Genomic DNA, 144,179 nt, shown 5'->3' on the forward strand with positions numbered 1-144,179 from the left:
CTGCGAAAAAACCCTGTGTAAATAGACCCTTAGTACTAGTTACTACATGTTACATCCGTATTCTTAGGTTAGTAAATTTCCTAATTCTTAGGTTAGTAAACGTCCAAATTTGTCAAGCTTACCAGTCACTTCTAGTTTTGTTCAAGTACCGAACACAAATGCGGTCACTCCACGAGCTAGCTTTGGACCATATCAAATCGATAGGTTGCATCATCAAGGTCACTATGTCATCGCCAAATATCAGCTCTAAAACAGTATGAGACAAATCTTCATGGTCGTATTAGAAGTCCCCCTTCAAAATTATGAAGATAGACGACTAAGCCCACAGAAAAAACAACTCCCAGGTCATTAAAGGGCCGCTTGTTACTGAAGTCGGGTCGGAATAAAATGAATTGAAAAAATTGTCAATTCAAGATTCAGCGAGAGAAGTGATGACAAGGGGCGGAGTCAATTAATACCAATCAAGGTACGCTTCTTATGTGATTGGGTAATAGTATTCATGACATAGCCCATGAGGCACGGTGACATTTTTCATAAAGAATAATGTTCATTTTTCAGACAATTTTAAACATTATAGCCAGTCAGGTGATACGACTTCTTTAATTGACTATTTGTAGACTTCTTTCAATTAACTGTACGGATAAGCAAAAGATGTAATGTCGTCCACGTGTTAACACAGCATGTCATCACTCAACTACTGTACTAAACGATACTGATTTAACGGAGCAGTGGTTTAGTAGTATGCAGTTTTGACAAAAACAATAATGTATTCATGGACTTTATGCAGCAGATTTTGGACCTAGAAGATATGACGAATATGGACTCACACAATTTTTTTTTACCGTGGAAGGAATTTTAGCACGCATGAAGATATTTATGGATTGTATCGATTGATCTACAAAAAAAGTACAGCTAAACGACCCATGTCATTTGTTTTGATTATTCTCATTAATTTGATGTGTTTTGTCGATGTACATGAAACAGTAAATGCTTTTGAAACCACTTTTTACCTAATTGTTTATAATCGGTCCGCAGGTTGAATCATTTAGATTGATCAAAGATCGTATTAAACTTGAAATAAAAAAAAAATGAACAAATGAATTTTGTATATCAAGGATGCATTAAAAGGACCCCATTCAATCTGAGGACCTCAGTTATGGAACACCAGCGCAAACCCAGTAATGATATATATTATTCTATACTCGGCCGTTATGTCTTTTGGTCAAACTCACTTTACAAATTTCTTAACTATTCATAAAATCCATCGACTTATTGCGTTACGTGTTATATTGTATCGTGTGCATTTATGGAACTATATTTCTGGTTATATACATATTTTTAGCGTGAATTGCCTGGTTAATTGTATATATATATAATATAAAAAAAATAATAATCGATTTCTCACAAAATTGTTATTTAGCAAGATTTCAAGATTTTCAAGATTTTTTATTTACTCATGACATATGTACATATGCAACAAGAGGTCAAAAGGAACAAAAATAATAATTATAAAAATGAAAATAAAGAAGGAAATAATAGATGGACACATTGAAACCAACAATTCTATTTTTCCTTATATAGTTTAAAGAAGCTTAATTACTCTCTGAATAAAACTACTTACTTTACTTAATAGAGCTGTATTGCATATAGTAAACATTCCTTTCATTTTGTGATAATTATGATTAGTAAAGTAGTATCTTGGCATATAAATTTCTCGTAATGCTACAACAGATTCATGATTACATACATATAGATAGTGGTACTCATTTCCAACACAATTTGTACAGAGAGGACATAACCTTTCCTCGCGAGGGATGTTGTTCCATCTGCCTGTCTCTATAGGGAATTTTAAATTAGAAGTTCTAAATTTACACAGATATTTACGTTGGTTATGATTCAGTTTCAAAAGGTATGGTTCAAAATTGAATTGAGACTTAAAAAAAGAATACATTTGTCCTCGCGAGGAACTGTCAATTTCATGATACCATTTTTGAATAAATTGATCTTGTAGTCTTTGTTTAATAATTGTTTTAAGATAATTTCTATTAACTGTACAAGATAGTTGAAGTGACCAAATATCATTAAAACCAGTATTATTCAATATATCTCTGATATATAATAACCACCTAGAACTGAATACGGAGTCCTGATGCAACTTATACAATAATTTATACATTGTAGTAGATAATTTCGTTTCCCCCGTTACGAGTTTATGCCAGAACATAATCATTTTTGTTTTTATTTCAATTTCTAAAGGGAACCTGCCCAATTCACCGTATACCATATAATTTGGTGTACTAATACGGACATTTAAAATCCGTTTACAAAATTGTAAGTGTAATTTTTCTATATTCTTAATATTTTCGAAACCCCAGATTTCACATGCATATAATAAAATTGGCATCACAAGTGCATCAAATAGTTTTAACTGTAAATCTATCGGTAATGAAACATTTCTGATTTTTGTATACAATGCGTACATGGCTTTCCTTGCTTGTTCGGATAATTTACTTTTGGCTTTTGTGAAACCACCATTAAAATTTAATATCAATCCAAGATATGTATAGGAGTCCTGTATATCTAAAATCTCATTATTGAACAGAAAATTAACGTGTCTTCGGCTTTTTCTTTTTTCAAATATTAATACTTTTGTTTTTTGTGTGTTAACTGAAAGTTTCCATTCATCACAATAGTTTTTGAATTCATTTAATGCTTTCTGAAGACCATCGGGTGTTTCAGCCATAAGTACGGTGTCATCAGCATATAATATAACAAACAGTTTTACATACAAATCCAGGTTTTGTTCACTTAGTACATTTACTTCATTCAAGGATGGGACATTACGCTGGTCAAGAAAATTTTCTAAATCATTGAGATACAGGGAAAACAAAAATGGCGACAAATTTTCCCCTTGTTTTAACCCGACATCACACATGAAGAATTCAGACTTATCATTATCATTAATTACACAGGATTTAGTATTTTTATACAGATTATGAATTACCTTGAATATTTTCCCACTTATCCTATTATAATGTAGTTTTCTCCACAGCCCCGCTCTCCACACAGTATCAAACGCCTTTTTGAAGTCAATAAAGGAGCAATATAGTTTTTTTCCCTTCGCGAAATATAAAGAAATTAAAGAGTGCAGAATAAAAATATTTTCTGTTGTAGAGTACCCTTTACGGAACCCCGCTTGAGCAGGTGATACAAGATTGATTTTATCAGCCAATTTAGTCAATCTATCATTAACTATAGAAGTAAATACCTTTCCCAAACAAGATACTAGTGTAATCGCTCTATAATTATCTGGGTCCCTAGGGTCTCCTTTATTTTTATATATTGGTTTAATTATACCTACAGTCCACTCACAGGGTACACTTCCGGTATTAAGGATTATATTGAATAGATCTGTATATAGAGGCAAAAATATATTTATAGTACTTTTTATGTATTCATTTTGTATTTCGTCAATACCTCTAGCTTTATTATTTTTCAGGTTTTTTTATAGCGTTTACTATTTCCTCTGCAGTTATTTCTGCATTAAGATCTTCAGATAAATTATCCTCATTATCCGGAAAAGTAATATCGATATCATCATCTTCATAATTAGCAGAGTTCAAATTTTTGAAGTAATTGTAAAGTTCAGTTATTGGTATTTTACTATGACGCGTTTTTGATTGTCCTGATACCTTATTCAGCATATCCCATAAAAACTTTGGACTATTTTTCACAGAATCTCTTAATTTCTTTTCCGTATTAAATGTATATTTTTTGTATGCGTTATTTACTGCCTTTCTATAATTACGACTTCTCCTTTTTAGTTCACTCTTATTCTCAGCATTTTTTAATCTACTGTAATTTTTTTTGGCAGTATGAAATTCTTTACGAAGTGTTTTACAATAAGCCGTAAACCATGGTTTATTATTACCATTTCTTCTGACTTTGTGTATTGGTTTACGTCCAAATGACTTGTTAGCAGCGGCAGTGAATAAGGCGCTAATATTTTTGGTTATATTATCAATTTCTGTGCTTGTTACGAGATTAGTTTGTTTAGTTTTAAGATCTTAAACCATGGTTTATTATTACCATTTCTTCTGACTTTGTGTATTGGTTTACGTCCAAATGACTTGTTAGCAGCGGCAGTGAATAAGGCGCTAATATTTTTGGTTATATTATCAATTTCTGTGCTTGTTACGAGATTAGTTTGTTTAGTTTTAAGATCTTTTAAAGATTCTTCTAACTCAGAGAATTGATTATTTTCGTCAGTTGTTATGAAATTTGTGAAATCATTTTTCAGTTCTTCCTTCCATTTCACATAACTGCTGGCTTTATCATTTGACTTATCATGATTATTTATGTTCTGTTTAACCTGCGCACTAGTAAATTTAAATTCTATTCTGTTATGCACATCAGACAGTACCGGGTTAAAATCAAGTACTTTAAAGTCTTCAATAACTTTAAATAAGTCTGAGGTGATCAGCATATAATCAATCAAAGAGGAATCATGACAAGTGTTCTTCCCGTGTAGTCGGTCATACCCAATTCTACCATTAGCTATATACATATTATTGTTTTTACAGAAGTCTAATAGTTTATTACCATAATTATTAGATTTCGAAGTACATTCACTAGAACGTTGTAAAGGTATATCATTATGGATCAATTTTTCATAATCATACATACTTTTGTGGAGATCATCATTTTCAGTTATGTTCAAAATATCAAGAAGAGAGTTATCTGGTACAATAAAATCTTGTTTCTGTTCAGTTTTCGCGTTAAAATCTCCCACTAAGAGCAAGAGGGATATTTAATCCAATCTATCACTAAAATTTCTCTTTCAACCTCATGTTTACGGACCATGGACAAAGGTTGGCGATTAACCGCCAGCGGCAACTCTCTAAATCCATAACGAAAGTCGGCGAAGTCGTACCCAGAAAGTTACCTGAGAACTCATACGGTTGCGTGGCTTGGCATGTAAATCGCCGTGGGGTTCTAGCGTGACCAAGACAACGGGGTCATACCTCACGAAAACACGTGGAAAACCCACCTGTCGTGCTTTTGATTCACAGACTTGCCTAACCAGTGTACGGGTACTCTAATATGTAATTAATCCATGTCACTGCAACTCAGAAGATACGTTTCAAAGATTTCATTATAGTCTCCCAGATTAATTAAAACTAATATCATTACCAATCACTAAAATATGGAAAATTAACAATACTTATACCGTACTACTATCATAGCTTTTTTTCACATCTACAAAAATACCATCATTTTTCTAATGAATAGAGACACCTTCTTCAATAATTGGTCATTACAAATACCTATAAAGCCACCCATCTTATGAAGACTGGGATTACTATAATAATACTTATAATAATACTGTGGGATATATTTAATACGTATATATTTTTCTTTCTTCGTGTTTACATACAAAAAGATAGTGAAATTCATCCCCGATATTTTCATTGCATAAATGGCATATTCTTTCACGTTTCTCAACATTACGCCATCTTCCAGTCTCAATTGGAATTTTTAAATTTGATGTACGGAATTTAGTTATGTATACTCTATTAATTTCCGATAATTTTATAAGATAATTTTCAAATCCAAATTCTTTTTTTATGTATTAGATAAGTCTGTCTCTTGAGGAGTTTTCCACACCTGAGAACATTTTTGTATAAACTGATCTTGAAAGCGCTGTTTCATAAAACTTTTATAAAAACTGTTAACCATTTGTACTTCATTGAGGAAGATATTTGACTGACCAGATTCGTCAAAAATATTTTTAATGGAAGATATCCATTAAAATGTGTATATTCCTTCGAAATGTAACTTCGAGATTAGTTTTATAAAGTATGCTACTTAATTTATTTTCATTTTGTATAAATCTTTTCCAAAAACACAGCATTGTCAGTTTGATATTTACTTCGAGTGGGAATCTTCCCAGTTCCCCCATACACCATAAAATAGTAGTCGAAGAACATGTACCATAAGTACACATGTACCATAAGTACGACTACACAACTGTGTGCTAATATTTATACAATACTATTTATTTTATCTAATACTTATCGGAACACATCGTCGTACCTAAATGAATAGTCAAGGACTCCAAAACCAAAAACTGTAACTAGATAGAAACTTTCTTTTTAATCTGTTAAAAATCGTTCATATATCTGGGTTTAGTGTAGTAGATAAACAAAGACGTGCGTGTCCTGAAAAGTCGTATATTAGAACGTGAAACTTTTTTTTTTATTTTGAAATATTACCATTTAGTCTTTATATAAAATATTTTATAATACGTTGACTTGTATTTTGAAATGAAAAGTTGTTAAATTCTGTTGGTAACTCGATTTGGTCCACAGTCACTGAAATAAAACACACCATATTACAGTTTACGCGTGGCTGAACACGTGATGACCAGGTACTGATAAAATTGACAGGAACAGAAAGGTCGTCATGGTTCACGCTGGGTGAATAGTTATTTCATGACGGGGAGGGGTGTGCGGTCTGTATACATGGGGCGGTGGCGTTTGTGTGACATGAGTGAGTCGAGGATGCAGACATTTCTTCGATATTTTTAGAAATTGATACTGATTAATACGTTCATAAAAATCACCAGAACTCAACTGTATGTAGTAAAAAAAATCTTTGTATCATTACTAAATGATATGTCGAGCAATTAATTACGCCCCTAATTGTTTTCTAAAAGGTATTGTTCATAGACGGCACTGATTAAGATCTACACTTAATTCATTAATATTAAAATATGATACTTATAGATAATACTTGTACATATGTTATCTGTAATTTGATGTATGGATAAGCAGTAATAAAATGCAAAGTTTGCAGAGGTATCACTATTTTAATTACTGATCAAATTAGGAACATAGTCTAAACCAGACTGACAGATGTTGTATTTACGCAATGACGCGCAAGCGTGATATGGGTCTGATGAAATCCATTGTTAAAGGATTTGTGCAGTCAAAAATGATAATTTCAGTTTATGCTGGAAATGGCTTTATTAAGCCGCGAAGGAACCTCTCCGTGCCGCGCGCGACCGGAATAACCTGTAAACCGCCGATATCGAGGTCAAATTTTCTGACCACCCGATTATGCATATTTTCTAGCTCTAAACCGTGTGACGTCATAATAGTCCGTGGCTTATAGCTGTACTATAACTGATGAGCTATCACTTACATCGACGGTCACAGGAAAAGCCGATCAAAGATTTTTTTATGATTACTTTTGAGTGAAGTAAATCGTACAATAACTTTGGCTCGAATATAAATAACTAAAAGAGTGAAATTCGATGTTTCAAGACTCTAATTTATGCTCTAATAGCAGGTATCTTCGTGTAATTATGAAAGAAAATCCACACAGAAATAAAAGTTTCAGATTTTTTGTCAAGGAGTTCAGCAACGAATCAGCTTTAATTAGATAGTATTTTTCTGTAGTCTGTATCTTTGATACATTGTGAATTGCAAAGTTTGTGACTGTAAAATGAAATTTTACGTAACAATTTAAGAAATCCTTGATTAAAGTATCAAGGATATGATGCTTGACATACATACACACCGATGATTGATCATTACAAACATTGTATTGTGTGTTGCTAACCGAATAAATCGAGATACATTTATTGCAATACCGTAAAACATTTCAACATGTGGTAGACAGAATTTACTTTTGATTTTATAAAAGATCAAATAATTGAGATATTAAGCAAAACAAACTATTTTTTTCAGACGTGCGGTCGCTTCCAATTTTTAATGGATATACGAGTAGATACACCGATATTATAGTTATATAATTAGCCATTCCTTTGGTTTGATAGTTATGTAATACCTTGACCAGGATGTTGTTTAACTGTACACAACGCCATTCATCGAACTCACCTGTAATTACCTGGCCGCGGGCAATTTGCTATTCGGTGGACTATATCGGGTATTTGCTATTGTCTTACTGTCAATCAGGTTAGGACATCCGTTAATTGGATTGTGATTTGAATTATGGAAACCCCGTACATCTATGCTCTAGGTTTTTTATCGTCACTTCCATTTTTAAAATGAAGATGTACAAGCAAATGGAAATAAAATATACCTGATCATACCTAGGAATATATATTACATATACACATATATGTCGTACACAGGTAAAACAAAAATGGAAGGTGACTTATTCAGAAACAAAAATGGTTCTAAGAACTATTTCAACTAAAGGTTTAACCTTAAAAATTATTCCAGTCTAGTACTGTAATTACGGAATCGTGGCATATATCAATCTTCCATAATTTCTAAGGTATTAGTAAAAATTCTAAGCATGTATTTTCACCGTTTCGAATCTAAATGTACATGTATAGTCATACAAGAAGGGTTACAACATTATCACACTAAATATACTTATTTAAATATCACTTAGTATATTTTTAAAAAGGCACAAGATATTATATCTATTTATAATGCCTGTATACAAGTAATTTCAATTTTCATTTGAACAGTTTATGTGGTTACTTTTTGGATTATACGATAAATGTTCATATATCATACTATTAAATCTCGGTATGATATACAAAACGGTCGACAATGAATATACCATTTTAAGGATTTAGTATAATTTTGAAGTGCAATCTACACTTAAACTGTAATTTAGGAACATATATCAGAAATACCATTGATGTATTTCTGCTTCTTAGTAAACGCTATGGATAAAGTTTCAAAGGTAACAATATATTGTAGATATAAATATTTATATTCGGTATAAGTTCGGTACTGTTACTCCAATATCACATAACTGATAACCGTCCACATTTTATTTTTACTCAAGAACTGTGCCGTGTTTGCATCGTTATAGCAGAAGTTTGAATAAAAACACGGATTCTAGATATATTCATGCTAAATTTTGGGATTTTACTGTAAAAAGATAGTGTTACATTATACTGTTTATATTACACTGAAATGTACATCATATGCTATCTAAATCTCAGTCCAGACTGATCCGAACATCATTTTGATATCGCTATCATATTGGACTGATTATCTAATTTTCCCAAGATGTTCTCAATGGGCTGCAGAACCTGGAATGGAAATATTAATACATTCCTATAATTCATGTACATAGTTGTGTTTCTTAAACCGTTCTGAAATTCAAAATAAATAAAAAGAAGTAATTATTGTTTGTTTGTTTGTTTGTTTGATTAATTAACGTCCTATTAACAGCTATGGTCATGTAAGGACGGCCTCCCATGTATGCGGGGTGTTGCGTGTATGTTGTGCGATGTGCGTGTTTTGGGAGACTGTGGTATATTCATGTTGTGTCTTCTTGTATAGTGGAACTGTTGCCCTTTTTATAATGCTATATCACTGAAGCATGTCGCCGAAGACACCAAGCAACACACCCCACCCGGCCACATTATACTGACAACGGGCGAACCAGTCGTCCCACTCCCTGTATGCTGAGCGCTAAGCAGGAGCAGAAACTACCACTTTTATAGACTTTGGTGTGTCTCGGCCAGGGGACAGAACCCAGAGCCTTCCTCACAGGGACGAACGCTCAACTCAAGGCCAAAAGTGAGGTGGGTGCCAAGGGAGGCATTAGGAAAGATAAAGTCAGTTAGAAAGAAGAGAAGAGAAAAGATAATATCCTAAATTTAGTCGCCTTTTACGATCATGCAATAGGGGCAGTAGGTACAATTCTAACGCCCTACCTGCAGGGCCATGTGTTTGTAATGCACTAAAACAGATTGACAATTAAAATGTTTCTGACAACATGAATTTTGACACGTGTAGTTCCACAAAATTTAAATGTTATAATTATCTGCATTTTTTGCGTGATTTCAATGTAGATCTAATGTCGATACGTATAAACCCCAAACCCCATATACAATATATGAATCAAAATTTATGATAGAATATTACATGTCTACTAAATTACAGTAAAACTATTAAGTCTCTGGTTTAAATACTTGTAGATGACTTGTGTGCACATTCTGAAGATTTAAAAACTATACATAACGTAACCACCCGCCCAGCTAATCCCGTACTTCGCTAAGATTTCAACCAATTTGCAACTCATAAAGAGAAATTTTTACGTCTATTAGCAACTTTCAATGTTAATGTTCATTTTCAATATCTTTGTCTATAAAGCGTATACAATTATTGTCGGTCATTTTCTCGCTTCGTGCTCCTACTAGTGCCGCCTAATATAAGCGCCCCGGAAGTCGAGCCTCGTAAGTCAGGGCGCATCACGATTCTGTTAACCTTCTCCACCGTGTATAGGTCTAGTGTGAATTCCTGTCTAAACAGGATAACCACACTAGCAGACATGGCGAGAACCTATAAGTGCTGTGACCTGTCACTCAGAGAGGGAGGCAGAGAAAGAAAGAAAGAGAGAGGGAGAATTAAATATGTAGAAAAATGTTAATCGCTAAGATGAATACAAGTATGTGTTACTTTTTACACTACAGTCTTTAGAAAGAATGCATAAATCATTGAAAAAAAAGTAAGAAATCTACACGAAAGTTTTACCCTCATTAAATATACATAATTATCCACCAGCCTCCGCATCCAGGTGAAATTGTACAGGGTTACGTTGTTCATCGCGGTTCTCACAATTACGCTTTCGTCCCGCATTGCTTAACATTTTATAAGAAAACGAAAGTTCATGACAATGCTATTTAATAATTAAAAAAAAAAATCAGAGAAACGTAGCAACAATCCCCAATCGCTGAAAAGACGTTTTTGAAAATCACAGGTAGGTGTGTCGAGCGCCGTATGCAAGCATTGATAGTGATGAGCTGCGCTGCCTCGCAAAGGGTCGATTACGCCACGCACCAAATAAGTCTCGTTACCACAATACATGTCCTGACACCGAAATGCGGATATCTAGGTGTCCGGCAACTAATGACTCCGAGTGTCTTGAAAGGAGAACACACCTCATTTTATCGTGACACAAATTCTTTGATAGTATAGTATAGTTTTCCTTTAGCTAGATGACTCTGTGTCGCGGTACCATTTTTCAATAATCTTTGTTGAAGTTGAAAGTTAACGGCTTAAGTAAACAAGCCGATTCCAAACAGTACATAAAAAATTAATGGTAACGGCCTTCTAGCGTAGATAGCAACAGAGAAAAAAAAACTCTGCTCAAAATTAATTAAATGATAAAATTGCTTTTTTATTTGCCGTCAGCATCAACGTGGATTCTGTTGTGATCACGTCTTTTATACATATGTAGCTTATTAGTATATTGAAATACTAAAATAGTGTCCTCCGCCATCTTATACTTGTATACATTGTAATGTCATATTATAATGACAATAATTGTACTGTTCCCTATATGCTTGTTATGCATTTGGATGGAATAAAAAACTTGGAACTTGTAGATAATAATACTTGACGAAAATAAAAGATCCACGACTGCTTGACCCGCGGGCAATTTTCACGGGTCGCTGCGCATGTTACATGTCCCTGCGCGGTAGCAAGTCGGATACATTGGAGTTTGTTTTGACAGTGATCTTAGCATGAACTTGAATATATATTTCACTTTTCATAACGTAGACAAAACGTACAATACAGTGTATTTAATTAAATAAATGCATGTCAGTTTGCATCATGCGTATTGTAACTGTATTCAAGGGACGTGCATTTGATATTTATTTGTGTCTTCCCTGTACGATACGACATATCATATAGAATTATAGTAGATTTTGTAATATTCATTTTGAATATATAGCACTTGTTCCAAAATATGCCTCAAATAATGTTGTGATATATATATAAATCAGCCATTCAAGAAATGTAAACAATTTCGTTAATCAAAACAGATTCCATAATATGCATAACTTCGACAAATAATTTTGTTAATCAGCCATACAAGAAATGTACACAATTTCGTTAATCAAAACAGATTACGTACGTTATCAGAAACATATCTTTATATTATATTTATAACGTAATAATCAATAAACTTGAAATACACAATATGTTTAAAAAAAACATCAAATCTCTGTACAGTGTAGTTAAACTATGACCGATTCCAAGGATTTAAACGTCCTTGCCGATTTCAACACAACCCTAATATGTCAGGAATTTTCAATAAGTTTATACAGTGAATGCAAACTTTGGAGAACAAGAACTGTAAATATAGTAACTGAAAACTATATATTCCATGCTCAGTTGCACAGCACATGCGATACGGTAGCGATACAGTGACAGCGATACCGCCAGTCGACTATATATTGGGAGCCGTGCTCTCGTTATGGGTGAGTGGTCAACACACTAGCGAAGCTCGCCCGCCGCCTCACTGCGCTGTCGCCGTAGGGGGTCAATGAGAACAATAGGCAGTGGTATTTCCACGACAAAAATAACGCTTTCAAAAAAAAATAACGTTTCCAACGATACTCGTAACGTGGTCACGTAAATACTCACATGTTCTGTTGATGCTAACAAAGTTTCACATAAAAATCACGTAACATTCTGGCAATAACATGGGAAACAAAATCATTAACAATTATTGCTGACACTAACACGTGAAATGAAATGAATAACAATGCAAAATAAATAATAACATCAGCCACTAAATCTAACATCATTTAAAAAAGACAAACGCATGCAAAGATAGAGATAACACAGCAGCAAAAATATAACGTGTGCTAGAAAATAATAACATGCCTTTAGTTAAAGATAACTAAAAATTTTATAATAACAGTAAAACAGATATAACCAACATGAATATTTAAAAAATCACGAATATGGTTAAAATAACAGTTTAAGAACGAAAATTAAAGATGCTCCACCGGTGACAAATGGTATTTTTTCACTATCAAAAACAAGAGCAGACGATTTAGTATTTTTCTTCAGTTACAAAAGTTACTTACTTTACACTATTACCACTATTGAAAAGTTTGAGCTTCTAATTTTACTTCAAGTTAAAAATATGAAAAATAATTAATTGCATCCCGAAAAAATTCCGTGGCACTATATTCTATATGGAATGAAGTACTGATTGTGCATGCACCACAGGCGGAATAAATTATTTTATATTATTTTTTGTGTTAATTAGGCATATTTATACACGATTTAACACCAATTGTTGTTCAAATGATGAATATCATTTATACTCTGTCGGCGGTGGAGCATCTTTAACAGAACAGGGCTACCAGTGAAGGTGATATCTTTTCCGCTACAACGGTAGCTACTAGCCTACTACCCGGTACTCCCTGCTCAGCTGATAGTGAGTGAGTCTTCGTATTTTGATCATTATGTAAATAGTCCCTAGCAGTATTTTTTCATAAATGAGTGGTCACATATGGTCACATGTTTCATACCTGTTCCCCAATCGCGTAAAACGTAACCCTGGGGTAAATAGCGGTTCTTTAGTGGGGCCTCTTTAGGGGTAATGAATGCCCTGTATATTTATAAAATGTACCGTTGTAATGCATGTACAGTTAGAATGTAACCGCTAGTGCATTATCAAGCTAAGATTTGTTTCAATTAATCTATAATATTATGCTACCGATCAATTCATACAGTTCTGATGTATATATTTATAGATTTTTAATTTGTAAATTTTTGTTCTGTACATGTTCTGGTAGTGTTAATACACATACATTGTATATAGGATTTACATTGTAGGTTAATTGGTAAAATTGTATTGTATATGTTCTGATATACACATATACATATGTACATGTAGGTTTTAGCTTGTTCTTTAGATATATTTGGAGGACACATACAATATTATTTCTGGTCATAATAATAAATAGTGTTTGTATATTTATTACAACTGTACCTGGTTCATGTGTATATGACAAACTTTACAGAGTTGAAATGTACTGCAGCCATGTATCATTTATAATTATTCTGAATTTTTGTTGGAACTATAGATAATGAATTTTGTATCTTTTTTGAAACAATATTTGATTCTATCAAATGCATCAGTGACACATTCACAACTTATAAAATGTTTTCTCTAAAATAAAAAAAACCTGTAGAATGAACCTACATTTATTCATTGATATATAATTGAAATTGATCATTTCAATTTTTGTCATATTCAACAGATATAAAAAATTGTTGGTTCTTTTTTTCAGGCACCATGCATGCATAGTGACATGAATACAGAAAGTTCATCCCTTGGACCTGTATACAAGTGTATGTATACATATACATACAATTAGCATCATATGAAGACTGAAGAATGTTGATTTGAGTGCTCTTGAAAGTAAACTTTTCCAATATGGACCTAGAAGATCATGAACAGAACATTTAAACAGTATTGATTTATTAAATGTTCCTTTCAACTAGTACTGTAATCATTAAATAAAATTATGATGCAATACTTTTTCATTGTTTAACTTTGTAGAAATATTTGACTTTGTAGAAATATTTGTTTATATTAGTCCTCTAGATCCAGTGATTATAATTCTTGCATCCATATGCCTGCCCATTTGTTTGTCAGGGCTTGTGAGATAGCTTTTCAATTACTTTTAAAATATAAGGATTTTTTTACATATAGCAATATAGATACCATTGTCTTAGGATTTCTAAATTCTACTTTACAAGAGAGTAGACTCAACATATAAATAAAACCATAAAACTAGCAAGCTATCTGAAATGTTAAAAATCTTTTTGTCTGAACCAAATTTCACATTTATTGTCTATGTGTAACTTGTACATAGACCATTTATGTATTAATACTGTAGTAACAGTGATTACAAACACATAGACTAAAATGTAGTATGTAGTACTATGTACATCTGTCTTTGATTTGAGTTCTAAACAAAAAAGTGTGGTACCTATAGGGAAGTTGTGACTTGGGCGGAGGGTGAAATACAGAAGAAATAGCTACACATGGAAAAAAGAAAGATATACAGTACCATATGGATTCAAAGTTGCTCCAAAATCAATGAGACTAAATAACCAAAAAAAAGCCATGTAAACCCCAAATATGCAATGACCAGATCAATGATAAAGCACCCTTCCACTTCCAGTTATCTGTAGCTATTTCTTCTATATTTCAACCCCCCACTCAAGTTACAACTTCCCAACCTCATGATTCTTCTGTCTTTTAGCCCCCCCCCCCCACCCCCACCCCCCAACACACACATACCTGATTGATTGTCATGTTATTTCAGGTTCCTATTCAGGTATTATTCCTAGAAACCAAAAAGGGTATACACACTGTGTACTCTCAAAGGAGGGGAACCACTTCATTCAAAAATGGAATTTACAATTTCATCTTAATTTTGAAATTTTCAATTTAATTATTAATTACTGGACTATTAAAACAGTATAGAACCCCTCGGCTACAGACAAAGTACTGTGGTACACATTTCTCTTAATTAATTACTTTTCTTCAACTCAATCATCTTTTTCTCCAGAGCACAAAAAAAAAGAACAGGAAACAACAGAAAAGGAAAGTAACATACATGTAGGCCTATATGTTTTCTGGAAATATATATGATGTGTTAATTCTCACAGCATAGGCCTACATGAATGTGAAGAATTAAATATTATCAATGTTTGAGAGAATTTCCTAGTTGTAATTCTATAGCAGCTTCATGGAATGTACGTTTACATATATACATTGTACGATACATATACATCATAAAAGTTTCTTTCCTTCCAGCTGGACATTCATGTCATCTCTCTCCAGAACTCAAATATTGTTTACAAAAAAAAAAAAAAAAAAAAAAACAGAGACATAGATAATTTAATTAAATCTCTGCAAAAAACTACACGAATAATTGAACACATATATTGTACTTGTAAAATATCTATGTATGAGCTAATTTATTTTCACATCTTTGACAGCTACATGCATGGACGTTCTATGGAACGTTTTCGTGTGGTTTTAAATGGGAAATTATGTTACGATTATTTGTATTTAACCTTCATGATTCGGTTGATGTAAAATACGACGAATGCGATGCTGCAATAATTGCCCCTTGCCGGGGCCCCATCTCTGCATCGGCCGAATATTTGTGTCGATTTCCATGTACAAGATGCTTTTATCGAAAAATGATTACAAAGCATTGTCATTAATGTAAGAATACTTCATTTGCATCAAATGTATCATCTCAAAACAACAATTTGCATACCGCATTAGTGGTTTATCACACGAAACGAAACCGACACGACTGAGAAACACATGTCCATGTTGACATTTCCACGCAGCCTCGTTTTCAAAGAGTTTGGCGAATTTATATTTAGCCTAGAACTGTGCTAAATTTACACGGGCTTCCCCAAAATTTCAATGGTCAAAACTGGACACCGTAAGCAGAACTTGACCATCATTATGGTATACAATGACTTTTGGAAGGCCAAAGAATGCATTTAGACTGGTTTCCTTTGCCCGACTATTCACTTTAACTGTTTTACAGAGATTATCGCAATGAAAGTCTAAAGTCATATGCATCTGGTTTTGTATCAAACAAGTTGCCGTGTGAACTTGATTCTTGTCAAAACTGTTTCCGAACAATTTATACAAATGAAATTGTTGATAGTGGTGACTATCATGGACTTCACAATGGCGTCCATTTTGGAATTCAACAGGATCTATTTAATTTACTCTATCACACTGCTATCACACATGATGTATAGCTAAATGAAGTTGATTTCCGACGGCGTCACGGAATCAAATATGGCGACACAAGAGATAGTAATTCTAGACGTTCATTTGTGTCTTAAACTTAATATTTCATAGAGTTTGGTTTTATTTTGGTTTAACGTCCTATAAAAAGCCAAGGTCTTGTAAGGTTTTTTTGGTGGAAGAAAGCCTGAGTACCTGGAGAAAATCCACCGATAAACGGTCTGTACCTGGCGACTGCCTTATATGGGATTCGAACTTGCGACCCAGTGTTTGGCTTGTAGTAATATGTCGAGACATCTGAACCTCTCGGCCACCTCGGCCCAATTCTATCGAAACCATATACAAAGTTTCGTACTTTCCTGAAAAAAGAACGATTTTTTAATTGCTCCACTAATACATGGTGTAGTGGTCAAGGCCACCCCATACACATCCTTCCCTTAATCATTTTACATAATGCATTTGTCATTAAGCTAGTTTGATACGCTGCAAACGAAGACAAAGGAAAAAGATTTTTAAGAAAAGACAAACATATTTTATTAATCAAATTGTTAACAAGGAATGTAAACATTATTATAATAACAAATGTACAAAGGTATACAGACAACAGCCTTCTAATGATAAATATATTTTTAGTATTTGGAAGTATTTATCTCATTTCATTTTAATTGACAGAAGTTAACCTTGCTGCTTATAACAATTCACCACTGCTAACAAACTTAAACAAAACAAGTAAATGGATTTCTCATACTCATGGAAATAGTCCCTATCGTTAATGTATTTTAAAAATTAAATACCAAATACTATAATAATAATCACCGTACATATAGATGCTGTCCTAATTCATGGGGCAACATTTTCATTGGATACTGATTCCTCAAGACATGGCTTCTGAAGCGCCTCATCGGGTATATCCTCATGGTTTATCAGTTGCCATGGTTCATCGTCAGGTTCAAGGGGCAAACTTGATTTACACTGTCTGGCAAATGATTTACAGTTGTATAAAGCCAGACTGTACTTGCGTTCTCCTATCATTGATCTCGCAGTCTCTACGACATTCGCCGCGTCTTTGCACGTCCCTTGTTTGTACTCGACCCTGAAGAGCGGCTTAGAGAAGGGTATCCACTCCTCCACCACCCCGACCGAGTACCTGTTCCTTATAACTTTGATTTTGTTGATCCCGTCATGTTCCACGACTATCGCATGACAGCGTGGATGTAGTAACCAGCTGTACACAACTATGTGGTCACCACTTTCCAGTTCGGATATATCTGTAACTGCTCTATCATCAGCTTTAAATGAAGAGGAAATCACTTTCCCTATGAAACTTCCAAGAGCAGTTCCAACCACTTTACCTACGACACCACCAACCACTCCTCCAATGATACCACCAACAATAATGCCAGCAGGACCAAGCGGCGCACCAACAGCTATCCCGATCAATTCTGGACCAAGAGAGAACAGTACGGATAATCCAGCACTCATCAAACCTTCCACCACCCGTCTGATGGCAGTTTCAATGAAATTATTTCTGGTCGTCTTCCCATCCTTTCTCTCTTTGTAAGCCTTGCTCAGGTCCCAGGCTACAAATCCTCCCTCTATGACTAAAACAATTCCAGCACCAACCCAGTTGCTTCCTTTTACAGCATATTCGATTCCCTCAGCCGGAAATATTCCTCCAGCTGCAGAAGGTGCCTCTTGTATTAAAGTTGGCAGCGTTTGTTTTGCAACGGAAGCAGTTTTTTGTACAATTGTGCATGTTGCCTTCACTACCGTCCTAGCAGTCGTAACGACATTATGTGTAATAAGTTCGTTCACTTTTCCTTTCAGCCAGGCCACCTGATGTGATTGTTCCACTCCGGTTTTGCAGTAGGTTGCAAATGATTCACAATTGTCTGTAAAGGGACCATATCCTGTATCTCCGAGTCTTGACTTGGCTCTAGCCAAAACAAGTTCGGTGTTATTCAACTTCGTTATTTCTTCTGGATAATCTATACGGTATGTCTTGGAATAAAATCCATCCTCCTGTGTTTCCACTTTAAGACAGTCACGCATTATTTCGGTGCGTCTGTTCTCCGTGTTTTTGTTCCACTGAATCAACTTTAACATAGTTTCTTCTACATCTTCGACAATAGCATGGTGCCAGTAACCGACTTTTCTCTGCCAGGTAATATGGTCACCTATTTTTATTTCGTCTGCAAAGCGTTTTAAATCAATAGGTGTTGTTGAACTTTGAACTTGGTACGCTGTGTTTTTGTCCAAACTTGGTGTAGGTTTTGGAAGGAATTGTGTCTTTTCGTTGGTATCTTTTTCATTTGTCTCGTCTTTTCCGCTTATGACGTAATCATGCCTTAAGTACTCTGAGCTACAAACGGTGCAGAATGTGCCGATCAACTCGTCTTTCCTGTCTATGTAACGTCTAAGTTTACAGTCATCTCGGGTTTTACACAGGCATTGGAACTCAAATGTGGGTAATTTCTCGTCTGTAGAGGCCATCGCGCGTAACTGGAAATAAATAATATGAATAGTGAAAGTATTTACATTGTATAACATGTTTGTAACATTGTTTAAAACAATGAAAAGGTAAACCAGCAATGCAATTCTGCTTGGTATAGTTCCATATATACAGTTACAGTTAATTATTGATAAAAGATTTTCAGCTCTCCATAGTTAGAATCAGATATGTCGCAGAGACAAAATATGTTAAGCCAAATTTCAGTGATTTTTTCAATATTTTAGAAACTTGTCTAGTATAACTTCCATATAATATGGAACTTTGTAAACATTTGCTGTATAGTATTATTTCTACCACAATATGTCGTTTTATACCACTTTAAATATATATTTAAAAAAGACGTTCGGTAAGTAGGAATGCATGGAATAGTTGTTTATGATAAAAATTTGTTATCTATACATTCTTTATGCTATTAAGATTTTTGAATAATAATGAGTGCCTGTTTGCTTACGATGATATCACTATACCTTATTTGGAGATATCGACCAAAACGTTATCGTATTTCGGTCTTCTTGTAGATGGTTTAATTGGGGTAGAAACAGGCCACACAACACGTAGTTATTGAATACGAAATTTACTCGTAAGTTACTTTTTTAAGTTACAAAAGGCACTCGTTATAACTCTTGCCTTTTGTAAATTTGAAAACTCACTCGGATGGAATAAATTCCATATCCAACAACCACTCGTTGTGTAACCTCTATAAAAACCGTATACATAATCTAAATATGTCTGTTAAGTCATTAAAATGTGTCTGCGTAATAGTCGTTATTATTTATCTGATTATTCGACTTGCTTTATGTAAATGTTAAATTATGTAAAAGTGTCGTTAAAAACTTCGTCGATTATCAAATAATGTCATTTTGTATAAGTACCAGGAGGTCGATTGAGTTACCGTTACACAAAACCGACAAAATAAGGTAGCGTTTAGCTGCCTTGTTAATAACTTGTAATTTATTTATCATCAAATCAAGTAAGCTGTTTGTATTCAGCAGGTATTCACAAGACACCTGAAAACAAGTATATCATTTTATGAAATGCGATTACATAATCCCCCATTTTTGACTCTTTAAACGACCTCCCCCCGCGCCTCATAGCCGGCTGTTTATTTATATTTAAAATCATTTAAAATCATTTTTTTTTTTTGTAATTTTACAAGTGTTGCAAAAGAAACATAGCCCCGAATTATAGTAATTACACTTACGAAAACAATCTTGTTTTTGCACAACAGACATACCATTGCAAGTCAAACATCAAATATGATACAACTATTTAAAAAATGGATACAATTGTATTATGGTACATAGTTAAGCTGACAAATATTCGTCTGTTGACTTTCTAGATGCTGAAGTCAAACATCAAGCATGGTAGCCAATTATAAATTGTGGATGCACTATGGTACTTAGTTAAGCTGACAAAGCTTCGGCTGTTGAATTTCTAGGTGTTGAAGTCAAACATCAAACATGAAAGACAATTATAAATAGTGGATACATTTGTTCTATGATTTTCCAGTCAAGCTGACAAAGCTTTGACTGTTGGCTGTGTAGGTGTTATTGAGATCTACAAGTTCAAGTGTTCACATCCTGTGTAATGTGCCTCTCGTGGTGATCGCGTGCATTAATCTAACACAACAGGCGATGAAATTCCTGTTTGCTTCATACAGATAAAAAAATGTAGCATTACATAACGTGTTGTAATATGTTAAAGTTATTATTTCTAACTGTTAGAGTTAATGGTGGCACTACTTAAACACATCATGACACGACAATGCTGTAGTGATAAGCTAGATGTTGCCATTTCTGACTGCTCGTATTGACTTTAAAATTTGTAAAGTACAAAGTAATAGGATGGCATACGTATATACATCATGACGAGACATGTTGTAATAATAAGCTAGTTGTGACCATTTCTTTACTTCTGGTATTCATTTTAGAATAATTAGCACACAGTCACTGGCAATTCACATACAGGTAGTCGGTGAAGGTATAACAATACAAGTAATATAAGCCACTTGTAATGAGCTTAAGTCAGCCAGGTCTGCATGTCTGATATGATACATTGTAAGACAGAGCTGCCTGATCAATACATGGTTGGTTGTGTGAAAATGTTTACTATGCTGAGCAAATGCATTTATGCTGCCATCAAATAAGAGAAATATATCTCACCATGGAATATTGTATTGGGGTTTCCATTCCCGGCGAATTACAAATATATCCTGTCGACTGCACACTGCCTTAGTACAGTGTCTGCCTTGTACGCATTTGATTTGAACCTCTATCTCCCTCCCCGACAATATTCAAAATATCAGCGTTTCCCATTTTATCGCGTTTAAATATGAAAATAGAAATACCTACCTTTGGATGTTGTTTTGCCGAAATTAAAATGGTGGTGAATACATCCAATGTCTCTGTTATTGTTAGGCAACATTCATCCCGGATGTGAGAGTATGTCTGTCGTTAGAGGCCCTAGTATCTTAATAAAAACGAACTTTCTTTTGGGATTCCCTGTTATTAATATAAGTGGCGTAGATTTGGAGATTTCCAGCTATATTTAGCTCATCAAATCCCCATTCTAAAAATATACACGTGCTGGAGACGTTATGTTCCTCCTGTGCCTAGACGAACATTACATGTAAACAATCAGTAGCAGATTACATAATCTAGATTTAAAAACCCTTTTTCTCTTTTGTATGTTTTAAGTGGGAGGGGGTGGTGGGCGTAATGTTAAATGACCTTGACCGATAATGTCAAAGAGGATCGAGGAGGGGGAAGACTACTAATGATGAATTGGCTTAAAGGGTACCATGTTAGAGCGTTCGATCAAACTGGAATTCGCTGTAAGTTTAAATAGGTTTTTTTTTATTTCATACTAAATTTTAATTTGACTTGCTGATTTGACACTCTGACGCAAACATCCGACGTTATTATGACTTCACAATAGACACATTGGCGTTGCGTATTAAAAAAAACCTTTAAAAGTCAATGGAATCGCATATTTAACAGATCTTAATTCAACAAGCAGACTGAAAAAAATGTTTTATCCCTGATCTCATTATTTTTCTGAATTTCGCCCCGTTATGACAAAACTACAGATTGTTGTGAGAAAACGCTAATTTTAAGAGCAGTCGGTATTCCGATAAGATTATGCAACCAATTACAGAAAATAATAACGGTGTTTTACAGAAGACATTAAAGGCAATTTGCTTATTAATACAGAAGTCTTGGTAGTCAAATAATTAAATAATAATTTCAAACTTCATGTAATAAACATGTTTCATGAATACTCAAAATAGAAGACCCCTTCCACAGAATAAACCATTTGTATTTCATGCTGCATGGTAGTTATAATGAATCAATTGTCCCAAATGTTCGTGTGCCGAACTGATATACATGTATATGTTCTGTTAACCACTTTGTATTAAATACGTTTTAAAGCAAGCTGGAACGTTACTTCAACTGTTTCGCGAATAAAGGTATAAAACACATATATAAATGCATGACTGTCTGTAAAAGCTATTGATCGAGAATTTATTTATTGAAAATAGCAAGGACGCGACAGTTTGCTTGAAACGCGATAATAATGGGGCTTACAGTACCTATCTGTAAAGCCATTAGCTCTGATGTACTAGATAAGGTATTCAATGTGCCCAACAGTTGATTTAGAACTTTGCAAAGCTATACTTTCAGAGCATAGTTATTTCACATGAACCTATTTTGAAGTCCTCACGAATAATTATCGTCTCGTCCCAACGAGCTGCATGTCGTTTCATCAAGTCCGTTGACTGTATAATAACGCGATATGGAAAAAAATGTCTAAAGTGTATTATTGCAACTAAAATTAAAAATTAACATTGACCAAATAATCAGATATCGCGGGCTTCCAGGACTTCCAACAATTGCTTAAAGATTTAATTTTTTTTTGACCATGTGACCTTGAATGAAGGTCGAGGTTATTTATATCAAGGCTTTCATCTCAGCATGTTGCAGGCCTAATACCAGGTCTCTGACCTTTTAAGGTTTTTGACTCCTTTTACCCTTAATGAAGTTAAGTTATCACTTGTATAGGTCTTCCAGAACTTTACAAGAAATTGTTTAAATATTTTAAAGTATTTTCGACCCTGTGACCTTGAAAAATGACCAAGACCATTCATATTAACAAACTTTATATCAGTATGTTACATGCCCATGTCGACCTTCCTGAGTTAGAAAAGAGGATTTCAAAATCATTTTTTCGAGAAAAAAAATGTGCACTTTTGAACTTCGACCCTTATTTTCAACTGGAAGTTGAATTTTTAGATAAAATCCTTATAGTTATATGTTCCACTTTTTATTTAACATAACTTATCCAAACGTAGAAGATATTTATCACGCCCTTAAGGAGATTTTGACATGATTTTAAATCTTGAAGTGAGGTAATAGCAGCCATATTTGATTCTAGACAAACATAAAAATACTGCTGTCACCCCTCACACTCATGCCTGACAATATGGTAGTAAGTTCTTTGGCTTATCTGTTATCATTTCAGAGAGATACAACTTTGGATGCAGGAGAATAATAAAATTTAAAAAAAAACAGAAAGAAAGCAAACACAATCACAACCTACCGCAAATGCAAATGACTCTGTAATATACAAATACTGAATAGTTTATCTCTTTCTTAGGCCTTTATGGTATGCTAATTACTTGTGAGTAACATATACTTGTTAAACTTTTATCATTTTGAAATATCAATCGTAATAATATTTTAATCGATTGTCTATGATGTGCCTCTTGATCAATAACTATCGCTTTTTAGAGACAATCGTTCGAATATTATCGTAAGGTAATCGTAATGCGTTCATACGTGGACTAGTTCCAATGTGATGAAAATCTCCAGTAAGCAGCTTTTACGTAAGATATCACAATCGTTTTATCAGTCTGTATTGACACATCTAGATATGTTCATTTATAGATTTAAGCAATGGAAGAGGTTTCGTATTCGAATTAGCGTACATGTAATAGCTATTACGTATAAATACAAGCCCAGTGGCAGGCCGGACTATTTCTAGTTCATACTTCGGTAAGATTTTGCTTATTTACTTTACATTTTACCATCACACAGTTTTGCTTTGATTTCATGTTAAAAGAACAGACGTTTTCGGTTTAACAGGGATCTATCGACCGATCCTCAGGCAGCACAGAAAATGTTGTGCTCGTCAGTATCTTTAGTTTTGCATCATATTAATAGCCAGGTTCATATAAGGAAGTGCAGCTTAGAAAACCACAAACTAGCGGTCAGTACCAAGCAACTGTCCCACATGGTCCCAGAGCTGATAGACTTGTGGTAATATGTCGTGACATCTTAACCAATCGAACATCGCAACCATGAGGTGGAGGTCTTGTGGTAATATGTCGAGACATCTTAACCTCTTGACCACCGCGACCCAGAGGTGGAGGTATTGTGGTAATTTGTCTTCGTGACGGATTTCAAAATAAAAATGTTATTAGATTTTATTTTGTTTTATTTGATATCAAAACGGAACATTTGTTCAAAGATGCTCCACCACCGACAAATGCTATTTTTTCACTATCAAAAACAGGATCAGACGATTTAGTATTTTTCTTCAGTTACAAAGGGTACTTACTTTACACCATTACCACCACTGAAAAGTGTGAGATTTTCATTTTATTTTAAGTTAAAAATTTAAAAAATAATTAATTGCATCCCCCCAAAAAAAACCGTGGCACTATATCCTTGTATATGGAATGAAGTACTGATTGCCCATGCACCAAAGGCATTTTTTCATTATTTTTTTGTGTTAATTAGACATATGTATATACATGATTAAACACCAGTTATTGTTCAAATGATGAACATCAATGTATGCTCCGTCGGCATTGGAGCATCTTTAAGTAAAATTAGAAGTTCAAACTTTTCAATGGTGGTGATGGTGTAAAGTAAGTAACTTTTGAAACTGAAGAAAATAACCAAATCATCTGCTCCTGTTTTTAATAGTAAAACAATACTATTTGTCAGCGGTGGAGCATCTTTCAAACATTGCATGCTATACTAATAGATAACAAATGAACCGCCGTTAGAGTCTATCAACTGAGAATCTTCATCAATAATGTGCGGCAAATTACAAAGTTTATGATTTTCAAGCAAACTATAGGCTAAGTTGACTTAAATACAATTACAAGTATGTCACGATTAGATTTCCAAACAAAATATTATCCGAACTTTATCATCACCTTTAGGTTTATGCTCTGTCTTCGCATCCAATGCACACCATGCAAACACTTGCCTATCCTCTGTACAACGAAATGAAAGCTGTGTCTTTGAAGAATTCGTTGTTTTGATTTAGGATATAACTCGTTTGTAGACCGATACATCCATGATATACATTCAGCATATCCGGTTGATTCAAACTTTGTAATCAACGGCCATACCATCAATATATCACACTAATCTTCATCAACTGAAAATCAAATGAGGCGGCAATCTCTACTTCGGACCTCATAAATACTTTGACAGCGGTACTTACTAATCATCCGCCTTGGTTACAAGTATATCAATATCTTATCGAAATGAACATTATTGATATATGCACAAATTTTTAAATTGACAAAACTACTGAAAGTCAATAGTGTTATATTTTAATCAAACGGCGATAATGTTCAGCAAGCTGAACTATCAACTTGACTACCGTAGTTATCCAACCTAGCAACCAACGTCGTTGTTTTTTTTACAACAAACATTCAAAAATAGACAACTAATGAAAATGTATGGATTGAATCGAACAGTGTTTTGATTGCGTTAAAGATTTATGAAAGCAATTGAATACTGATATTTTGTACATGTAGCGCTCCCTACCATGGTTTTATTTTCAGAATGTTACGCACGATTTTCTAATAGTCATCATTTCTACTCACGTGAATCAGTTTCAACACGGTTGCGTCCTTGTCAATCTTAATATTTTCGACAATTGCATGGTGCCAAATAGAGAATCTTCGTCGCCAAGCGTTGTGGTCGCCGGTCTGAACACTGTGCTGCATTCGCTCAAATACAATAAGTGTGGACATGGAACTTGGAACTTGGGATGCTGAATAACAAAATATCGGGGCAGGTCTTGGCTTGCATTTAGTCTTTTCGATGCCATTTCCCTCAAACTTCGCTACTTTTCCACAAAACTCGCACTCGTTCTTGCAAACGAGACAGACTACTCCGATGATGTTGTTTATGCTGTGACAACACCATTGACATTCTAAGGGTACCTCCTTGTTTCTGTCCATCCTCGTCCACTACTGTAAACATGCTCCAAACTAAATAGTCAACTATTGACTGTTGATATAGAGCGAGTTCGATCAATATGGCCATGCTGTTCTATTTATTGAGGTTAAACATGCGTGTAAGCCACAACCAATCACTGCCATGTTTTCAAAAAATGACGCATGCGCAAAAGAAGTTTAGTTATTGTTGAACGACTAAAGGAAATCGGTGGTTGAGCTCTAGTCGATAAGACATGCGCATTACAATTTATTGTTTCTGTGCACATGTGCACAACATGAAACTAAAGTAAGTTCGATCACACTTTAGTTTCACTACGGTGACTATAGCTTGTGATCGAACTCGCTCATCGTCATCTTAAATAGTAACCCCGTGCAATATCTAAGAGCTTGGAATCTTTTCCGTTAGAAGATACAAATGCTGATGCGTCTGCATATGGGATGAATTGCGGGAAAAGCTGTCGAAGAAACAAGATGGATACGATGACTAAAAATATAGGTAAGCGTAGAACATGTTTTAGTCTGTTAAATAGAATTTCTACTCTACGGTAAATGATCATTTAAATGATAAATACAGAATGATTTTTTTTAGCATTAGCATATGAACCTTGAGAAGGAATGTGAAGTTTTACTCAACAAAATGGGATACTTTGATGAACCACGTAACGTGTGACTAAAGCAAAATTCAGTTAGATCTATTAACGACCAATATTGACCAGATTAAAAAAACAAACAAACAAACAAAAAACAGAAAGAATTATCTCAACATGCTACTGGTCCAGTTTCAGGTCTATACCTAGAGTAGGCCTTTCAGAACTTGACAAGAAGTAGTTCAAAGATTTTAGGAATTTTGGCCCCTGTGATCCCGGATAAAGTTCAAAGTCATTTGATGATTTTAGGAGTTTTTAACCCATTTGACCTTGAATGAAGGTCAATGTAATTCATATCAACAAACATTGTAGTCATTTATGTCAGCATGCTCCATATTAGGTTCCTAGGCTTTCCAGAACTTCACAAGAAGTCATTGGAAGATTTCAGGTTTTTTGGCCCATGTAACCTCGAATAAAGGTCAAGTTCGTTCATATTAACAAAACATGGTGGCCAAAAATTATGTCAGCATGTTACTGTAATTCATATCAATAAACATCGTCAGTCATTTATGTCAACATGCTACAGAGGTATACAGACATTACAGGTTTAGCAGTAGAAGTATATGGACACTACATTTTTAGCACCGGTAAAGATGAGGGTTTAGTGGGTTTCTTTTGGTGAGTCGACGCCGACATACAATGAGCAAATAATTGACATGTGCATCTATTATTTCCGGATCTCGGAAAGGGATGTAAACAGTCTTGTAACAGCCCTTGAGATCTGATATTGTGCCTGTAGCATGCTGGAATAAAGTGCTATCAAATTTGTTCAAATGAATGACCATGGCCTTCATTCAGTGGCACAGGGGTCAAAAAGGCTAAAACCTTTAATCAATGCCTTGTAAATAACTAAGAGATCTAGAGATCTGCTAATGGACATGAAGCATGATTGGATAAAGAGCTACCATGTACATGTATGTTCAAATGAATGACCTTGATCTCCATTCAAAGGTCACAGGGGTCAAATAAGCTATAATCCTAAATGACTTACTATGTACTTCTCTTCTGCAATTTTTATACCGTTATATATTATGTTGTATTGCTGTGACGGCCATCTTTGATTACCAATCAACTCAAAAAATAACAACGCTCGGTCGGAACGATATCAGAATAATTTCAAGCAAGTTTCAGCTAAATCGCACACAGGTAGACCTTGAGAAGAAGTTCAAAATGGGATTTCAATATGGCTGCTATATCGGCCATCTAAGATTTTTGATAGACCTGAACTATAACAACACTTAGACGGGACCATGTCAGGATAATTTCTTGCAAGTTTCAGCTAAATCGCACCGAATGAACTTAAGAAGAAGTTCAAGATGTGAAAAGTTTATGCACAGCATATAAGGATGGACGAAATATGCTCTTTGTGTCAGATGACCTAATTAACAAATAACCAAAGTAGCACTTTTTTCTAAAAAAAGCGTCACCTTCCAATTGGAAATAAGGGTCACATTTCAAAAGTGCAATTTAAAAAAAAAATAAAAATCTTCTTAATATTAGGTCTGTAGCATGCTGACATAAATGACTACGAAGTTTGTTTAAATGCATATCTTTGACTTTCATTCAAGGTCACATAGGGGCCAAATATCATTAAATCTTCCAATGGCTTCTTGTGAAGTTCTAGTAAGCCTAGGAACCTATTATTAAGCCAGTAGCTATATACATAGCATGATGACATAATTGGCTACCATATTTGTTAATATGTCCGACCTTAACCTTTATTCGAGGTAACATGGGCCAAAAAACTTGAAATCTTCTGATGACTTCTTGTAAAGTTCTAGAAAGCCTAGGAGCCTTATATTAGGCCTGTAGCATGTTGATATAAATGACTACCATATTTGTTGATATGAATGACATTGATCTTCATTCAAGGTCAAATTGGTTAAAAACTCCTAAAATCTTCAAATGACTTCTTATGAAGTTCTAGAAGGCCTAAATACCTAATATTAGGCATATAGCATGCTGACATCAATAGTTATCAAGTTTGTTAAAATGATTGACCTTGAACTATATCCTGGATCACAGGGGCCAAAATTCCTAAAAAAAAATTTAACTACTTCTTGCCAAGTTCTGAAAGGCCTTCTGTAGGTAGAGACCAGAAACTGGACCAGTAGCATGTTCTTTCTGTTTTTATAGATCTAACTGAATTTGGCTTTAGTCACACGTTACGTGGTTCATCGAAGTATCCCATTTTGTAAAACTTCCTTCTCAAGGTTCGTATGCTAATGCTTAAACAATCACTCTGTATTTATCATTTAAATGATCATTTACCATATAATAGAAATTCAATTAAACAGACTAAAACATATTCTACGCTTACCTTTATTTTTAGTCATCGTATCCATCTTGTTTCTTCGACAGCTTTTCCCACAATTTATCCTATATGCAGACGCATCAGCATTTTTATCTTCTAACGCAAAAGAGTCCACGCTCTTAGATAGTGCATGGGGTTATTTTTTAAGATGACCATGTCAACAGTAAATAGTTGACTATTTAGTATGGAGCATGCGTTGCCACTGCGTGGAAACTGTGATTAGTACGGTATACACAATCCTCTGAGTTATGTACAAATCTATGATGTAGCATATGACATCTACAATCTACACACTCATTGTAAAATGATACAGTCCCCATAAGATAATCAGAGTTAATTAGGAGGTTTGGTTCCAATTAAATGTATTGGTATACGCACAATGTAGTACGGATATAATACAATTAATATATAGATGACATCGTTTACCAACATCCGTAAATGAATTAAAATAAATGTATATATAAATCGCCTTCAATGCTTTTCATTTCCTTATAAATTCCTTACACGCATGGATAACTGAACTTCCATGTGTAACCCAGTTGTACTGTAGACGATAATAGTAGACGTCGATATTCAACAGGAAGCTTTACATTACATGTTCTAAACTTATCAGCGACAGGCAGTTTAGGAGGGAGTTCAATAAGATATCTTTCTAGAATAAGATCTTGTTTGTATATTCTATAATATGTTCCTTTCGGTGAATCAAATACCTCTTGTCTCCAATATCCCCAAACTTCACACCCATGCAATATAACGGAATTTTATCACTTTATCAACAATATCAAGTTTACAATTTATTGAAAAGTTATGTTCTCTGCATTTTGCTAAGGCACCATACATTACTTTAAGGCCCCTGGAATAAAATTCTTCAATATTTTTTGTGTAAATCCGTTTCTTGAAAAAAAAACACCTCCTAATAATTTACTATTTCTATGCAATTTCCAATGAAATTGCCACCCTCAACCCCCACTGCTCACACAAACTGAATATAATTCATACTCGTCTAAGGCACAAATGCAGTGAACTAAATTCCGATCTTAAAAGTTTAAGGTGTTAATTTAATCCGATCCCCTCTATGCATATGTGTAGATGTTCCTAGGCCATAGAGACTGTTGAACTCTATTTTATTATGTCCATTATTTGTTGTCTCTAGAAACTTATTGATACACAAACTTTTACAAGACTTTCAAGAACTTGATTGATATAACTGCTAGATCTGTTACTTTTTGGTTCTGATGCATTGTCTGAAACAGATAACAAAATTTTTATTTTCATTAGTTCGTGATTTTATTCGCCATTCTAAACGCTTTGATTGAATTGATCTATATGTACAGATTTTATTTGATATCGTGGTCGGTTTGACACATGGTAAAACGCGTCTGCACTCAGCAAGCTAAAGGAGCTGTTACAGTATGGTATGGTGCATAATAGAAGAAAGGCATAGACATTTTATGGTGCGGTGTTTTCATGTATCGAATGCTTCAAAAAGTGTTATGTAGACGACAGTTTTCTGTGCCAATCGACCATCCCGTTTTGTAATTTGTTGATTATCTAAATATGTATTTACACATTTAATAATTTACTAACCAGCAGTTCGTTATTTTTCAATTCTGATACAATTAATTATAAACTGAACATGTATTATAAGAGCATGGAGTTAACTCAACGGATCCTATATAAATTTACTGTTGAATGTATCTATTACTATATACTTTCCTGTTCTTTGAAAAAGACATATTTCTAATATTTGACATTTCATTCATTTAATGATGTTATTTACAAATTGATTCTGTATTTTACAGTAATTTTATTTTATAAAGACATAAGGGTGCAGAGAAATTTTCATCATGCTTGAACTACATTGTAAATTTTATCTTAAAGCTGTAATTTTGTGCGTTATTCAATCATCATTTTGTTTAATATTTGCCGTCATACGTATATATCATCATTTTTACGGGATAAGACGGATTATAAGTTTACAAATTGTGTCTAATCCCATCTGTATATAATGTGCAAATAAAATATGTTTACTTGAATTTAATCGATTGTAAGTAAATTGTATCAGTACACCAGAAACATAGATTTATATATACATTACTTCTTTGCCTTATATAATACATTTACATGTATATGTTTCAATATAATATAGAAAATTTAATCGTGTCAATATACAATGTATTATATTTGTTTAACACAAAAAAATACAACATTCGAAATCGGATATCAGAATATCGATTTCGAAAATCAAATATTATTGAAATACATGTATAACAAAAGATGAAAAGAATAGTTCAAGAAAACAGTTTGAACGAAAAATGGGATGATATTTTATGAAAAAAGGAATTAAGTATGATAAATAGAAAATACTATGTACACACACAGTATGTACGTGGAGTTTCCGGAAATTACATATCCGTTGCTGGTCCTAACATTAGTGACATTATAAACATTTCCGGTTGAAATTTTTAGCAGTCGGCACATTTGTTATTGCTGTCCGTGACGCATGTTTCTGTTTTATTAAGGTTATTTATGTCGATATTTCGTTTTCCACTGCATAACCAGCCTTCTAAATTAGTTCATATATGTTGCAAACAAAATTAGAGTATTTGAATCGCCATCATTGCCATGATCGATAAGCGATTAACCATGATCCGAAGATAAGCAGGACCGAAACGCCCTCGCAGTTTTCATAGATGTAAGTATCTCATATTTTGGACTGATTTTGTTAAGCAGAATCTTTATTAATTTCTTAATTGTTAAATGAAGAATGCTTCAGAATTTCCCGTAGCAGATACTAACACTTCATTGTTAAGTATAATGTTAAAGATAAAATCATAAATTATAGGTGATTGGTACCACGTGCATACTCAGTATGATGCTGAAAGTATATTAAATATTTTGTTTTCACCAATCTACAGTCTGAGTCATGGGACATAAGTATTCGTCATTTTCAAAATGACGTCGCTTTGTTTGCGTGACTTATCATTACATCAAAAGCTGTATTATAAATAAAAAAAACTTAACTTAATATTAAGTAAGGTTTCCTTTCATACGTATCACTTCTTTTATACGGGCTGGAATCGACTCATATATCGTGCAGGCCACTCATGATCAGTCGTATTTATGTTGTTTTCCTCCATAAATGCATTGACTATTCTGGTGCGATGTACAGGTGCATTGTCATCCATAAGTATGTAGCTGTTGTTTGGAAAATGTTAAGCAATTACAGGCCACAAGTTATTATCCAGTATATCAATATATTTTTGAGCGTTGATGTTACCATCTACACCAAACAAAGTGCCCACACCATTGAAACATAAGCAACCCCATACCATCAAAGTCACCTTGCGCTGCGACAGAGGACACACAAGATGGGGACTGTTAAGTTTGGAGTCCTTTCTCCAAATGTATACACGATTATTTGTACCAATGACGATTTGACTTTGGTCAGAAAAGATCACCTTTTTCCATTCATTGTCAATTTCCAAGATTTTCGTTCTTTACACCACCTAACACACTTCTTTCGGTTTACATCCTGCACAACCATTTGTTTTCGAAGAGCTCGTCTGCGATATCCTTTCTCATGCAATTTTCTCATAACAGTGTTCCTACAAAATGTCCTTTCCTTTGCCTCATTAAATACCTTAGTAATTACATTTAAAGTCCTTTTTCTGTTATATTTAATAAGACGAACAACGGCGGTGTTGTTTCTATATCTGTCACTAAACAATTTCCTCCTCCTACTTCGCTTCTTGTTTTCAACAGTTTCCTGTGTGTGAAATTTCTTCAAAACGCTAGTAATTGTTGTCCTGGGGATGTTGAATAATTGTGCTAACTCTGATTTATATGGCATTTGAAATGACGCCTGGACAATCAATTCTTTCTGCTCAGTTACTCAGCTCTTTGTTTTTGCGGCCCATGTTGCCATCATGACAGTGTTTTTCCTGGGTATTCTTGGAAATTGCCACCTGGTGAAAATTGGGAATTTTTTTGCGATAAAAGTATGAAATGAAAAACTTTAACAGTGTTTATGGAAATTTTGGAAAAGGTAGAAATAAAAAATTATCCTTCTCTAAGAATCATGTGTAAGAATGTATACTAAAATACGACGTTCATACTTGGGATTTCTGGAATTTTTTGTTTCGTCACACAAAATAAGTGTCAACTCACTGATTTGGGAAATTTAGACATAGATTTGGGAAAAAATAACAAGAAATACAATTGGAAATAGGGCCTTATTTCGGCCCCAAATATATAGGCAGGAAAAACAATGCATGACGTCAACTCCGAGTAAAGTGACGTCATTCTGACGTTATGAACATGTCACACGACGTCTCTAGTTTATTCTATACAACAGATGTTGGCTTTTTCCCAATAGATAAAGAGCGTGGAGCTGAATCCTAGCTGCATTAGACCAAACAAAAACTATAACAACATCATTAAAATAACGAATACTTTATATATGTCCCATGGTTGTATATATGAGGAAATAATATTTCCAGCTATTATCCCAATTGTTCAATGAAACCTTGTAATATTGCACAGTTCGAAGTTATATTGCACGCTTCCATGAAAACAATATATTGCACTGATCGGTTCGTGATGTTTTTTCGCACGGTTTTTGGAACACCTCACTGATGTTGTCTAGCTTTGTAGAAAACCTCAGAGGAATCATGGGTAATGGTGAGTTACGTTATTATGACGTCATAAAGGTTCACGCTCAATTAAGGATTAACCTCTTACTTTGTTTAGTTTATGGGATGATAAACCCAATGGAGCACAAGCTCGAGGTAAATTGCGTAAACACAATCAACAAATGTTATATTGCACTCAGCCTTTGAAAATACAGTATAGCTTAGTACTTCAACAATGTAAGATGTATAGCATGACGAGACACTTTTGAAAGTGCCGGTATTGCACATCAGAATTTCTCAATATCGACGTCTTACAGTTTAGATCTATTATTATTGGATTAATATAATAAGTTAACTTATTAGCAACGTCGCTGCTTATAAATTATCTAACTAAGCCCAAAATCTTCTCTCCTTCACACTGTTTTCCAGCCATGGTACAGTAAGTTGTACTTGTAAGGCTGATCTACATTTAGTTTAATTTCATCCTTTATCCTCTTCTTGTTGAGCACCGAGATGACAATTTACATAAAGTATATTTTAAACACACCATAGAGTATTCACAATTAAATATTTAAAAGGTTAAAAAAAGAAAGTTCTGGGAAGCAGCAATACAGTTTTACTAGCTTACACCTGTTGATCATGAGTCCTGTTTGTTTTCCTCGATAAACTTTGATACTGCAACTCATCAAATATCAACCTAGACTAGCTAGATCACGATGTCAATATTGATGACAGTAGTAATGATTATACAATGTATCTGATCTTCCTATATCATGATGAGTGTGAAATCTGAGGTACAAATATTTAGCGACTCGACCTCACTAACATAGATCACTCATTATTTTGAGTATAGTTAGTAGAATAATTAACCTAGTTAATATATAGCAGTCAGGTGTGACCTCAGTGAGACCACAGCTATACACACACACTCCCTGGGGACCCCCTCTTCAGTGTCTTCACCTTCATCCCCATCACCTACTCCAACAATGTTAGAGGTAAAGCATGAAAAGACACTTTTGAAACAGTCAGCAAAGTAACTTTACAGTAATGATTACTGTGACCATAAGTAGATCTGAAAAAAAATAATATCATAATTATATAATTACCTGGTGACTATATATATACACTTTCACAGGTTTTGTAAAATGGCCAATAACTCATTAGTATTGTGGACCAATTTTGTTCAAAGGTGGTCAATTTCATGTAATATTATGGATGCCTAATATTTCACTCATAACATTTACCATTGAAACATACCAGAGGCTATACTGATTGGTCAAAATTTAGATTGAAGTGAAAATTACTGTAATAATTGTAGTTTTGTACATTACTATATATTGAAATTGTTGGAATTTTTAAGCCGCACGTTATTTTGTTGTCATGGTTATTATGTTTACAAACTGAAATTTCCAAATGAACATAAACAGAATCTGTGTATCTGATTTATGGAACTCATTTAGATGAGTCCTGGACTCATGATTTTCTTGCTTGACTCACCAAAATTTTGAGAACCCTCTATATTTCTTTGTACTAGGACTCATCAAAATTTAAAAAACAGTGTTCTGGACTCACGTTAAAAAATCCTACTTTAATTACCACGATCAATTGTTGGTGAACATATAATGTTCCTATTTTCACATTAACCATAGTTCTACGTACCGATATAGTTTTAATTGACTGTGGTACGTACTTCACTCACTTGCAACTCACTGGCAATTAACTATAGTTGATCAATTTCATTGATTATTCGTAAATGATTTTTTTTTTATTCTTGGAAATCAATTGCTTGTCACATTGTGTGAGACCATTACTGAGATGTATGAAGGCACCTGTAGTTGGTATTATTCCTAAACAGGAAATCAGATTGATAGACAAATTCTGGAGGGATGTTTACCAGCAGTGAACTGGAAACGTGATGCATGTGTACAGAAAACTGAGGCGTAGCCTCATATGGAGACTTGGAGGTACAGTATAACAATGTTAGCAATTAACACCTACACAAACATTAACAATATTATAGAGCATTCATTTATTGAAAATTGTGCCTAAATGAATTTAAGCAAAGAGAAATAACTATAAATCAGCTGGTAATAACGTTATCACTACCTCCTGTGATTACTGTACTTGACAATGCAATGTAGATCTACTATACATGTTTATGGTACCTTGCTAACATATTTTGTGGATTTCCATGTCAAATTCCTGTCTATTTGTAGGCTACAGAAAACTGGCACTATGTGCCTTTATTCTGATACTATGTGGGGTACTGTACTATCACAGGGCACCTGTCCTCCAAACAGGTAGGTTAATCATTAACAAACTGGAACAACTCTAATTACATACAAGTCATGGAATTAACCCAACAGGGCTATAAAGTGCATTCCTTTACCCTGAAGAATATTGTTATTGTCAAAATCAAATTATTTTGTAAAATCACCAAGGGAAGTAACTCTGGTATGTATGTCAGAAAGGCAAATTCAGTTGTTCAGTTAAAATATTTGTTCTGGTCATTAAAAAATGAATATGTGAAGTCTGTTTTTGTAGAAAGCTTGAGGAATAGATCAGTATTAAATTAAAGAGAATGTTGAATATATGGGCAATTCTCACAAGTAAAATAATAATATGTTCATACTTATGTAATAAACATGTACAGTTGATATTAATTAACGTTTTACTTGTTGACAGGGATGAGACAGGTATGGGATGGCAGCATGATCACCAAAAATATCACAGGTAAAATACTAACCTTTACTGAAATATCAAGTTCTGTCAGAAGATTTTAGTTTGCAAAATAGTTTATGAAATATATATATTTTGTGTGAATTTTTGAACAATCTAATACATTTTATTTAGTACAACACATGCATACTTTTTACAAGTACATTGCATGTATGCACATGGCGGTTTTGGTCAAGATTTTGTGATTTCCATTTTCTTTTGAAAGTTGGATTTTATGATGTCGAGTTTAAATTAGAATTTCTTAATTTTTGAAAATGAATAATGATATTGTGTTGGATTTTAACTGGGCCATACATATCAAATTTTGACAACTGAAAGGTTTTCCTGTTGTTTTATGTGTAGTTTCCTTGTGTATATCAAATATTTAATGGTACATTTGTATATGTATAATGCCAATAACTTAATGAGATTTGACAATGAAGTGTTTTCCTGTTCTGTAGTTTATGTGTAGTGTAGTTTCCCTGTGTGTATCAAATACTTAATGGGTAGCGGGTAAAGAATTAAGGGAAAAGCAGAGAGAAGAATCTTCTCTTTGACTGACATAAATCATTCTATGGTGATGCTAAAATCTCTTCTTGTTATTCTCTACTTATTACAAAAACTGCTGATACAAAGTAAAATTAAAGTTGCAGGTTTGCTAGTCTTTAAAATGTAATAAAACCCACCTGAATTATTATTAGTCGCCTGTTTTCAGAAGGTTGTACGTATACTAATTACATAATTCTAATCAGCAGGTGCTTCCTGTGGAGTAAGCTGCCCCAGTGGTCAGATCGCCTTTATGATCAAGACTGGACATGGCATGAATGTTGGACCAACAATATGCTTTAATAGTAAAATGTGAGTCTATTCATACCATTAAGAAGTTCTATAACACAATTTGCTGGTCAAAATTTGTCTTTTATCTTTCCATTCAAGTGGAATTCACAAGTTAAGTTCTCATATGTTGAAAAATGGAAAATATCATTAATTTATTTTAATGTCTTTTCCAGAGTATTCAGTCCAGAGCTTGAGAATACAGGTCGAGGTATAAATGCAGTGTTTATAAATCGTGAGTAACAGATATCTTTTCATCTGGCTCAAATATATTCCTCAATAATGTTATATTTCTGACATATTTTTAAAACAATGTCAAATTTAGAAATATATTATTTCCCATTGAGAGTATATTGAACATATTGTATGGAACTGTTACTGTATATTGAAATTGCCATTCAGATGGTACAGTATTCTATGTATTTATTGCTATCATGGCAATACATGTACGATACAGGCCATTAGGTCAATGGTCTATTATACATGTATTGAGCTTAATATTATCTAGTGGGGTTATTTCCAATTTTGAAATTTTATTGAAAGTTATGTAACTGTTCAACCAACATTTTTTCTGGACGTGAAATTACTTAAAGCTCAACTGTGAATGATTTTGTGTTTGTTTTTATCTGCTTAATGTTATGTTTCAGCTGATACTTTGGAAATAAAAGACCAACAAACATTTGATACATATCTTGATGGTAAGTTCATCTCCCATTGTGTGTGTGTCCTTGTTACAGGTGCATAATGGGAGAGATTCAATGTTATGTAAGTAAGAGGAGGAGGCATCCTTGATACCCCATTCGCATTTTCGTTATTAACGAATTTATCTAGCTTATATCGAAAATAAGTTCATCCTAATTCGCCAAAAATGCGAAAGTTTTTCTTCACTCGCCCAATATCCAATCACACTGACACAGACTCCAACATCGATGACATTTTTATGCACAACTTAATTTCTATCCACTTTCCTCCTGTCGGTTATTGACTACTTTTTCCTTACACTCTTTTGCTGTGTACCCACGTTGCTTTCATAGCCAGTCTAAAACAGTTGATAAGTTAATCAGTTACGGTACCATATATGTTTTAATGTTGAAGGATGTCAAGTAACACACGATGAAGTGTGGTCTAACGAATGATCAGGATTTGTATGTTATGTGCTTTTCAATTAACGCATACAATACATTCTTTAGCGTTACTAAGTGATTTAACATTTTTCATTAAGTAATGCTGCGAATACACAATTTGCTAAATGAAATTCTTATTTGCTAATTAAAAGAGAACAAAATCATTTTCGCAACTTCTGCTAAGCAAACTAGAAAGCAAGTTGGAGCCCAGCAGGGGTATCCGATCACTTACAATCTTTACACCCCTGGACTATCTCATAGCAAAACTGAAGGCAGCTCAGGGGAACAAATCTGAACCAATTACAGGCCTGTAAAATTTTTCTTTGAAGACTACAGAGAGAGTGACACCCTACTTCATAGCCACACAGTTAACCACAGTGTATCATTATACGGCTCTTTTGATGTATATCATGGACTAAATTACCTGTTTTTTCTGTTGTCTCCAGTTTAATTATGAGATATTCCAGGGGTGTAGAGATCGTATGTGATCAGAATCCCTGGAGTATCGAGGAGGAGAACATTGTGGGGGGGGGGGGGGGGGGGGGGGGGCTGTAGCATTCTGATCAAAATCAAGATTTTTTTCAAGTTTTGTTATTATGGATGATCATGAACTTTATTCAACATCACAAGTACCAAAAAGGCTATCATCTTTAATGGACTTCTTAATTAAGTTCAAGAGGGCCTGGAGACCTGACATTGGTCCTGTATCATGCTATAGCTAAGATCAGATGCTATAGGGCAAAGGCCTTCTAATGATATTTTGTGTCACCCTTACGCATGACATCATTTTACCAACCAGCGACTATTTTTCATCAGTGAGGTACGATAATGAAATATTTTACTCAACAATTCACCTTTTATTTTACAGTATACCCGCTATTACGATATACCAGAGACAAAGTGCCCAGGAACACACTTGTCTTAGCGGCCAGCTTTGATGAAGTGTCAGAAGGGTGAGTGCATGTTGATTTTATTTGTTCTTTCTCTTATTATAAAAATGAAAAAAGAATAATAATATAATGATGTTATAACTGATTGTACATGTTAAAGATTAAAAAAAAAATTCTTCATCAAGTCATTTAGTTAGAAGTACATGTCCACTAGTCATGAGATCAAAAGTACATTTTGTAGCATTACTTCAAAGTCTTTCATTTTGTACTTGTATATTTCAACTTCTCGCTTGTATATTTCTGGGACTAATAGTTGTGATGAAATAGTTTTCTGTATGATTGATATTATTTAAACGATCGATGTACAAATCTGTTCTGTCTGACAATGTTTTATAATTCACTGCATAGTGTTTCTATCAAAGATATGCCACAGCGGTAAGTGTATGGATATGTGTAGTCAAAAAATAGACTACCAATGTCTGGCATATATTGGTAGTTTGTTGTCAAATTAACACCTTTAATTAAGACATTAACACAATCAATATTTTAATTTGTTTTCACTAATTAAAATTAACAGTGCAAGACAGGTGAGAATTTTAAAGGTATACTGTATAGTTGTTCAATTTGACAGTGAGAAAATTTTGCAATCTCCTCTTTGATTCTAATTCTTTAGGAGAAATGTTCATGTTTTGTTAATTTCAAACAATAATAATTAATTTTCTCTTTGTTTCTGGCTTTCTGATTGGCCTATTCATTCCACGATGAAAAAAAATCCGAGAATGACGTCACAATAGAAACATTTACGTTGCGTATTGATTTGAAAAAAAATAATCCCTTGGAAAAAATCAATGGAATCGTACGTGTAAACATATTCCATTTTATAAAGTAGCCTGGAAAATGAATTATAAGCATTGAAGTCACTATTTTTTAATTTCATCGGGTTATGAAATAAATTTTGCTTGCAAACCTTACGCGGATTCAAACAGTTTGCAAACAAAATTTCTTTCATACCCCGATGAAATTTAAAAATAGTGACTTCAGTGCTTAAATAATATAAGTTATAGAGATTATCTTACTTCATAAGTCATTCTTACCATTTAATTTGAAGGTATTAAGTTTGTGGAAATGATATTGGCCGCTAATATAGGGAACTTTAATTCCTCACAAATAAAACCAATTATACAGTTTATATAGAGGACTTCACGATATCTAATTAAATTGATCCAATGCAACAGAGCGTAATTAGTCCATGTACGTAGATTTCATTAATCCATTTACCTAGTTTATAGTAATTCTACTAACAAAAGTGATGGATTTTTCTCATCAAAATTTCTAATAATATACACTGTAACTATCAACAAAACACTCATGAATTTAGGAAACATTTTTAAGTTTTGAGAGAAATAATTTTAACACTTGGATGGAAAATATCAACATTGTTTTAGAACTAATTTCTAGTATTCTAACTGACTAAACATTAACTCACAGTGTTTAATCACTCACTGGAGCTGTGTTCTGTTCAGTTTTATTAGTTTTTACCACTTATTTGTGTCACACCTATCATGCCATACAATCTGTATTTATTAAGGCAATGTCATGATTAATGTGTCAAAATGTTTTGTTGGATGTTATGAGATGAACTCAGAGATACCTTTCAAATAATACACCATGGTTGCAGCCTTCTCATGTCTAAACATATATGTAGAAGTATAAAAATAAGATTCTTGAGGCCAGAATTAATATTACAAAATTCTGATTAAGATATTTCATCATTTGAAAATATATATTATTAATATAATTGTAAATATGGTATATGTTACAATTCTGTCTTTGCATATTACAGAGTTAGCTCCCTTGCGGGCAGATATCCATTGTGACATCATCATTTTCTGAGTGAAATTCACGTCAATTTCTCTGAAAAGTATGACATTACGCACGCAAGCAAATGACGTCACAATCAATACCTACGCAAAGATGGAATAGCTTTGTATACATGACAATTCAATACATATTAGTAACTATCATAAATACAATGTCATAAATTGATCATGATTGTGCTACAAATATATACAATGTATATGTTCAAAATAAGTTTTGAACAAGAATTTGATCTTACCAAAATAAGTTATTATATATATATAGTTATATATTTTGATGTGATAATTCCATATTGGAGATACGATGTATTTGGTGTAATAAAGATCAATTTATTATATCATTATTAATGGATGTATGATATTATAATCTATTAGAGGATTTTTAGGTCACCTTGCTGAGAAGAAGTATTAAGTGAATCTTTTAGAGGATTTTTAGGTCACCTTGCTGAGAAGAAGTATTAAGTGAATCTTTTAGAGGATTTTTAGGTCACCTTGCTGAGAAGAAGTATTAAGTGAATCTTTTAGAGGATTTTTAGGTCACCTTGCTGAGAAGAAGTATTAAGTGACCTATATATGATAGTCATTTATCTGTCATTGTGCATTGTTTGTGGTATATCATGAGGTGTGTATCTGTAAACAATTGACATTTAAGACTTCTTCTCCAAAATTAGTGGAGAAGAAGCTGTGGGAAGGGCCAAAAAGGATTTGAAATAAGGCAAAGCGTGGGGTGAGGGTGAGGTATATCACAACTCTGGTGACCGTTAAGGCCTCTGGGCCTCTTGTTAAAACTAACCTCAGATATATAGAAAAGACAATTTTTAGCTATAAAGTCAGTATGATATTATCAGCAGTAGGTTTGGATACTTGTAATCTATAACATTTGTCTTAGTGATGATATTTGGTTTGTATTGCAGTCTAAAAGAAGAAGGGAGAAATGTGTTTATTGCTATGGGAAGCCGACTTATTTCAGAAGTACATTTCCGTGATGCCTTTATGTTGGTTGGACAGATGGGTCTAAAGCAAGGCCATGCTATCGAGTTTGTAAGTCATTATTGACATTATTAACTTTTGGGAATTTATTTGGAGGCATATTTATTTGTTAATTTGTTTCTCCGTCAGTGATTTTTTATCTTTCTGGATTTTACTAGTATTATAATTTACTACCTTTCCGAATGATTGTTTTATCATTCTTAGAAAAAGTAAATTTAATTTAATTTCAAGAAGTTGCCTATTGCACAAGAAATGTTCTGGTGCTGGGTACAAGATCTCTGGTAGTAAAATCTTATATAAGTTTAGGCCAGAAAAATAAGCTTCCTCGTGCTGCAACATTATCTACATTATTTATGTTTTGTTGAAGAGGCATGGTCCATATTTAATATCGTTTACAAATGTTCACCAGCATCAATCCAGAGAAGCCAGTGCCTTTGCTGGGTCTATAGAAAAGTATGGGTGTTTTGGATTACCAAGTAAGTACATTCTTCTACAGTTTAGTGTCAATGATCATTTTAGTAGAAATAATGAGTGTGCATAGACACAATAACATATGGTATCTGCCTTTGCAATCCTTGGTCTTTTAAATCTCTTTGAATTTTATCATATAATTTCCAGTAGTGTCTTTTGCTATTGCGGACCTTCCATGCGAGGTATTTTTTTCTGTTGCCATGGAAACTTAGTAAAAAATACCAAATTACTGTTTCTTTTTGTTTCCGGGCTATAACTACAAAACCGTTCAACGCAGCTCCATGAAACTTTCTGTATATATCAGACAAGTGCCCTAGTTGTGCCTTTTGCTATTGCAGACCTACCATTTTGGGAATTTTTTCTTTTACCATTGAAACTCAGTCAAAAATACTGAACTAGATTCTTTTTGTTACCTGCTGTTATTTTTTTCAGCTTTACAATAATTGCAAACATTTAAAGTCATACTTGAATAATTGTTACTTTGACCTTGATGTATTTTGATTTTTATACCAACTGCGAGAGGCGGGGGATAATGCCACGCTTTGCTGCTTCTTGTTCTTTTCGAAAATAATCAATTATTGCTGTTGGTAATTTTGGTAAGATTATCGGTTTTGAATATCTTCTGTAAAAAAACATTCCTTCTTGTGTTTTAATGCATTTTTTGTTTTGTCAAAGATAGATATAGCTATATAGCTATCTCCCTTTTTTTTAAAAGGTATATGTCAGTTATTTATCTCCCTTGTTTTTTTAAAGATAGAGGCAGTTGATTATCTCCCTTGTTTTGTCAAAGACAGATGTTAGCTAATTATCTCCCCTGTTTTGTCAAAGATAGAGGTAGGTGATTATCCCCCTTGTTTCGTCAAAGATGCATGTTAACTAATTATATCCTCTGTTTTGTCAAAGATAGAGGTAGCTGATTATCTCCCATCTTTTTTTAGAGGTAGCTGATTATCTCCCTTGTTTTGTCAAAGAATAAGGTTAGCTTATTATCTACCATGATTTTTTATTCCACAAGTAGATATGTGGCCATAACAAACACCCGCTGAAGTAGCTTAACTTCGACCAACCGTATACAGGTCTGATTTCCTTCATTTTCACGTTATATATTTAGTTAATTATCTCCCTTGTTTTCAGTGGGGCCTATTGGGGACACAGAGGAATACCTGCCCTCAGTACAGATAGTGGGAGCTATTCAGCCAGGGAGGGACCTTAAAAATTGTGGAGTACCCTCTGGATGTGCTGATGGACAAACTTCCGTATTGGTCGATACAGGAGATAACGATAAAATTTCTCCAAAAATTTGTGTGGATGGAAAAATGTGAGTTATTACAACTATCATTTTGTAAAGTAACAAATTGTTTAATTGTGATGTGGAAACAGTAACAGTGGTTGACTAATGCATTAATATTATGTGTTGTTCTGTGTAAAATTATCACAATCTCTAACCACTGTATCTAATGTCTGTATGCATATTCTTTGTCTTCCTTCATTACAGGCAGGGTTCATCATTTTGGTAAAAAATGTTGCTAGACTTTATAGATTAGGGGTTAGGGGTTAGTTGGTTGTACCTTGATGGTAACATTTCTATTATCTTCCATCAGATGTCTTCAAAATACATAAAAGTTCAAGATAATGACGCCTGCTACTGGTTGTATCATATGTAACTGTCGGTGATAACATTTTAACAATTCATTGCTTTTAATATGCAACTAATACACTGTAAAAATTAGCAAAAATATGTAGCCTGAATTACATGTACAGTGGACCCTTGATAATTTGAACATGTGGTTTGACAGCACGAACCATTCCAATTGCAGAATTGCGACTGCCAACTTCTGTTTCCTTAGTCCATATGGAACCAAATCCATTCCCTAATGTTTATGTCTAGATTGGGAGTTTTTTCTGGACTATCGGTGTCTGGATTATCACAGGTTCACTGTATCATACACTATATTATCTAGTATGTATTTGCACCTCTGATAAAATTCTTCCAATCAAGTAACACAATGGATGGGAGGATGTAGCACACAGTCTACAAAAAATAAAATTTTGTAATGCAATATGAAATTTATTTTAAAATCATTTGATTTCCATAACATTTGGCTCTCATTAAAAAAAAAAAAAATAAAGAAAGAAAAAAAAATCTGAACTTTCCAGGTTTTACACACATGCTTGTAATAAGAGGTTGAGGGGTCAGAATTCTATGTGCAGGCATGGTTGTAAAATTACACGAGTCTATATTCAAAGTGTATATACTATGTATATCTAACTGCATGTGTGGTAATAACGGTTACTAATATAGAGTTGTAGACAAACAAGTCAACGATGCTGGGCGTGGTTTTAACATGGTGGTGATTGATCATGTGTCCTTCAAGGTCAAATCAATCTCTAGATTTGACACATACTCAAAAGGTAAAATATTAAGTAGCTTGGTGAGGATTGCATGATTATGTCTCCTTCAAGTACAAATCTATCTCCATATTTGGCACAAAATATCTTCAAAAGGTTAACTATTAATGACTGTTAGCCTATACCCATAGTATCCATATTCAAAATGTAAACTATTAAATAACTGGTGAACTATACCCACTGTATCCATACTCAAAAGATAAATTATTGAATGACTGTTGAACTATACCCACTGTATCCATACTCAAAAGGTAAATTACGGGGTATTGAATGACTGTTGAACTATACCCACTGTATCCATACTCAAAAAGTAAGCTTTTGAATAACTGTTGACCTATACCCACTGTTTCCATACTCAAAAGGTAAATTATTAAATGACTGTTAGCCCATATATATACACACTGTATCTATACTCAAAAGGTAAATTATTAAAGTGAATAGTCTAGCAAAGAAAACCGTCTAAATGCGTTCATTGGCCTTCCAAAAGTTCTCGCATATTAATACGACGGTCAAGTTCTGCTTACATTTCCTAGTTCTGACCATTGAAATGAAGAAAAAATGAAGCATTGAAAGCGAGGCTGCGTGGAAATGTAACCACCGACATAGTCAGTCGGGAGGACATTTTAGGATTCCTATACTTAAAATTAATTTCTTCATACGCAGACAGATTTTGATGAGAAATTTTCTATTTCTATTTCATTAGAAATTATACTGGATACATTCACACTATTTTTACTGACTTTAGCCATCCTTGCCCGACTGTTCACTTTAAATAACTGTTAGCCCATACCCACTGTACATGTATCCATACTCAAACGGAAAATTATTAAATGACTGTTAGCCCATACCCACTGTATCCATACTCAAAAGGTAAATTATTAAATAACTGTTAGCCCATACCCACTGTATCCATACTCAAAAGGTAAATTATTAAATAACTGTTAGCCCATACCCACTGTATCCATACTCAAAAAGTAAATTATTAAATAACTGTTAGCCCATACCCACTGTATCCATACTCAAAAGGTAAATTATTAAATAACTGTTGACTTATACCCACTGTATCCACTGTATCCAATTGTCTCCAACCAATTTTGACCTTAAAAATCCCTACCTCCCCTCTCCACCAATCCTGATTTTAAAAATCCCTACCTTCCCTCTCCACCAATCCCCCTTGAACTGCATCAAAGTTAGAGGAGTGATGTTAATTCAGTGAAACTTTCCAAAATGTTTTACTCACTGTCTGTATATTTGTGTTTAATAAACTTAAGTAGTAAATGTTGCAGAGTTGATTAAGGTTCACAAATTAGTTTTGTGCATTCAGATGTTTTACATGCCACTCAGAATATTATTTAGACTAATTGACAGATGGCTCGGTGTTCTGATGAATATTCTAAGTATTCTTTTTGATTAGTTTTAAAAAACAACACATTTTGTGAGTTTGAGTTTTTTAAAAGCAGGCATTTCAATTTAGATGAATTAAAAAAATCAAAGCAAAATCTTATGGAAAAACATATGTATATAACTGTGAAAAATACCAAATTTCATTGCTTATTTGCTAATTGAATGGATTCAACTCTATTTATGGCAATTCTTTTTACATTATTTTTGCTTTTACTTCAAAACATGTTTAAAAAAGTGGAATTGATGTCAATATTTAATGTACATGTATTTAGATTTAATTAGCACATTATATTTTTTTATGTCAAATTGATTTAAAAAAAAATGTTTTTAAAACAGCCCATTTTTTTTTAACAGATAGCCTTAACTTAGAATTTTTCCTGGATAAATTGGAGCCGGATGATATAGTGATATCTGTGGTGAATGATGATGGATCAAGAAAGTAAGTATCATTTTGATAGTGTAGAATAATTAAATCTTGCTTTTAAAACACATTTTCATTGGTTAAAAAATTGATTGCGTAACATTTGATTGGTTGATACAGCACTATAATTATTTCGAAGTGAAAAGAATCAGTCATTAAAACTGGAAAGAGAGGTAAAAAGGATTACTGCTTAATGGTAAAGATTAACTTGAATATATTTTTATGTTATGCAGATAACATTATAAAAAATATGTGTTCAAGTTAACCCTTAGATAATTGTAATAGGACCATGTATTGGACTGAAGTGGAAATATTGCCGTACATGTATCAGAAGGGGAATGAGATTTTCCAGTAAACTTTGTGAGTGGCTGTAAATTCCTTTTTGTTCACAGACTCAGCTTACATGCTAAAGAGTTGTTGAACCAGCTAGGAAGCAGTATGGTACAGAATCTCAAGTTTAGAGACGTCTGGTATTTTGTAGGCCAGCAAGGAATCAAAGGTTTCACTGCACATGAGAAGGTATAGTTCCCTCTTTGTGATGTAATTAGTAAGATAAAAAAAAATTGGAACAGCAAGGTGAACAAATTAGAAGAAAACTTGCAGTATGTCTGTATTGATAGTAGGTTGATTTTTCTGTACATTCTGTAGACAGTTAGGGTCATTTAAGCTGCGGTAAGGAGAAATATGGCAGAAAAACCACTGGTCTCATATGAGTTTCTTACCAACAACCCAGAGCTTACAGAGCTAGAAGTGATATCTTGTACCACTGCACTCGTTTTATTGATAATGATTTGTATTTTGTATTAATAATGAAACAATAGAATATACTGAAACAAGAACTTCTTGTGAATAGAGAAAAACACAAAATTACCTGTTCTGGTTTTTAATTGAAGAAGATATACAACCATGTATTTGTTGTTTATGTAACAGCTTGATTTCAAAATAAAACAAAATTCTCAATATGTGCTTTATTAATTATCACTTGTTACTCTTGTTTCAGATAAGTTATGCTGGATATGATGGGGAATGGCCTAAAAATTTACACAGTTCTTTTTGTGTCCATAGAAAACGTAGGTTGAAAAAGTTTAAATAATGCCTCTAACTCATGATGTGTATGATAAAGAAGGGAATAGAAGTCTGATCTGAATAGGTCTGATCTGAATAGGAGCAAAGCTTATATCTGAAAGACATTTCTTTATCAATTTATATACAATTTGTATATACCGTAATCAGTGTATTAAATAAATCTAAAGCATGATTGAAATTTTTTTCATATTTTTGAAATTCTGTACCAATAATGTTGAATTTCAATAACTCATACATATATGGAAATAACCAAATAACGGTACTTATTTTAGCTTGGAAATTGTTTATAGCACTTGCATGTTTGCAAAAGGTTTATTTCATCCATTTATTATTATTAATTTTGCAGTAGTGGGATTGAAAGTAGCTCCAGATCCTGGTGGCTATCGTAATGAAGGCAGAAGAGCGTTTTGTAAAAAGTATGACGGCTATGCAGATTTCTGTGAAGGTAAATTCAATTCATTTGTAATTTTAATATATTCTTTCATGGTATTTTCAAACAACTGAAAATTGTCTTGTATTAATTTGCAAATTCGAAAATTAGACTTGTCATTGTTTTTTTTTGGCTGAACATGCTTTACAAACCCATTATGATGATAAATATTGTATAATATTTTTAAAACATTTATTTTAAAGCATCCAAAATAGACAAGACGATCTCTCCTGTGGCCCTTGTGGATAAGAGTCTGTTAAATAATCCGGTGTTTGATGTCCCTATCATAATAATACCAGGTAAGTACAGGTCGTCGAGTTTAGCTGAACATACAAACATACTACCATTAATACCCCTAAATCTTGATAATAAGCCACCACTTATATTCTTTTTTTTTTTTTGGTAGGAAATCCCAGACTTATTTTCGTGACAGGCCTATTTTCAAACTTGTATGGCTGACATACGAGATTACATTCTCCATTATGACAATTTTTTATCAATCAAACGTCAGATAAAGTCAGCTTATTTATGATATGAATTCCGTGAATCCTAGACTTGTAATTGAAAGCGCCTCTTTTCAAAGCTGGAAAATTTTCAAAATACATTGCCTGCAAGCAATTTTCAAGCCTATTTTCGATTCAGGATTATTGGGGAATGTTAAATGCTATATAATTAAACTATCTATATAATAGAGAGTGAATTTGTTTTAAAATGATTCAATAATTACTGTTTTTACTGAAAAAAATAGGGATCACATTTAGGGATTTCCCACAGAAATTAATTCCAGAACCAACCAAAAACAAAAACAAATCAAAGACTTGAAAAGGTGACTGTCCTATGGCTTTCAGTTTTCTAGTATTTTTTATTTTATTTGTACTGTTAGATTTGTTTCACTTCATGATAAATATCTACAAAGGTATTGCCTTTAGTCTTTGAATTTATCTTTTAGAAGTTAAAACAGGCCTTGAGAAATGTACTCGTCTGCTCACCCAGACGAGTGGATGTGAATGGTGACAGCACATGTACACTTGTCCGTCATACGAGTAAAAATTCTGACGGTGACTATGACCTTGACCTTAAATTATATTGAACAATGTATGCTTCGATTATCACTCAATATTAAAGTGACAATCAAAAGAATACAGCTAAAACAATAAATAATATATATACACTGTAACATATGATTAATTATCTAGAAAATAGTGAGAACAAGTGAAAACGCCATTTGGACGAGTACTTGGAGCACTTGTCCGACGAACGAGTATGTTTCAAAGTTTTTCTACGGACCTGTTAAAGTCCCTATAAACCTGAACAATACTAATCATAGCCCTCATAGAATTATGAAGTGTTAGAAAAGTTATCTCCCCTTGACCTTTTCTTTCATTTTAAGTAAACGTTATGTTATTTCACGATTATCAAGCGACAACAGAATAAGTACACCAGAGCAAATTGAGGATGTAATTAGTCCGAAGTGACAATAAATCTTGCAATAACTGACTTATTGCATGCTTTTTAACTTCAAACAAAAAGACAGATTGATTGAAAAATCTATATACCACACTCTTTCATTCTTTGTTTTCAGATTGATTTGCCTGAACTTATTATAACAGTCAACATTTTCTGGTACTAGGGGTTCTTGGCTCAATATTAATACATCAGTTTTTTTGTCATTTAAGTGTATATTAATTTGGACTCTATGAAATAATGTTGCACCAAAGTATTTTGAATACATGTATGTATATTATGTAATAATTGGATCATTGTCAAGCAAAATATGAATAAGTGACTGATCAATGACTTGAAGAAAATGCACAAGCACAAAAAAGGAAAGATATTGTTTGAAACTTACAGAAACACAATTCATAGCAATTACACAAATCACATATCTTATCATAAATTACATACCAATTCTTTAGATTACTTTTAATTACAACAAAGATACATCTAATTTATCAGTGGAATACAAAGTTATTTAAATTGTGAAAGTATTAAAATATTTCCATATCTATTTTTCAATCAATAAAGCACATAATAATGTTTATTTCAATCCACTATTTGTTGATAAAAAAGTTCCTGATTGAAAAAAGTTCCTTACAAAGATTTTACATTCTTTTGCTTTTCAGCCATCATATTATAATTACATAAAACAATCATTTTTCAAGCTTTCAGAAGTGTTAAAGAGAAGTTTTTTTATATTCCATTATAATAAAACTGTAAAATTGGTTAGCTAGTCCTTTTCTATGTAGATAGTTGAATTGAAAGAAGAGCTATCTCCCTTTGACCAAGTACACATTATCCAAGTTTTAACTGGTAGTAATAACAAATCTATAAAAAATATTAGGAATATATAGGTACCTCTAAAAAGCTCTGACTAGCATGCAGAGATAAATCCTTTGAATGGTTACTAGTCAAAAAGGTCTGTATGGACGGTAACCAATTTTGGCATAGGGGAAAGGGGAACAAACCAGGTGAGCAATTCACTCCCTCTGGACCTTTTGTTCCGAGTGTTCCTGCCATAATTATTGGTATTGTTGGCTTCTAGAATAATTAAAATACTCTGATTCAAATATTGTATTACAATGTACTACTTTCTAACTTATATTTGCCATCACTTGTCTTGTTTAATTAAATGTGCTATCTTGTTAACATCAACTGATCATGGTTGGAAAAGGAAATTCATGTAAACCTCCTTCATTATATCAATCAGCCCTCCTACTGATTCATACACTATTCATACACTCCCATCTATGAGTACCTAATTTGTTCAAAGGCACAGAAATCTAGCGAGTCAAAATTTCTAAACAAATTATTATTTAACTAAGAGACCTTGAGGTACCAGATACATGAACATAACCTTGAACAGATATATTCTAGTATTTACATAATTCATTATGTCATTGACAGAATATCAAATAGAGCAGGAACATAATCCAGTACAGATATATTCTAGTATTTACATATGTCATTGACAGAATATCAAATAGATCAGGAACATAATCCAGTACAGATATATTCTAGTGTGTACATATGTCACTGAGAAAATATCACATAAGTTAGAATATAAGCTTAGTAATATAGGCATGCTTAGTGGACTAAATATTAAGTCAATGAGAGAGTATATCAAATAGGTAAGAAAGACCTGCTTAATGTTCAAAATGGGTGGCTGTCCAATTTACTGCTTTAAGATACATATGAAATTAATGCTGCTGCTGTATTAATCAATTAATTGATGAACATAATCTGTAAAAATCTAGAATTAATGTATTGATTGTATTCTGACATGCATCTTGATCCATATCATCATGCATGTTAAATTATTAATTGATTTGTGATAAGTGAGACCTGTACTTAATGACCTGAAGGCAGAGTTATGACTGATAACTGTAATAAATTAGACGATGCTGTTGATTAATAGCAGTGAAGTGATTCCTTAATGGATAGTATACACTACGCTATTTATAATATTAAAGTGAATAGTCGGGCAATGAAAACAGCCTAAATGTGTTCGTTGGCCTTCCAAAAGTCCTTGTATATCAAAACGATGGTCAAGTTCTGCAAACGATGTCCAGTTTTGACCCTTGAGATTATGGGGAATCCTGGATGTAAAATTAGTGCAGTGCTAAAAGTAGATTAGTATAACTCTTTGAAAGTAATGCTGTGTGGAAATGTCAGCACAGACATAGCCAGACAGGAGGACATTTTAGAATTCCTTTAATATAAATTGATTTCTTCACATGCAGAGGGATTTGAGGGGAAGTTTTATTTTTCTATTATTTACTGACTTTAGCCTGACTATTCACTTTAAATATTAGTGGATGCTGGATGTATAAGCAGATAAATACATGTAAACATCAATCCACCATACTCATGTTGAACTTATAAATGTGTTAACATTGATTAGTAAATTGATTTCTTCTTACATAATAAGAGGTCTAATTACCTTGTACTAAGAGCAAAACTTTGTAAGACTTTTTAAAATAATCAAATAACGAAATGAAATATTAGATGTTTTCATTTAAAGAAAACACGTAATTGGGACAAAAGTCAGAGTACCTTGAGAACAAACCACCAGCCTATGGCCAGTATCCAGTAACGACCTTAGATTGACTTTGAACTTGGTTTAAAACATCGCCTAAAGTCTGATGAATTTAGTTTAGTTATACATGTACTTAAACAATGCTGCAGTTTTAACCATTGTATTCAATTTGATTCAAATTTATTTGTCTGTATCAACTGAAGTTACTGTTACAAATTAAGTATCTTTATGCTATCTTTAACAACATATTAAGTTAAATAAAGAAATGGTCTGAACCAGTGTAATCGACTTAGGATTTGTGACGTCAAGGAATTAATTAATTCACCATCAACCAGCAGGTTTTTGTGTGTGAGCGTTTAAACTCGTCAGAACTTGTCAGCCCATTACCTGTCAGCTGTGTAATAAAGTAACAGCACTAATATTTTAATTTGGCAAATTTTCCAAATTTGGTCAGTTAAAGGTGGTAATGACCTGGGGTAATCAAATCAATGGCTTTCCTCTCACTCTTTACACTTTGCTTCAGAAACTTGACAAATGATATTTGTTGGGTTGAAAAGGACAGCTAACTTAGGCAGCTTGTTTTCCATTATAGATTTTATTTGTATTTGGACAGGAATGGATCACAACGCTTTGGTTCGTACTTTAGAAACTACGATTATGCAGCCAGGAGTACAGCCAGCCCTCGTCACTGTAAGACTTGTTATATCGACACATCATAATATCATATTATATCAAGATAATCAATTCCTACAACCTTAGTATGTCAACCTTCTCAAGTGATTTAATGCTACATTATTTTTTGCTCGTTGCAACTTTAACATGTATAAAGAAATCATATTTTTTCTGTGAAATGGCTCCAAATCAATGTTTATTTAAATGAACATAAATGTCAAAAAGGAAATGAGGTTTTCAGTATGTTGGAAATCAATTTTTTATATAATATTTATTTTTAATTCAAGAAAAAAGGTTTAAAGTGTAACTCTAATACATACTGTTACTTTTAGATTATTACGACAATAATGTGAAGTTTGAAAATCCAAGACGGTAACCAAATTAAATAGATTGATAGGCGGGATGTCTGCAAATAAGACCCCTCCACTTTTTATCTTTAATTTCATCTTCTTTGAGTTGGGAGATCCTTATATTTGCGATGACATATGTAACGGTACTAGCACATAAAGTACATTTATTGGAAATCACCTTTAATTTAGGAGTAAAGATTTCAAAATATGTTATGAATAATTCTGACAATATTATTTTGAATTCTATTGCTATGACTAATTTCCACAACCTTAGCCTGAGTTTTATTGTTTTGACTAATTCCCAAGATCCTGAATTCTGTTTGTTACGACTAATTCTCACTATCCTGAATTCTGTTTGTTACAACTAATTCTCAAGATCCTGAATCTGTTTGTTACGACTTATTCTCACGATCCTGAATTTTGTTTGTTAAGACTAATTCCCACAATCCTGAATTTTGTTTGTTACAACCAATACTCATGATCCTGAATTCTGTTTATTACAATGTACGACTAATTCCCACGATCCTGAGTTCTATTGTTTTGACTAATTCCAATGATCCTGAGTTCTGTTTGTTACGACTCATACCCACAATCCTGAATTTAGTTGTTATGACTGATTCTCACAATCCTGAATTGTTATTAGGTGATGTGGGATGAGAAATCTGTAGAACATGCAGAACTTGCTGATCTATTTAGTTACAACAACCACAGCCTGTCAGGGAGTCTCAGCTATATAGGTAGGTACTATTATTAGCTCACCTGTTCCTAAGGCCCGAGGTGAGCTTATGGGATACCGCAGCGTCCGGCGTCCGGCGTCCGTCAACAATCGACTTCTTCTCCATAACCGCTGGTCGGATTTCAACAAAATTTGACTGGTAGCATCCTTATGGGCTACTAACTGAAAATTGTACAAATGATGGGGCTGATCCTGCGGGGGCCTGAGGGGCGGGGCCAAAAGGGGTCAATTTGGCTATTTCCATATAAACGACTTCTTCTCTGAAACCAAGCATGGGATAGCACCCATAATGCAATGGTAGCATCCTTATAAGGTGGGGATTCAAAATTGTACAAATGATGGGGCTGACCCCCCGGGGGGCCTGAGGGGCGGGGTCAAATGGGGTCAATTTGGCTATTTCCATAAAACGACTTCTTCTCTGAAACTAAGCAAGATAGCACTCATAATGCAATGGTAGTATTGTTATAGGGTGGGGATTCAAAATTGTACAAATGATGGGGCTGACCCCCGGGGGCCTGAGGGGCGGGGTCAAAAGGGGCGAATTTGGCTATTTCCATATAAACGACTTCTTCTCTGAAACTAAGCATGGTATAGCACCCATAATGCAATGGTAGCATCCTTATAGGGTGGGGATTCAAAATTGTGCAAATGATAGGGCTGACCCCTCTGGGGGCTTTAGGGGCGGGGTCAAAAGGGGTCAATTTGGCTTTTTCCATATAAATGACTTCTTCTCTGCAACTAAGCGTGGTATAGCACCCATATAGGAATTGGATTTCGTTTTTATGTTAACCATGCTTGTATGGAGCAATTCCTCTAAGAATATATTCTATGGGGCGCGTTAACATAAAAACGAAATCCAATCCCTATATTTACACTCACACGACTTTTTATTAATATTTTATGCAATAAAATCGTCATTTGAAAGTGATGTAATTATTCAATAAAAGTCGGTCAAAAGTGGGAGGAGCTTACTCAATTGAACAGCGAATGATGACGCTTCACATAAGGTAGAATTATTCATCCGCGACGACAAAAAAGTTCAATATTTTAGTGTAAAATAAACATGACAAACAAAGTAAATTTCAGAGATAATTTTATTTAATCAGATCAGAACTTTAAATATATATTCAATTTTGCTAAAAGTTAATATATAGCGAAATAACATAAAGAATTTGTACACGGCCACATGTGTGAACTTGGTGACCATTATTGTGCAGCGAGGCGAAGCTGACGCACGCTGACACACTTTAGTTTGCCGAAGTTGTGAAAACACCGATTTTCAAGTAGCTCAATGTGTTTGAGATGTCGTCTGACTTGACGATATTACATCCTTGGGAGCCATGTGATTATATAATCTACGCTTAGATCCATATCGCCATCGATAGATGAAACAAATTCACTTTTGTTCGATGGATACAATGTATTTGTGGTAACGCGGAACTGTCAACACGTGGATTATTAGCGGTGCATGTTTTATAATACACATGATTAAATACTCAAAGAACAAAGACAAGGGGATATGTTTATAACTGACCTCTACCAGAGGGTCTCACACCCGTCCACCCCAAAGGCTCGATCATAGGACGAACATAGGCACAGAGGTAATGTTTACATTTGACACCCATCATTTTTAACAAAAATGGAAGCACGTCGCCCCGGTCGGGATATTTTTCCGTTTCTTTATACAATTGTTAATTTAAAAATTGTTTGAATCATATATAAATATAAAACATGTATATATTGTTTACATTTTTCCAAAATTCTATGAAAAACAACAATATACACGTAATGTTTCGTCAAAATGTAAACAAAGCCATGTGTTTCTTTTTTAAAAAAGTAGTCCTTTTACGTTGCACAGAACATTTCCTTACGCAAGTTCAAAGTTCAATGTTACCATGCAGTTATGGTAAACAAAATCGGCTAGTATTAGCGTATAGTGACCAAGCCTAGCAAGTGTAAATATAATGCAATGGTAGCATCCTTATAGGGTGGGGATTCCAAATTGTGCAAATGATGGATCTGACCCCCCGGTGGGCCTGAGGGGCGGGGTCAAAAGGGGCCAATTTGGCTATTTCCATATAAATGACTTCTTCTCTGCAACTAAGCATGGTATAGCACCCATAATACAATGGTAGCATCCTTATAGGGTGGGGATTCCAAATTGTGCAAATGATGGGGCTGACCCCCCGGGGGCCTGAGGGGCGGGGTCAAAAGGGGCCAATTTGGCTATTTCCATATAAATGACTTCTTCTCTGCAACTAAGCATGGTATAGCACCCATAATACAATGGTAGCATCCTTATAGGGTGGGGATTCCAAATTGTGCAAATGATAGGGCTGACCCCCGGGGGCCTGAGGGGCGGGGTCAAAAGTTGTCAATTTCCATATAAATGACTTTTTCTCTGCAACTTAACATGGGATTACGCTCATAATGCAATGGTTACATCCTTATAGGGTTTGGATTCAAAATTTTGCAAATGATGGGGCTGACCCCCCGGGGGCCTGAAGGGTGGGGTCAAAAGGGGTTAATTTAGCTATTTCCATATAAACGACTTCTTCTCTGCAACTAAGAATGGAAGAGCACTTATAATGCAATGGTAGCATCCTTATAGGGTTGGGATTTGAAATTGTACAAATGATAGGGCTGACCCCGGGCCTAAGACGGCAATAGATGCGAGGTCAAAAAGGTCAATTAGGCTACTATTTTCATATAAATTACTTTGTCTCTGAACCTATGTATTGGATAGCATATTTGTATGGTATCAATAGCATCATTGTATGGTTGTGATTCAAAATTAAACTTTGGGAGTCAATTTTGCTTATTTTTCTTATTGTCAGAGTCTTGTAATAATTACTAACAAAAAACCAGGTGAGCGATACAGGCCCTCTGGGCCTCTTGTTTAATAATATTCTCAAGTTTTCCATAGATTGGCTGATACATAGTCACATGGAAGTCATTATCTAGCATATTGACAGGTGTTTCCATTTTTAGAAACATTGAAGTTTCACTATTGTGACCTCATAACTAGGTCAATAAATATTGTGCTTGTGAAATCATATTGCCCAAATAAGGTGATGCTCTGAGGCTCATGGTCTTGTAAAAGCCATGCATATCAAATGATGATCAATATATATCGAAGATCGAAGGTGTTATTTTTCTGTTGATTGGAATAGATGGCTACCATCTTGAAACACATTTTGAACTTCTTCTTAAGTTCTACCAGTGCTGAAACTTAATTGCCAGAAATGATCCTGACATAGTCCCAACTTTGTGATGTTATTTTCCTGCTTAATTTGAAATCCAAGATGGCTGAACAGCCACCATCTTGAAAAGTTATGAATTTTAAGTCACTATCTTGGAAAGCATAGTTAATTATATTAGATATTCTTTTTATTCTATGAATATATTTTGTGTTTCAGACCAGATGCAGAAAGCTATAATAGCAGGATGGGAACTTTACCCTGAAGCTGTGAGTATAATATTTATAGAGACACAGTTTATCAGTAGCCTTATATAGAATAATATTGGGTTCAAAGAAACTGGTATTGGACTTGAAAAAGTCTTGCCATGGTGGACAAACCTTTGAAAGATAAAACCCGTTGATCTAATAAAAAAAACATATAAGTGATAATTGTCCTAAATTGGTTCATAACATTAACAATAATTATATAGTTACCTCTGTCCAATATATGAAGTCATTTGCATCACCATGGCCCATTTCTGTCGAATACTCCTGAAGAATTCTGACTGATCTCTTGCAGTTATTTGTAGTTTTATAATCAGAGTGACTTTCACACATTTTGTTTTCCCTTAATTTTGTCTGCTTCTATCTTTACCTTTAATCTATACTTATATATGTAACACCAATACTTTTAACATACCAGGTGAGTGATACAGGCCCTATAGTCCTCTTGTGATATGATTGTGAATATAGTATATAGTCCTACTACATGTTGTTTTAATCAGCTGATACTTAACACAAAAATATTATTACCAATTAGTGTAATAGCCCAAAGTTAAGTAACGATTTTAATCCGTTTCCTTAGACTTAAAACTACCTGATAGCAGGATATTACAATTTCTTCCAGATAGGTATATAGTATTCTTCATTGATTTCAACATGACCTTACTGACCTTTAGCTTGCTTTATAAACAGAAATATCTGATAGTCCTGGAGGAGGAGATAGTTTTGGCTCCAGACTTCCTTTCCTTCCTTGGCCAGAGTTTGGTTGTAGTCGACTCTGATGCTACACTATTGGGAGTCTCGGCTTGGAACTACAATGGTGAGTTAAAGGGTTATACTACTGTAACATTTCATCATATATTTGAACTCTTTTTCCTCAAAGTCATACTATTTCTACATCCTTTTCACTGCTGTGGAAGCGATTAGGCCTAAAATAATAAAATTGAAAAAATAAAATGCTAAAATTGGATCATAACTGGTTTCCTTATTTATCAGAATGAAAGTTACATTTCATCTATATATATATTAAAGTTGTATTTCTTGTAATTTTCACCATCGCCAACTCTAATAAAATATGCAATGTGCGAATATGGATGCTTATATATTAAGGTTCAGATCCATGAAAGCACCAATATACTATTGACATAGCGGTAAATGTCACAGGATATATCACAGGTTTTGAAAGTACCGCCACAGTCAACGCCATGTTTCAAACTTTCGGGTAATATCGAAAAACCCGGTTGCATCACGTGACTGACATCGACGATATCCATATAGATTTGAATCTCCCGAGCCGTATCACGTGGTCAATATCGGCAATAATAGTACAGATCGGAATAGATCGGACCAGTTCGGATACTTCCGAACTATTTTTACCATGTACATGCTAAAAATCAAAATTTTAATTTAATTGTTTAATAACTTTGTGAATACAAACTTTACAAAAGTTGTTACAAACTTTACAAAAGTTGGTAAATATCGAAAGTTTAAAACTAAGACGGATGGAGAAAAATATGTAGAACACTTTCAAAACTTTTTCTATGCCAAAAATACAACAAGTCACAGACCATACAACTTTAAACAATAAACCAAATTATTTCTTTAAAATCATTGATTTGTAGTTTTTATTTAGAATCATAAATGTACTAATTGATATTACAAAGCTTTACTTAGGAACACTGTCAATATAAAATGATAATATAAAGTGTGTTTCTTTTGTCAGGTTACAGGGTCGTACATATGTATGTGCTTTTTAAGGATAATTTCTATAAGATCACATATATAGGGGTGTGTTGTAACAAGGTAATAGGGTGAGTTGCCTATTGATATAGGTAGTGGGTTTTAATGTGTTCCATTAGGACAACATTTATCAATTTCAATATTTAAGAATTTTATTGGAATAAAATGGTTTTCTGAGAGAAACAATTTTTCATTTGGTGGTGTAGGGTATGACACTACCTCTGGAGACAGGACCTTGGTCTATCGAGTTGAAGAGTTTCCAGGACTCGGATTCTTGCTAAAGCGAAGTGTTTTTGAGACTTACATGAAAAGTCGCATGTCCATCTGCTGTTCAGGAAGGTAGGAAAATGTTCTTATTTGAGAATGTTGTATATTTAAGTATATATAACCAATAGAATAGAATAGATCATGTCTTATAAATGTGCATTAAAATTATCATGAAGAGAAAAAAGTTATTTACCTATACTTAATAAGTATAATTTTAAAATTTACTTTTAATTCACCTGGCACCTATATATCTATATAGCTAGTGCTAATGATCAAATGTCATGGTGCAGCACCCATGTTCATCTGTCTGTCAAGCATTCGTTTTATTCAGTTAAATATAAACTCAGTAGTGGGTGTTGGCCCTATCGAATGGACTGATTAGAAATAAATAAAGCTACAGTAGCTGTTTCAATACAGGTCTATTTGATTAAATATAAGTCTTGTGTATAATTTTTGATTCAGAGTTTGGGAGGGCTGGGGACTTGGTGGTGAGGATGTGGTCGGTGAGATCATTGTGCCAGATGTGTCCCGGATATACCGTCAACCATATCAAACCTGGAATACTGATGAAGATTACCTCACTGAACTCTTCAATAAACCAAGGCTCACCAATCTGTAAGTACAATGCCCTTATTTTTTGGATTGATCTGATTTCCAACTAAGATTGCCGTCATCTTGAAAACACATTTTGAACTTCTTCATATGTAGTCTCATGGTAAGGGAGATAGATCATGAGAGTCGTCATGTTTTGTCTGTCGTCGTCCGCCGTCCGCTGTGCGTTAACTATTCAGATTTTGAACTTCTTCTCAAATTCTACCAGTGCGATTTAGCTGAAACTTACATGAAATGATCCTGACATGGTCCCGACAAAGTGTTGTTATTTTTCGGATCAATCGAAAATTCAAGATGGCCGCCACAGCCGCCATCTTGAAAACACATTTTGAACTTCTTCTCAAGTTCTACCAATGTGATTTGGCTGAAACTTCATAAAATGATCCTAACATGATCCCGACAAAGTGTTGTTATTTTTCGAATCAATCCGAAGTCAAAGATGGCAGCCACAGTCACCATCTTGAAAACACATTTTGAACTTCTCAAGTTCTACTGGTGCGAAACACACACCTCGCACAACTTACACGCAACACACTGCATACATGGGAGGCCGTCCTTACATGACCATAGCTGTTAATTGGACATTAATTAATCAAACAAACAGGAACAAACAAACTGGTGCGATTTGGCTGAAACTTGCATGAAATTATCCTGACATGGTCCCGACAAAGTATTGTTACATCTCTGGTTGATCCCAAATAGAAGATGGTTGCCATGACACTATATCTAATTAATTTCCTAATATTAATGCCCTCGGGCCTCTTGTTTGAAATAAAATTTGTTAAAATGATCCTGACATGGTCTTGACATAGTGACACCATATATAATTAATTTTACTATTGCCAAGGTAGTCAGATGACCGTTAAGGCCCTTTGGGCCTCTTGTTTCATACAGACTTGAGTTATGACAGTGCTCCAGGCTCTTCAAGCATTTGAATGACATACATGTAGATTTGATAAATACCCCCTTTTCTGAAATTCGAATTTATGAATAAATTGTTTTATTAGTTTTAAAAATAACAACAGAAATAATCCTATTAATATTCAATTGCTATTTTATGGTAAATATATATTGATTTAACATTATATTGTTTTAAAACTAAAACTAAAAATATTGATATCTAGGCTATATTGTAACAGAAAAATCTACAGTGAATGTATAAAAAGTGTATATAATAGGGGAGATAACTCTATTGTGAATCACGTCTTTTCAGTGAAAAAAGAAGGTTTTTTGGTGTTAATAATGCTCTATCTTGAAAAATTGTGGTTCAATTTTCCTGAAAATTGACTGATTAAAAGCAATTTTGTCACTTTTTAGTCTATTATTTTTATATAAAAATTGAACTTCACAATTTGAATTTATTTTCATTTTGCTGAGAAGTTTTAGGTTATATACATGCATCATTTTTACCTAATTTCCACCAAAAATGATTACTTGAAATTAATTATGACGAGAAGTAAAAAAAAAAAAGCACTGATATATATCAAGTCAATTAAACATATATCAAATCAAATAAACAATAATATTTCAAAGAACATTTTGTTAAATATTTTCATTTACGGGGCCATGTGTAGAAACTACTCAAAAATGACAAATTTGACCATTTATTTAAAAAAAAAATGGATAGTTCAATTTCTTCGAAACTTTGAGAGAAGATGCATAACAATAGTTTTACCTCATAAATCAAATATGAAAAAAATATTGGAAGTACGGGAATATTTTGGGGAATGTGAGACTTCCACCCTTAAGTTCAATTTAGTACAATTTAGCTGAAAATTGGCTTAAATGATCCTCATATGTGTGTATCCCAACCAAGTGTTATTTTTGGGTTTTTTTACAAACCAAAGATGGCTACCATGACATCATATCTTATTCATTTCCTATTCAACCGTTGCCAAGGTGGTCAATTCAATTCAATTCTTTTATTTTCCTTAAGTTTACAACTTATTGGAATTGTGCAAATTACGCACATATACATATATATACAATCACATAGTAATTAGTACAATATCATAGACAAGTTACAATGGTACTATACATTGAAATCAAAATGTGTATTATATAAAGGCTACATAACTTACAGGTTAAGTATACAACACTAAAATAACTATACTGAAATTATTGGAGGCGGGATCGTATTTTCATGGCCTCAAATATAAATTTGGCTAATTTACGTAGATCACTTATATTTTCGCAACGTAATAATTGTATCAACTTGTACATAGATGGTTTACGCCAATAAAAAAGGTATTTCATATTTCTTTCTTAAATCATGATAATTAATACATATTAAAATAAAATTATATTCGTCTTCCACATCTAAATTGCAACCAGGGCACAATTTTTGTTCTCTAGCAGTATCAGTATAATATCTGCCTGTTTCGATGATGGTCAAATGACTAATAATTAGCTAAAGGCCCTCAGGCCTCTTGATTATAACAGTTGTTGTCTTACTGTCCATCTAATATGATTGTTTGTATTAAATATAGTTTTACTGATGGTGGATATCCTTTTTAAAACATTTTCAAGAACATTTCAACTTCAGACTGTTCCTTTAATAGCTTCAGAAGATATTAAAATTAACTAAAAACCTTTCATGTTTCTTTAAAATTGGTTTGATGATATTGAGATTATAGTTTTATTGAAGCAGTTGGAGGAAAATAATGCAATACATGTATGTATTAATGAGTCATCATCTTTTACTTTTACCTAGATATTTCAACCCATATAAGATTGAACTATACTTAACACTTTCGACTAAATGATGTGTAACTATGTCAAAGACCTTGTGTCCAGATTTGTAGTAATACAAATAGCCCCTTAAGTGTTATCACTGTCTATGAAGCCCTACATCCTCTGACCTTTGCTGTTATGAAGACTTAAAACTCCATAAATGAATCCATGTATATTGCAGAGAGGCTGGGATGAGCCTGAAGGGTCTGTCTCACTTAATGGAAGGCAGCTATGACAACTTACTTCATAAAGCATTAGAGTCCGCAGGCATCCTCACTGTGGATCAGCTAAAGACATGTGTCACTGGCAAGGAACAGCTGTTGTATGTACCTGTGGAAATAAAGTGAGTTCAGTATCAATAAATTCTCAAAATTAAAATCTTTACAAATTGATTAAAAGCATTTTTTATGTCACAAACATATGTAATATGATAGATCTGTAGTGACCATTAAGGTGGTAGATTGGTAGTGACCACTGAGGTGGTAGATTGGTAGTGACCACTAAGGTGATAGATTGGTAGTGACCACTGAGGTGGTAGATCTGTAGTGACAATTAAGGTGGTAGATCTGTGGTGACCATTAAGGTGGTAGATCTGTGGTGACCATTAAGGTGGTAGATCTGTAGTGACCACTAAGGTGGTAGATCTGTAGTGACCACTAAGGTGGTAGATCTGTAGTGACCACTAAGGTGGTAGATCTGTAGTGACATCTTAGATGGTAAATCTGTAGTGACCATTAAGGTGGTAGATCAGTAGTGACCACTATGTTGGTAGATCTGTAGTGACCACTAAGGTAGTAGATCGGTAGTGACCACTATGTTGGTAGATTTGTAGTGACCAATGTGGTGGTAGATTAGTAGTGACAATTAAGGTGGTAGATCTGTGGTGACCATTAAGGTGATAGATCGGTAGTGACCACTATGGTGGTAGATCTGTAGTGACCACTAAGGTGGTAGACCTGTAGTGACCATTAAGGTGGTAGATCTAAAGAGCAACAAAGGTGGTAGGTCTGAAGTGACCACTTAGGTGGTAGATCTGTAGTGATCATTTAGGTTGTAGATCTGTAATGACAATTAAGGTGGTAGATCTGTAGTGACCACTAAGGTGGTAGATCAGTAGTGACCACTAAGGTGGTAGATCAGTAGTGACCACTAAGGTGGTAGATCTGTAGTGACCACTAAGGTGGTAGATCTGTAGTGACCACTAAGGTGGTAGATCAGTAGTGACCACTAAGATGGTAGATCAGTAGTGACCACTAAGGTGGTAGATCTGTAGTGACCACTAAGGTGGTAGACCTGTAGTGACCATTAAGGTGGTAGATCTAAAGAGCAACAAAGGTGGTAGGTCTGAAGTGACCACTTAGGTGGTAGATCTGTAGTGATCATTTAGGTTGTAGATCTGTAATGACAATTAAGGTGGTAGATCTGTAGTGACCACTAAGGTGGTAGATCAGTAGTGACCACTAAGGTGGTAGATCAGTAGTGACCACTAAGGTGGTAGATCTGTAGTGACCACTAAGGTGGTAGATCTGTAGTGACCACTAAGGTGGTAGATCAGTAGTGACCACTAAGATGGTAGATCAGTAGTGACCACTAAGGTGGTAGATCTGTAGTGACCACTAAGGTGGTAGATCTGTAGTGACCACTAAGGTGGTAGATCAGTAGTGACCACTAAGGTGGTAGATCTGTAGTGACCACTAAGGTGGTAGATCAGTAGTGACCACTAAGGTGGTAGATCTGTAGTGACCAATGAGGTGGTAGATTAGTAGTGACATCTTACGTGGTAGATCTGTAGTGACCACTAAGGTGGTAGATCTGTAGTGACATCTTAGATGTTAAATCTGTAGTGACCATTAAGGTGGTAGATCAGTAGTGACCACTATGTTGGTAGATCTGTAGTGACCACTAAGGTAGTAGATCGGTAGTGACCACTATGTTGGTAGATTTGTAGTGACCAATGCGGTGGTAGATTAGTAGTGACATCTTACGTGGTAAATCTGTAGTGACCACTAAGGTGGTAGATCTGTAGTGACCATTAAGGTGGTAGATCTGTAGTGACCACTAAGGTGGTAGATCGGTAGTGACCACCAAGGTGGTAGATCTGTAGTGACCAATGAGGTTGTAGATTAGTAGTGACATCTTACGTGGTAAATCTGTAGTGACCACTAAGGTGGTAGATCTGTAGTGACCACTAAGGTGGTAGATCTGTAATGACCATTAAGGTGGTAGATCAGTAGTGACATCTTACGTGGTAAATCTGTAGTGACCACTAAGGTGGTAGATCTGTTGTGACCACTAAGGGGATAGATCTGTAGTGACCACTATCTTGGTAGATTTGCAGTGACCACTAAGGTGGTAGATCTGTAATGACCACTAAGGTGGTAGATCTGTAGTGTCCACTAAGGTGGTAGATCTGTAGTGACATCTTAGATGGTAAATCTGTAGTGACCACTAAGGTGGTAGATCTGTAGTGACCACTAAGGTGGTAGATCTGTAATGACCATTAAGGTGGTAGATCAGTAGTGACATCTTACGTGGTAAATCTGTAGTGACCACTAAGGTGGTAGATCTGTGTTGTGATCTGTGTGACCACTAAGGGGATAGATCTGTAGTGACCACTATCTTGGTAGATTTGCAGTGACCACTAAGGTGGTAGATCTGTAGTGACCACTATCTTGGTAGATTTGCAGTGACCACTAAGGTGGTAGATCTGTAGTGACATCTTAGATGGTAAATATGTAGTGACCACTAAGGTGGTAGATCGGTAGTGACCACTATGTTGGTACTGTAGATTTGTAGTGACCACTAAGGTGGTAGATCGGTAGTGACCACTAAGGTGGTAGATCTGTAGTGACCAATGAGGTTGTAGATTAGTAGTGACATCTTACGTGGTAAATCTGAAATTACCACTAAGGTGGTAGATCTGTAGTGACCACTAAGGTGGTAGATCTGTAATGACCATTAAGGTGGTAGATCAGTAGTGACCACTCAGGTGGTATATTGGTAGTGACCACTAAGGTGGTAGATCTGTTGTGACCACTAAGGGGGTAGATCTGTAGTGACATCTTAGATGGTAAATCTGTAGTGACCACTAAGGTGGTAGATCGGTAGTGACCACTATCTTGGTAGATTTGCAGTGACCACTAAGGTGGTAGATCTGTAGTGACCACTCAGGTGGTAGATCTGTAGTGTCCACTAAGGTGGTAGATCTGTAGTGACATCTTAGATGGTAAATATGTAGTGACCACTAAGGTGGTAGATCGGTAGTGACCACTATGTTGGTAGATTTGTAGTGACCACTAAGGTGGTAGATCGGTAGTGACCACTAAGGTGGTAGATCTGTAGTGACCAATGAGGTTGTAGATTAGTAGTGACATCTTACGTGGTAAATCTGTAATGACCACTAAGGTGGTAGATCTGTAGTGACCACTAAGGTGGTAGATCTGTAATGACCATTAAGGTGGTAGATCAGTAGTGACCACTAAGGTGGTATATTGGTAGTGACCACTAAGGTGGTAGATCTGTTGTGACCACTAAGGGGGTAGATCTGTTGTGATCATTAAGGTGGAAGATCTGTAGTGACATCTTAGATGGTAAATCTGTAGTGACCACTAAGGTGGTAGATCGGTAGTGACCACTATGTTGGTAGATTTGTAGTGACCACTAAGGTGGTAGATCTGTAGTGACCACTAAGGGGGTAGATCTGTAGTGTCCACTAAGGTGGTAGATCTGTAGTGTCCACTAAGGTGGTAGATCTGTAGTGTCCACTAAGGTGGTAGATCGGTAGTGACCACTAAGGTGGTAGATCTGTAGTGACCAATGAGGTGGTAGATTAGTAGTGACTCTTACGTGGTAAATCTGTAGTGACCACTAAGGTGGTAGATCTGTAGTGGCATCTTAGATGGTAAATCTGTAGTGACCTCTAAGGTGGTAGATCGGTAGTGACCACTATTTTGGTAGATCTGTAGTGACCACTAAGGTAGTAGATCGGTAGTGACCACTATGTTGGTAGATTTGTAGTGACCAATGCGGTGGTAGATCTGTAGTGACATCTTACGTGGTAAATCTGTAGTGACCACTAAGGTGGTAGATCTGTAGTGACCATTAAGGTGGTAGATCTGTAGTGACCACTAAGGTGGTAGATCGGTAGTGACCACTAAGGTGGTAGATCTGTAGTGACCAATGAGGTGGTAGATTAGTAGTGACATCTTACGTGGTAAATCTGTAGTGACCACTAAGGTGGTAGATCTGTAGTGACCACTAAGGTGGTAGATCTGTAAGGACCATTAAGTTGGTAGATCAGTAGTGACCACTAAGGTGGTATATTGGTAGTGACCACAAATGTGTTTAATCTGTAGTGACCACTAGGATGTTAGATCTGTAGTGACCATTAAGGTGGTAGATCAGTAGTGACCAATAAGGTGGTAGATCGGTAGTGAGCAGTGGGCAGCTTCTATTGGATTTTTTAACATTAGCTTGAACTCCACCTTTCAAAAGTAAAGGTCAAATGGTCATTACGAAGTTTTGATCAATAAGAGTGTTAAAATTTGGAAAATTTTCGTTTTTTTTTTTTTTTTTTTTTTGCAGATCCGTGTTTGCTGTGTATTTTGAACAGTCCAGTTCCCAGGATTTTTCTCTTTTAAACAAGCTATGTCAGTGTTTTGGATTATATTCTGTGAAAGGAAAGAAACCAAGAAACCTCCATAAAGGCATAATAAGGTAATTGATTACATTTGAATTACTCCAAACAAGAGCCATTTTGGATTTCATTTGTTGAAGTTTGCTACCGTTATTAAGGCATAGTAAATAAAAAGACCATTTAGTTCTATAGGCTTTGTCTACATTGGCATTGATAATGGATCATTTGTGTATGAAAATTATTCTCTCTGCAATCGTTAAAGCCATGTTAGTTCCGTTGCTTAGTAATGTATACGTTATGTTTAGCCAAATCTGAGTATCTGAGGAATGAGATATCAGCTTAAAATATTGTTTAAAAAAATGTGTGATGTTCTCAACCAGAGGAATAGTTTCAATATCCTTGTCATCGACAGATATAGCCTGCTTAAAGCTTGTCCCTTGTGTATTTTCTTCTTTCTTGAATTTTGTATAAATCAATGAACAGTCCCCTTGACAGATACAATGATGCCTCCCCACAAGGGAGAGGGAGGACAGCGGAATAAGCTTTATCAGTGAGCAAACGGTTGATGGCAATAACCGTCTTGTCATTAAAACTTGTGTAAACATTTAATGTCATGTCATGGAAATGTGTGTTGTATTTAATGTCCTGTCACTCAAATGTATGTAGTCTATAAATGGAGAAACATCATCTCATTCAGAGAAGTTATTACCTTTTATCACTAAAAGGGAAGACATATCTCATACGGGGACAATGCAACCAGGATGTGAATCAACCGTTACAAATGTTCAAACATACTGACATATATTTCTATTGCATCACCTGCATAAAAAGTGAATTTGTCATATTTACCACACTCGACTGGCTTACATTAATTTTTAATGTTGCGGTTATATGGTTAAAATATATTTTGAACAAAACTTCATATATTATATAAAACTTATAAAAAGTACTACATGTGACATTAGCAGTTACATTTTTTGGCCTAGTTATATTGTTCAATTTCCATGAGTCTTACTTGTTAGAATTATATCGGTATGAGATGACATTTGAAAATATTGATGTTATTGGTGCTGACTGACTCCACGGGCCGTTAGGAATGGGGCCAAAAGGGGTCAAGATGAGATGACTCCAGAAGTCTTCCTCTTAATTCTCAGATTCAATTAGTATTAAACACTTTTGAGAGATGTAAAGGTTTTAGATTATTTTCAAAAATTGCCATGGTCTCAGATTTTACCCTCGAGAGGGGGTCAAGTTTAGTAATATATAGGGAACACACTTTTCAGGCATATATACTCTCCCTGGTATGACATAATCATAAACAATTGATGAATGAAGAAATCACATTGATTAAATGACCATTTATTGACTAAATTACCCGTAACGTTACTACAAGTTTTGTGGTATTTGTGCCATATTTTGAAATACTTTTTGTTTTGTTTTTCAATACTATATATTCTCACATTAGTCCTGACTGGCATCAAGAGACTGGTGGTTGCATGGGGCCAAAAGGAGTCGACACCTTTAAAATTGTGTATCAGATCTCAGATGACCGTTAGGGCCCCCTGGGCGGTACTTAACTGTTTATTTTTCCTATACTTTTCCAGGTTTTTCTTTGATAGAAGAGAAGGTATCTTAGTAGGATCGACATCACAAGAATTTTACAGACACAAACCTGCTGATTTTCAGGCTTTAAAGATACAGGATTCCAGCTAAGTGGATCAAATGATTCATCGTCGTTATACATACGTTGTAACTTTTAGTTTTATATGACCAATATATGACATGCCTAATTATATGACCAATATATGACATGCCTAATTATATGACCAATATATGACATGCCTAATGAATAAACCACGCAAATAGTGTGTAGCAATTTTCATCATTTTGATACTAAAATGGTTGCATTTTCAATTATGATAAATAAAGGAGATTTTTTGTACTGTTTATGAATTTGAAACATATAAATGTATACATTGATTAGAGATCTTCACATTGTTGTAATTGTAAATAGATTAAGTCGTGAAGACACTGTTTACAAGTTTGCTTCTCAGGTCATTTGTTAAGTATATACCTAGACGTATATGTAACATATATATATGTTTCATTAAAGCTGGTTCTGTAAAGTTGTACTCAATTTTCCTTCTCTGCTATTCATGTTCTGGGTTGTATCAGTTATACTATTAAGCTTTGTACTTTAAATAATATCGGTTTAAAATTAAAAAACCAAATCACAGTTGATTTAATAAACAAACAAAAAAAAGATATTTAGTATTGATTGAAATGATTATAACAAAGAGATATAATTGTCTAAAATTAACATATTTTCAGTTGAAAATTAATAGCACGAATAGTATGGGAAACCATCTTTAAATTCTGATAAGCTTTAAGTTAAATATAAATATACGTGTGTACATGTATCCTAGGCAGTCACTTATTTTCACAAATATCGGAAATATACATTTTATAGAAGAATTAAGTTTTTTCGTCGTTGACATTTTCATTGCAGTTTTGAGAATACTCGATGCATTCAGAATGCTTATGCCGAAACTGTTATATCTAGGAACAATTTATCTCTAGCAGGCAAGCAACTGCTGAATACTTACATAATATGGAACAAAAGGGTATTGATGTTTTCCCCACAAAATAATAATACGCTTTTATTACTTTAATATCTTCTGTAATGCTTCCAACTAGATTTTAAAGTCAATTCCATCTCTATCTAGCATATATCTACCTCCATATATAAAGTAATACCTTATATAACGTCTTATATGCAAGTGGTGTTAGTTATAATTATGATATATTTTGCATTGCTTATAATGTTACTGCTTACCGCCTCTGTTCATGTAGCTTAGTGGATTTTATTCAACCCATTGTTCTCTGTGTCCACTGCAATTCTCATTTCGAAATGGACACAGTAAATCTTAAATATCATTAGATTTTGGCATTAAACATCTTACGCTCTCTGTTTTACCGAGTGAATTGCACAAGATAATAATATACAATTCGACTGCCTGATACCATTTAAAGAAAATACTGCTAATTTAAAATGTATGAATTATATTGGAACATTTACATATATTTCATTCGTATCATTGAAACCACATTCTCATGATTAAGGAATTACAGAGCAAAGACTCGTTTAATGTCGTATACTCTCGTATACTCATCGATCACCCAGTATCTGGGTTGTGGATTGTGAAACAGTTGTAGTCACACGATTTTTCTTTATCTGTGACTGGCTGTCGAAAATGAGTTCAGACATGGTATTGATGTTTTGGTGATTTGTAAGATTTGTATGTCCACAATCAATGACCTTGACTGTATTGTTCCCTTTTTATGTGCCATTTTCCACGTTGAACTCAAGCTATTAAACAGTTGATTATCCTTTTGTGCATATATAAATTTAGTATGATATATATAAATTCATTTTATGTTAGATATGTTTCTATATGATATATATCATACTTCATATTCCAGAGGTTACTATATTACTGTTGTAATCCAGTCCTGAACTACATATCTGTTATAGCAGAACTGAAGGTTCTTTCTTAAGACCGGTAATTTGGTCCTTTGATGTACATCAAACGAATCAATTAACTGTACACTGTTTGACTTTGAAGTTTGACGTCGCTCTTTGTAATCTTCAGAGGAAGTCTCTGTACTGGTCTGTGATTGGTCAGTTTTTCTTCTGAAATGTCTTCAATTTTACTATGACCTATTACAAGGGTAGACATAACGACAGTGATAGTAACCCATGAAATACCGAGAATGTATATCTATAAACCTGTTAATTTATAAAATACGTTTATGTTTTATATAGAATAATGTTCCACATTTGTTACGGTGCTCGGGAAATTTAATTAGTGTACTTTTCCTGCTTTTTATTTGTTGTTTATTTTATATGAGTGGATGATTTTTGAAAAAGTTTGTACGTAAGTATTCCTCTTGTTACATTGTACAGGTTCTTTGTTTTTGATAACAGTTAAAGCGTTAATTATAATTACTGATATATGAAAAAAGATTTTTGGTAGACAGCTGTTAAAACATCAAGCAATTTTGGAAATCCTTTTCTTGATGGCAGTCTTCAAGATAAAACTACTTTCAATTGTAACTATTGATATAATTTGTGATGTTGTCTACATTGAATATCATTAGCTTATAAGTTTGGCCCCAATATGATGTTGGGTACAACTATACATGATCATATGATAAAATCATGTCCGCTGCCTTGTCCAGTCGTGTCCGTTTCTGTTGGCTTTTTTGAATGGAGACAGGATCATTGATGGCCAATGGATATTTATAGTTACTATGCTGATATCAAATGGATGATTGATCAAGCGTGCTTTGTCATAATTATGTTGGTATTTATTTTATAATTGCAGAATTAGTAATTATTACAACCCGATATTGATTATTGTTACTCCGATATTTTACTGTTTGTATTTATGTGATAAGTCGTAGACATGAACATGTATTTACTTGTTTGTTTTCGTCGATTAATTCATAAAAATGATACACGTTGATATAATCCCTACATATCTTCTTAAAGATTTTGAATTTGGAAAGAAAAGGACATTCACTTTTTAACACAGCACAGCGCTAGCATACCGCATGTGTTTATGCCGTCTGGCCATGGTTTGACCTGATTTGTAAGGTGCTTGGTTTGGTTTGGTTGTTTAAAGTCCTGATTTAGGTTACAACCTCTACTCTGGATTTGTTAGTAACCAGGGGTTATTCCCTCCTCCTTTCTAAACACGGGCTTGGGACCAGCTACGGTGGAGTTTTTGTAAGATGAGTTGTAGGACTTGCCCTATATTCATTTCCTTTCAACCAATCAAAATGCTGTCTTCCAATTTATTCTTAATTTATGAATGTGTTAAATAAGTAAAGAAAATTAATAAGCAAGTATAAGCTTCCCAAAAAGGTAAGAAGGCTACCATACAGCATTAGTTATTAGGAAGCAATAATAGGAAAACTTGACGCATTCTATTGCGCCGCCTCGTATGTTTTATGAGAATTATGTCCGACAACCAGAAAAAAAACATTCGGACTTCTCTGGGTTTATCAAATGCTAATTTGTTTGCAATAATTTCCCCATTGGTACCTCTAACACATATGAAATCTTCAACAACAAGTAACCAATCAACAGACGTAAATCGTTTTGGCCAGCCAATCAAAGTGAACACACTATTTATAACCATGTGAAATCCCAACAACATGGCAGGAAAAGCGACCGATTATAATAGCTACCATCCTGGGATGGTAGCCAACAACAATAAATGTTTGCTGTATTTTATTGCACGCAGATTCGCATCGTACTATGAAAAATGCGTATTTAATGTATTTCAACGGAAACCTTACATTACAAAACATATTACAGTCATATCGTTACCTGAAATATAGCTCTGTGATCTGCACATGCACCATTAGTACTGTATTGTGCACGGAGAGGAATTATGGAGAAACCAAATTACATTATAAATTAAAAAGTAAAATTGTTAATCGGGTAATCTAATGTGTATAATAATAGTTCTTACATGTTAGTAACTAATTTGCCATCGCGTATTGATTTTAATCGGTCTTCGCTGCCATTCTGAACTCATCGGGTGTTATCACGAGAATCTAGGCCTTTTCCCCGAGGAGTTCCGGATGTCTTCGCTGCAAGATTTTCCACCTTTGATCCGGAAAAGATATCCACTAACATCACATTTAGTTGCATCATCGACTGCTAAAACTGTAAGTCATGTATAAGAAAACATTTTAGTGCCATATTTTACATGCCAGGATATTGTATTTCATTAATAATACTTTTGCGAGATCCATTTTTATCGCACATTTTCACCAGAAACGTATATACACAGAGATTCAAAACTCCTTCATTGTCTTTGTTGACAGGCAGAGGGACCTCTGGTTTATAGGCATTTTGCCTTAACTACGTTTAAGTGTATTCTTTTAAACATGTTATTTTTTGCATCAAAGCAAAGTTTAAACATTATATCATGATTTGATGTGATCAGTTTTCCCGATTGATGATAGTTAAAATGATTTTTGAAAGCATGAAAATAAGCAATTTTACCTGGTTTTTCGAAAATCAGGCATTCAGAAGTGTGTTTTGTTTTATTAGTAAATAAGTTAAAATATTTTTTATATCCAAAATCGTACTCAAACGATCTCAAAATTACTGAACTTTTACAACATATCAAAGTTTTTCTTCTATATTCAACTATTTAAGAGTTTATTGTAAAACCCTAAGCACATACAGCGGTACATCTGCCGATCGTAAAAATGGATGAGCTGCCAATCTCTATGTATATATGTTTCTGTTTTCACCATCCAAAGTTATCGTCATGACAGTTGACTGATGCTGTTTATCAACATTCAGCTAATAGCTATGCGTCTATCACACTATGACAATATCTATGTAAATTATTGACGATAACTTTTTTGATATTTGCCCAGTCTTATAGGATTCGACTGAAAAATGATTGATAAATGCAGGTGTTCGTTTTGACGGCATTTGTTATCTAAACGCTGATTTGTCGACATTGAGAACTCTCGAATTATCAACGTGCCTACTCAGTATATACGCAGACTACTTAACTTGGACCCAACCAGTAGTCGTTACGGAACAGTAGTCGTGATTGTGTACATATTCTGCTGTGAATCCAGATTTCCGAATGGCTGAAACTGCTGGCAAATGCTTCATGATAGTGTTGTTTTGTTTATGTGGAAATAATGTGTTTCATGAGATGCTGAAAATTGAATTTTATCCAAATCATGACTACTGTATGTTCGTTCACGACTACAGCGTCCCATTAGCCTATTTGCTATCATTCCAATTTGCTACCATCCCAGGATGGTAGCTTTTATAATCGGTCGCTTTGCCTGCCATGTTGTTGGGATTTCACATGGTTATAAATAGTCTGTTAACTTTGATTGGCTGGCCAAAACGATTTACGTGTGTTGATTGGCTACTTGTTGTTGAAGATTTCATGTGTTTAATGGGTACCAATGGGGAAATTATTGCAAACAAATCATCATTAGATTAACACAGAGAAGTCCGAATTTTTTTTTCTGGTTTTCGGACATTATTCTCAGATATCGAACAAGGCGGCGCTAACATTTTCAGGAGCTCGAGGAGGATCTATATTTAGCCTAACTACATTGTACTGTTAGCTAGATGATCATGACCTTCTTCTATGCGTACATTATGTATTTCACCAACCTGTCCAAATACATGTATATCAGCCCACTACACCTGAATAACTTTATTAATTTAAACAAACGTTAATTTTCGTAACGCAGATCGTATTATGTTTCCCGACGTCGTGTTAGTTGACTACATTCATATGTATTTCTGCGCCAGACGGCAAAACTTCAACTTCGTTAGTGTTGTAACCTCATCTTTGGCATAATTGTTTGAAAGATAGCCTAGTGGCCCTTTCATTAATGAAGTTGATTATCTTTTACATTAAATGTGAAAGCATTTAAAGTATCATTCTTCAAAAATGAATTGTCATAAGAACTAGGGCAGCTAACTGTGAACAGAACAATGCGTCACGTTTTCCTATCATTGCTTCCTAATAAATAATGTTGTATGGTAGCCTTCTTAGCTTTTTGGGAAGCTAATACTTGTCTATTTTTAGCTAGAATTTAAATAGTTTTTCATGATCAGTTGTTAGGATGTTTAGCATTGTTCCCGATACACATGTATTCGATAATGTAAATATGCGACCAGATTTTCCATTTCGACATGTTTTCAGTACCGAAATTTATACCAATTACTAGTAGTGTATATAACATATACCGATTACAAGTCTTTTATATTATACATACGAGTAATTTTACCAGATTTTCCATTTCGACATGTTTTCAGTACCAGTATTTATATCAATTACTAGTAGTTTATATAATATATACCGGTATTTACACCAATTACTAGTAGCTTATATAATATATACCGGTATTTATACCAATTACTAGTAGTTTATATAATATATACATGTACCGGTATTTAAACCAATTACTAGTAGCTTATATAATATATACCGGTATTTATACCAATTACTAGTAGTTTATATAATATATACATGTACCGGTATTTAAACCAATTACTAGTAGCTTATATAATATATACCGGTATTTATACCAATTACTAGTAGTTTATATAATATATACATGTACCGGTATTTAAACCAATTACTAGTAGCTTATATAATATATACCGGTATTTATACCAATTACTAGTAGTTTATATAATATATATACCGGTATTTACACCAATTACTAGTAGCTTATATAATATATACCGGTATTTATACCAATTACTAGTAGTTTATATAATATACTTGTATACCGGTATTTATACCAATTACTAGTAGTTTTTATATTATATATACCGGTATTTACACCAATTACTAGTAGTGTATATAATATATACCGATTACAAGTCTTTTATATTATATATACCAGTAATTTTACCAATTACTAGTAGTTTATATAATATATACCGGTATTTATAAAAATTACTAGTAGCTTATATAATATCTACTGATATTTATACCAATTATTAGTAGTTTATATAATATATACTGGTAACTATATTAGTGTTTTATAACGCATTAAGTCACTAACCATATCCACTACTAAATTAAACATCGATATGTCACGTGTGTGATGTTTTGTAACTTTTTGATATCATTATACCAGGGTGTACAGGGAAGTAAAATTTGAAACTATTTTTATGATGAAGTTGTTTACTGATTTGACATTCCTGTGTTTCAAGCGGTGACACCCCCATGTCAGAAGGTGTGGATCGCCTCAATACACAAGAAACTAAGAACATTTTAATCCATTTTCTCATGTATGATTTTTAAGTTAATTTAATTCCACATGTTATTTGCCACCTGCCATATCATAATTTTATCCGAATGATATTTTTGTAATTCAGTTTAACTCAAACTTTTATTTCATTTTTGTTTGAAAATTGCGTTATTTGTATAGAACGTTGGTATTATAATATTCTTTGATTGATACTAGTAGTGCAATTTAAAAAAATGAGTTAAATAGGTGTGATGTTTAATCATTTTTGTCTCCATTTAGCAAAATGTTCAGGATTTTAATTTCCGAGTAGTTGCAGGCAAGCTGCTGTCGTATTTTAACCAATCTGACTGAAACGAAATCAGTTAATTACAAAATCAATCGTTAAAAGGTCACACATTCCTTTCACTTTGAGATGAATTATATTTTGAGCGACATTCCTCGGTACTCTTTCGTCATTTTTTTAGTTTCTGAATTTAGATTAGATTTTTTTTGGATTTGTACTTTCTTCCGTTACGTTCTGTATAGAGTTTGTGGTTTTGTTCTTTGTCTTAAAAATTGAAAACATTTGTTAGCTAACATTTACACTACTTTGTTTATAGACTATAATTATGTGTAACACACAGTTGTAAATTTCATAATCACTATCCTTAGAGATGAATGGTGATGAATTGAAATAGAAGTTGAGGAATTTTTAGGATATGAGTTTGCAAATTAACTTTTCATCCAGCTCATCAAAAGCTTACATGCATTTCTTAACTTGATAGTTCCACATGGACTAGACGCTTAATAATGTTTAAATGACGCACTTCTTAAGAAATTACTTAAAAATGAAATAAAAAAAAATCTAAAAAGGAAACTTGTTGTCTTGTAAATAAACCCTAGAGATGTAAGATGTTTCTACATATTCCGGATATTGCCACAAGCCCTCCACCTTTGGGTCGCGAGTTCGAATCCCATGTGGAACAGTTGCAAGGTAATGACCGCTGGGCGGTGGTTTTTCTCCGGGTAATCCGGCTTTCCTCCAACAAACCTGGCATGTTCTTACATGATCTTGGCTGTTAATAGGACGTTAAACTAATAAAACAAAACCCGATATACAGAGGTCATCAGTAAACCATTTAAACAGAATTTTATCTTAAAACGAATGTCTTTGTTACATCGTCAGGTCAGTTTTAACGGTATACAGAGATCACTAACATAATCATTGGACTAATTTGTACAAGTTTTCACCAAAATTTGCGTATGTCAAGTACAATGTAGGTAAATACAGTGTAACATCAAAGGTAATACAAGTTGATTCAGTTATTTTTTTACCCGCTAACTTCAAAGGGGTCATCATATTCTATATTGTATATTGAAAATTCTAATGTAACGGCGGCCATCCAATCCCGAAAAAAGGTAAGAACATATAATAAATACTCAAAACGTACTTATTTTGGCGGAAAAACAATCATGAACTGGTAAGGTAATGATACGCAATCACCATAATGGTTACATATAACTTAATGTACTGAAAGTACATTTTGCCTAATAATTTAGTGCAGCATATCAGTGCAAAAAAACGCTAAAATAATATCACCACAGGAATATAAACGTTTACAGTAAACTACAACGTAATGTTAGAACAGCTCCCTATTATCAGCATCAGAGAGGACACTACACGTAAACACAACAGACTGAAAGAGACACCTCAAGTGACCGCTATAGATAAACAATTAACGGGATCGTAGGAATTATAACAGGATTGTCACATTCACGTTTGTTGTTTCTGTAGAGTTCACGAACTAGGCAGGCGGCCAGAAGGAGGTCACGATCTCCGGATATTGATATAGTGCCGACTTCAGCGTTTGTTAACAACGGTGGTACATGCTGTAGACTTCTTCAGAATATCAGGAGGTTTAATATGCAGTTTCATGTGAAAAAAAGGGGACTTTAAAGACTCGCATAGTGACGGTAGAACCAGTCACTAAATATGGCAAGTTTGTTTGTTTGTTTGCGTAATTTACGTCCTATTAAAAGGGTCATGTCAAGACGGCCTCCCATGTATGTGGTTTGCATGATATGTCCTCTTGTATAGTGGAACTCTTGATCTGGTGTAGGACTACACAATAGACAAATGGTAAGGGACTAATGAGATTTGGAAATGAATGTTTTTCAATTGCTTATCGGCATTTGCAACAGATTGGATGTTTAAACACCTCATGGATGGCGACACTATTAATGAGAAAAAATTCTGAATCACTTATATACAACAAAGGGAATCAAAAATAACCATCTCTCCATGTATATAACATAAGGAATCAGCGGAAAAATATCTACATATATAATACAAGGAATCAACAACACTCATCTCCCAAAAAATCTTAACAAAGGGAATAAAAACATATCTCCATGTATATAGTACAGGGAATCAACAAAACTCATCTCTCCAAAAATATTATCACAAAGAATAAAACATATCTCGATACTATATATCACAGAGATTCAACAAAACTCATCTCTCCAACAATCTTAACATATAGAATACAACATATTTCCGTACTATAAAGCACAAGAAATCCACAAAACAATATCTCCATTTAAAAAGCACAGGGAATCCATAACAAACATATCTTTATTTAGTACATATAACGTGACTTTTTCTCGCGATTTCATTGCTTCAGCCCTCGGGCACTATTTAGCCTTAGTACATCACTTGACAGAAAGCTTGATTCTGATTGGCTACAAACATGGGTACTATTTGCAATAGTGCCCGGGCAAGCGGGCACTATTGAAGTGGCACAAAATTGAACGTGAATGTATTGTGACGTCACCATTACATGCCGTCATCATAACGCTGCGCTTCGACCAAGACGTCAAGATGGCGGACAGGCTGTTGTGTGCGGGGATGGAAGCAAATGTTGCTTTTCTACAAAAGACACTTTACTCATGTTGATATACTTTTAATCTTCATTAAGCTGAATCCCGTTTTTTTTAGAAACACAGTTGTCTGTGACAATTGATATGTTGTACTTTTAATGTAACAACATGGTGTGGAAATGAAGATAGCGTTGCGAGGTGTCGCTTGACGTGTTTCTGTTACGATAACATGAAAACGGGTCTCATGTGAGAGTAATGTACTAAACCCATTATGTCCTGGTTGAGAGGACACTAGTTATTGCCTCATAGTATTGCTTCGTGATGGGATAGTGCCCTCGCCTTCGGCTCGGGCTCTATTCCATCCCTCAACGATACTATGAGGCAATAGCGCCCTCTCAACCAGGCCATAATGGACAATTAGTACATCACGTGACAGAATACTGGATTCTGATTGGCTACACACATGGGTACTATTTGCAATAGTGCCCGGGCAAGCGGGCACTATTGAAGTGGCGCGAAATTGAACGTGAATGTATTGTGACGTCACCATTACATGACGTCATTATAACGTTGCGCTTCGACCAAGACGTCAAGATGGCGGACAGGCTGTTGTGTGCGGGGATGGAAGCAAATGTTGCTTTTTCTACAGAAGACAGTTCGCTAATGTTCTATATTGATCTACTTTTAATTTTCACGAAGCTGAATTCCGTTTTTATAGAATCTCATATTTCTGAGACAATTCATATGTTGTACTTTTAATGTAACAACGTGGTGTGGAAATGAAGATAGCGTTGCGAGGTATCGCTTGACGTGCTTCTATTACGATGACATAAAAAACGGTCTCATGTCAGGGTGATGTACTAAACCCATTATGGCCTGGTTGAGAGGGCACTATTGCCTCATAGTATTGTCTCGTGATGGGATAGTGCCCTCGCCTTCGGCTCGGGCACTATTCCATCCCTCGATAATACTATGAGGCAATAGTGCCCTCTCAACCAGGCCATAATAGATAAATAGTTCTGGGACTATGGTTTCCCGCGGGACTATGGTTTGGCGCGCTTTTTGTTACGAACGTCATATTGACGAAAATGACGTCACTGTCGCTATCTGCGCTGTTCAGTGGCAAAGAAAATGTGTGCGGGCGACGTTTTGAAAAACCGCTTTGGAAATTGAATGCTGAAGAATTTACAAAAGAACAAAAGAGCAAATTGATCTGAGAAAGCAACGAAATATGCAGGGAGTATTTTCAAAGATTTCTGCCTAGACGCCTCCGACCATGACATTTCTGAACATTAGACGTGGCCGCACTCGTTGAATAAATTGTTATTAGTGATTAAACATAATTGTTTGTCCTATATTTTTTTCAATACATTATGTACTAAAAACATTATAGCCTTCTTTTAAGAGTACTATGGTCTTAGAGTGTGGGTACTATGGTCTTAGAGTGTGGGTACTATGGTCTTAGAGTGTTGTCTTATAATGGCATAGTACCCTCGCCTTCGGCTCGGGTACTATGCCATCCCTCGAGAACACTATTTAACTAACGGGCGCTATTCTATTTTTCTACCACCCAGATTGCATTTATATCTCCAATAAATGCAATCTAACAATCCTTTAATTGTTATATTTACATTTTACTTTCTAGTTCAAAGAAAAACATAATTTAAATGCAAGTGAACATTTGAATTTCCCGCTTCAGCCGTTTAACCTCAACAGCCAAGTTCAATGTGATAAAAAATAGTCCCTATGAAAATTGAAAAGATAACAAAATTTCAATGTTTTTTGATAGCTTTGCAGTTTACTTTCAATTATCCAGACATTTTAAAGATTTGTTTAAGTTTCATAACCAAACTGGTTCATTCAACTACAATGTCAATTTTCTCGCGCGGACTAACATGGTATCAGTAAACATTATGTATATATTACTACACCAAGTTTAGGCTGCATTTATTTAAGGATTAATGCAGATCACGATTATCATTAGAGTAATGGGAGGCGCTGTGGCAAAATGTAAATATAAGACCATAGTGCCCCACAAAAGAAGGCAATAATTTATAGATATATAACACAGTGAATTTATATATACATGTATACATATCACATCATATATTTTCACTATAAAAATATGGAACATGCAAACATAGTTAGAAAGATGGTACACAGATCTTTAATAATAAACTATTTGAAGGTTGAAATTATAGCCATACTAAAACTCAAAATGCATAAAGATCCTAGATTTGAATAAAGCAATAGCAAAGACATTGTTAGAGAACTTTCAGCCAGTGTTGATTATTCTTTAAGTATTTGATTTTAGCGTATTTTTTATTTCCTTTTTCGTTGTCTATGATATTAGACAGAAAGGAGTAAAGTGTTTAAACAATACGAAAACTGCATGAGCGTATTTACAAGGGCTAGATCTAATTTTGTTTCTCTCTATTTGTGAGATGCATCGAAAGTGCTGGATTATATGTTCATTGGAGATATGATGCCGGGAAAAGAATGAATGTGTAAGGTTTCAAGTAATAGACAAAAAAGCTTTGGCATTCGTGTTTATGTGGTCTGTCAGTATCGATTTCTCTACCTGTCCATATATATCTATATATTGTGTCGGTATTTGAGGTTCTCCCTGGTGTTTAGTGATGGCTGTTTACACCATCAGATAGGTCTCTGTGGTGGCAGCTAAGTAATACTACATGTACTAGTACTGTATGTATACTTTAAACCTACTGATTTTCGCGTGCGATTTTTCTTTCGCGAATTTCGCGATCACAGAAAATTCGCGAATGTTAATCTCCGCGAGTATTTATCTTAGTTTATATCAATTTTATTGTAACAAAAGACAAATGGATTGGACAAAAGTTATTACAACTTACTGACCACCTTTCCGAACAAATAAATATATAATTACAATGATAGTTTGTCACGTGATAGCTTAAATATGTCTATAAATGTTTATTTTATATATCAGAACAAAACAAAAGGTTACAAATTAGGACATAGCTAAAGAGATAAAGGAGGGATGAGAGACACCAACGCATATTTATGTTTGTTATAGAGGGTTTTGCTTAGAACGTGTGAGTGGTTATTCTTAACTAGGCGGCGTAAGTATAATCCTTGTCTACACACACATAGCCTTCTGCTTTTCTAATGTTCAGTCACATCCCGTGCCGCGTTTGCCTTTCACCATGATACTCCGGGTCCTTACGAATTCCTGTCTTTCGTACTTAGCCGACTAGATAAGATAAACCAGGCACACGCTCAAGTATTTATCTCCAGATTATATCTAGAGATCTAGAGAGAATAACTATTATCATGGTTTACATAATTAATGATAAAAAACGGATTCAAAACTATAGTCTATGATTTAGTGAGTTATCTTATCTTTCTACATAATGAAGAACATATTACGATTATGTAAAACAAATACTTACCACGATGTTCATTCGCAATGTTCGTCCTTTATCCTTTTTTGGTTTCTTCAAGTTAGATTATGCAGTGAGCGCAGTGATATCAGGTCAATCTTTGTGGTGATTTTCATTGAAATTAATTCAAGCATTCTGGTGATTCCGATGAGATTAGGTCAAGATTTCTGGTGATTTGCAATGAAATAATGACCCAGTTTCATGAACATTACTTTAAGGAATTCCTTAACTTGAATTTTTCCATAAAAAGCATTGCAAAAGTTAAGTAAACAATCTTAAGTTAAGGAGCCTCCCTTTAAATCTGTAATGCTTTCCTATGGAGAATTTCAAGTTAAGAGATTCCTTAAATATAAGGAATGTTCATGAAACTGGGCCAAGGTCAAGCATTCTGGTTATTTGTAATGAAAAAAGGTCAAGCAGTCTTGTCATTTCAATGAAATTAGGTCAAGTATTCTGGCGAATTTGAATGGAATTAGGTCAATCATTCTGGTAATTTGCAATTAAATTAGATCAAGCATTCTGGTGATTTTCAATGAAATTAGGTCAAACATTCTGGTTGATTTTCAATGGAATTTTGTCAAGTATTCTGGCGAATTTTAATGGAATTAGGTCAGTCATTCTGATAATTTGCAATTAAATTAGATCAAGCATTATGGTGATTTTCAATGAAATTTGGTCAATCATTTTTGCGATTTTCAGAGAAAGAAGGTAAATCTTTCCATCGATTTTCAGTGTGCTCGTAATGAAATTTCATACTATCCTAGTCTATGATAATCTACAATTATTGATAAAGGTAATCTATTGGTATTGCATTTCTATTTCAAAATGGTATTGGTGTACACTTACTTTTTTCTGGAGCTGTTCACGTGAAGTATAAGCTGAAATTATCAAAATTTACTGGAATTTAGACAATTTTGTTAGAAGATAATGGTTTCATCAAATACAATTAGACATTTCATTGAATAAACTTGTTTGTATAGAACATCGTCAATTAAAACAATGCGAATATACTGTCCAGGCTATAACTGAAAAGAATACATTTCGTCAAATATAGCAGTTTTAACTCGTGAATTAACACAAAATTCTTTATGTTAAAACTAAATTATAAAAAACAATACTCAAGAAATTCAACATATAAATATTCGGTTTCGTTATCTCCATTTTCATTCACCACATCCCATACTTCACAATTAAATTCCGTTATGGAATAGATTTGGTCCTTATTGCGACCCACAATACCGACTATAGTAAAATACCTCGAGAATCCCGAGTAATACAACGGTCTTGGTAAACTATTACGTTTTTGTAACTTACAAGACACAATAAAATCTATTTAGCATCCAATATCGTATTATATACTTATTTGGTCATATATTTGGATTCTCTAAATTGACATTTCTGACGTAGATATGTCGGAAAAGTCAGTCGTCACCCCTGGTTGTAACGTTTTATTTTTGTGCCCTATTTCAGCAAGTTTCTCCAAGGCTGTTATTTCCCTTCGAGAAACCTGCGCCCTTTTCATGAAGAAATTTTTATGAAGTCGGTACTATGATGACGCTGTGGTTTTCCTATTTCCTACGTTTGTTTGAACATTTATTTGTTGTTGTTTTTTTTTTTCCGTTAGATGTTGATTTTATGAACAAACCTTTGCTTTGAGCTGTTTTTGCCTGGTCTAAGGGTAGAATTCCTACTAGTAGTAATGCACTTCGGTCATTCCTTTTAGAGTATATACAATGATATACTAAGTTAGATTTACGTTCTGTAAAACGCCGAATGACAGGGTAACCTACGACACACATAATTGTCTTTAACACAAGCCGTCATTTCCCCTACCGTGTCGCACATAGCTCCTATATCCATGACGACAAGACCAATCGGCGGCTTTCGAAATTTGCTATTTCTGAATAATATTTACGAGACATTTTATTAATAGGGGGGTCCAGAATTGATGTTCTCGCAATACATATACAACCATAGTTCTTGTAGATATAATACTGGCCATTAGATTGAATGGCAATAAACACTTACAATCTGTTTATAATGATGGGTTTATGGTGTCTGTGGGCTATGGCCTAATCTCTTCAGTCTACACACACGCTGACAGGTCGCTGGCCTAAGTCGGTGAGACAAAGCCTACTATTAGGCGGTGTCATGTAGGCGAATTATACACACTCCGATAGAACTCTGACCTTAATCGGTATAAGACAATGCTTAGTAATAGGCGAAGTCAGGTAGACGTTATACTACTAACTATTTATATATACACGGAAATATTCGGACGAACGTCGACGTATACCTAATATATACTGAGTCGATCCTTGCGAATGTTCAAATGTATTTATTTCCATTCCATATTTGTATTGATTAATATAATTATGATCTTTAGTTTTTAGTTTCCAAGTGTTCTAAAAACAAATGTCAATCAATTGTTTTATTTCTCTAGAAAATAACGTAAAATAAAGTGTAATACTTTACACTTTTACCACCCATAAAAAGTTTCAGCTTCTCATATTTTCATAAATAGATGAAGAGGGGATACTTCTCATATTTTCATAAATAGATGAAGAGGGGATACAACTGAAAATGGTATATAAATTAGTCTTAATGTGTATTAAGGAGAACACAGAAGAAACAAAAGCACAATTGGCATTTTACAAAATCAGCTCACTACAGTGACATACTTTTTGACATTAAATTATTTTCCAACTTGTTTCATTTTTCGCATATCAATCCATAGAATACCATATTATATGGTTCCAGCAAAATTGGGCCAAACCCATTTATTGACCCTCTGTTTAATCCCCATTAAATAGTGGGGAACTTCGTCCTGACCTTAATTTCATGTCATCATGACCACCAACCCCCGGTATCTATAAACAAAAGCTATTCCATATCTACCACACCAGTGATCTCAATTGACATCATATCCTCGATTCATTTGATACAACGATACCCACTCTTCATAAGACGATGATAATTTTAGATATCATCAGATTTACTTATATAGCACTGCCATAACACAGTTCCAATCAATGGATATACATCTCATATTGTTTTAAACTCCTTGTCTCCTTTACTATATCTTATTTGGAGACTGTAAGTCTGTGGTATTTATTGACATGAAAGGCAGTTATCTTCATTTCTGCCTGCAGTTCTGAATCCTAACCACATGCATTAAACTTAAAGATGCTCCACCGCTGGCGAATGGTATTTTTTCACTATCAAAAATAGAACAGGCGATTAAGTATTTTTCTTCAGTTACAAAAGTTACTTTCTTTACACCATTACCACCTTTGAAAAGTTTGAGCTTCTTATTCTACTTCAAGTTAAAAATATCAAAAATAATTAATTGCACCTCGAAAAAATTTCCTCGGCACTCTATCCTATATGGAATGAAGTACTTATTACGCATGCACCAAAGGCAAAATAAGTTATTTTATATCATTTTTTGAGTTAACTAGACACATATATACATGATTAAACACCAATTATTGTTCAAGTGAGGAATATCATTTATGCTCCGTCGGCGGTGGACCATCTTTAAACAAATTACAAGCAAATGGCTGAACGCCTAAAGTTGAAATACAATAATGTAGATATGAAACCTACAATTCTAATAGGATGGGGACAGAGGGGAAACTAAGACAGCAGTTACCTTGCGTTTAGTCAGTTAAAGGATGTATCGGAACTAAAAATGACAACAAACATGAATGCGACATTGGATCTGTTAAACAATACATAAAATAATAATAAAAAGGTGCGTCCTCCGTATTAAGTTCCAATATAGATATTCGACATGGTACAATATCACCCGTTAACGTATATGGAATGTTATCCCAACCTTTTCCAGTCTGATTTACACGATCAGCATTGAACTTTGGTAGCCAGACGACTGGGCTCTCGAGGGGCAAGCCACAGAAATTCAGAGATTCAATTAAGATCAAATATCGTCGGCCATTTTGGATCATTCATTTTCACTTATGTACGGAACAATATGTTTAATCTGGTTATGGTGATTTAGAAACATACATATAACATAACTTATCTATTCAAACCCCTTCGGTATACCTGTGTATTGCAAACTGTATTAATGACTAGATATACTATCCATTTCAAAAAAAGTTTACCATAAATTTTACAATATTGATTTTAAACAGTTTCCTTGGGGAACTGGTGAATCACAAATGGACAGTATAGAATTTAAATTATCATGATAGTTAACCTAAGACACTCTCACTAGATAGACGTACCTAGCTACTGTTTAATGATATTTGCAGTCACACAAACGTATTAACAGTTTATCGACGACTCTACGTGTCTTACTAATGTCTACACGAATAATTCAAACCACACTTAATGCTTTCGCGTGTGATTTACTTTATTTGTGAGTTTTGCGATCCAATTAAATGCTTATCGCCGCTGATTAATACATACATCACTTGTATTACCAGGGATTTTCATTAAAAAGAATCTGCGGACGTAAATCATCGCTAACTTTATTAGAAAATGAAATCGCGAAATTTAGTAGACATAAAGTTTCGTTTGTTTACAGTATTGCAGTGGGTCTGTGACAGTATAGACTGCTGGGCCTAGTTATTCAAAAAGTGTTTTGGCCACAGTTAAACGACAATTTTGAAATCAAGATAAAACAATTCTGTTAACACAAATTTTAAATAATTTTATCATATTCTTAAAACCTTAATTTTTTACTTGATTTCAGTGAAGAGACAAATTTGCTGCAAATAAGAAATTAAAAGTAGAGCCATGTGATAAGGCTAGTCATCCTTTAAACAACCGGGCCCTGATAGCTTAAATAACTACTCCCCTCGCTGTAGCTTCTCTCTCATTGGGAGCCCCAGCTCGCGCCCCCTAATATTCTACTCATCCCCTTATTAGTACCACTGACGAAGATGACACGCGGAGTCTCGTGCTTAAAATGTCCCTCTAAGATCGATGTCTAATTCAATCAATTCTATTTAGTTGCAAAGTCATACTCGAAACAGAAACACTTGCCATTAATTACCGATATTGGGACTGGAGCGGATAGTTTTGTTGGCTTGTCTGAATGAACAGACTACGGTATGTTCTGTTGAAAGACAATATATGATATTTTTCTATGTCGCGAACTCATATGAAAAACACAAATGACAGTTTTCAGTTGAAATAACGAAATAAGCACGTTTACATGTCGCATAAATTAATAATTATTTCAAATTTGATAATTTAGATAACTATCCTAATTTATGTTGTAATAATATCGATAAATCTAGGGCATGGAGCCTTAATATATTGTAATTTACATATGTGAACGTATATATATTGATGTCGTCATCAATTGTGAATGCCTCAATATACCTGCGACCACTGCACCGAATCAAGGACGCCGCAATGGCGAAGTGATCGTCTGTCCTGATATCTCGGCATGATAACAGTGACAAATCGTATATTATATTAATTGAAAACCTTGAAGACTATGTATAGACATTGATATGAATTATACACATGAGAAGAAAACATGAATAAAAAAGAGAATGATTCGTATACATGTGTATTAAAACGCCTTTTATATTATGTCAATATCTAGCAGATACAATGATACCAGAGATATCAACGTTCAGATATTAAAACAAGAATCTAAAAATGACGCCATATAACTGTTGGAAATATCCTATGACATAGATTTAATGGTAAATGTACAATGTTTTCTCGCTTTTATCATTTCGAAATCCTTAATTCGTTGACTATGGCGGATATTTTGGCAGCTCGATCGGAGAAACCTCACAATCTTAGCTTGCAAGAAACCATTGCTATGTCATCTCGAACGAATGCTGTAAGTGCTAAATATCCTCACTCAATTTCTCACATGACAATTCAATTAGGGTTCTGACGGTCAACTTGGGCCCTTCACAGGAGATGTAAGCATTTATATAGCGAGCGGATTAATCGTTGACTAATATAAAACTGCTTAAAATATTTTGATGCTTTATAATTTTAATATTTTGTGTTAATTAGCGTTGTATGTTTTCTCCTCATGGTTTTGTTTTTTAGTTTTGTAAATAAATATTAAAATTTTGAATTTTTACATATGATATCAGCAACCTTCATTTGGCCTCAAAATATACAGGCGACATCGTGGAATGTCGGGCGGATGAAGCCACACCTTAAATCATATAGGAGTGGAAATTATGATACGATGTATATGTAAGGATATCACGCAAAACGTGAAATAAGTGTCGAGAATTGTGGAAAATCGAATTAATAATTAAAAAAGAACAAGTATTCATATTAACATTATGGCTATAGTAATAAAATGTGTTCCCATTCTGATAAGTTTAACACCTCTCGTTCCTTCTTCACAGACACACATTACCCCACTTAATCTTCAAATACTCAAAATTATTACTAGAGTTAAATGCTGGAATATGTCACAAAACATGTGGACTGTAAAAGCTTGATAGGTGCGAATTTCGTTATTACCTGATAGTTTCCTTCTTATGATGATTTTTATCGTTATTTGCAGATATTTTTGTTGTAATTACGAGGGGAAAATGTAACGATCACATTATTGTGTGATAGATTTTTCATTATTTCGAGATGATTTTCACGTATAATTACTAGATTTTTAGTTTTCAATTTCTATGTGATACTTGTCCGTCTTCGTACTAGTCTATACGCTGACACACGCAAATCTACATTGCGTAACGCTAATTTACAAGTAAGCCGATATGCTACACCTGAAGTATTACCGCCGCTTCAAACTGTCGTGTTTGTATGTCACATGATAATCAGCCAATAGATCTACAGCATATCGAGTCTGGTCAAGGACATTGGACGCGCGACTTTCTACACATCATTATTTATTATCCCAGCTATCAATAATGTAAGCGGTCGTTTGGACAATCCCCAATTCAAGACTGACTTTAATTTATTTACGGAACGTCTGTTCATAATCAATCTCTTGTATAAGTAATACTACCTTGGCATCAGATAGAACGAAGTGCGTCTAGTTTGATACTAAATCTAGCAACAGTTAACCTTTATCTCGTATTTAGTGAGATGTCGGTGAGGCTAATAATAAACTGGTCAATCTGTTCATTTCACTCTAGTGGTGAACAGTGAGCGCGAGAAGTGTTATACATAGTAAAAATTTGCTCTAACGAATCCCATGGGACCAGAAGAAATAATTCGTTATAACAGAAATCCACCAAAAATTTGCTTGACGACACCAAAAGATCACTTCTTATCAAATGATGATATGTCATTGGTCATCAGCAAATTCGTTATACGTGTCTCCGAGATATATAAATAAAGAGGAGCCGAAACCGGGAATTTGAATTTACTTCGTTATAACTACTTCGTTATTTTCCAATTATTCTAAATATGGCAAATCATATATCTAAAAATAGATATCCATTCTCAAATAATTATATAAAAGGCAAACCATACATCTATAACTATCCATTCCCCAATAATTCTATATAAAGCAAAACATACATCTAAATATAGATATCATTCTCCAAATAATTCTATAAAGCAAACCATACATAGATATCATTCTCCAAATAATTCTAAATATGGCAAATTATATTTATGAACCCAAACATAACCCTATCCATATTCCAATAATTCTAAATAAGGCAAAACAAAACAAGCACTTCAGTGTGCTTGGACATATTGGAATCAACGTTTACCTGTATAATTACGGTTTCGCATCTGTTACAGATCGAATCATCGCGATTTCTGTTTTGAAATGAATGCTGTATTTAAACTTATTAATAGTCGAACTGGTATGTGAGTTTCTAACATTGCTGGCCATGTAAGATAGAGTTGTCCCATGAAAGACAGCTATGTAAGATTAATAGAATCTTACACGGGTCTGTGAAGTGGACAGGGATATCTCAACCTGAGTAAATATAGATATCCATTCTCAAATAATTCTATCTCCCATCTTTCTCCGATACTTCACAGGAATATCCCGTGGTTGCTAGGGAACAGATAACTCTTTCTCGCACCTCGGACAGGGAAATCTCACATGATACCCAGTGCTAGATTTTTCTATCTCGTCCGATCTGTCTGGTACCTTTACGCGATTTTTGGCGGAATTTTACATCATTCATGTAATAGTCCGCGCATGTGACGTCATACTCTCGAATCGATGACGTCACACGCTTCAGACAATCAATATTATTAGAAATATGTACATTCAGCATTTACCATGCATTTTTTGGTTGTTGTTTTTAATGATTAAAATAGTATGTACCGATTGATCAGCTTTTTTCTTTGATATAACCGAACTATAGTTTTACGCGGAATGATTAAATTCGAAACGCAGATGAAATGGTCAATCGGCTTTGAACCAGGAGGCCCAAGACGGGATAATTTTACTCTGAATGCGTTTATGGATGGTTTTATTATATCTTAGAGGTGCGAGAAAAAAAATCTATTACCTTTAAGTGATGAAGATCGGGTTATCTCAGTCTCGGGCTAAGATTTTGTAACATCCCAACCTCGGCTAACGCCTCGGTTGGGATTATGTTACAAAATCTTAGCCCTCGACTGAGATAACCCGATCTCGATCACTTACAGGTAACAGATTTTATTAGTCTTACACAGGGGAGTGTATTACACAGGGGGGTGTAAGACAGCTCACACGCGCTAGACAATTTTACGTTACGTCATCAATACTTGCGGCGTAACCGCGGCGTGCATTGTAGATGACGTCATCAAATTTGACGCATAACGACGTTCCTGCATAATGACGCAACGAAACAGCTGGAATCAAACAGAAATTTCGTGTTCTTTCTACTAAGTATGGGAGAAAAAGAATTAAACATGGGTTGTCAAGTGGACAGGGATGTCTCAACCCTCGTGAAATATATTGGCCGTCAACCCTCGGGTTGACCAGCCAAAAACTTTCACTCGGGTTGAGACATCCCTGTCCACTTGACAGACCCATGTAAGATTCTATTAATCTTACATAGCCGTTACGTCCCAATTATGAAATGACGTCATATCACGGAAAAAGTTGACGTCATTTTTCTTCTATTTCGATTGATTTGTCGGATTTCTTCACCATTTCATTTATTTGCATTTCAAACCGTTTAACCTACAATTTCTTGTTTATATTGTGAATATAAACCAAACTTTGGTGAGCTCTTTCGAATGGCGTTCTTATTTTTAAAATCGGTCAATTATTTAAGAAGTTAAGATTTTGTCACAAAATGGCTGCCCCACTTTTCGTGCAAGTAATTCGATAAGCAATGAGAGAAAATAACTCTTTCATATGTAAATTATGTAGGATACAACTATTCCATCCTCGGGTACAGAATTGTGGGTCAGAAACCTCGGCAAGCCTCGGTTCTGACCCAAAATTCTGTACCCTCTGATGGAAAAGCTCTATCCTACATATGTAAATATGAAAAAGTCATATAATCCTTTTCCAGCTATCGACCACACTATTTAACATCTGGGGATAGGAGACATAAAACAATCAATTAAGATATTGGAAGCATATACATTTCAAGATATGACGTTATGGGTCCCGTACAGGCACTCGGGGTCCTGGGTTCAAATCAGGAATCCTATTTACATTCGTCTATTGACGACACAATAGTTGTAAGATATGGTGGCGACTTTTCAAGGTTTCGTCAAAATTCTGATATACGTTTTACCTATTTACCCTTATAGAAATGCCAGCATGGCTTCTAGCGATCGATATACACAGGAATTTTTTAAGATTAAAACCAAACGTAATTTCATTTTTTTTGAATTCTGACTCGCACCCCCTCATCGTCCTCGTGACAACATGACATAATATCAACTTTATTAAATTAAACCTGAGCCAAAATGGCTGGCTTTTTAAGTATTATAAAGCCTCAGAAAAAAATGGTAAAACAAATTATACATGTTTGTCTCGGAAACGCGAATATATCCATAATGAAATCTAACATGAATATACAACGACATCTGCACCCCTCAGTGTCAAAAACAGGTACATTGTTGATGTTAATTTCTGTGGGGAATACCTATAGATGCTGAAGGTTTTCATATTCGTGTTAGGTGGTAATGGGTGAATATTTCATAGGAAAACGTCCAAGTGCTTTCTCTCCTAATAGTTATATGATTTCTATGTTAAGATGATATTAGATTTGATTTCCTTTTACAGTTCTGCAAAATGGTTTATATACCTGCATTTTTTTTTATTCTAATTGATATGAATAATGCTACTTTAGATTTCAGGAAAAATGAAATATCAAGGTTCAATGTATTGCCACTAGCAATCAATTTGAAAAAGAACATATATACATACATACCCGATTCTTGATATTGATATTGATTTTTTTTATTTTGTTTCAAGTATTCAGTATTAGTAAATGTATAGTGAATGTATCGTAGAATGTTGATACGTTCAATGAGAAGAGCAATTAGAAGCCATCTAGTGAAGCAAAAATTACTCATGACATATTTCAGTAAAGTTGGACAACCGCAAACCAAAACTTCATACTATGTTTTCGCGACATATTCATTGTATTTTTGGATGGTAATTCTAAATATATAAAGTAACTCCAAATACTATCATACATTATATTATAGCTATTAAGATACTTACTTCTCTCTCGGAATTATTGTAAAGTGACGATGAACATAAAGTTATTCGTCGCCAATGGCCAGCTGAGTCAAAACATCTCCTTTTTCAGATTCAATCTGATTGGTTCCGACTTGTTTGTCAGTTTCAACCAATAAGATCGGTGGTTACATACACAACAAGGAAGGTACATATACATATAAAACAATGGGGTAGAATAATGTTGTAAACTCTATAGCGTTTACTGACACATATACTGCATGTTATTCCAATTAGGGTAATCAGTCATGTGTTGTTGCGGAAGCGACACGTCTCCATGGACGCTGCCATTTCACTAATCACTATCCACCTCCAAACATGAAGAGTTCTTATTTTGTAATCATTTTTGACTGGATTCTATTTATAGAGTGACATCCTCGGAACGAGACATTTCGGCTGTGCTGACCCACGGGACGAGAAGTATAGTTCATAATTACTTAAACTGCAAGATGTGGACTAGTGACGGTCTCCAGGTGTTTTGGTTGTTATAGAGATAAAAAAAACTTACGTGGGATGAAGTATTATCTATATGGTTTATTGGTCGTTTGAGAGGAGCGCCATGTGGATTTCTTATAAAATCAGTGCAATATGATACCAAACATTTTAATAAAGGACTGTTTCATTAGCTCACAGCGCTAACATAGATAACATAACAAATCTAGCTGATCTGGAAACGGATGCCTCTATATTGAAACTATGGCTTCATCCGGGATCATATTGTTATATAAATCTACTCTCAACTTGCTCATTGAAGACGAAAACCCCATAAAAACTGCCGACAGCACGATTTTTTAAACTACTTTAACAGTCATTCCTCTACAGGAAATATTATCGTTAAATTTTTGTGATTTTAAAACTGCAAAAAGAGAAATCTGCTACATTTGTATTTCGATTTCATTAAAACTACTTGCACATGATGGGAGCTCCATTACAAAGTATTATCGATGTTTATTCATATTTCAAATAGACTTTTACATAATATTTTAGTTATATCTTTTTTGTATATTAAAAGGCAAAGTTCATTATGAAATACTCAGTTTTACAATAAAATATACCGTATTGCACAACATTTTCCCAGACGTAATATTTGGAGATTTGTTCTATTGTTTTTTGTTGTTGTTTTTTGGGGTTTTTTTAGTAATGAAAATATGTTTATATATATATTGTTCGTTTGTAAAGAGAATGAATAAAGAATGTTGAAGAAATTGATGTTGGCTGTTCCTAGTCTCCATGCATGCTATTAATATACGTTTTATAGTTTACTTGCCGTTAATATTTTTTTCTTATATGCTTTGTTATTAGACAGTAAAGATGCATCTATGAGATTTAAGACATTCTGTATAGTGTTATATTCATTTACTCTCATCCCAAATAATTGAAAATATTGATAGCAAAATCAAAACTCTTCAACAACTGTTTATAAGTTCATTAGGTAGATAAAATCCATAATTATTGTAATATGTGGGGGGGATTATGTAAAATGATATAGGAGAAAGTTGAAAGTGATACACTGGGATATCGTTGTCTTTCCTAGAGACGTTTTCTGTATTGTCCTGTCGGTCCGTACGAAGAAGACGTGGCAACATATTTCATACTAAAAAGTGATGATTGACAGTTGAAAGAGTCATTACTGATCAGTTTGGAATATCTTGTTTCGTATCCGAACATAGTGAAAAAATTGGTAATGTAATAGATATTGTAACGAGTTTATCCATAATATGACTGAAGGCAATGCCTTAAGGGCGCAGCCAGATGTTTCAGTAAACCATTAATTATACAATGCTAAAAAGTTCAATTTATGGAAATAACGGAGCCAACCGAATTTTCTGTTTATTTTTTATTCATATATTCACACTTTGTCCTTGTCCCAAAACCCCCATTTGAGAAGGAAATCCACATTTTATTTCCGTAACAGATATTCCGTTTTTGGTTAGCTGATTATATTGAAAGTGGTCTATCACTTGAACGCTTGCAAATAAAGAGCAAATAGCACTGATCATAAACTTCTGCCGGATGAAGATTAGTATGTTCGTCGGATCATTAAAGCGTTTGAACCGCTTGATTATATAATGAGATGACTTCAAAGCATCGCATCACGCTGATGGGATTTTTTACAGTGGGTAAACAATGGCGGACGCAAACTGAAGCTGTCAGTGTATTGGATTGAATTTGGAAAGATTGTTTTTTTGTTATATTTTCGTGTACGTATTACCTTAGAAGTGCTTCGCACTTCGTGCCCTTCGGGCACGATGGGCTGCGCCTTTATTATTGTATATACAACTAAGAGTAAAAAGAAAAGTTTAGTTTTACTCTTAGTTTGAGTATTAATACAATAACCGGATGCACTAATTACAGTATCTGTTTGTAAGTTTACGAAATCCTTCACTAGTTGATCTTTTATCAATGTACCTATGACCATGTTTGTATATATAGCCAATTATGAAGATTTTTGTATAATCTGCTAAATGGTTATACCTTTGGCACGTTTTTAAATTCGTCAAGGTTTTTAAAGTTGATTAAAAGCGTTGACACAATTGATAGCAGAATTAGCTCCCTTCTGGGTATGTATCAATTATTCCGTCATTATTTTGTGAGCGCAATTCACGTCGTTTTCTCCGAAAACATTACGCTCGCGAACACATGACGCCAAAAAAAAATGCCTATCCGCAAAGGCAGATAACTCTGTAATATGCAAAGAAAGCTTATTAAGAACGAAACAGATTCCATCTATTACCTCCTCACCATCTGTCTCCATGGTTTAATGAACGGTAAAATATGTTATCTTTCTACCCGTGATTTACGTATCAAAATATTTCATTATTGCTCGGCGATCATGCTTCCCATATTTCTTTAGCAGCAATATTATTTACTGTTTTAAGATTTACTGAAATCGACATATGTCGCCAATTTACCTTGAGTGGCAATTCGTGGGTATCCAAGTTATCGACCTCATTTTATCTGCAATGCTACCCTTCAAACTGTTTCTCGCTGTTTTGAGATGTAAGCCTTATCGGCTGGTGTAGTGTTTTTAATGCACGTCTGTACTGTAAATCATGCTAATAATTTACAGTTTACAATGACGTCCTCAACTGTCTATTGATTTACACATGGCTAGAAAGGTGAAATGTATACGTGCGTAATTCGAAATAGTGTGTTACCCCACCAGAGTGACCATAAATATAAAGTTGGAAATAGGGCAAGGTGACCGTGTTATTTAGATAGACGTCTAGCATTAGACACAACTTATTAGATAGTATAGTTGTGCAGAATTGTGTATTTTTATTAATTTGTCATGAGATATGAAATCTGGTCGTCAGTAATTCTTTTTCTTGAAATGTATAGCTATTCTATTCAAATATATACTAAACATATTTACCATTACTTCTATCATTAGCTTACAACACATATATTTTCCTGAATAGTTATAAACAGATACGTAAAATGTTGATTTTCATAACTGGTGTCGTCTTATGTCTCCCAGTAGTTGACTGATAGAACCCTACATGGCAAAATTTATATAGGCTTTGCCTGTTATTTTATCTATTTGACTTGAAACACCTTTGTCAATAAAATTTGTTGAATGAAATACATGGCAAAACAGCGAAATGACTCTAAGGACATCGATACTCTGTTGATGTTCTTACTCTATAATTGTTATTGATTATTATCATTTATTATTATTATTATTATTATTTCTTTAATGTTCAATAACGTGGTCGGTCCTAAAGTGGGGTGTAATTGTGGTTGTTTAAACAGGGACAACATTATGAAAAATACCAAGACTTATCTGATCCCATGTGTGATTTCCTTGGCTTCTTTCTGTACATCGTGGAGTCTGACAAGTCATTCTAACGTGTCAGCTATTTTCATTTCATTTCAAAATATTTACTAAATCAAATAGATTTAACTTGGAAATATCACTTCAAATTTTAAAGACGGTGTTATGGGGATCAGAGGGAGAATGTCCCAGTCAAACGTTGGGATCAACTTCAAACTGCTAAAATTTTGTATGGTCTGAATTACTGTTTCATTTTAAATATGATTGAAAAAATGCGTGTATGTAGAAATTAAGTTGTTTTAAAACTGTTTTACCATTCTGTAAATCCAGTAATAACCAAACAAAATGGGACATACTTTTCGCATATATGTCACCATAATTACAGATAACGATTTGTTTTAATCTAAATAGGCGATACCGATTCCATGACTGCTATAAACAGACGGATTCGTTTCAATTTAATGCTCAACACTTGCAATAAGACAACTGGTGCCTTGCCCAATCAATCAACAAGATAGCCGACAGCCAGCTTATTGGATTTTGATAGTTAGGGTTTGTTACCGCTATTACCCAGACAGTACTGAAGGGATCTGTCTCCAATTTCATATGTCGACTCCCCTTGGGTCCTAGTTGTGCAATCATCTTGGAGTTTGGTAGTTGAAGCTTGTTACAGCTACATGTATATACCAGTGTCATACATTGTTGAAGGAATTTGTCTAAAATTTCATTTGTACCTCTTCTGTTCACTTGTTGCGCATATTGCATTTTAGGACCATTAAGATTTAATGTTTGCTTGACTAGTTGACGATATCGCTGACAATCACATCGCCTACTTGTGAACGTGATGCGGTGTTGTACAATGGTAATATCCATGTTAATGCATTTAGAGAGTAAGACAAACAATGGCACAATTCTCTGTCGAAGTCCTAATCTCAGGTATTAACGCTAGCCTATCTCATTCCATCATATGAGAGCACGATATAAGGTCATAGTTGTAGCCTTTCTTGTTTTGCGTCTTCTTGCTGGTAGAACACAAACATTATTTAGGAACATGGCAAACAAAAATAACCAGCATATGTAATAGTGAAAATAAAGCCTCCAAATACCTTCAAATAGGTAAATTTCTTTAAAATCAAAACAATTTCTCTAAATTGATAAATGATTTTTTGAAGAATATTAAAAATAACCTGCATCAATTTGCATATAAACTTTTACATTAATCCTGCTTGGGAGTATTTCGCGTGTATTTCTTGTATATAGAAGTGTGTGTGAATTTTTTTATTTTTTTTTATATCTTTTTTTTATTATTATTTTTTATTTTTCCTTTTTTTTTCTCTCCTTTTTTTCTTCTTTTTTTTTCTTTTTTTACCTTGGTGGCTGGTAGCTTCTTGCCAATTACAATGACAGTGACAATGATTCTTTTCTTATAAACGTAAAATGTACAGTATTACATGCAAGTAGGACATACATTACATGTATATATAGACATTTAATAAACAAGAGAAATACATAAATGGAATTGAGCCAAATATCTATCTGTTTGATGAATCTTTCAAGTGATAATAATTCGTCGTCTACAACAAAATAAAGAAGAGTATTGAATTTATAAGCGGTGGGTCTTTTAAAATATTATTTCTTTCTACTTATTAATATTTGACGTTCACTACAATTGAATAAATAATGTCGTTCTGATTACAGAGGTTACGTGTTCTATTTTCTCTGGGGGTGTTGTTCCATCAGCCATATTCCACTGGTAATTTTCAAAAACTCAAAAGGGCTCAAATCCGAAAGAGAATAATACAACTGTGGCTTTAAAAGATTGTTTGATTTTACATGACCGTGTTAAAAAAATACAAAGGTTGAGTTGTTTTAACCGTCGCCGTCTGTTTACATAAGCCTGGTCTTGGCCAGCATAGACTAGGAATTAGTCAATGCTGTCATCCTGTTAAGCGTGTAACGTCTAGGTCCAATTGTTCTAGCATTGTCATCAGACCAAAACTGTCGCTGTATTTGTTACCACAAGTATCTATACTCAATACTTTTATTGCATTAGATAGCCAAAATCGTATTTCAAAGCTTTTCACTCTTATCTAGCATTGCTACTCCAATAGTATGAGCTTTTATTTTATATTTCTGTAGGTTTTTGCACAGTATGTTTATCTCTCTCTTTTTCCTTTTTGTTTAATTTTTCAATTTTTGTTATTTTTTTTATTGATAAGTAGAGTTATATCTACAATTGATAAGTTTAATTAATTTCAATATCGCAAACATTGTATTTCAGATTGATAACATACATTTCTGAGGCGCAATCAGTTACATTATCAATACTGTTGATGTGAATGGAACTAGTAACGGGTAATCGTCTTTATACAGTATTATTGTTCGATTGCGTGGGGAGACACTACTCTCTCTATGATGCTAATTCCTTCATTTGTCAATTGTGAACAGAAATACGTTTAACTTACTTGTTGTTCTTTCCATTTTATTTAGGGGTCACACCCTGGTAAGAAGTATATCCTGGGTGCCCCGACTTACCTCCACCATGTAAATATCTAAACCCCCATCCCCACCCCTTCACCCCCACCCCGAGGGTTTAATAGGGTTATTATATATAAACTGACCATTTGTCTGTAACGTTTACACTACAAATACATTTAATATGTCTTTATTGACCAATTTGTATGTGTGTATATCTTACACTTTTTCAAATCCTTTTAAGTAGCAATACCATGACATGATGAGCCTTAAACGTCACTACTGTTGCAACCTAATTAACTCATTTCCCTTATTCAAAGGTATTTAAAACAATAATCCATTGTTTTTATCAGTATAAGACATTGATGAAAACTCGTTAACAGTATAGATAAGATATAATGGTACTGGCATTCCTAATTACTGCCTATCTCACTGCAGTATTATGCATATTATTCATAGCAGCACATCCTAACCGGACTCGTTAGACTGTACACGGTCAAACCAGGCACTGAAATACCTTGATATTTTGTCGTAATGTGAGGCTATTGTTATCACTTTCGCTATTCTATAAGTCATAACGCTACACAGTTTACCCTATATTCACGGTGAGTTAAGAGAGCAGTTCGAATTCGTTTGTCAATAGTTTAGCTGATATTCCAGCTGCGGTACCACAGGGGACATAACATTTTGTCTTAATTCCATATTTATTGTTTTTGTGCTTTAGTTACGAATTTTATTCTTACTTCATGGTTTTTATTGAACTACATGGACCATTAAAGTACCAACGGTTACATATAATATGGTATGAATGGAAATACGAGATAGGAGACGTTTCAAAAATGTTTAATGGTGCTTATTATTAAATTTTTTACGTCACACCTGAGTTCCTAATGTCTTCTCTACGTCATAGAAACCTTAACCGAATTGAGGACTGAAATTTCCTCAATTAACATCTGTCCATTAGAAAGTGCTTCATACGTTTCTCTCATTTGAGGTATGTTATACAAGCGATTTGGATCCTGTACACTACCTTAAATACATAAACATGACAAAGGCTCAAGGAAAATTCAATTTTCTTTAATCCTCAACATTATCGCCACACCCGACGAAGACAAACAAATACGTTACTATATATACAAGATTGAGCGACGCAAAAATGCCAACGAAGGTCAAGGTCACTGGTTACATGTGATGTATGAATGTCTATAGCTTGTCATATCAATGATCCATGAACGTTCTCACTAAGGTTGCGAAACATAAATGTTATCCTAAAATGTAATGTAGTTAAAATAACCTTCAAACTGTATCTTATGCACTAGAATTATTGTCCCGTTGAATTTTGATGACCCTTATATCACTTTCCATTGAGAGACAGACTATGTATATATTCCACACCATTGAATATATGTCAATTTTAGCCAAGCCATTCCCCGGATCTCTTACGGAGATACTCTCCAAATCGTTTGCCAATAAACTCTGCCCATCTCTTACTGGTTCGTTTTCCGAGAAATTCCGCCCACTTCTTGCTGACTCCAGTGCGATCATTATCCTCAAAAGAGTCGGTAAAATCCGAGGCAATTTGTTCAGTTTGGAAATTCCGGAATGCAGGATTTATACTATTAAGTCCAAATTGATGTTGAGTTGCGCGTGATTTTAAATTCTTAACAACATCCGGGAGTCGATATTTAACACTTTCTGCAGGACTACTGTAATCATCTTCGGGTGTGCTCAAATGATTAACTGACAGACGCAATGCTGTTTTCAGAAACGAGTCATCCTTAGATTCATCTGAAAATACAACATTAAACAAAATAAGTTTGATTGAAAAAGTCAAATAATCATTACAATGAGGCCAAAACCGTATCGAAACTTTATACTCATAAAATCTTAAATGAGCGATCATTTCATATGCGATCTCATGAAGGGTTTTTTCTATAAAATTTTATATGAAATGTGCACAAATTCATGATACATTTTATCATGTAACTATAGCAATATATTTATAACTAAAGTTTTAATTAAAATATCAACGTCAAAATTTGCTAGAAAAATCCAGCGAAGACACATATTTCGTCCTTCCCTCGTCGAATCCTGGTGTCATGTACTTGTTTTTTATGACGGCAAATGGATTCATGGCCGGCATAGCCCCTGTGAGACGTTGATGGATAATTCATGATTATTCATGAATATTTTCATGCAATTCATGAACTAACAACTTCATGAATGATTTAGGGGGGGGGGGTATTCATGAACTTTCATGAATCCTTTCGTTCATAAATTTATGAACGTTCATGAATCTCTTTTATTCATGAAATCATGAACATATATGAACAACCCATTCATGAAAATTCATAAAAGGTTCATGAATACATTAGGAATATTCATGAACTTAAAACCATCATGAATGATCATGAATGTTTATTCATGACAATTCATGAGTTATTCATGAACTACAACTCGCAGCAGTATGCACAACCATTCATGGATATTCATGAAACTTCACGAACTGAAACAATTCGTGAAAATTCATTAACTTGAGTCATGTTCATGAAATTTAATGAATGCAAGTTGGAGTAAGCGGAATCTGAATTTCCTAAACTCTACTGGGGGATGAAACAAATTCTTATGATAACAGGTATAATAAATATTAATATATAACATCAGAAGAGTTTAACATGAAATCACCAACAGTTTACTGTGTTCGTTATATTTTCATACTGCCACAGAAAAGTGCTAGCAAAATCTGTTTTTAGTGATACGCAGCAATCAATTACATAATACATTCGAAGGAAATTAGTATATGACCAAAATAAACCTATAGTTGTAAAGCATGATAGTTTATAAAGGCAATTTAATTCAAAAGCATTTGACAAAATTCCACAAACTAATATCTATGCATGATTACTATAGCAATATCAGTGGGCAACAATTTCGTGTTAAAAAAGAACTGCAGATAAATCAAAACTTACTGAAAAGTGTTCATTTGTGCTTAAAGAAATCCAGGAATGGAACAATGCGTTCACTAATGTGTCAAAACTTCCATTTTAAGATGAGTAATGTTTCCCCTACCACACGCCAGCAGATACGGCAGCCATTTTGGATTGTGACTGTTTTGGCGGGAAATATATAAAGAAGTCATGTGACTCATGTGGTCATGTGACAAGCCATGTGACTTTAGTGGATATTCATTAAAATTCATCGACATGAATGAAATAGCATGTCAAGAATCATTCATGAAGTTTTATGCATAACTGATATTCATAAAAATTCTTTAAAATGAATGAAACATTAGTCATGCATAAAACTTCATGGAAAATTCTTGACACATTGATCATGAGCAATCATGAATGTTTCATGGATTCATAAAACTTCATGAAGAGTTCATGAGAGTCATTTGATGAATATTCATGATTTTTTTTCATGAACCACAATCTGCTAATATTCTTGAAAGTTCATGAATCATTCATGAATATTCACGATGTCATGAATACCATCTCGCAGGGGAGCCGATGAAAATGGCACCAGTTCAAGTAATTCTTATTCTTATGCTAAAATGATAACGGGCAAAATTTGCCATTTATGAATGTGATAGAAATGTAAAAATCCTGCTTTATTACGTTAGTGTAGTTTTAAAATTCTATCTACTGGATTTAACTGTAACGTTGGAATAAGTTCTTGAAACCACGCTTTCAAAGGCATGACAAAGGTTATAAACAATGTCAATAAAGAGTGGGACTCTGCTGTTTAAAGAAAACTATTTAACAAAGCTAACATTTTAGTTATTCAATCCTACTTATGTTTGTTTGATGTATCAATAATGACAAGTGTGACTTTGTTAGAAATATAAAAGTGTGTAACATTTTATTATTAATCTGCATGCAATTCTTAGATAATTACGTTTCTACGTTATTTCTTACAAGTATTATAATTTTTGCTGTACATAGCTTGAACTACTTTGATTAGTAATTGTTTAGAAATTGTATAACGCACTCATTAACTGTTCTTAAATTGTGCTAATAAAATATTTCGTTGAGTTCGTGATTTCAAACGATCCAGCCAAAACTTCAAGCCAAGGGTAAGCGCCGAACAAATGTCAAAGTACGAATATATATCACCGCAAACGTCCTAGGAATCAGCTTCCCTACAAAAATACCTCCGATGGATTACTGCTAGGCTCGTGCTACCGCTGAAACGTTAATCAGTGGTCAGAGTTCCAGTATTACTAAAGCTAGTGAATTAGGTTTGACAAATTTGAAAAAAATTCACTGTTATAAAGCTAGTTAAATTATCTATCGACAAGTCCTAATTATAGCGCAGTGTTCCTTACATAATGTTTCTAGGTAGAAACATTCGGCAGGGCGATTCTGTCAAATGTTGGGCCTACTGTGAAGGAAACATTCGGCAGGGCAATTCTGTCAAATGTTGGGCCTACTGTGAAGGAAACATTCGGCAGGGCAATTCTGTCAAATGTTGGGCCTACTGTTAAGGAAACATTCGGCATGGCCATTCTGTCAAATGGTGGGCCTGCTATCGATGGAACATTAGACATGGTCATTCTGTAAAATGTTGGGTCTGGCCATTCTGTCAAATGTTGGGCCTAGTGCGAAGGAAACGTTCAGCATGGTCATTTTGTCAAATGTTTGGGCCTGCCAAAATCATTATATACAATAACTGTTGATTTCATCGTAAAGGGAGTTTTCCACGAAAATAAAAAAAAACATAACTAAAAGTAATCCTCAGATATTTTTTTACTTCATTGTACATGACTTATAAGAATCGTTTTGTTCATTTTATCTAATATTTCAAATAGGATTTCTTTTGTGTTTCCCTAGCTGTCACTAACTATCAATCACTTGAAAACGGCAGTTATATTGGTAAATACGTTTTAGTTATATCATTTTTACCGATGGCATTGGTGGATCTTAAACCATTGATTAAAAGGGAAATCGAACATTCTTTTATGTCATTAAAATCAGAAATTAATGTTTTGATAAAACTGACGGAAGCATCAATATAAACATCTAAACATCAAAAAGATCAGATATATTGCAAGATAATTGGCAGATGTCTTTTACAAGTTAATTAAACAATCAGAGAAGCGGTTGATAGGGTCTTAGAAGATGAGATGGAATCAATAATCCTAAGCTCGCTTTGCCATTTACTCCATCCAGTACCATGTTAACCCGTAACTGTCAGCAATTAATGGGTGATCTAATTAACTTCGTTGTTAATTACCCTTTGATAATTTCACTTTCGACAAATTGGCTGACCGAAAAAACAGATGTGTTTTGTATTTTTTTTAATACTTCCTTGTTTGTTTTTCATTCCATAGATTTGGAAACTGCATCATATGATATGATCTGCGTATGGAACGCGACTTGGACGCTCTACTCTTTGTCAATGTTATGATGTTCGATAATATATCATATCGACAGATAACGTGCCTGTTAGTATTTCTGAGGAGAACGATCTGACTTTGATCTTTGGCGTGCTTAAAATCTCCTAATGATTTAGTGTTAAGAGTTTGACGTGTTAGTGCCATTATATAAATACGGAAACCTGGCCGGCACCACACTTTGGAGACTGTGAAGACCTGGCCGGCACCACACTGTGGAGTCTGTGAAGACCTGGCCGGCATCACACTGGGGAAACTATGGAGATCTCATCCTTACCAGACGACAAACGCCACAATGACAACAATTAGAACACGACCTGGCGGGAAAAGATACAAGAAAACCTGACTTGGTGACGGCCATCTGAGTGGTTTGGCGTTAGAAATTGTGCGAACTAACACGGGTTGTTGGACAACGAGCAGACTTCTATCGCGCGAGTCGGAAAGAAAACAGCGTGTTTCTCTCGGGCCTGGATCACGTAGGTGTTTCATACGCATCGTGCCTGTTGACAACGCTGAGAAAATAGATTGGCAAATGGTAGGAATAAGGGCATTGTCAATAAACGGTTCACGATTAGCACACTAACGTGTGATATTTGGATTATCAACCACTCCAGAGCTTTCCTAACTATAAACTCGGCCAGGTTTCATTCGAAATAGTTACAAGAGGAAAGAGACAAAAATGTTGAATTGTACAGATTAAAGTCGAACCCACTGCGCTTATTTATGACAACTTTTATCTTAGAAGCATTGCAATTAATATTGTGTCAGTAGAATACATATATCTTAATAATGGTGTGATCTGTTGAGTGACTAATACATTAAATTGTGGGTTTTGTGTTTCAAAATTAGTTTGGATATGATTGTTTCTTTAAATTAATTATTTTTGATATTGTCCATAAAATATAAGCTCTAAAAATAGTTAGGGATTAGTGTACCAGTTCAGACTTGAAACCTGAATGTGCCACATGTTTAAATATGACTAAGATATGCATATCTTTAGTTTTTAAGGTGTTTCAATTCATGTTTTCTAAGCAATGCCAAACTTCAGCACTAGGATATTAGATATTTGTTATGTGAGTTATGTGCATGTTAGTTTAGTGTGGATTATTGTATCAGCGTGAAATGAAATAAATCAATTAGGTACGTAGTGCATACATATCAACAGTTAAATCTGCATTTAGTTACATCATAATATTTTAACAACTGTCCATTTCCATTTATCAAGGCTGTTTGTTGTTGTTTAGAAAATATATCTATACTTTGGTCATTTTATTTTGTCATTAGATTTTGCGAGTAACGTCATCATCTTTTGGGATGGCGTTATTTTGCAAAAATCTTACATACAAGAGTACATTGCTAGCTTGGTATAATTATGTTCGGCCAAGCTAATTAATTATACGCAAGCTCAATCCATTATCGATACCTACCTTGTTTAGGATCCCAGTTCTGAAAAGGGTGTGTATTGTTAATCTTCTTAATACTAGTGAGAGTATTAATGTCTGGAGGATGTAAACAACATTGTTATCTATCACGTCAGTTGTTTAAAATTTGAAAGGTTGCATGCTCAATTTGGTAACATTTAATACCGTATCAAAAAGGTTTTTTTTAATAGTCTGGTTTGCAGCTGTTACTTTTCTGAATTCCTCTATGTCTCTCATCGAAAATTATGAAATTCATCGAACGTTCATAACTAGATCCAACCAAACATCCATACATTCACTGGTGTAAAGGAAGACAGCGACACACCTCTGCCATCGCGTTGTAAGTCACAGTAACTCGACTTCCTGAGATAAACAGGTTGGCAAGCAAAGGTAAAATGCTTTTTGTTGAGAACTATATGATATGGCTCGTCAACAATATTGATTATCTTGACAAGTCTACAGTTCGGCATGGATTACGCCGTTTTAGCAGCAGTCGACTTATTGTTATTATCATTATCATTATTTGACAAGACGTGTTATTCTAAAAATGTCTCGGTAAGTCGAGTTTCAATTACCGAACCTGAACACGCACGTTGGTAGAAGTTTGTCATATTACATATCTCATTCAGATTTATATAAATGTATTTTTTTCAGTTGACAACTTTCATAGGTTGATGAAACATTGAGATAAGTAAATAGTTAAAACGATACAAAATAATGGTTAAAACTGTTAGTAGATATTCAAAGCAACTGTTAATTAATTAGTTGATGGTAACATCGAAGAAAAAAATAAAGATAGATATAAATATTAAACATTCTGGAAAATCTTCCATTTTTTAGTATTGACGTGAAAAACGTGTTAGTATGGTCGTTAATTAGGTACAGGAGGGAGATAAAAGATGAACAAATTATCATGCTTATGTTTCCAACAATATGCGATTGCAATGACGTCACACAGGATATAGCACATGACGTCACCAAGGGATACCGTGTTGCAGTCATCATTACGCCGGCATGCATTATGGGAAACGAAGTTTGGACGTTGGACATCCACAGAAAAGTTGGACAGAACAACACGCTCCTCTTAAATCCTTCCCCAAAATTCCCATAAACCTTATTGATTATGATATTTATACACTAACAAAAATAATTTCCGGCAAGACGGAGTCTGATGAATGTAGTTATAGCAAAATATACCTAAGCCATTCAAAATTCAGTAAATTAACTTTACCGCAATGATTCCAGATATTGAGGAGGTATTGTACCGTTGAAAAAGACTGAACAGTCAAGCCATCGCAGAAGAATTTGACATTTATAACTTACGCTACCATAAATGTGAACAGCGCTTCCGGTTGCTGTTGCCATTGCCTCTATGGTGTTTCCGGTACTTTACCATAGAAACCTACACTTGTTTTCCCAGCAAAGTCAGAAACAAAAGACACTCTTAGTCTGTTGCTACCCTCACTCTTTGCGTCTCCATTGCTTATCATTGAATTTTCCGCTACCGAGTCTAATTTTGGCTGTAATAGTATATTTCGGAGCGTCTTTGATGGGGGAAATTCCATCGTGGACGATGCATGTCTATCGAAGGTATCTTCCTGCACATATCCAGACTGCATAAACGGATTTCTTATATAGCTAAGTGGATTAAAGGAGGATGCCTTCCGAATTGGCAAAAACGAAAAATAGTCTCGGGACGGATTATTAGATAGATAGTTTGAAAATGAATTCCCTGGTATTGATGGATACATTTCATGGCCAGGAACATTTCCTAAAGAACCGTCGGACACAAATGCCAAATCCGCTGGCCCATTAAACGCACGTTTCCCAACAAAATCTGGTGCGGTGAATGATATCTGACTTTGCTCCCGCACAACCTCAGAACTCCGTTTCCTGATAATTCCAGGTATCTTCACATGTAGTGGAGTTGGTTTGGCGTCTGGCTCAGTATCCTCATCATTTAAAGCAGGTAGGAATTCGGTCACTTCAGGGTACCCTGTATTATCTAATTGAATAGATTTTTTGCTCTGCGATTTAGCCTTGCTTAAGTCTGCATTATTGTCTTGTATAATTGACATGATTAGGTTAGGATCCAGTTGAGTGATTGCTTTATTCGCAAAAGTTGTGAAAGGTTCTGTTCTGTCTTTGCCATCCAAACTATGGATTCGCCCATTTCCCTTGCTTCGGGAAGGATTATTTATGAGGAAGTTGTCACGTTTGCCTATAAAATCAGGAGAAATAAATCCCCGTATCCCTCTGGCCCCAGGATACCTATGACGATCCCCGCGTTTACCAATAAAATCTGGAGGGCTGTAACGTTTCCTAATGACAGTTCCTGAGCGTTTCTCACTAGAGATAAGAATGCTTGAGTCTTTCGCATCTAAATTGTATCGCTTACCAATGAAATTAGGAGAACTGAATCGTTTACCAATGAAATCGGGAGGACTGTATCGTTTCCCAATGACATCGGGAGGACTGTATCGCTTACCAATGAAATCGGGAGGACTGTATCGCTTACCAATGAAATCAGGAGGACCGTATCGCTTACCAATGAAATCGGGAGGACTGTATCGTTTACCAATGAACTCGGGAGGACTGTATCGTTTGCCGATAAGATTGGGAGGGCTATATCGTTTACCAATGAATTCGGGAGGGCCATACTGTTTACCAAATAAATCAAGATAATTGGACTTTTCATTCAAAACTTTAATTTGATCCTGTGAGCGCTTCCCAACAAAATCTGGTAAATTAAATTCACGATTTCGTTTTGCTAAATTAACTGGACTTTGTGCTTTTATTGGTGCAAATTCACTGAATAATGGGGACACCATCTGAGGCATTTTATCTACGTGATTTGATCTGCGTTTGCCAACAAAATAAGGGGCATCAAAATTTCTTCTATTGTTTCGAAAAATTGGATACCTATCACGTTTTCGGCGGTCGAGTTTTGCATAGTTATCCCGCTTTTTACGTTTCGTTTTCTTGTATATGATTTTTGTGTCAAAATTATGTTGTGTGTCTGTAGACCTTTTCTTACGATTAGACAAATCCTGACCTGATTTGAGATTTTCAACTGACCTTTTCCCCATAAATATTGAGCTATCGAGATCGCCGCTCGCCATTCGTCGCCCGATGAAGATAGGATGACCTCGACGCCCAACAAGCATTGGTTTTGATAAACTTCTCGTCGCCACCATAGAATCGGACCGCTTGCCTACAAACAGTGGATTTCTACGTTTTTCTGCCGTCAACTCATTGTCAGTTTGAGAAGTACGCTTTCCAACGAAATATGGAGATCGTCTCCTACCAACAAAGAGTGGACCTCGTCGTTTTCCTATGAATTTTGGGGCCCATTTTCCTCTTCGGCCAACCATCATGGGTATGTATCGGGTTTGTCTACCGAAATAGTCACTTTGTGTTTCGCGTTCCTCTGGTAACCCCTCACTGGACCCAGCAAGTAAGCCAGAGAGTAAATTTCGCTCATAAGCTTGTGCTACATCTAAAGGAATGTCTGGGGAGTCGGCAGACAATTCTAAATCGTCATTCGCATAGAAGTCTCTTTTCCCAACAAACTGGGGAATACGCGCACGCTTAATTTCTTGCGCTATTATGCCTGATCCGCTATTGTCTTCATATTGTCCAAGGCTACCCGTAGCATCTGCATCACTCGCACCTGCCGCCAGAAAAGAGAAAGAAAAACACAAATCAAGAGAAGTGAAACATATGTATTGCTACTCCGTCTTTGGATATTACACAGTTATCTTCCTTGCAGGTAGGCATCCATTTTGACGTCATTATTTTGTGGGCACAATTCAAGTCGATTTCTCCGAAAAATATAACTTTACGCTCGCAAATACCTGACGTCACAATCAATATCTACCCACAAGGGCACATAACTCTATAATATGCAAATACAGAATAATAGGAATTATAAAGGAATCTTATCAAATTAACTTGTTTGTCAATTATTTCATTATTTTGAAAAAAATGTGAGTTCATGCTTTAAAGCCTTAAGGTTAAAAAACAGTGTATTGCAGGAAAATTATAATTTAAAAATGAAAAAAATGTCAAAATTGATAAATTAGATTGAGAATCATTATCATTTTATAGTAATGTAAATAAAGATAAATTGTGATTCTAGGAAAAGCATAAGAATAGCAGTGCACATGTAGACGTGCATTGAAATATTTTGCAAATTGCACTAAAATAAAATTATTTAAGTATACAGATTATTAAAGGCTAACACTTGCCAGATCAATAAATCACATTGCAGAACAAGTTAAATCAGCAGTTATTAGAGGTGATGCGGACACGCGCAGTTCTCTTTATTATTTGCAGTTTGCTCTCTCTAAGATAGACTGATAGATTGCTAAATAATATATCGCAGATATTGTATAATATATTTCTAATATACGTAAGGCTAAAATGGGGTTCGTATACTTTGTGCTGAAGAGAGAAATAATAAACCTTTCCGTACATCGACATGGAAAAGTATTTTAATCAAACATAAACGGTTCGACTTGAAATATGAAACCCTGTCAACATAGCATGTACAGACTTCTCAAGCCTAATAAAAAGTCTAAAAACAGTACTGCATTCCTGTCCGTATTGGATGCGAGATACTGTCATCAGGTAACGTAATATTACGTACATTTCTGCCATTAGGAGATGGCCTTTACTTATTGGTACTACACAGGTCTCTACAAATTGGTTTCATTACGCAGGTTTTCAAACAATACACTATGACCTCAGGGCATCACTACGTCCCAATACATGGAATGAAATAAGTCCTTTTGTTGTTGCCTGTATGTATCAAAATGTATCTTTGAAAGCATGAATATTTTTTTCTATACAGTTACAAGGTAATACAAATCAAAATATCATGTCACTTATGCCACACAAATTAAAAAGGAACTTAAAATATTTTTTATATAAAAAAAACCTTAATAACCTCAGGTATGACGAATTCATCGTAAAAATTGCTGAAAGCACTTAGATAGACAAAGTTACTTTGTTCGATGCTATTTTATTCATTACTACAAATTATGGTCTTTTCGCACTCGCTTTCCACGAAATCGAGCGTCTACTCATGTACAAGATTTGAATCCTCGGAAATACCACAGAATATCACTACAACATACTGCCTTCATATATCAAACATATTCAAGTATAACGTAAGAACACATAATATTGTATGGGAAGAGATACCATTGTAGATGTAAAACCCAAACCAGGTTTTTCATCAACTGAAACATGATCAATCTACACCGTTTCCAACACGATACTATCGTTGTCGTTACTACTTTGTTCTGGTATCCCTACAATCAACTGACATCGGTCTTAATAGATGTGTGCTGCTTACCTGGCCCATCAGCAAGGATTTGCTGCGTTATCAACAAAAGTGCCAATATACACGTTTCCAAGAATTTCATACTGATGGGTCTAATCTGAAAAAAAGAGAAGAAAAAAAACATAAATGAGAAGTTCTGGAGGATGGGCGGCTGTCAAAATAAATCTAAGCATTAAGGGATGGTTCCATCTCAAAGTACACACTTAACTATGAATGTGGTGTAACTGTGAACACTAATAGCATCACAGTCTCAACACAGCACGGTATCTTTCTATTCTTTTCCACTCACTGACATTTCCTGACATACACTAAAGCGCTTTGCTTTCGGGAAATATTATTCACGTTGTCAGCATCGACACGGTTTTAAAATACTCGCAAGAATAAGATATTTGTATTATTTAATTTTTCAACAATCAGTTGAAACATTTATTATCACATAGTGTACCGTAGAACATGAAATATGCATATGTACTTTCTTATTCGGTTTGGAACTTTTTATAAATTTGTGGATAACAATTTTCATGGTTATATTTGTGACAGTAATATAAAAAAACCAAAATTCATTGTATTTAAATTCGTGGTCTCACAATAAACATGTCGTGTTGTACAGTGTTGAAATTTCGATAGGAATATTCAGGTATTGTAAATCAGACAACAATTAGAAGAAGTAGACGCATTATATTTAGATTAATTTTCCATTGAAAAATGAAAAAAAAATAAACGCATTGGAACAATTGAAATGTAGGTCATTTTACTGCATTCAGAAGACATAACAAAGGACCATATCGATATTTGTATCGCTCTTTAACGACGGTAAGAAATGAAAACAAATTCATTTTTATGCAAAATCACGAGCCATTCAAATGAATCACAAATGAAATAACCTTGAAAATGCAGTATCTATAAAAATATCACTAATGCAGCCTGAAACGTTAATGTATTTCCTTGAATGCAGTTAATCTCCATATTACGACACATGCTACATTTCAATTATAAAAAGGTATGCATCAAAGAGAGACAATTTGCTGACATTCAAAATCAGAAATAATATGACAACGTGTAATGGATCACGTGCTTGCTTATCGGATTCACTGATTGGTCGTTCTACTATCGCTCATTTTGACAGTTATATAGTAAAGTACTGTCATGACAAGATGCCATATTTTTCCTAAATAAAATAAATCATGTCGATGTTTGAAACAAATTTCAAGTCTCCAAAATAGTCCTCCCCTGTGCGGCAGGATTTTGAATCATTCGAGTTTGGTCTAATTGAATATGCCGTGGATAAGTCGGAACCATCCTTATAGATGGAAATTATTCGAGGTTTAATTGTAGAAAGAATATTTTGTGTTGATATCACTTGGTACAAAAATATCGGGGTTCAGTTTTAAGAATCATAACATAACATTATACAAAACATATTTTGTCTCACTGCATTTGATGTTAGGTATAAGATCATTTCTTTATATAATTCATTATTAATTACACAAACCAAGCGGTTAAACTGACGATATTTACAAGATAAATCATAGGAGACAGTGCGACAATATGAGGGTTATTTACTGTATTTCATATCAGTAACGCTGAGCTTAAACTTGAAGTTGATATTTTTGTTCTTTATTTTTACTGATGGTATAACAAACCTACAATATATGTTAAGCAAGACTCTTCTCCGTGCGTTAATTACAGTGAACTATAACGAATAACCTACCAGTTCTTTGATGTTGGTGGTTGTGCCCTGGTAAATAATTGTTTTCAGTTCATACTTCAAGCTGATGATTCTTTACTGGCCATGTAAGAGGGACGAAGTACGTTTTTACCTTAAGCTGACAGTTCTTAACTGACTATGGTGTCACATTGACGTAGTGGTTTTACACATGGAAGTGAGCGTGCCTTACTCGGTATGATAAATTAGCATAGAAGTACAATTTGCTGACGATTGGTATAGTTAAGCTGTAATCATTAGAAAGTATCGGGATGCTAACGTATTTTAGCGATGTTTAACCTACAACAGCGTAGCGTAAAATACTCAAAATATCTTTTCATATCAACGAATTATCAAATAAATTTAATAAAAAAATGTAGAGTAACTGAGTAGTGTCGAATCTGAGACGCCAGATGGTTATACCATCACTATTATGGTGTCAAAACGGACCTGGATGCTACACTAGCGTAGCGAGGCTTAACACACAGTTCTTATAGTAAGTACGTACAGTGATGTGTCCGAGTGTACAGACAAGCGTACCGCATAATCCACAGACTGAAGTAAGATAAAAATGACGTACCGTAACCTATAGTTAACGTTGGACGTCTTGCTCTAACCCATATAAACCTTAAGCTTTTTCTACCTCCTCACTTTTTAATTACGGTAGGCTATTAATGCAAGTATGAGCAGGCCTTACATGCCAGATACAACCTATCATAGTATACACATCATAGTTTAAATGACCCAATATAACAATACATCAAGTTGATGATTTCTGATTATACAAGCTAGAGTGACAGATATTGGGACTTGGCTGAGCGTTCTTATATCGAATAAGATATTAAGTTACAGTGGAATATATAATTTGGTTCCGAATGACAGAACGACTCATTGTTTTAATGTGATAAATCATACATTGATAGTGTATTGGTTTCTTTGACACTACAGTCCAACACATTAGCGTCATCAGACTTACGTAGGTCTACATCACATATGCTGATTTGATGTGGATTTTCACTGACCAATTAAACAGACAGATGTGTCGGGATTGTTGGGAACTGTGTCCGTTTGATGTTGACATGTTGACATCACAAGCAACGGAAGCCCACTTAACACAATAGTTCAACAGTCCATCGTCCGTTCGATAATATACACGGGCAAACGGCATCTAGCTTTGATAAAAGTTCCGTGTAAATAATAATAGCTCGCGGCGCGAGGAAAAGCTATTGCTATTTGATCTTTTTCTTGAGTCGCGAATGCTAGTGCATTGTAACGCATTATTTTGTTTCAATTAAAGTATTGCTTTTAATATTTGGATCAACGATGATAAGCAACATCCGTTAAAATTGCCAAAACAAACACAAAAACATTCGTTTTAATCAATGATATCGAAAAGATGTAGGTTTTGAAACTGCCTAAAGAAAATCCCCTCCAATGGTCTATATAATACACCCAGATTATCAAAATTAAAATGGAAATTTAAAAAAGCTTAAAAAGTTATTATTCAGTTTACATTGCTAATCTATTGGAAAATGTCAAGGTAAAGTTTGCTTCTTTATGAAAACCTACCATTGTAATAGGATTTCATTTTTTCAAAACTCATAAAAGAGTTTCTCATATGCCTTTACTGGTGAAATGCGGGTTGATTCTATACATTGATGTCGCCTGAGGCTATATAACAAAGCCATCCACTCGTGATGTCACTGAGTAAATAACATTACTATTTCCACGGTGAATTTCAACGTTATTTCCAGAAAAAATGCAGGTGTTACTAAGGATGCAACTAACAGGATTTTCGTTAAATATCATTGTAATTAACAAAAAGGCGTGCCTCAGAAAGCTTGAAGTTTTACTACATTTTGTGACCCTCGGGTAGAATATCCCTATCCTTCATATCTACATATAAAGAGTCTAGCAATACATTATTCGCGATAAACATCGCCTGAAGTCTTCTATAGCCGATTTTGCTATTAAAAGTGACAGAGAACATCTCTGCATCCAAATATGTTCTATACTTTCAATGCACAACATTACATTAAACAATTTTATACGTTGAAGTCATATGAATGAACGGTGCGAAATGGGTGAAAACCTTGTCCAGAAAATATAATTGTTGTCTTGCCCGCATGTGCCATGTGAAATCATGAATTATTTTGCTATTTTCAGAATGGTTATTTTAAATAATTCATTTAACATAAAGCGAAATTCATAAAAATTGCATTATACAAACGATTAACATTTGATGAAAATATCATGTGCCTAACGATATAATTACACTATTTGATAAAAGACGTAAATCAATAATCAACTTAGTAATGCCAAATGTGGTAAATTTATAAAACGGATAACTGCTATTTGTATTGTTTTGTCTGGCCTTAGGACGATCGTTGTTCAATTAACACCATGTATATTCATGTTTAAAAAGCTTGTTAATACCACTGCCGTTCATATTTAGATCGTCGATGATCATTTAATGCCATGAATATCCATGTTAAATTTTTGCTAAAATTTCTAACGGACTTATATAGATCATCGATGATGATATAACACCATGAATATTCATATTTAAATTTTCGGTAATGTTACTAACGGACGTATTTAGTTTACCGGTGATCATTTAACACCATGCATATTCATATTTGCAAAGGTTTGCTGATATTACTACCGAACTTATTGACTTGAGTGTTGATGATATACTGGTGTCCAATAGAATTCTTGTTGCTTTTGTTACCTTTTAATGATAATACCTAATGAGGAATATGTATATATTAGACAGTCCACCATGGTGATTATGATATCAGTCATTCTTTGGTCATAGACCTGATTCCGTATGCCTATCATCATCCAATCAGCACACTTCTTTGTTACTCCATATTTGTCCCCGGGGCGTATGAATATTTAAATGAAATTGTGGAGCTATTACCAAATCAATGATACGTCGTTTGGCATTTAATTTAGCAATGAGTTCACCTGCTGGCTCTTTTCATTTTCAGATTCAAACGATGAAAGAGTTCATGGTAATCGACGGTGAACAAACTCGTTTATTTTGTCTTGAAGGTCCTATAGTTTAATTCAATTGGTCAGGTTCCAAAATATTTCTTTTAAATCGTTTGAAGCTCCCTTTTTATGATTTTCGAATGTCAATTGTGTTAAACACGTTTCCAGAAAAACCTCCCTTCCTATTAAGGGATAAGGGAATTTAAATGAAATGACCCTTAAGCGCAAATAAAAGGGAATATTTAGTTACTTTTTCAGAACTTCAAAAAACAATCTTACTGCATACACAAGTTTGATTTCTTAATACACGTGTGCTTTCTCACAAACATGAATAGCCTTCAAGATAAACTTTGCACAAAGTGTCTCGAATAATAGACGTAGCTATCTTTAGGTACAGAGTAAAGTCAAATTGGGACAGATAGCTATGTCTTTTCAGAACGTGACTATCCATTGTAGAAATTGTATTAAATTATCTTAGTTTTTACCATTAAAAATTATAATAGGTATTTAGTATGACAACTAACATGCAAAGATGATATCAACACATGTTGTTTTCATTCATGTTCGTAGTTATGACGTGTTTCATCAATGAATTAAATCTCGTAAGCACTGTGACGTATCAAAAGAGACACTTAAAATCCCCACTTTGTCACTTGATGTTTTATGATGTCGATAGTTCAGCTATAATAGTATCCCCGTGCACTGTTATCACAGATAGGCTCATAAAGCCAATCAGGTAGGGACACAATCAGGATTCCTTAAATATCAAATTTACGGTATTTTAATTACTCTATTGATAGCAATATCATTTTCATGAATAGTGATAAAATAAATAAATAATAAAGAGTTGCATGTTATGACTTTAATGTATTTGAGATAAATAATTAACGATATTTGATACATCACAAGAAGAATGAACCAACGATGAAAACATATCGTACGTATTAACATGTCAACAGGACTTCATCAGTAGTAAGCAAAATGATTCGGAGCCATACACATGTTTCGTTCTGCAAAGACTAGTCAGCGAATACACGTATAATTTTTTGATGTCTGAATGCACGAAAACTAGTGCTGCAGGTACACAGCCATTCGAACAAAAAGGATATTGAAGACATATTTTCATATAATATGCATATTTCACTTAATAATGAATAGACATCTTAATCATTTAATATACGAATCATTAGCATTATACACATCTATACATATTTCCAAAAAAAAAACCCACACATATGCAAAAAACTAAAGTGTCCAGCAATTTTGCAGCACACTGTACTGTAAGTTACAACAGTAAAGCATCCATTCTGGCTGTATTAGTCCTGTAAGTGTCTGTAGCAAAGCTAACTTGCATATGAAATTTATGCATTGCAGCAATATTGTTACTATATTGCTGCAACATTACATCAACAATGTGTAATGGGTTTGATATTTCTGTTAGGGAACACTCAAAGCCTTATTTTTGTCTGATACTTTTAATAAAAGATTATCACAGCGTCTTTAAAGTTAAAAATACAAACAAATTATCGAGTAGAAAGATACTATTGTATTTAATCACGAATTGGTATATATTCTATTCATTGATACATGCGATAAATGATAAAAATGACAAGAGAACGACATTAAATTTCAGTGGTGGTGTATATAACATATCGACATGGCCGGCTTCACAAGACCATTATGCTGACACTGTCATTACAAGCTCGCGACAGGATAGTAATTAAAACTATGATGTAGGATGGTCTCATTCAACCACACCTGGAATTTTATGTTTGTCTAGCAAATATGTTATGTACTTTAATAAATTACATGCTATTGATAGTGCTGGACATTTCTTTCTTCCATAAAAATAAAATGATAGATTTGACGGTGACAGTGTTATGACCAAGGTAATTGTTATGTGCGTTACGGACAGGAAGCCATGCTTCATAACTGTTATATTTGCGTGATATCATACAATTATAGGACATCATGTTGGCCACAATCCTTTCTGCTGCAATAAGTAAAATTATTAGTTGAAGGATCTGCCAAAGAAAACCTATTTTATTGCGATATCATTTCATTTTAGAGTGTAGTACAGAGATTTAGTTTAACATGTTTGAACTGAGGAGTAGGCACAGTTAGTCACAGATATAAAGCCCTTCCCTCGCAAATAATTATTTACATACATACGAATGAATAGTATGGTACAGTATTTCAAATATAAACCTAGAGACATAGACAGGAAAACAATGTGCAAATGTATTTGCCTATTTATAACAAACGGAAAGAGAGAGTGGATAAAGGGGATGGGGATCATATCACGTCGATTAATAATCTTACACCTGCAATACATAGTAATATCATATGTCCTTACTTCTGGTACCAACAACGGAGGTACATTTTATAGATAACAGAGTTCTACTCTCAACATAAAATACATTCAATGATAACAATGTTTGCCTAGAGTAAAATACTACAATTGTCATTGTTTATGGTTTTGCTGATATCATCTATCCATACACAAGTTCGTAAAATAAATATTCCCTTAAATCGATAACCATATATAGATTCAATTCGAATGAAATTCCCAAAAAAAAGTCACTGCTGAAACAATTACATGAATTTCCCAAATCTCGAAAAAAATGCATTAGAAGAATGTTTCGACTCGTTATATGAAACGGAATTCAATTGTTATGATTTTCTGATCTTTGTAAAATAACGAAAGTGTATGGATGTACATCGCTGTTAATTTCACATAAAATGTTTAAAAACATAATTGTGACAATGACCTTTAACCAAGTGTCCATGAACTGTCATGACTTTCCTGAACACTGTATACCGCCGGAGATCGCAAGGAAATCTTTCAATGTATTTATAAGGAATCATCTCGGAACAAATCGAGTTAGTATTACTTACAGGGGATTGGGATATGGCGACCAGGTCGGCATGTGGTGCTAGAATGGGTATTTCATTTTGGATGATGATGATGATGCAGTAAAAATATCATTTAGATCGTTCGTTGATCATTGTCTGGGAGACGCAATTTCTTATACAGACTGATATCAATGATATCACCGGCAGATCGTCTTTTAAAGAGAAAATTATAAACAAAAGAGAATAATCAATAGAAAATGTAAGTAGTGAAACAGATAGATGTATTGGTGTATTAGAAACAACTTTCTGTCCCGAAAGGCCTATCAGGATGCGCTTATTTTCGGTAGGAATATTTCCTATTTCCATTATTCATTTTATTAGAAACATCACTAAGCTCTGGACACAAACTCCCTTCTGCAATGTGACAAAAGCCTGGCGCTATTGAGTATTTTCCAGCTCCTGTCAATCTGTGCCTTTAACCAAACTTCATTGCAAGTGAACTAAAACTTGTTGATGGGGAAATTGGGACCTTGGTAGTGTGGAGTGAGGGCTAAAATATTTTCGTTTATTTTTCGAAGTTTATTGAGGGCTAAAATATTTTCGTTTATTTTTCGAAGCTCAAACCTCAGTCTGTTCATTCTTGTGGATCACCCTGTAGGATAGGGTTTACCTCGGAGGTGACCCCGGAGGACAGGGTTCACACCCCAGATCTTAAATGCACGAGATTAGGCCAGGGCTCAAGCGTTAGAGTTCAGGAATGAAAATATGAAGAAGATTACGTATCAATGACCAGAGGTCTGGACTCAAAACCTCCTGAATGCTAGGGCTCACAACCTAGGGTTTAGGTCTCAAATCCCGGGGATCAGGCCTCATATCCAGGGGTCATGTTCTATACTCCAGAGACCAGGACTCTACCTTCGGTCTTGTGGTGTTTTTTCTCGCTCGTTATGCTACACTTTAATAGCCTTAGTTAATAAGGACGTAAACAAGTTTCCAATGGAACGCGTACCAATTTATCTTAAAATAAAATTTCAACTGTTTCATGAAGGATTCGGTTTGTCCAGGTGAAGATAAGTCGATGAATTTTGTTGCATTGGAATTGAACATGTGATACCTAAAAAGACACATTACTGGTTCAATTTAGCAGAATGGACGCAAAGTAATTTAATAACCCAAGATGTTTGTTTAGATTTCCCAAATAGCTGAATAAATATTGATTAGTGTTACAAGATTATTGCGCTTAATGGACAACGTCCCGAGACGCTTGTTGGCGACGCGCAGGGACCTTATTATCTGGAAAACATTTTTCCGAAGTTAAATTGAAGTCAAAAGCTTAAATTAGGTTAGCACATCTCAGTTTTTGTGGCTTTGGATTAAAAACAACTCTTCGGTGTGACGCCGAACAGACCTGCTTACTTTATACTTACATTGTATACAGTACGTTGTAGTTATACTAATTTATACCAGACTAACATTTTACTAAATATGTTTCATGTTTGTACTGAAACTTTAGTTACAAAATGCGTATGTTAAAATGTAAATACTGAGCATGGTTAGCTTCTCTTGGTAATGAATATAACGTAAGTTAAGCTGTCGTTTCCCAAAGGTCAATATTTTTGAATTCGTAAAACTATTTACTCTCTATTTTTTTGAAATACTGAGTGTTTAAAACAAACCTTATTGTCTGATCAATGTATTCTCTTAATAACACAATTTCCTGCATTTTTCGGCCGAAATCATCATATTTTCTAATTTTCCAATTATTTTTATGTAGTTACCATGGTATTCACATGCACGACTTAGCGCAGAAAAGGACCAGATCTTTATCTAAATATCATATTTCAATTGTAAATGTTGTGCAGAATGTATATGCTTTTGACGAGATAAAGGAACATCTTGTGTACCTAACAACAAAATGAAAATCTGAAATATTACCACAAATATCACCTAAGTAAATTGTAACTTCTATAAAATTGTGTCCATAAATGTCATATGTCATATGATATTGGTACCCAAAATGTGTGACAGTCTTGTCTGTCGGTGGCAATGATTGAGTAGTCAGTCTACTGAGGGACACACAGTAGTTATATGACACTCGACCTACCATCTATCCTACTATTACCATTTAGATATATGACACTCGACCTACCATCTATCCTACTATTACCATCTAGCTATATGACACTCGACCTACCATCTATCTTTCTAATACCATCTAGTTATATGACACTCGACTTACCATCTATCCTACTAATACTATCTAGATATATGACACTCGACTTACCATCTAGCCTTCTAATACCGTCTAGCTATATGACACTCGACCTACCATCTATCCTTCTAATACCATCTAGCTATATGACACTCGACTTACCATCTAGCCTTCTAATACCGTCTAGCTATATGACACTCGACTTACCATCTATCCTTCTAATACCATCTAGATATATGACACTCGACCTACCATCTATCCTTCTAATACCAATTAGCTATATGACACTCTACCCACCATCTATCCTTCTAATACCATCTAGCTATATGACACTCGACCTACCATCTATCCTTCTAATACCATCTAGATATATGACACTCGACCTACCATCTATCCTTCTAATACCATCTAGCTATATGACACTCGACCTACCATCTATCCTTCTAATACCATCTAGATATATGACACTCGACCTACCATCTATCCTACTAATACCATCTAGATATATGACACTCGAAATACCATCTATCCTTCTAATACCATCTAGCTATATGACACTCGACCTACCTATCCTCTATACCATCTGATATATGACACTCGAATCTACCACATCTAGTATATGACACTCGACTTACCATCTATCCTTCTAATACCATCTAGATATATGACACTCGACTACCATCTATCCTATCTTCTAATACCATCATAGATATATGACACTCGACCTACCATCTATCCTTCTAATACCAATCTAGCTATATATGACACTCGACCTACCATCTATCCTTCTAATACCATCTAGCTATATGACACTCGACCTACCATCTATCCTTCTAATACCATCTAGCTATATGACACTCGACCTACCATCTATCCTTCTAATACCATCTAGCTATATGACACTCGACCTACCATCTATCCTTCTAATACCATCTAGCTATATATGACACTCGACCTACCATCTATCCTTCTAATACCATCTAGCTATATGACACTCGACCTACCATCTATCCTTCTAATACCATCTAGATATATGACACTCGACCTACCATCTTCCTTCTAATACCATCTAGATATATGACACTCGACTACCATCTATCCTTCTAATACCATCTAGCTATATGACACTCGACCTACCATCTATCCTTCTAATACCATCTAGATATATGACACTCGACCTACCATCTATCCTACTAATACTATCTAGATATATGACACTCGACCTACCATCTATCCTACTAATACCATCTAGATATATGACACTCGACCTACCATCTATCCTACTAATACCATCTAGATATATGACACTCGACCTACCATCTATCCTACTATTACTATCTAGATATATGACACTCGACCTACCATCTATCCTTCTAATACCATCTAGATATATGACAGTTTAACTCCCATCTATCCTTCTAATACCATCTAGATATATGACACTCGACCTACCATCTATCCTTCTAATACCATCTAGATATATGACACTCGACCTACCATCTATCCTTTTAATACCATCTAGATATATGACACTCGACCTACCATCTATCCTTTTAATACAATCTAGATATATGACACTCGACCTACCATCTATCCTTTTAATACCATCTAGATATATGACACTCGACCTACCATCTTTCCTACTATTACCATCAATAAAGAGTTATTTTATTTAATGAATAGTTGACGGACTGCATTGTTTTTATCTTTATAAAATGTGCATTCCAAGCTATGTTCAAATTATTACGACTGACTTCATACATTTATGGAGATATTAATTATACCGAACATATCAATAATATCGCCCTTACATTCTCAATACCGATTATGATAGATATTTCAACGTAATAGAAACGATTAAATTAATTAATATCGATCGATTTTACCGATCCCTTAATTAAGCGAGGAATGAACATCAATATCTGTGATTGACCACTGGTCATTGCGCTGACGTCCAATAGTGACCACGCGCACGGCCATTAAGTTACGACGAAAATGAATAACAGTGGTCCCATGGGTTTGTGCCTACTGACTGCTAATTCATTACTTGTCGAGCGTTTGATCCCCTTAATCGTCCTATCACTGTTATCGTTAGGTATATGAGTTGTGCTATATACTATGCAGTAATGAGCCCCTAGTGATGTGGAAGTTTGTATGTAATGTTCTGGACGATTTGTTGTCATATTTACTACTGTACCACACTGCTATTTAAAGATTTATGCGTGACTTTCGAGTACAAGGGATTTATCACACCCATATGAAGTAAATATGTAAAAAGCCTAGAATGACGAGAAATCGTGTAGTAACTGTCGCACTACGTGCTTCTTAACCTCGAACAAAAAGACAACTACAGTAAACATTTCCATCCATATACCATACTCTTTCATTGTTTTTTTGTTTTATTTAGCTGTACTTGTTATGCTGGTGAGTACTTTTCGGTTCTGAGGATTTTTGCCTCAATGTTTATACACCAATTTGACATTACCTATCGTATGTCACACATGGATTTTTATCGTGTTAAACGATCATAATTTGAACTCAGGCGAACTTTGTTGCACCAAGATTCTTACAACTTATAAAAAGAAATCTATATCAGCATTAAGCTTGTTTTTCAATTCACAGATATTCTTTTTTTGTATGTATAAATTTTGTTTAAACAAAAAATGAAATAACTGGATTATTATCAAATCTGTTCAACGATTGGAAGAAATTACGCAAATGGAAATAAAAACACTTTATATAAAATATTTGAAACTTGTAATAATCCTTATCTTGTGCAGTAATATATATATATGGTCTTAAATGATAATTAATTTTACTGTACGATATGGCATTTTGTGAAGATAAAATATGTCATCTTTGTCGGTCATACAGTTGAAATATTTATGGATCCATAACCATACATTTTGTGCAGCATTTGTGAAGACATGTAATTAAGTCGTATTGTATATACCAAACCAAGCGACAGCTTCTGCTGCTGACTGATACAAGATAAAACAAAATCTCAACGATTAAACCTCCCCTGATAAAAAATGTTGTTTAGCAGATTAAGATTGATGTGAGGAATGCCCAGAAATAGCAGCTCCCAAGAAAAACAAAAAGCATACCGATGATTTCATTGACGATATCTATAAAATCTACGGTATGACAAATTGACAAGGCAACGCATATATCGCATGTCAATACAGGTTTTTTCGATTTACATATATTATTACATGTACTTCTTTACAAGAAAATGCTGACAGAGTAAATGCATGTTAAGGCGTTTTTGCACTCGGTACCTACTTAATCATTCAAAATGTAATAAGAATCTCGACATTTGTTTAAATCTAACCGAATCGCCTTAAATTGCCACCAAACATGAAAAAAAACTAGCTGAAATTCATCTGGTGTCTTGGTTTCAACGGCACAGAAGAAACGCAATGCCTATTATTTATCGACCGTATTTGTCTGTTAGTAGCCTCAGCGGTAAAACCTCTCAGTTTGGCGCCTTACTTAATTTATTGACTATATTTGTCTTCTGTGTCTTTGCCCTTAAACTAATTGAGAGTTGACCACTTGCGTTAATCTCCACAGAAGCGATAAAACATCATGACACAATTGATGTATTCCCTTTTGAGCGGTGTGGGTTTTGTTCAGTCCCTACACTGACTGGAGGGGGGCTTTTCTAGGTTACAAAATCGAATGAACTAAAGCAAACTCTGTCGACTTAATCATGTGTTAATAATTAAACCGGAAAATGTGCATGTTTCAAACTTGTAACATAAATACATAGGATATCTTTCACAATTACATTACAACTCTGATCATTATTTGACGTCAACACTTGATGCCACGTCATTTCCGACAAAATGGCGCAATCCAGACATTTTGTTTCCCAATTTGTTTTTCATCTTTTTAAAGTATCAGGTTCTGAAAACGGAATACGAAATAATTTTGTCGTCTTTATTAAAGGATGCCGGTAGATGTCTGCTTTTTTGTTTTGTGAAAAATAACTTAAATAACAAATTATCGAAAAAATCCGCCATACGGATGACACATTGTATTGCAAAAAAATTAATAAGTTATCGATCAGCAGACAGGCATCTTTCAATATTGGAATGAATATAATGATGATATAAACCTTTGTAGAATATTCAAGCGGTTTTTTTCTCGGTAAGGATTGGTTTCAATTTGCCTCATGAGTAGAAAGCAGTCAAGGATATCAAATATATATTTATATATATCAAAAATCATTTTAATATCAAGAGAAATGGACAACGGTTGATTTCTATTAATGTCAATGCCCTTTGGTTTATATAAAAGCCTGGTACTTTTAGAAGGCAATATTTAAATGACTTTTGTTTGATCAATGACCGTAAAAATAGCCAACATCACCACGCACCCATCACACCCGCAAACGCTTATCTCACTCTGACATCAGTGTCAGTTGAGCGCTTTGGCAATCAATCCTCATCATAGCGATCGACTGACCTAGATAATTATAAAAACTATATCGTCACATTTAATAATGAGACCAATTATAAGTAAGTTACTCCAATGAGCGATATTATATTTCTATCTGCTCTTAAGTCTTTCTTGCCAAATTTCCATTGAACAAATATCCTGTTTATACTTTTGTCGGTTGTTCACCTTTTTCTACATATCACTTGTTTTAAGTTAATTAAGTAAGAAGAATACATTTTTGAGTAAAAGACGAGTATTTGCATTTGCAAAATTTTTAACATGAATTGATTTCCTGGTTTGTTATATATTTTTTATGATTGTTTTTTCTGTGTATTTTCTCAAACATAATATCAATAAAAACCATAAAAATGTATAGAAATCACTAGTCATATGTTTAAAAAAAATTGTGACATGATATATAAACCTTTGTATGAACGATCTATAGGAGCTACGGACAATTTGGAAAATAGGGATGTCAAATACTACACATGTGCTTCACCATTCATCAAATTATATATCGACAAGATATAGGTCAAAGTCTCTTGCTCGGGTGATAATAACGTAGTCAGAATCCAGAGGCCAGTAGGCCAATCAATGGAAAGCTTCGTCAAAAGTTCCTTCGTAACAACATTTCGAGAAACACATAACATATATATATATATATATATTATTAGGTTCATGATACCTTGTGTGGCTTGTGTGGGCGAGTTTCGAACAGGTTTCATTTAGATTCCAATCCAACAGCCTTCGTGTGCCCTAAGGAAACAAGTCAACGGTTACCTGACACGGAAGTAAATGACCTTCAAACCACACGCGTGACTGATGGACTAAAGGACATAGATCCATTCAAAGTATTAAAATTAGCGAACTCATACCCCGTTATCATTTACTGTCAATGTGCCCCATTTATGTTATTCTATAATATTGCTTTCATATTCCTGCAGCACCTAGGTATTTAGATGGTTCAAATTTGTTCATAGCGTCTTGTACTTCTTTTAAGGCTGACATTTTAATATATTAATTTTGATCGATGATTTGTTGTTTTATAATATCTTATTTGAACAATGGCCAATGGCGATATATATGCCATACACTCCATGTGCAATGCAAGAGAATAAGGGTAAATGTATATGCTGAAATTATTTTCCTTTAATGGAAGAATCCTAAAATCAATCGTATAAGTTTTCGTGAGAAGATAACTGATACCAAATGCTAATGGCACTGGCTATGACTTAAACAGGCCGGGTACGTCACCAGTGCTATTGTCATGTATCAGGGCTGTCTGTTTTGACATTAATGCAATACCTTTCTGATCCAATGGATATTCCATGTACTAATAAATAACGATATAGGGTAAAATCCTATGTGGACACGAAGGCAAATATGGATACAAAGAATTTGTGTTAAGGAGCTGTACTAGTGACTGAGAGGACAAAATATCTTATCAAATAGTCTGAATTGTGAGGATGTTAATAATGTTCCGCCGCCAGGGCTCAGGTGTCCGATTGATGCATGTGACTGATAGATATCCTTCATGTGACTGATAGATATCCTTAACATGTTGACAGATTGCATAGTTATCTACTGGCTGTTGCATTTCTGAGATTTTCTCTACATACAATTCACATATTCACAAGTATCATAATCAAATTATATATAAATGACCAACTAGATACGTTTTCATGTAAACTAAGAACATGTTTCATTATTTGTTTACGATCGCCCATCAATAACAATGTCTCCAATTACTTAGGAAATTTTGTATATATTTTTCACGGCACTCTTGTAATAAGTATTGGCAAAGTAAGTAGTGTCGATTGTATTGCAGGTTGACAAATTACAAATAAAAAAGTGATCAGAGCTTGTATTGGCATTTCATCGATAGTTTCAACAAAAACATAAACAAACAATAGCTAAATCCTTGTGATGCACTTTTCTCGGAAGGCTAAGCCTGCATTAATCTGGTACCAGCCGGATTACAGGTTTTTAGGATATTGATTTGCGTAATCTTTCTGAGTCGTATTATTCTGAGTACAATTACCTTTATTTCAAACATCGGAAATATATCATGGATGTCTTGTCTCTGCATATAAGATCCTTGGGGAAACTTCTTCGCATTTTTATTGTTTAATAAATACCAACCATGAGTCAGACGTTCTTTTCAACCCAAAACATCGACTATAGAAACAAGCTTTTTTGCTTTTTTTTTTTTTTTTTTTTTAATTTCCGCCTTAAAAATATGCCAATGGCATGTTTTCAAAACGGTTCCAAATTATAGTCATTATCGTCAACAAACTCACAACTGAGTAATCCAAAAAAAATTTACCTTTAAAATTTATCCATACAAAATAATTAAGTTCGTGCTTAAACACTTAATATGTGGTCAAACTGTTTAGCAAAAATAGGACACAGAGGATCTCCTTGCCACATACCTAAATGTATTGTTACAGCAGCATATTTACGAGCCCTTTATGCCTTTCTAAAAAATGAAAAAGCACATACATTGTAAACTGAAAAATTTTAAAGAAATCGAAACGCATGGAATTTTCACAACCCTGTCGTTATCACTAGACTCTAGACAAAACAGATACAAACTAACAATAAAATTATTTTTTAAGTTAAGTACGTTACGAACGGCATCGATATCAAATTTCGTATAATAAGACATGGTTTATAATGAGATTTCAGTAGATATTTACCATGTATCGCTACTCCTTACTGTACCATAAGCTTGCGTCTGGACATTGAAATATTCCTCTATAGAAGGCTTAACTCTCTATCACCCCAAGATGTCTAATCGGATTCCAGAGATGTAGCAGACGACAGGAAGGTTTCATCCCCTTTTGTATGACAAGTACGGTTAACTTCCTCAATCACTGGTGTATTACAGTAGATATTATCATCCATCACCGTTAAATACACAAAGCAGTGTTAAAATCGGATGTATACATACTATTATTTATATTAATGTGAAATAGAAAGGAAATGAACTTATTTAAAAATCACGTGTCATAGATAGTCGTCATTAGGACGTAGGAGTGAAGCCAGATGATAAATTGAATTTTGTTACAATAGCAGCTATGGAAATAAATCAGATATAAGTTCATTCTGTAAATTCCTAGTTTAAATCCTCAGGTAGGTAAATCTCCATGCTATTTTCCCTTTCTCTAATCATCGTTTTTATCACAATTGCTGGCTGTGTACGTCGAACATTTTCCAGCAATTTCATTGTCTTTAATAGCACGTTTTTACATATTATGGCGTCTGAATACCAAACATATGTTTTATAATTACACATAATTCATTGTAAAAGGTTCTATATCAGATTGCATTTGCTGACAGATCAGTTTTTTTGAAAATATGGCACCCAAAATGATTTGTTTGTATGGCCATAGCAACGCATATGCTATTGTTAAATGCTAGCAATAAACACTCCTTTTAACATATCTGTTGTGATTTTTGATATTGAAATAGCCCGACCCATGTGGTGTTATTCTTATCAGTGTTTCTGTAGGGCTTAAACAACTCTTACAGTCGTCTAGTTACGGAATATTGTGGCCATTAGCGGAAATGGCTGACTCCAATACCGGAAGTGAGATTAAAGCACTTTCATGGTCGGGATAATGGCTATCATAGAATGCTGATCAAGCCGTATAATAAATATAGCATTCACACTAAGTAAACTGTGCAGCCTTTCATTGATAAATTTCATGTATCTTTCTCTATCAGTAGAAATGATAATTGGCATTGTCGTAGATTGTTGTGTAGTGTGATGCCAGAGGTAGATTTCTGATGTCATGGTCCTGTCCCATTCAATATTGCTCAGTACCATTTGTTTTTGATTGGAAAATCCATTGCTTAGTCTGAAAGATTACAATAATTTTCTCAATACAGATCGCATCATGCCATAAAACATTAACAGTGATAAACTCTTTGTATGAATTCCTAACAGATTCAAAGCTATATTGTCGCATTTGCGATACGTATTTTATGCTTTTGATAAGTGGGTTAATCACATGGTGACAGTAACCTATTTCCTAAAATAGAATGAAGACCGAGATATTTGGTTGGGCTTGGTTGCATTAACATCGACCTAACAACCAGGGTCATCTAAGGACGTATCAGATTTAGGTGGTGGAGAAAAGCCGGAGTACACGGAGAAAATCCAACTGTCTACAGTACCTGGTAACTGTCCCAAACGGTTTTCGAACTCGCGACCTATAACTGGACTTCTAGAAGTAATATGTCGGAACATCGTGACCACTCGGTCGCCACCAAAAGATGATATTTTCTATTGTTTTTCTTATTCTCACCCAGGAAAAAAACCATTTTGGAATGTCAAAATTAGACTTCAACAAGCAATAGATCATGAGAATGCGTTGGATAAAACAGGCAAACGATTAAAGGTCATTATTAACCCCAAAGGCCCTTCCTATGTTCCATGAGCAATTCTTCAAGAAATAACATTCACTACATACCGTTGATAAAAGATGCTTTATCTCATATACGTTTGAGAAACTAAACTGAAGCGTTTTACAGACAAATAAAATCTGCAAAACCCATGATAAGCACCTTTATGCAAAAAGCCTTTGTATGATTGCCACTCCAGGACATGCATTGCTGTGATAAAACGTGTTTGTTAACAGTAGTAGGTGAATAAGTTCAGTACTGAGGGGAAATCACTTCTTACGGGTCCAAGTAGTCGTGTGTAAGTCAGTGCTAAACTATTATCCTATACCATAACGCATTGGAGTAAATATATCAAATCATGGAGATGATAGATGCTGAAATGGAGATCAGAAAACGACATTCATGCTTCCTTTCCTGCGAAAGAGGCCGTGGTGGCCTAGTGGTTAAAATGTCATGACATATTACCACAAGCCCTCCACCTCTGGGTCGCTGTTGATAGTACGTTAAACTAATAAGACCAAACCAATCCCTGCCAAATTGTTGTCACATAACACTGGATATAAGTAGTATACTGCATTTATATTCATCCAGGTGCTTTACACATATTCTGTAGGCATCCACAGATGCAGTATCATACGACATTATCGAAGTACATTTGTACATTATATACTCCATAAGTGTAATTAAACCTATTGTTATTCATCTGTTTGACGATATGCCACATTCTCTATCAAACTACACTGACGTACAATGAAGAGGCACTCCCATCATTTTACCTCTAAAATCGATATACCAAAAACATCTCCATTTTAATACCTGCTGAGATGACTAGAAAGACCGCTAAAATTCAAATTAACTTTTCGTTGACGTATACCATTTCTAAAAATATCAGAATGCAGTAACCCCTGTAGATCAAATTAAGACTTCTTTCGCTGTTTTTCAGTCACCGCCCTGTAAATTGACGAGACATCGAAGGACATGTATGAAATTTTAATATTCCTAATAGTCTGGCATAGAAAGAAACCGTGTAAATTATGTATTGAAATACGACTCCTCTACCAGAAACTTCCATTTTGTCTTCGCTATATGCGTAATATCAGACGTTTTCATTGTGATGAACTCTCAGTCAGTCATTTATTTGACATGTCTTACATAAAAAGGTTAATTAAAGAATTATTGAAGACTTAGTTTGTTTTTTATAAAAAAAAAAAACAAAAAACAAAAACTGGTGAGTAGAAAGTTGTCATCATATGTATTTTAATATCAGAAAATTCTCCGAAGATTGAGTTTTGGTTCAATGTCTCGATTGCTACAATATGCTAATACAAGTTAGAATATAAATTGCTCTTAGAGAAAAGTGTCCATATTTTTTATGTTTAGAAAACCTTGCAAGTTGTTAGAGAAGCGTTTTCAAGCTTCCGCCTTCTAGTCGACCTTTTTTGCAAGTAAGAAACGATAAACAAGAAATACAGTTAAAATAAGATTTGATTGACTTATTACAGTAAACCTTAGTTGATTCTACATCATGAAACAACACATAAATATTATACATGAAAATATTGTGGGGGACTATTTGCTATTGATACGAAATTGGCGTAATGTTTGAAATCAGCTGATCGATGCACGAGAATCGTTGTATTCATAGTGTATTCATAGTGTTTTCATAGGCAAATGTTTGGTTTCGTCAGTTGGTTGATTCATATAGTGACGAAACACTCAGAATATAAATATATTTTTGATGTTAAGAAAACCTTGGCGAGAGAAAGTATCCATATTTTTATGTCAAGAAATCTTTGTTTAGAGACAGGTATCCATATTTTTATGTTTAGAAAACCTTGGTTTGGAATCGGTACGTCGAACCCATTTGTTTTATTATCCCAAAAACCGTTTTAAATGTTCTATATTTTGATATATAAGAAGCTGTACCTTATTCAATTTGTTATAAGCATAATTACATATTTACTCCAAAGCAGTTTCCAAAATACTTACGTCATTTTAAAATTGGTGAGGGTAAGCTTCGTTACGGTTTTCCTTCACTCGCTTTGAGATCATCCAAATGGCGCATGGATATTGATGGTTGCGTCACGTTAACAGAAATATATGTGTCACTAACTTTGTTTAGAGTTCAATACATTTACTGTCTTTTTAGGTTTAAAGTATTTTTTTTACAAACGTCTTTCGTATAGATATAAATTTCCTACGTTGGTACTTTGTGACCTGACTTTCCTGTATTATTTAACGAAGAATGTCCTGCTCAGAACATAATCAGAAATATATTTGCTTATAATTAATTTTCATTGAAATTCTGCGTCTTATCTATTAGCAATTTTAATGTATATCGACAATTTAAAATGAGGTTTGTTCCGCTTATTGATAACATGTAATAAATAGATTTTTTCAATTCAATGTTCTGCAAATGCTTAGTAAGACAGACCATCATTTTGTTATTAGAATCTGAGCATGAAGGGCAGCAGCAACAACACTGACACTTCAAGTCAAAACAGTCTCTTAAAGAAAAATCTAAATGTTCAATCAGATATTTGGAGTTCGTCCCAATGATTTTATGTGAATAAGATTTGTGAGTGTTGGTTAATAAAAACGATACCTGGATACTTTATTCATAAAACTTGTGTCTTTCTTTTCCGCTAATAGTTTCGATGACACGTGACCAATATCCCCATATCACTACGCCATGATATGCTCAGAGACAATACTGAATACTTGGCTGGTGCTGGAAATAGTTCTTTGTTGTTTTTGTTTGTTCATGAACACTTTATTCCGTTCATCATCAAACTCTCCTAAAATGTCCTTAAATAACCCCAGTGTTCATTGTTTGTAAAATAATTCAACGAGTGACTAAAATATTTAAAAAAAATCACAATTGTACTCCCTTTTAGCATTTCTAACGTTCGGTATCACTAAGAGCCATTAGATTCCTCCCGAATTCCCGAACAGAGGTTCCTGTGATGATGTTTTAACAGAACATTATGCACTTGTTGCCTTGAATACTGTCGAGGACATTGCTGATTTCTGATATTGAGTTGGTGTCCATTCGTCAATAGCATTAATGGGAAGCCTCCACGGGATATCGACGTGTCATCTCACACTAGAGTGCTAGGTGATCCTTCCCGACTGATACAAGTAACTTGGGCAACGCTCGGAATCAATGGTTTTCATCGCAGTTTCATATTGGATTAGGGGGTGATTATTATGAATTTTAGCCGTGCGATCCAACTAAATGTTTCCTATTTATATGTAATAACTGGTATGTTGTCGTCTGAATATCTTTATCAATCACAACAACACCACTAATACATCATAATTATAAGATTTAGAAAAATGAACAGTGGGATAAAAAAAATGTCGCGCAATGAAGAAAATAGGAAAGTGCGGTCAGTTGGGTGGTCCAGAGGTCCAATACTCGTTAAAATTCGATAACATAATATGGATATTGGTTTGTTTCCAATAATTAACCCACTCACATGTGTAATTATCTAGGATATCATTATAGAATCATCAACTTATAATAAAAAAACAAATTGTATGATATTGGGAATAGTCTTAGTGGACTGTTTTACCCATTTGCCATCTACACAAACATCAGTACTTATTTTTATATGGAAAATGTTTCTATCAGTTAAGTTTTATATTGTAATCATTATTTCGTTTAAAAAAGATTTTAAAAAAATGATTTAATAAAAATGTTTATTGTGATATCAGATCTTATAACTATGTGTAAGCTGAAAATTTGACGAAAGGTAATGAAACTACTTTAAATAGAGTCATAATAATAGACTTTGCTAACAAAAATGATGTATTTCATATGTTTTTTATATATTAATCAGTTTGTTCGTGATTACAAAAGTCATTCAATTTTGTAAAACAATTGGAAGGCTACAAAACATGTTAGCCGCTGAAATGCACAGTATTGTCATTGGCTGTAGTTAAAGAGATATACACTGATAAGGGAACTAACTAGGAAGAATTTGTACACGAAATAATGTCTCCATGGTAGGAAAACCAATATCGTCGATACAGTCCTATATAACTTTTAAATATATAGCCGGATATACATGACAGAACCTTCCGCCATTACTTGGTTATCATATCTAGGCTTTATTGATATCACCAGATGATACAAGTAATAAAGATTTCATGAATTCATTAATTTTTGAGAGCCTTTATTTTTAAGAAGGGTAGTCAATGACACTTATCATCTTTTATTGATATATTGTAAGGCACTTTTTGGCGTAATGATTTGTTATCCGATATGTAAGGCGATATGTAAGGCCTAATAATGGCAAGGATTAAAGGGAAATGGAAAGGAAGTATCATCCATCCCTACCACTACTCAACCAATACAAAAGGTTGACAAATTGTATGTACTATTAGTATTACCGACATAGACCTAGTATTCTGGGGGATGTCTAATATAGGCTTTGACTGATGCCAAATTAATTTGCATCGTATTTGCAAAAATAAATAAAATTTGTTGAAAATCGATATATATCAAGTACTTAAAGAACATATGAATATGCTGTACTGAAGTTTTCATGGGTTTCCTTTTCGATTACATTTTTGAGAATTAGTAAATATGATATTTCCAGATTACATCACTATTCATTATTTTTGTCCAGTTCCTTTGAAATACTTGTAAACTTTAATAGTGAAACACGGTAGCATGTTTAGCATCAATATAGATCGTAAACAAATTTAAGTCTATGTCTATTTGTACATACAACAATATCGTAAACTGCCCTGTATGACAATGTTTGTATGAAAGCTCTGGATACTAAGTTCAGTACGGAACGTGTGCAACAAGTTTATTTTTAAGACATTCAAAAAATTCCACTTGTTCAAAATATGACGATTGTTTGTTACTAAAAGTAAATGTTATTTGAATTATTAAATGTAAAATACAATGTGCATGGCTAAACTTTTTGCTGAATTACGACATGCTATATTGCTTTCGCTAAGCCCTTGGCACTTTACGCGACAGGAGTCCTCTTCTTTAATGACATTTATATGTTCGCATGTAAGTACATTGTACTCTTCCCCAATATCGCGTGCATGTCTGTTGGAAAACAAACCTATTGCATTCTTCAGGGAATACGATGTTTCCGGATGATCTAAACCCTCGGAACCTCTCAGGAGTAACCATGACAGGTGAATGTCACTTTGTTGGTCTTTGTAATGAAATATGCCCATGTAAAAATTCACACGAAATATCTTCACACATAAATCCACTCGTTTATGTCATACCATAAAACAAGGTATAAAACTCACCAATATTACCCTTAAGGCTTAAGTAGACTTATAAGTAAAATGTACTTTAAAGAGATATAAGCATGAAAGTTAATAGTATCAATGGCTAGAATAGCAATTCTATTTCTTTTTTTAAATGATCAAAGCGGATTGCGACTATTTCGCTCACGGTTAAATGTCTAAAAATGATGAGAATGTGTAAAGATAATGACACTATATATCGATATAACACATCAAAACCTCAAACTTCATGCATTCGTCTTTAGTCTTATCATGAAGAAAGTTATGTAAAATCAATAGACAAAAATTGATAAATTCAATCATCGCTCACAAAAATTGGTATTCATTACCGTAATTATAAATTCCCATCGTGATTACAACATAATGATAAAATGAGGTTGTTGGTTATGTAGCAGGATTAGGAATATATCGTTAGTCACATCGCCTAATTAATGCAGGGATTTTTCTTGATAGGCTTAAATATGCTTGGCATAACACTGACCTATATTATAATCCCCAAATTTCATGAACATTCATTAACTATAAGGAATTCATTAACTTATAAATCCCCATAGGAAAGCATTACAGAAGTTAAGGGAAAACCTTAAGTTAAGGAACCTTCCTTGAAACATGTAATGATTTCCTATTGAGAAATTTTAGGTTATGGAATTTCTTAAATTAAAGGAATGTTCGTGAAACTGGCTCCTGTTTTAGATGCCTTCATGCCATATATATCACATATTTCAGATAATTCAAAGACTATATGGACAAAACATATGCAAGAAATTCTTCAAAAGGCTCATATCTTCAATATTTTTTCTTTATTACAGGTAAATAGCAGTATCTAAATTACATCAAAAATGTAATATTATTAAGCATAAATATATGCATCATTTTTTAACAATTTATCGTGATATACATCTCAGACGTTCACGTCCATCATCAACATTTTGTTTTGCGATAACAACTGAATGCCTAGCTTCGATTCGCTGTTATATGTCAATAAATATCATGAAGCTTGCTTCCGATGGTATTAAACAATTAACCTTTATCCACGATTCATCTAGGTTATAGCTATTTCTTATTAAAACAGGCGGGGGAAGCATTATCAAAGCCTAATGAGGATATTAGTTATGGAAGTCATTGCCGGAGTAGATGAGATCTATTTTTAAATGTGCGACGAATCTCAGTCGTTAGATCAATAAAGCAATTTATATGAGAGTTTACTATCTTGTTTAAGCATGATACAATTCGCATCTTTACATCGTTATTTCAAAGTATAAAAATATTGATGTTTACAACGCTGCATTAGAAAAAGACACAACTTACTAGACTGTTCGGTATTAATTGATCGATGATTGACAGAAAATGGCAGACATTGGTAAGACGGGCATAATTGATACAAATCATACATACATCTTTATTATTGTTCCTAATAAAACGATTCAAGTCGATATGCTTATTTCGAACACATCAATGAAAATAGCTGATGAAATGATGATAGACAAATGTGTCCAATTGTCCGGAGTCCAGAGAAAGCTTCTTTACATTGTCTACTTTAAACCAGTATAATGTTTATAGCATCAAATAGACACAATACTCGAGATCAACTCGCAGTATTTCATTTTATTCATTATGGGTTTTCGGCGTGAATGTGTTCGTTTCTCATAGATATATATCAATGGCGAGAATAATCAAATGAATTTCTTCAAAAGGTCATTTTCTTAACCCGGCGACCTACACCTTGCAATGGAAATATTGTTCATATTGGATATATATTTAACAACTTATCATCATTTCAGTCATCGCACACATTTTGTCTGTTGAATACAAGATAAGTACAAGGCTTTAGGAAGAATACGGTGGTGATGATTATAATCGTTTCTCATGTGTTGAAGTAAGCATTACATGTTCAATGTTAACCATTGGTGATCGCTGCAGCAGTACTGACATAAAGATCATTGTTCAATGTAAGTTAAATCTAGTCCTCGCCAGGGTTCCAATCGACCTGACGGAATGGTGAACTACTTAACAGTTAGCCGCTATCACAGGATGCTAAGATGATTCATAACTGTTAGGTATGTATTACGATATCGGGCAGCCGATGGTATCGGGGGCAATTATATCGAAATAAAAATAAAACACAAATTTCTAATAACTGCAAATATTCTACTAAGGAATCACAAACTGTTTAGGTGATATATTTTGAAATGATTTTGCCGACCAAAGTTAACTATAAAATTTGATTTTTCTGCCTACTTATGCAGTATATATTTATTATTATATTAAAAGACATACACCGTCATTAAAAGATATTTTTCAAAGTCACGACAAGAGTATCAAGACTTATTTGAAAATTGTCCGATCATAAAACACAGTATCTTTAACCTAATCCATCGGTGACAATATTTTCTTTCATGCAATTGGTTGTATTCGTTATTTGAATTTCTTTTTCATTTTTAATTTCAATAATATCATATGCGATAATGTTTCCGAAAATCTCGGTTATATATATATATTTTTTTTTGTTCGATTGCTTCTTTTCCAAACCAGACCAGTGTCTTTTCTTCAAAGATATGATTAAACATATATAGAATTGCACATTAGAACGTGCGATTGTCGGAGCATATGTTCTCAATAGTAAATACTATTATTCCAGAAGGAACGGCAGGTCAGATTTTCTCAACTTATATCGGACTAAATAAAATGTTTATTAATATTTGCTAATATGATTTAGAATTATCCTCAACGTTCGGACGGTATGTTAGTGACGCATGTGCGATATGAACCTATCATATGATAATTCATGCTATTGACCTATGGTCAAATTATTCGTTTCACACAGGAAACAAATATGAAAAAATATTGCGACATTATAAAAGTATATCTAACATACCGCATTTAATGTGCAGCAGTATAGCTGATAATTTTATAGATATGTTCGTTAGAAGAAACTTTATAAATGATGATGATTACTACAAAACTATCAACGAGGCGAAAAAGTTGAAAATAATATGAATGCTTACCGTTGGCTGTTTCGAATGTGCAGTTGTTCTTCTGTAGAAGTGAGGCGAATGTTGCGGAGACCTTGCAAGGTAACGTCTGTATCGTACTGGTGATTGCTTTAAAAAGGCCTCTCCTGATTATGTCCACAAAATATAGTCTCTGTCACTCTTCTTCTAATGTGCCCATACATATACCTATAAACATAATCATAATGTGCGCTGTGGAGTTCACAAACAGAAAAGGGCGGGGCTTGATGCCATCGTCATTCCGCCCCCTAGTCCATGTAATAGCTGTTTCAGGCGCGCCAATACAGCGCGAATTATTGCCGATAAATACTGGTCGTCAGTTGTTACTGCCTTAAGCATTTCAATGGTAGCAATCGCTGTTCGAGTATACACCGAAGCGTGCAAATCCCAATAGATCGCAATCAGTAGGAATCCGCAATTTTCAAATATACATACTTTATGAATAATATATTGTATTATTTCGAGTTATGAGGGCAGTGATTTGTAACCGTAGGAATAAAAGTCCTGGCGCTTTCGTTGGTAATTGTTCACAAGAGTACCATCCCTGTTTGGCATGTTTAATACCGACAGTGTCACCGTGCGTTGGCGACCAGCGGTGACTACGGCGTGATATTAGCAAATCGTTTGGCGATTTGGTTTTCACATTTGTTGATGACAACCAACTCTCTAAAGGGGGGCATATGCAATTATACAGTAAAGAATGTGTGAATAAATCTCTATTTTGAGACGTGGAATGTTCTGAAACATAGAATAAAGAGTTTAAAAGACACAAAGTTTCCACTGAGTGCTCTAGCATCCTGGTGACTATATGCACATGAGATTTGACAATACCAAGCCTGCTAAAGTAAAGCAAGTATAATATTTCTACTGATCACCTTATCTAGACAATGTACTTACGATGACCTTTTTGTAAGAAGAAACAATAGAAACACTTGTTATATATACCACTACCTTGATAAGGTGTTTCTACCGGGGGATATAACGTAGTGAAGTCGGTACGCCAACTCGTAAGTATTCAAAAGATTTCACATCGTTAATAATTTACAAATGGAATAGAATAAAAAGAAACTCTTTCCAATGATAATACTGTATACTTTAGTTAGCGGTCTAAGTTCACTGAAAACTGCATGTATAAATTATAATACCAGAAAAGGAACTGAAGAAAACTCAGACTGGAGTTCTAACTAGGGACCTACGACGATTAGTCGGATACTTTACCTTTCGTGTTACCCGGTTACCGATTATCGATCCAATCCAAAAATTTTTCATTGCTTCTTCCTTTCTCAAACTTTGCAAATGATTCGCCTAACCAAGGTTCGAACCCGTGATCTCTCATAACTAGCTCTATGGACTACAGATGGAGCTACGTTGTCACGATGAACGAAATTGCCCACTTACGTTTCACGTCCAAGTGTCGGCAGATAGAAGTTTAATGGATAACATGAAAAGATTGGTAACATTTTTGTAAAAGAAATTTAGGTCTGTTTCTAACTCGCTGCGGAATAAATATGGTGGTAGGTTAGATTATGACTTTTACCATCTTGGTCATGTTATTACGATCGACAGAATGTCAAATGAATGTAATATGCCGAGTAAGACATAAGTATAAAGAATGTTTTTCATGAGTTGCATTGCTTAAAATCACAGTTTGATCAAAACATGGACAGACAAAGTATATCTACATGAACTCATTATTTGTACCTGAGTGTAACGTTTACATAAGACAGTATTCACAAATTTATAACGGGTATTTTTGTCTTGTTTTCTGTTGTCAAAACTGATCTTAAGTCTTCATTAGTGGGTGTATCTCCAAAGTAATTTATTTGTTTTAAACTATATAAATCATGAATTATACAGATACGTGTCGTAACGAACCATTATCATCTGTTATAAAGATGTATATCGAGTGTGAAATATTATACATGTGGACATATTCTGAGCAGCTAAAATACGGGAATAAAAGCCAATGTTTGCATCGGTATCTGATGCAGATTGATTTCTGGCCTGAGGTATATAGTATATTTTATCAGGAACAGTCTGTATTGATTTAAAAACAACATCTCACAGAAAAAGAAAAAAAAAGACAAAGAGTTGTCGTCAGTCCTTACGACTACATACATTTTCATTGCAGGCAATGTTTTTCGAAAATGCTTTGTAAATGCATATAGTTAAATATGTTTTCATATATGCCTGGTAATTTATCAAGATCAACGTTTAAGACATTGTTTCCAACTCTTGATTTACGATAATTTGTTTTGAATCTGTGTGATATCGTTAATAAACAATGATGTACTAGTCAGATAAGGGCTACAGAAAAAAAAACATATATCAGACTACCAGGAAGGAATGAGGATCATGTAAATACCCAAATTTATCTATAGGTAAGCATTCCTAGTATTTACACGAAATTCTAAACATAATCATACAGAAGAGTTGAAATGGGTTTAAAACCATTCTCCCTTAACATCCATATACATGTCAAACATCGCGATCAGGCAATATTAAAAACAAATTCATTCTGATTTGGGATTTTAAAAGCTTAACGATATCATAAATCTCCTCAAAGTCTGATCGTAATAGGGTAGAACCAAAAAACACGACAATGGTGACTAGACAATAAAACCACCGTTAGAATTCGTCCAGGGACAAACTTATCTGCCAGACAGCTTTATATCTCCAAGGCTAGGTTTGCGATTACCTTGCTGATATGTCCTTCATTCCATTTTTATCAGTCTTTTGACGATAAAGGAGGATAAAATGCTTGTTAAATAGCATGGGAAACTGTTGAGGTATGATCCTTTATAATACTTTGGTGGAAAACTGAAATATACTTGAACCATTATACTTTCAAATACCATATGTATTGGGTTTTATAAATTATTATTTTACGTCTTAGCCATTGCTAAGGACAGTTACTGGAGATACCATCTATATGCAACGTGTTGCCTTTACCGGGGGGGTGTCTTATTTAATGTTGTATGGTCTATCACGTTCGCTCTTTTTGTCATGGTGAAAACTGTTTAAGTGTTATACATATTTTTCGTCGTCTGTCCGGGGTTTAAACTCTCTAATTTTACCACTTTTTATAAAGTTGCAGCACTGGATGCATTTTTAATTAAAAAAGACTCGAAAGATGCAGACTCATTCCGAACTCTTCCGAACATCGAAGTAAGTTTTCGTATAAAAAACATGTGGTTGACCTCAGCAGACTGGATCTACGAAGAAAATAATGCTCGCACATTACAATATTTGATATACATAATATTGAATTACGGCAATGTGTGAATTAGATGTTACAGTGAAATTAGCAAGAAATATAACTTTAAGATACGGCGTAATGGTCGTGTTGTAGCATACTATAAAGTAGGAATGTTTTTTCCCATTTGATTTGTTTTTGAAATGGTGAATTCTGTCAAAAATACTTAACATTTAAAAGAGCACGTTTCTCAATTTTGTTTATGGTGAATTTTGACAAGGAATAGAAACTACGCCAATATTGAAAAAAATCAACTCAGTGAACAAAGAGGAGTCGTTATAATCACGTGGTTTCTCGGTTATTTTTTGGACCGTAAGACAGGGGTCGTATTAAACATGTGGTCATCTTTAAATAGTATTTGAAACCTATTAGTCACCCTTTACGATCATACAATAGGTACAGCAGGTGCAACAGGAACTGTAAGCCAGTGGCTAACGAATATCTAGTCACCTTCGATACTCGCTTCTTATTCCAGACCATTGCAACTAAATTTTTGAGTTGAATCGAGGCCAAGCTATCGACCAACATTTCATTCAACTTATCTTTTTTAATTTATATACCGTATAGTCGGTTATTTTCGCGGGGATGATATTTTCGCGATTTCGCGGACCATTGCTAGGCTCGCGAAAATTGATCAGCGAAATATTGAAAAATGATAGAATGTTATCTATCTTTAAATCCATATCGCGAAAGTTTTAAATCCCTAACATGTATGATTTTCTCGTTTTTAGATCAAATCGCGAAAATTTTGGTCCGCGAAAATATCCGGCTTTACGGTTTTGATAAGACAGAGGTGATTAATGTACTATTACATATATCAGTAATAAAAAAATAATATTTGTTAAAGTTATAAAATTCCTCCAAATATTATACATCAAAATCTGCTGCATGGATAAGTAAAACAGGTGCTTTTATGTAAGAAATCTAGATTTTTATGTTAAAAAAATAGAACATAACTTGTGATTACAGTAAAACGGAAACGTATCATTTAAAAAGACAGAGAGCTACCAGGCTCAATCCAGTACTGATATCTAATATGACTTTGTCATTTACCATTGATATAACTAGCAAGGCATTCGTCGTTGTCACATTAATATCAACATGCAAACTAGCTGGCTGTGGTGTCATATGACAGAGAATATAGGTCCGCGAAATTATTCGGAAGTTTACACATCGATAACAAAAACCCACCATATTTGTGCCGTACACCTTCTTGCCATATTAGTATGTACAAATACATTTATAAACACCACGCATTTTTCTTCCAATATTGTTTTGATTTGCTCACATATAGCAATACCTCCCCTACAATTATGATGTAAAACATTTACCAGTACATGTATATTTTACAAAGTACAGTTATTGTTGCTATCATTCAAATCAATCCTGTCGGGATTAAAATATTTCATACGGAAAATTATTGATAAAAATGAGACAAATCGAAAAACTATGTATCTGTAAAGGGAATTGTCCGATAAGTAAACTCGGGTGTTTCATAAAAGCAAGCGTCTTTATAAATGGCATTAATTTAATGATGCGGTAAAATCAGGATAACTTATAAATGATTACTGCATTGTTACTGATACATAAAAAGAATACACAAAAATTCTAAATTTTGAAATGACGTCATGGTATTGCTCATGTAAACGCGTTTATTTTTGTGCATTTCTCATCAAATTATATCTATATTTAAAATAGTTAAGATCTAATTAACCAATCATCTTACTTTCATGAAAACATGTGCAAAAATAAAAATAAGGAATTTTTCGTAAACTTAAAATAAAATATATATAAAAAGAATTCAGTTCAACGTTCATATCAATCAAATGTGTGACATGATAATTACACGTGTATTATGAAGTACTATTGTTCTGATTCCTAAAGCAACTTCTTTTAGCAATTATTGTACATGAAAATCCTGCTATCTGACCAGATGGCCGTGTTTGCTTTGACCTTTAGACTTGACTCCTTCTACCCCGGA

At 34.2% G+C, this 144,179-nt stretch overlaps 3 protein-coding genes across 4 annotated transcripts; 1 reads left to right on the forward strand and 2 right to left on the reverse strand.

Moving 5' to 3' along the window:
• Positions 1–17,105: 17,105 nt before the first annotated feature.
• On the reverse strand, positions 17,106–21,688 carry LOC138335989 (uncharacterized). The gene is made up of 2 exons (XM_069285227.1): positions 21,460–21,688; positions 17,106–19,098 (listed from the first exon to the last, which is right to left on the reverse strand). The coding sequence occupies exon 2, from the start codon at positions 19,087–19,089 to the stop codon at positions 17,437–17,439; it is 1,653 nt and encodes a 550-aa protein (XP_069141328.1). The 5' UTR covers positions 19,090–19,098; positions 21,460–21,688; the 3' UTR covers positions 17,106–17,436.
• Positions 21,689–31,798: 10,110 nt separating this feature from the next.
• Positions 31,799–77,277, forward strand: LOC138335922 (protein O-linked-mannose beta-1,2-N-acetylglucosaminyltransferase 1-like). 2 transcript variants are annotated; one of them, XM_069285110.1, is made up of 27 exons: positions 31,799–32,028; positions 35,823–35,931; positions 36,184–36,267; positions 36,653–36,700; positions 37,441–37,543; positions 37,696–37,754; positions 38,167–38,217; positions 39,512–39,596; positions 39,942–39,968; positions 42,325–42,451; positions 42,810–42,876; positions 44,006–44,189; positions 45,174–45,283; positions 47,039–47,123; positions 47,498–47,624; positions 48,106–48,175; positions 48,538–48,636; positions 48,825–48,920; positions 53,271–53,347; positions 54,323–54,416; positions 57,835–57,884; positions 58,572–58,698; positions 59,825–59,957; positions 60,348–60,500; positions 63,412–63,573; positions 67,815–67,946; positions 69,471–77,277. In XM_069285110.1, the coding sequence occupies exons 2-27, from the start codon at positions 35,883–35,885 to the stop codon at positions 69,577–69,579; spliced, it is 2,508 nt and encodes an 835-aa protein (XP_069141211.1). In that variant the 5' UTR covers positions 31,799–32,028; positions 35,823–35,882; the 3' UTR covers positions 69,580–77,277. The 2 variants fall into 2 exon arrangements, with proteins under 2 accessions (XP_069141211.1, XP_069141212.1); XM_069285111.1 differs by lacking the exon at positions 39,942–39,968.
• Positions 77,278–105,768: 28,491 nt separating this feature from the next.
• Positions 105,769–139,187, reverse strand: LOC138336308 (protein PRQFV-amide-like). Its single transcript, XM_069285745.1, has 3 exons — positions 138,937–139,187; positions 112,032–112,116; positions 105,769–110,342 (listed from the first exon to the last, which is right to left on the reverse strand). The coding sequence occupies exons 2-3, from the start codon at positions 112,099–112,101 to the stop codon at positions 108,040–108,042; spliced, it is 2,373 nt and encodes a 790-aa protein (XP_069141846.1). The 5' UTR covers positions 112,102–112,116; positions 138,937–139,187; the 3' UTR covers positions 105,769–108,039.
• Positions 139,188–144,179: the final 4,992 nt, after the last annotated feature.

The sequence above is a fragment of the Argopecten irradians genome, chromosome 12 (assembly GCF_041381155.1).
Source record: "Argopecten irradians isolate NY chromosome 12, Ai_NY, whole genome shotgun sequence".
Lineage (NCBI taxonomy): Eukaryota > Metazoa > Mollusca > Bivalvia > Pectinida > Pectinidae > Argopecten > Argopecten irradians.

What these genes read in the sequence shown, in the direction of transcription:
- LOC138335989 (XM_069285227.1), bottom strand. Translation starts at nt 19,089, where the DNA reads ATGGCCTCTACAGACGAGAAATTACCCACATTTGAGTTCCAATGCCTG.
- LOC138335922 (XM_069285110.1), top strand. Translation starts at nt 35,883, where the DNA reads ATGCATGTGTACAGAAAACTGAGGCGTAGCCTCATATGGAGACTTGGA. An exon ending in CTATGCAGATTTCTGTGAAG is followed by an intron (nt 48,637 to 48,824) that starts GTAAATTCAATT and finishes TTTATTTTAAAG; the next exon opens with CATCCAAAATAGACAAGACG. An exon ending in CTCCATAAAGGCATAATAAG is followed by an intron (nt 67,947 to 69,470) that starts GTAATTGATTAC and finishes ATACTTTTCCAG; the next exon opens with GTTTTTCTTTGATAGAAGAG.
- LOC138336308 (XM_069285745.1), bottom strand. Translation starts at nt 112,101, where the DNA reads ATGAAATTCTTGGAAACGTGTATATTGGCACTTTTGTTGATAACGCAG. An exon ending in AATCCTTGCTGATGGGCCAG is followed by an intron (nt 110,343 to 112,031) that starts GTAAGCAGCACA and finishes TTCTGGCGGCAG; the next exon opens with GTGCGAGTGATGCAGATGCT.